Genomic DNA, 133502 nt, shown 5'->3' on the forward strand with positions numbered 1-133502 from the left:
TGTCTGATTTTTGGGACGCAGCGGTCTGACGGGGTCTGTCCTTGACCCTGACTCAGTGCTCAATTCCACAGCAATTTTCATGCAAAAGCCTAAGGAATTTTTAAAATTAATATTTATGCTTTAGTAACCCTAAGAGGAAAACATGGGCATCTGCGAGATGCCATGTAGGTAAACAATAAGTGATTAATTCATTAATTTTGTAATTCATTAACTGATTAATATGCTTAATTAAGCACTTAATTGTGATTAATTAATTAATTTTCCGGCTCACAGGTTTGAGTCAGACTTTGCAGCTTTTTCAGGGAGTGATCAATGTTTATGTCAACAGAGCAAATTTTAGGAAAATGTTTTTCCTCCAGAGGGTTGTGGGGCACTGGAACTGCTCCTCATGGAATGGGCAAAGCCCCAAGGCTGCCAGAGCTCCAGGAACAGTTTGGACAACTCTCTCAGGAAGGATTTTTGGGGGATCCTGTGCAGGGCCAGGGATTGGACTGGATGATCCTTGTGGATCCCTTCCAGCTCAGGATATCTGGGGAGTCTGTGATGATAAATGAAGTTTTGCAGAGGAGAGAACGCGCGGCAGCGCTCACAACCCAGAGGTCAGACATGTCTCAGACCTGTGTGAGGGAGGTTCCATTTTGGAGATGCTCTTCCCATAAACGCTGGAAGAGGAAGCAGGAGCAGCAGGGAGCAGGAAAGACCGGTGGTGCCCCCTGATTTGTGTGCTGGGAGTGAGAGAGAGGAGCTGCAGCTTCTCCCAAGAGCATTCCTGCCTTTCCGAGCAGCCGATCAGCCAGGGCTGATTTCATAGTAATGCTTTTTTGATGAATTGGTGCTTGCGCTGGTTTGAATATTTACTTTCTGGTTTGAATGCTTGGTGTTTTGAATACTTGGTGTTTTGAATACTTGGTGTTTTGAATACCTTCTGCATGACTAATTAATGCCCCGAAATGAATTAAGCTGTGCTGTTAAACCTCACCCTGAGTGTGCAAACTGCCCTTCCTCGACGTTTTTATCTCGGAATTCTCAGGCAGGGGGCATCGCCTGTTATCTGAAAGCCACTTAGCCGAGCTGAGATGTGATGTCACGCTCTGGAAAACACGCGGCGGTTTTCGAGCTCAGCCTGCCGGGACACAGGAGTGACTTCGCTGCGATAAACCTCATTACCGCCCTTAAAACCTGCTAGCAGCAGAGATAGCGAACGGGGCTGGGAGCTGGCAGCTGATGAATGCCCGCGGGCTGGCGGCCGCGCTTTGGCTCGGGTGAAGCTTCGGGGAGCGCCGAGCGGGGATCGGCCGCTGATTCAGCCCAAGGGAGACGCTCCCGGCGGGAGCAGCGAGCCGGAGCTCCCCGACACCCTGGGCAGCAGCACCGCAAAACCGGGAAAAAATTAGGAATAAAGCAATCCCACCGGCTGGAATGTTTGTGCTTCACTCCGGGATGGTGCTCGCTCCCGGCTCGCAGGATTCCTCTCCTTCCCGGCTGCTAACTCCCCGTGCTTTTGAACTCATCCTCGGCTATCCATAGGTGTTTTTCCCTTCCCTCCTGGAGCAAAGCCGAGCAGGATAACCCGCTGCTTGTTTGATCTGTCCACAGCAACCCGGAATAAAATCTCGTTTTTAATGAAGCGCCGAGGAAAGCCGGAGCTCAGCACAATTCCCTGCCCGCCGGAGATCCTAATCTCGCTTTGCCGGCAGAGCGGAGCGGGCACTGCCGCTCCATGAGCCGGCATTCCCGGCAGGGAGGCGAGCCCAGCCTGCTCCCGCATCCCTGCATGCGCCACTCCCGGATCCTGCATCCCTGGATCAAGCACTCCCGGATCCCGCACTCCCGGCTCCAGCATTCCCGGATCCCGCATTCCCAGATATCGCATTCCCGGATCCCGCATTCCCTGCTCCATCATTCCCGGCTCCAGCACTCCCGGATCCCGCATTCCCTGCTCCATCATTCCCTGCTCCATCATTCCCTGCTCCATCATTCCCTTCTCCAGCATTCCCGGCTCCCGGGCTGCCCCGGCCGCCGAGGGAGCGATGGAAAATCCCTGAGCCGGCGCCTGGAAAACCCGTGCGGCAAAGGTACGTCCCTGTCTCTGTTTAACCCCCCAAATCCCTTCTTTCTACCCCCTTTCCCTATTATTTTGTGTCTTGTTGTCCCTATTCTTCTCTCTATTGTTTTCCCTATTGTTTTCTCCATTGTTACAGCGGAAAAAGCGATTATTATTTTTTTTTTTAGCCGGGAAGTCGCTCGGGTTGACACGTGCTTAGCAAAACAAACCCGCGCCTGTGGGGGGTTCCAGGGCAAAATGTCCATTTTGCCTACGCTCAGCCCCGGCTCGGCGACTCCAGCCGGATTTGGGGACCCCTCGCTCCCCTCCAGGAGCAGAGCGGGCTCTCCCCGGGATGAGCCCTGGGATGAACCAGAGGGGTTTTCCAGGAGCCCCCCGTGTTTGGAACCCGCCTTTCCCTTCCAAACACCCCCTTCTCCCCCCAAATTCCCGGTTTTGGGGGGATCACAGCCACAGGAGAGGGTTCTCCGGGTGTTTCTGGCTCCGAGAGGCGCTGGAGGCGCTCCCGGGCTGGTCCTGCCCCACTCCCAGCGGGGCTCTGGGGCTTGGCAGGAGGCTGCCAGTGTGATTATCGCTCTTTTTAATTTTTTTTTTTTTTTTTCTGAGAGCCTCTTTATGGAAATGGGGCTCTTGACAAGTTGTTTTCATAATGAAGGCGAAGGGAATAATTATATTTGTTGGGAGTATAAGAGAGTCACGGTGCTGCTAAAGAGCTTCCTGCTCTTCTTCCCTGTTAATTAAAAATGCTGCTCTCGAAAAAATCATGGAATATTTTGGGTTGGAAGGGATCGTAAAGCTCATCCTATTCCAATCCCTGCCGTGGGCAGGGACGCCTTCCACTGGTTGCTCCAAGCCTCACCCAGCCTAGCTTTGGATTAAATTAAATTAAAAATTAAATGAATTTCATAGATAAATAATGGTGTTTCCAGTTGTAGCCAGTGTATGTGCTCTTTCCTGCTTCAGTGGAGGGAATATTACCAATGTCTCAATAATTATTACATTCTATTCCTAAGCATCACTTGCCAATACAATGAGCTGGATAATTCTTTTCTATATCCACACAATTTCTGCTGTATTTTAGGAATTTTTACTTGGCAATGGACAGGGGCAGGTGTGAAAACCTGCCCAAATTGTGGGAGTCCCTGCAGGAATATCCATCACTTTGGTTGATTTTTCCAGTGTCAGGAGCCCAGGCTGCGGTTCATTTTTTAAAATCACTTCCAGGTTCATTTTCAGGCCACACCAGCTGCTGGGCTGATGGATTGAGAACTTCCAGTGGGCAGAACTGGCACAATAAATGCATTTTCTAGATGAAAAATAATTATTCTGTTGCTTCAGAGAGCTTGTTCAGTGGGAATTGTTGTAAACCACAGAGATCCCAGTAGGAAGTGGGTGGAAATCCTCGGTGTGATTATTAGCACACCTTCAGAACAACCTGTGCTGGATTTTTCCCTGCTTTTATTGCTGTGGAAAAGCCATTTTGCAGCGAGATGGGAGGACCTGGCTGGCTCAGAGCTGGCGCTGGTGGTGTCAGGAGGTCAGGCTGGCTCCAGCCTCGTGGAGTCCCATGGATTTCAGAGCCGTGCATTATTTTCCTGCTGTGGAAACTCAGTGGTGCCCTTCCCTCTGCGACCACTGCTGGAAGCAGCACAGGAAAACACAAATTTTGATATTTTTGCCTGGCTGTGGTCAGTGCTGAGCTTGCAGGGTCCAGCTCTGACAGGGACGAGGGGTGGGGATGAGGTTTCTCCACCAGATCGGCGGCAGAAGGAGCTGAAAACAAATCCTGGGTGAGACAAACGATCCCAAAATGATTTAGCTCATTAGGACTGCTGGGATAAAACGATTCCCAACATCCACTCATTAGTTATGCAAACACCAAGGACGGGGTTTAACCAGGCTTGTCCTTGGGTCTAACCCTGCTGCCTCCCTCCTGCCCCAGGAGGTGCCAGCAGGGAGGGAAGCCAACCCTTCCCATTCCCACTGGATTGATTTTTTTAGGCCAGTGCTGACATAAAAACATCTGAAAGGTCCTCCTGGCCGTGTTACAGTGGGAGGCTTGTTCCCTGTAAATCTAAAACTTTATTTATGCGTCAGCGATCCGCTGGTTCCATTATTGGGCGCTCGCGTGTCTGATCTCCGGGCTGATTTCCTGCCACTCTCTGGTGTAAAAGTAAAGGATACGTTACAACAGAGCTTGGAAACAGAATAAATTATTTGCTTTCAGCTCTGCTCATCCACAGGGCTGGGGTTTTCCGATGGAAACCCAAGTTGCATCCCACGATTTGTCGATCAATCCAGTTTCTCACGAAAAAAGGGGTTCAAGGAGCACAAAAAATAAATGCTGGGCATCCCTCAAGGTGATTTTTAGGAGCTGAGGGCAGGAAGTTCTGACCCCCCTCCTTTTCCTGCCCCGTTTTGCTCCTGGTGTCTGTCAGATTGATGTGATGGGATGGGCAGAGCGAGTCCTTGGGGTCAAGGGATCCAAGGGCCGAGCTGGGCCCTGGAGAGCTCTGGGGAGAGCTGGAAGTGTCTGCTGGAGCTGCTGATGCTCTGGCTCCACAAAACTCACTCAGGGAGACCTATTTAGTGGAAATGAACTCATTTAGCTCGAAAACAAACTGTTATTTCAGCCCTGGGGCGGCTGAGGCGGGCCCTGGGTGAGAGGTGCCGTGTCTGATTGGGATCTGCCTCTGGAAACAGATCCTGGCTCGCTGGGAACACTAAAAGCAGGTGGCAAGGTAGGATTTCTGGTGGCTCTTTGCCACTCTGGAGAGATTTTCACCCCAGACAATCCCTCCTTGTGGTGTAATGGGAGAGCAAGAGCAAAAGCACAAATAAACCCCATGATTATACCACCACTTTTTAAAGATTATTTTGAATTCCATGATTTTTATTTTGGTAGTTTGAATGACAAGACTTGCTGGAAATCCATCTTTTTTTCCTACGAAGTGAATAACTCCTGATTTTTTTTCCCTGTCCTAGACCCGTTTTGCCCCTGGTGATTTTTCTGTGTTTTTTGTGGCGTGTTGTGACCTACTCAGAGAGGAGCAGAGCCCTTATCCCTCCGTGGCCATATGTTCCTACCAATAACCATCATTTTCCATCAGGGCTGCTATTTGGGCTCTTCCCTGTCCACTTTGTTGTCCCTGGTTGAGTTTTTACAAATCTGCTGTGGAGATTTTATGGGCTCCACAGGAGAAATGTGTGTCTGGAGGCAGGACTCCTTCCCCACCAACAATACAGCATTGTTAACCCCATAAAAATCTACTTTGGACATCTGTACACCCAATAAACCCACGGCTCATCCCTCGGCACGTGTTAAAATGGGGGGAAATCCAGTATAAACGGCCGTTTGTTCATTGCCTAGTCGTGCCTACGTGATCCCAGCTCAGCCCCTGCTCCAGAGATCCCCTGTGAATCCACAATATTCCCATTTATGCAGTGCCAGGGCAGGGAGTTAAGAGTGGGGCTCTCTCCCAAGGGATGCTGCAGATGCTCTCAGCAGGAGCTGCGCCTCCTCCCCGCGCTTGGCTTCGCTGCAAAACTCAGCAAACCCTCCAAGTTGGGATGGATTTGGGATGATGACATAAAATATCCCTCCTGCTGCTCCGTCGGTGGGTATTCCTGAGCAAGCTCTTCCAGGGGCTTCCTAATTTTATATAAATTGTTAAATGTTCTATATATAAGTTGCTAATTATTCTATATAATGTGCTAAATATGCTATAGAAATAGCTAAATATTCTGTATAAAATGCTAAATATTCTATATAAAATGCTAACTATTCTATGCAAATTGCTTAGTATTCTATATAAGTTGCTAAATATTCTATATAAACGGCTAAATATGCCATATAAATAGCCAAATACTCTTTATAATTTGCTAAATATTCTGTATAAATTGCTAAATATTCTATATAAGTTGCTAAATATTCTATATAAACGGCTAAATATGCCATATAAATAGCCAAACAAGCAAAACAATCTCTTTATAATTTGCTAAATATTCTGTATAAATTGCTTAATATTCTATATAAGTTGCTAATTATTCTATATAAACGGCTAAATATGCCATATAAATAGCCAAACAATCTTTATAATTTGCTAAATATTCTGTATAAATTGCTTAATATTCTATATAAGTTGCTAATTATTCTATATAAACGGCTAAATATGCCATATAAATAGCCAAATAATCTTTATAATTTGCTAAATATTCTGTATAAATTGCTAAATATTCTATGCAAGTTGCTAGATATTCTATATAAATGGCTAAATATGCCATATAAATAGCCAAATAATCTTTATAATTTGCTAAATATTCTGTATAAATTGCTAAATATTTTATATAAGTTGCTAGATATTCTATATAAATGGCTAAATGTTCTATATAAATTGCTAAATATTTTATATAAATTGCTAAAATATTCTATATAAGTTGCTAAACATGCCATATAAATAGCTAAATACTCTATAGAAATAGCTAAATATTCCATATAAGCTGCTAAATATTCTATATAAACTGCTAAATATTCTATTTAAACTGCTAAGAACTGCTAAATATGATAGGAAAAGATGAGAGGAATTACCTCACTTATAATTAAAATTTTATCATGTTTTCCTTTTATGTCTTTTACTGGTTTAATGCCAATTATTCCTGAATTTTATCAAATTCTGGGTGGTTTTTTTTTTCCTTTTTTTTGCATTCTCTTCCTCTACAAGTGCCTTGAATAGAATAACATAAATTCCTCTCATGGAATTCTGCCTGCAATTATTTCCTATCAGTCAGCCCGGAGCTTTTGTGTGGCTCTGCTTTCATCTCCTGAGCTGCTGTGCAGACAAATTACGGCTCTCAGGCAGGTGCCTGACTCGCTGTGGGATGATCCCTGTGGATACTGCAGGGATTTGGCTGGAAAAATGGAAATATTTCAGCATCAGGCAGGCTGCAGAATTCCTGGGGTTCGTCCCGAGGAGGGAGTTGAGTGCCAAAAGAAAAAAAAATAAAGTATAAAACCAGATGAACAGAGGAAATTACTGGGATTCAGGGTTGGTTTGCAGTGCAGGGAATAAAAGGACTGTGGAAAAGGGGAAGTCGTGGAAGGAGAGTGTTCTCCTGGTGGTTTATATCCAGAAATGCTGAAGGCTGCACACTCCTAGTCTTGCCTAATTTTGAGTTTATTAAATGTGGGTTTTAAATGCCCTGGGGCTATTTTTAAAAGTCCACAAAAAAATCTTTTCTCAGGAAATTTCATGAACTGCAGCTGTTAGTCCTTAGTAATTAATTACTTAATTTACTTACTGATTACATTCTCCTCCGAAATAGTTGGAAATTTTTGACTCAGCCCCTGTTCCCTTCCATTGTCACCATTCCTTGGTCCAGGCAGAGATTCCCAGCTGGAATCACCTCTCAGGGTGAGTCCAGTGTTTGCCAGCTCTGCTTCTGGGCTGCACTCGGGGTGATTTCAGCTCACTGCCCTTCTGTGCCACAAAATTCACACTCCTGCTACGGAAATCAGGGATTTTTTGGGTCTGGCTGGTGGAGGGAAGGGCTTGACAAGCTCATTTTTTGTGATTAATCAGCTGTAGGATGGATTTTTAATGTAAATATTGCGTGTCTGGAGGAGAAGGTGGAGTAATGCCATAAATGCAGGCCACAAAGTCACCTGAAAGTGAGGTTGGTAGGAAGGAGAAGGACAAACAAACCAAAATATTCTCCATTAAACCCCTGGATTTCTCTTTGCAGATTTTAATTTATTTGTTGTTTCACATCAGCAAACACAATTTTTGAATAAACAAAGCAAATTCCGTCAGGTTACTCTTCAGAAGATGTTTTTGAGGAATTGAATAAAACACTTAAAAAAAACCTTGAAGAAACACTTATTAAAATTTATTTATAAAATGAATTCGGGCAGATGTGCTTCGGCAGTGTTCCCAAAGAGCCCTGGTGGGACAGGGAACAATGGCTCTTGTCCCCAGAAGAATGGGAGCCCTTGATGAAATGTCAGCATCTCCAGACCTCGCTCTGTGCATCTGCTGCTCAAGTCATGGGGTCTCGTGGGCTCTCCTGGCCAGGATCCCAAACGGCAGCACTTTAATTCCACAGCCCAAATATTGATTTAATGGGGGCTCGGCACGTGCAGTTTATTTAGAGTTGATTTGCGTGTTTGTAGAAATGAAATTTGTTTGAGTGTCCCCACATAAGACTTGTGGTAAATCTAAATACATTAAATAAAACAGACCATTTTAGCTTTTAGATTTTAAAATTTTTTAATGTATTAGTCTGTTTTTTATAGAAATTTGGCCAATTTTGTTGTGCTATTATCTATATTTAAATATTTAATGGGGTTGAATTTATTTTTGCACGTTTTATTTTCTCTACACCCACCAAGCTCTTTGTTTTTGTGCACGACCAGCCTTTCCCAACCTTCAGTATTTCACCACAGGGAGTTTGTTTTCCTGGGATTCTTGTGCTCCTATAACAAGATTCTAAAGCCAAACCAGTGCAGGGCTGGATTTCATAGAAATCCCGCCTGCTTTTAGGGCTCTCCTTCTTCCCAGACGTACATTTGGGGCTAAACTGCCGGGGAAGCAGATGCCAGTCTGCAGATATTAGGAGTTAAAATCTCTTGAGATGCCTTCATGCTCTTAAGGAGCTTCCAGCCCTCTCCAGGAAGATCCAAGGGGCCGGCGAGGGCGGCGCCGGCGGGAGGAGAGGGTGAGCGCGGGGCTGGGATCCAGCGTTGGGAGCCATCCATAAATACCAAACGTGGACCCTTGGGGTGCCCACTGGGATTTCGTGGAGGTGTTTTCCAAGGAGGTTGTTTGGTGGTTAAGAGTTTTTTGGGGCATCCATGGAGGTAGGGATGAGGGGAGGTTTGTGGGGAGTGAAAATGTTGTGGGTCCGTCGCATCCCAAGGAAAGGTTAAGTGGCCTTGTTGTCCTCATTTTACCTCCTGTCTGCTGGGTGATGAGTGTGTATCCATCCATAGATAAATATACAAAAAAAAAAATGCACCTAAAATATCTATTTTATCCACCTAAAATATCTATTTTATCCACCTAAAACATCTATTTTATTCACCTAAATATCTGTTTTCTATAACTCTATAAAACCTATACACAAATACAGACATCTCCATATTGGTCAGTTGGCCTTCAAGGATGGAGAAGGCCTTAAAGTTGTTTTTCCAGCTGCATTTTAAGGATGGGGAAAAAAAAGTTTCACTGCTATTAAGTTGTTTTCAGCTTGTATCTGCCAAGCCATGCTCTGCTTAAACATTTAATAGGGTACAAAGCATCTTTGGGGCATTTAACAATGTTTTAAAAATTAATATCACCATCTTCTTATTTTTTCCAGATAACTGAGATTTTAAACAGCTTTTACCTTGGGTTTAGATCTAATATTCAAGTGGGAAAAGGGAAAGAGGTGGTTTTTCAGTGGTTTTTAACCTAGAAAGTGTTTTTGTAGAATTGCTTTATGGAGAAAATTTAAATTGAGGCAACCAAGAGTGTTGTTAAATTAATGAATATTTACCTGCTTTGAGTTTTATATCCACTCAAATATTTTATCTGGAAATGACATCTGGTGTTGTTTGGTTTGGTGGTCAGACAAGGCCTTGGCTTTTTGGAACTGGCAAAATAAAAATCTTGAGCATGACCCAGTTTAACAGCAAATTCGCAGCAACATTCCTGGCTCCAAGGACACCACGAGCCCCATGTCTGAGGAAGTTGATTTTTACAACTTTGGGTCTTATCCTGGTTTGCAATTCCATTTTTTTCCATGGTTGGGACACTTAAGAGTTTTCACTCTTCCTTTCTCTGATGGATTTTGGGGTTTTTTTTGGTGTCTAGTGATTGGACAAATCACTAGATTTGAGTGCAGGGTTTCCTTGGCTGAGGTAGCTGGAGGATGTCCCCATCATGGAATGTTCATTGGCTTCCCAATCTTCCCTTCCTTTCCAGCCTGGCCAAATGCCCTGATGCATCCAAGCGAGAAGTTGTGTAACTTGACAAAATCCTCTTTTCCCTAGGGAACCATACTGAAGATGGGATCTGAAGGATGAAAAAGGGGGAAATAAGCAACACCACAGGCTGGATCCAGTTGCTTTTTTCCCTTTCTGCAGTGAAACGGGACTGGGGGAACCATGGGGTGGGATTTGGTGGTGGGATTTGAGGTGGGAACCCCCCCATGGATGGAGCTGGGCCTTGTTTCTCCCCTCACCTTGAAAGTCTGCTGGCAGTAAAACTTTTTAGCACTTCTAATAATTGAAAGGTCCTGATTTCCTCGCTGGAATTAAATGCCTTTTAGTGGATTAGTTTGAATCACATCCACTAAGAGCTTGATCATCTGCCAGCCCCGAGAGTTGGGCCAAAGCTTTGTAAATTAATGAGCTCAAGGTGATTAGGACAGGTTGGGTGCTTTGGACCCTGCACCAAATTGTCCCCGTGCAAGGTGTGGAGCTCTGGGCGTCTGTCACTTCTTTTCCCATTTCCATTTGGGTTCCTTGGCTGGGAGAGGGTTTTGGGAAGGGATTTTTCCTGGCTTGGCTGCCAAAACCATGAAGGGAACCGTGTGATGCCACATGAAAATTATATTGAGGTCCCAAAAGTAGAAGCAACATCATAACCACACTTGTTGCTGGGATAGTTCCAATTCCAGTCTCAATCCAAGGGTATTTATCCTTGTATCCAGGATCAATCCACAGGATGTTTTAAGGGAACATGAAACACCTGAAACCTCTGTGGGAAGGGGATTTTAAGTCTTGTAGCCACATTTTGTGTGAATGGAAAAATGTCTTGGGACAAATATGTTGGTACATCTTTAAAGTGTGGGATTTTCACAGAGTTTTGTGGACAGTGGAGCATCTGCCCCATGGATTCTTGGCTTGGAGTCAAGGAGAGGAACTGAGCTTTTATTACCCAGCAGGGCAAGTTGTGGGGATGGCCTTAGCACACCCTTCACCTGTGATTTCTTTCTAAAAATGCGGTGACTTGCAGTAAAATGTGGCTTTCCTTGGAGCAGCGAAGACTCTGGTGTTTCCTAAACTCTCAGGTGATGGAATCTGAATTCCCACTGGTGTTTGTGGTCCCAAGGACAGTTTGGGAGTGAAGGTCTCATTCCCAAGGCTGATCCCACACCTGCCAGCTGCCTTGCATCCTGCATCTTCAGGAAATGAGAGCGATTCCAAACCACCGAGTTTAGTTTAAACTCAGTTTAGTTTTTAAAGTGTTTTTTGGGTTTTTTGGTTTTTTTTTTGGTTTAAAATTCCTGATAATTGTCTTCATTGATGCCAGTGTTTATCCTCAGTTTTTCTTTCTGATCAGCATCCACAGGGGAGGGCTGGAATTAGAGAATTCTCTCCAATCCAAACCATTCCACAACTCGTATTATCATTTCTTTTCCAAGGAAATTTTTCCTCACAGCCCTTCCCCTGTTTCTCTGAGCATGGTTTGTGCTGTTGGGTATCAGAAGCTTTCTGGAGGGAGGATTATTTTCAAGGTGATCTGTCCTGAAAAGATTCCATGTGCTTCCAGCAGCTGTCAGCAGGATCTGGGAGGGCAGGGCCAGTGCCCTTGGGTCTGTCTGAGCTCTGTTTGTTGGATTTTTCATGTTATTTTGAAGTGTTTTGGGTAAGAATTTAATATCTGCTTGTTCTTTTCAAATCCAAAATTCCTGCAGCTCACCTGGCTGGATCATTCATCACTTCCTGAGTTGGTTTTGGGTCCCTGACGTGTAAAATTGAGCACTGAGATTGCTTAAAGAAAACACCACCATCACCAGGTCTTGGCTGCTGGTGGTGAGAGAGAAATCCCCTGAGCCCAGCCCTTCATGGGTGGAACCTTCTGTGGCAAATCCTGGGGTGAGAATTTGGATTATCCCTCAGGCGAGACCCCACCTGCAGAGCTGCCTCCAGCTCTGGGTCCAACATCAGAAGGTGCTGGAGCAGATCCAGAGGAGGCCGTGGACATGCTCCAAGGCTGGACCCCTTTGCAGCCAGGCTGGGAATGTTCCCCTGGAGAAGGGAAGGATCCAGAGGATCCAGGGCCTGAAGGGCTCCAGGAGAGCTGCAGAGGGACTGGGGACAAGGCATGGAGGGACAGGAGCCAGGGAATGGCTCCCACTGCCAGAGGGCAGGGATGGGTGGGACATTGGGAATTGGGAATTCCTGGCTGGGCTGGGATTCCCAGAGCAGCTGGGGCTGCCCCTGGATCCCTGGCAGTGCCCAAGGTTGGAGCAGCCTGGGATGGTGGAAGGTGTCAAGGTTGGAACTGGATGATCCCCAGGTCCCTTCCCACCCAAACCATCCCACTGTGGCTGGAGGCTGCATCTCCCTCCCCATTCTGTGTGCCCCAGGTGTGGGAAACGAGCAGCTCGTAGGGAATGGCTGGGCTGGGAGCTCCTACCAGAACCTCTCTGTGTCTCTGCCCTGATTTACACACATCCCAAAAGAGCCCACACTGGGTTTCTGCTCTGGAGCTGATGGGGTGATAAGGTGGGAGGTGATGGGGTGATAAGGTGGGAGCTGTGCCTGGAGCTGGACATTGAGGTTCCTGTGAACCCTCAGGGTAGCACTGGAAAAATGCTCTTTTGTTCCCAGTTTTGCACAGGAAGCTCATTTTGGCTTCTTTTAATATCACAGCTCGATCTGGCAGGGAGTCAGAGCTTCAGCTCCATGACCTCATATCTCTGGCACAGAGCGTGGCTTGGAGCTCCACAAAGCAGCCCCTGATAATAAATGAAAAATGTGAAGTATCTGCAAGTCTGTCATAACAGGAGAAGGTTGTGCAGCACATTTTTTTATTTCTCCTCTTCCGCTTCAAGGTGAAAAATGAATTTTTCTGAGCTGTGATCAGGATTCCAGAGGATGAGCAAGACCAGGGGGGGAAGTTCTGGGTTTTGCTCTGTCCCCTCCGTGGCTGTTGGGGCTGAAAATCCACCTGATCTCCCAGAGTGGTGCCTCCACCTCCACATTAATCAGGGAATTGGAGCCATGAGGGCTGAATGAATTGATATTTTCATATTTATTTTCATATTTATGGCTGCCTTCCATAAATTTAGGAAGGGATCTTAAAGCTCACCCCATTCCACCCCCTGCCACAGGCACCTTCCACTATCCCAGGTTGCTGCAAGCCCTGTCCAACCTGGCCCTGGAATTTTACTTTAATTTTATTATTTTCCTTTATTTTTATTATTTTCCTTTTGGTATTTTAAAATTATTCTTTACTGAAAAACTCTAAAGCAAAGACTTAAAACATTGATTATTTCCTATTCTGAGGCAAACAATTTTCATGGCCAGGCTGGGCGAAATTTTAGGATTTAAGGTGTGGAAGAAACAAATTCCCTGTGGAGGGATGAGACTTTTCCTGCTTATCTGTTAATTCTGTTACATAGAGGAGAAGGCCTGGATTATAAAAACAAAACCAAACTGTTCAAACTTCTTTTGTTATTTTTTTATTTTTCAAAACTTATTTCTCTGACATTTTGACCTGGAGCAATGCTTTTCTCAGGTGATTCTGGTAAACAGAGAGCACACACCTGAAGAGAGGTGGGAAATTGTTCCCTAATTAATTCCTGATGCTCCTCCCACTGCTGGGTGACTTTAAAGGAGCTCGGGGAGGTCCTGGTCCCTGGTTTGGTCCTGCTCACCTTGTCCTGCTGTTCTGGAGCCCTTCGGTCCTCTGTCCTCTATAGAAAGGTAACTTTTTAAATCACTTTTTGATTTGTGAAGGGTTTTTATAGAGAAGATGAAGGACCTGGATGACAGAGGAGGAGCTGGGACTGCTCTGCTTGGGCTCCAGTGCTTGGGAGCCCAAATTAATTAATTTAGGAATTGTGGTGCTCAGAGCTGTGGCCTCAGCTATGAGTTGATGTGTAGAGCTGCACTGGGGGTAGGAGGGGCCAGGTTTTTGGGTGGATTCCAAGATTTCTGCAGGATCTGGGTCCTGCTCCCCCTCAGCCTTTGCAGAGGGATGCTCCTCTCCGTGAATCCTCAGGTTTGTGTTTCCTATTTTTTCAGACTTTGCTGCTTTAGTGTGCAGTTCTAAGGTTCACACTCAGTGTTGCTGAGCTCTGTGCACAGAGCAGGGAGACAAAACAATTCCTGCTCCAGCTGGGCACCAAGGACAAATGACCCAAATCTCAGCCCAGGAGCACAAACCCCGTGGGCTGGAGAGAGAAAAACAAGCAGGGTGGGACTGCAGGGGCTAAAGCTGGAATGGGACAATGAAGTGCAAGGTGCAAATGGAGCAGAACTGATCCCAGGGAGAGACCCCGGGAGCGCTCGTGCATTTTGGGGCCATTTTGGTTCATCTTGGGTGCAGCCCTGGCTGGGCTCTGGTGCTGCCCAAGGTGCATCCATGGAGGAGATCCTTGGAATGAATCCCTGCTTTGTTCTGTGACTCTGCCCAGCCTCTGCTCCTGGGCAGCCTGAACAAGGCCTCATCCCTGCTCAGGGCCTCAGTGTCCCTCTGGAGCTGGGATTTGAGGCCAGTGGGATTTCCTGCTGATTTCAAGGAAAACAGAGCACCTGAAGTGTCTACTCCTGAGAATTTCTGCTTTCCACCTGGTTTTGGAGTAACTTATTTTGAAATATATTAGCAAATCTTCCCGACTTCTGCTCCATTTGCATCTTGCAGTTCATTGTCCTGGGCCTGGGCAGCCCAGGCCAGGGCCTCACCACCCTCACAGGGGAGGTTTTTTCCCAATATCCCATCTAATCCTCCTCTCTTGGTTTAAAGGCAAAAGTTGTGGCTGTCCCTGGATCCCTGGCAGTGCCCAAGGCCAGGTTGGACAGGGCTTGGAGCACCCTGGGACAGTGGGAGGTGTCCCTGCCATAGTAGGGCATGGAACAGGCTGAATTTTAAGTCCCTTCCAACCCACACATTCCATGATTCCTTGATTTTATATTATAATATGAATCGTGATATTAAAATATAGGAGAATTATAATAATATGCCATTCGATATAACAATAAATTGTAATATTTTCGTCTCTAATCATTGCAACCAGCTCTGACACACTGGCACTGCCAGCTGCAGGCCTTCATTTCCAACTGTGACCAGAGCTGACCTCACTCCTGAGTTGGCTGGAAGTGCTCCGTGCTCACAGAAAGAAGAAAATTTCTTTTTCTAAATATAATTTTTCCATTATTCGTTTGAGATATTTACGCAATTAGACATCATGGAAGTTAATTAGTGTTTCAGTGCCAAAAACTCTGTCTGCTGGTGAGCCTGGTCATTGTATTAGCAAATAATCTATATTTTTATCTATAATATCCTTGGAAAGGCCATCATTCCCTAAAGGAATCCAGATGGGATTCATTTTTTCCATGAGGCCTCAGTGACATAGAAAAAAATTTAATTAAACTAATGGCACAAAAAATAATTTGGAATTCCTATTATCACACCTGTTTCCGTGTATCCTCTGGACCAGTGGGATTTTTGAATTTCCAGCCCATTTTCTAGTCAGTCTGTTGACTTTAGGGAGCAGATTTTCATCATGCTTTAATCTAGGCTGTTGTAATTTAAGTTTTTTTTTCTTTTCTGTAATGTTGTGGACTGGCCAGGTTGTGCTCTCTGCTCTGTCTTGCACTGGCTGTCCTGATCCAGGGGCAATCCTTTGGTATTCCCAAGATTCCTTCACCCTTCTGGAGGTGGTTTCTCAATGATTAGGCGGCTAAAAAATAAATATAGTCAAATATAATTATGTCAGCATATTGCTTGAGTTGGGAAAAAAAAACGTACAAAGCTTTGGTTCAAATATTTTAAATTTGAATGGGTTTATTTTGTCTTAAATATTCCTTTGTGTTTGTTGTGGTAAAACATGGAAGTGTTGTGGAATGACTTTCTTGGAAGCCTCTTTTCTCTCAAGGAAAAGCAGGAAGAGGTGCCCTCGGAGGGTCATTATTTCCAGTGGTATTTGTTACTGTCAGCATGGAAATAATTGGCAGAAAAGGTCAATTTGTGGGAAATCAGCAGCTGAAAAATCTGAGTATTTTCAACATTTCCCCGGTTAGACACAAATTCCTCCATGAATTTGGGGCAGGATGAGAGCAGAGATCAGATCTGATGGAAACCAGTAAATCACAGGGATGGAACACGTCAGCGGTGACACAGGGAAAGTTGTGGATCGTGGCCTGTGGAATTCCAGGTGATTCATGAGGGAAAATGAAGCCATGCTGAAATCAGGGGGGCGCATTTTGGGAAGCTTTTGTGCTTTTAGCGTGTTCTGGAGGTGAGTGTTTGAGGCAGATGAGTTGGAGCACGATTTTGAGGGATTCTTCATATAAGATAACATCTCTGAGCTGGCAGACTCCTGAATTCCTGGTGATGTTCCAAAAAAACCTTGGGAAAGTGGACTTGGTCATGCCAAGGGGATGAGGCATTCAGATCTAGCACAGGGCAGGGCAGATGAGCAGAGGTTTAAAGCTTAATTAACACCAAGGAAGGGTTTAGTTTTAATTGGTGTGCCACAAAAAGCTTCTGTTTTCCTCATTTGGTTATGGGGTGAGGTGGAAAGAGGTGTGGGGGCCTAAAGGGGCTCCAGGAGAGCTGGAGAGGGACTGGGGACAAGGCATGGAAGGACAGGAGCCAGGGAATGGCTCCCACTGCCAGAGGGCAGGGATGGATGGGACATTGGGAATTCCTGGCTGGGCTGGGATTCCCAGAGCAGCTGGGGCTGCCCCTGGATCCCTGGCAGTGCCCAAGGCCAGGCTGGAGCAGCCTGGGATGGTGGCAGGGAGTGGAATTGATGCCTTTAGAAGGCTGCCCAAGAACAAAGTCACAGAACAAAGCAGGGATTCATTCCAAGGGTCTCCTCCATGGATCCACCTTGGGCAGCACCAGAGCCCAGCCAGGGCTGCACCCAAGATGAACCAAAATGGCCCCAAAATGCACGAGCGCTCCCGGGGTCTCTCCCTGGGATCAGTTCTGCTCCATTTGCACCTTGCACTTCATTGTCCCATTCCAGCTTTAGCCCAGGCAGTCCCACCCTGCTTGTTTTTCTCTCTCCAGCCCACGGGGTTTGTGCTCCTGGGCTGAGATTTGGGTCATTTGTCCTTGGTGCCCAGCTGGAGCAGGAATTGTTTTGTCTCCCTGCTCTGTGCACAGAGCTCAGCATCCCTTAAACATTATCCCTTTTACACTAAAGCAGCACAGAACCTGAAACATAGAATAGCCAAACCTGAGGCATCAGAAAGGGATCACCTTTAAGGTCCTTCCAACCCAAACCAGTCTGGGATTCCATCAAAATTGTTCCAAGCACTCGGGTTTGTCTCCATCCTGAACATCCCATCCCCTTCCCAGCTCAGCTCCTTCTCTCTCTCCCTGCTGATCTCAGGCAGTGTCCAGCCCTTTGTCCTGGCTCCTGGGTGTGTTTATTGACCTTCACTCCCCTGATTTTTATGTTTCTTTTCTTTTTTTATTTTTATATTGCCAATGAGAATGGAAAACCCTGGTTTGGGTACTGGGTGTTGGCCCCATGACCCTCAGGATTTATCTCATGAGCATTCCAGGAAGATCCTCAGTTATTTTCCCACCCCTTTTCTTCTGAGCCCATTTTTAGGAAGCTTTATTCATGCCAGCATTATTTCTGCCACAAAACAGAAATATTCTGCTTTTTGTGAATTAAAATGCTGTTATTTTGGAAAAATTTCCACTATCCAGGCACTGTAGTTTCAGGAAAATTCACTTTTTCTATCCTTGAGCCCTGTTGTTGTTTGCAGTTAACCCTGAATTAAAACAGCAATTAATCCATGAACTCCAGGGATTTTTTTCTGGTGGGTTGAAGCAGCAATTGGATGAAAAAAAAAATAAACAACCCCTAAAACCCCTAAACCCCACCAAAATAACTGAAAAATAACAACAAATTAATCCTTTTGCGACATTGCTTTAAAATTATAAGTTTTATTTTGGGGTGAAATCTATTAGAATGAGAACCTGATTGTCTGCTGGCAGAGCTGTTGAGTAGCTTGGTTTATTTTTTTTATTAAATAAATATTATATATATAATTAAATTATTTATGTATTAAATAAATATTATTAAATTAAATATTATATAAAAATTAAATAAATTAAAAAAATTAATCTATTTACTCTTATTAAAAATAAATTTGTGCCTCAGCTTTCTGACCTGCTGGCAGGCAATGATGGATTACAGGAGTATTTTCCTGTTTAGCTGTGGAACATAAAAGGATTTTTCATTATTATATTGTGATGTGCTCATACTTTTCATTATGTGATAAATACACATTAAAATTGATCGAGAGTGTTTATCTACAAGGGAAATGCAGGGAGGGTAATGAACTTGTGTAAAAATTGAATTAAAAATTAAATATACAAGAAAATGGGTGCTGGGGAGTGAAACGTCTCTGCTTTATTCCTGGAGTTTTCTGCAGTTAATGCACTTTAAAAATAGTTTCCTCCAAACTGAACTTGGAACAGCAAAATTGTTCATTTTAGCATCAGAAAAAATGAATTAAGATTAATTCAGTCATTCAGAGCATTTTGCCCATCTGCACATTGTAATGACATAAATAAAAAGTTGTGACTTTCTGCACAAGGGTAAAGAATTTTCTGTGGGAAGGCACCAGAACTCAGCTTTCCAGGACATTTATGTGATAAAATCCAGGGAGAAATCCAAAATTTCCATCTCGGGAATATCCACTGAGACCCCTCATTGTGGTGTTGGAAGTTTGAAACCATCCTGGGAGCAGTGGCTAAAATGGGGATGGAGTTTTACAGATTCCCATCCTGCTGGGGATGAGTTTTCTCTTAATTAGCCTTTTTTTCATCATCAGCTTGGAAAAATAAAGGAATTAAATGGCTTTTTCTGTGAGGAAAAGTGGCAATTAATTTGTCTTGGAATTCAAATGGAGCAAATGGAATTCAACTGGAAATTCTTATGGAGCAGAGGGTTTGTTTTTGGTTCGGCTGGGTTTTGTTTTTCTGGAAAAACTGATGAAAATCGTCATGAATTAAGGATTTGTTTACTCCATGGATTAACCAGACAGCTGAAAGTACATTAATTAGTCAGTTCTCATTTGGGTTTATTGCATATTATTTAATAATGGGTAGATTTTCTAATTTATACCAAAATAAAGCATACATTAAAACTGGAGTAGGATAACTTTGAGTAAAACTTTTGGAGGAAAATATCTGAAATTTGGTGTCACAGGATAGAAAATACAAAATCAGGTGAATTTTGCTCTTTAAATATAACTAATTATGGCCATTTCTGCCACGAGATTTATGACAAAATCTGTTACAGTCCTTATGGAGCAAAGGGTGGCAGCAGAAATGATAAAACAGAACAAGAAACTCTTATTTTGGATTCACACAAACATGAGCTACTTTATCAAGATAAAAATGAGAATGAGGTACTTATCTAAAGGATCCTTGTAGGAGGCTCGGTTCCTTGGTCATGAGATTTTATGGAGATGTCGGAATTCTACAGCTGGGAATAGCCAAGCCTTTCCCAATTCCCAGTTATTTCCCTGAGGGTTGCTGTGGCATCTTCTCCAGCCTGGTTTGAGATCTTTGGAAATGTGGGAAGCGGAGGTGTTGTCCTCCTAAGTGTCCTCTCCTTTTGTGGCTTCCCTGGGTTTTTGGTGTCTTGTGCCAAAGGGAATTCACGCACGGGTTGGGAAATAAAAAATGGGATGAACTCTGGGTGAACTGCCAGGGGAAGGGAGCCCTTCCATGGCCTTGTGCCTGCGTGTCCAGGGCTGGAAAAATGACACATGGTGTTCGTTAACTGCTCCATGCATATGTTATTTGGGGGAAAAACACGGCATTACAGCGGGAATTGGGAAAACCGTGATTCGTTAATATCACGTAACTGAGGAGAGGCAAGGAATAATAACGGTGCAATCAGTGATGGGTCAAAACACTCCTCAGAGGGGAAAAGGCTGAAATTGTGGCTGTGTTCATAACAATAAAGCCTCATTTGCGTGAGGTGACGTTGGCGGGGCTGAGCCGTGGCGCCGCACAAAGCTCGCTCCGGGCGCGGCGGTGGCTCGGTGCCTAATCTAGCATGGCAAATGTGCGAGGTGATGTCCCAGAGGAACTGTCACAAATCCCGCCGGAGAGGCATCAGGAGAGTGGGGACACAATGGTGCAGATTGATGTCTGGCTTTATTAAAGCACAGTTTGGCGCAGGAGGGACAAACTCCCCCTTTCATGTCCCCGTCAGCCTCTAATCAAAGAGTTTCTTATCAATACTTCTGGCGCAAAGATACTGAATGCAGAATTGCAGGGAAACGGGGCGGGGGGAAAAATATCTTTTGGAGGTGCCCTTTTCCTCAATTAGATCTGGAGATGTCACTAGGCTGGGGTTTAATTTGGCCCGAGCACGCTTGGTTAATTGGGTAGAACTCATTTTTGTAATCAGGAGGGTTTGGAGCTTTGGTGCTCTGCTTTGGCCTCCCCCCAATTATTCCCTGTAACAGTCTCACAGCCAGAGCCAGAATCCTGCCCGTTGGAAAACGATGGGATTGTTTGGAGACCTATTTTCCCCACCATCCCAATGACCCTCCCTTGTCATTTTTTACTACTTGAAGTATTTGTTGCTGTAGCACAAATAAAATGGTCCGGGAGTTTACCCAGGATGACCTTGGGCTCAGGAGCTGTTCCTTTGATCCTTTAAAAATACTGAGGATCCTCCTGCTCCCAAGGTTGTCCCAATTTTCTTGACTTTATAAAAATTTAACCTTAAAATCTCATCCCATTCTGATTAAAACGCTGCAAGCTGAAATATGGACTAGAAAAATGTTTTCTTGATGGGTTTCATGTCTTGGTTGCAGCTTAGGTGATTTTCCAGCTCTTGTCATAAACACAGAATACGTTCTCCTGGTTTTTTTTTTTATTTCCCTTGTGTTTTTTGGCATTTTTTGGTTGCATTTTATTTGCTCACACTGCAATATTCTTTCCCTTTTTCCAATAACTGGGATGCTCTTGCTTGGTTTAAGTAGGAAAGATGGTCCAGGATGATCCCGATTGCTGTTTCCACACAAAGCAAAATTTAATTTTGTGCATAAACTCTGTTCCTTGGGACTTCATTTTGCTTGTCCCTAGGACATCACCACCCTGCCCCCTTCCAGTGCTGTCACCAACCCTGGACCAGCAGCCACAGCCTCCCTGTCCTGAAATTCCTCCCCTGGGTGTTCCCCTTCCTCCTTTTGCCATGAGAGTTTCCCGAGGAGGAGGAGGAAGGCAACGTGTGTTCCACAGAAATCTCATCCCTGCCTTGGGAAGAGGAGCCCTTTCAGCTGCCCCAGTGAACTCAAATATTTTTTTAGGGAATAATTTGGCTGCTCCCCTCCCCTTGGCCACTGGAACTCAGCAACTGGGGGTTTTTGCTTCTTATTAGCAGGAAAACCCCAGGATTTCTGTGCTCACGCATGGTTTCCTTATCCTGTCTGTGTGGAGCCGGGCTGTCTGGGGGCTCTCCATGCACTGAGGTCAGCCCGTGTGCTGAGGGGCTTCCAAAATCCCCAAACTGAGCAAAATCCTGATCTCCCACATCCCCCCAGGCTCTCTGCCCTTTTTGCCTCTCATGCAAAAACCCAGGAATAGGTCCTGAAATGATTTGTTGGATCATCCATGCCCATTTTCCTGCTGATTCAGAGGTGTTCATGGTCGTGGGTTTGAATATTCCATGTAATTTAAAGGAAGGAAAAGTGGTGTCCCTGCACCACACTCATGGAGTAAAATGGGAATGAATTATCTCTGACTTGGAATATTTCACCTGCTCAGCTTGACAATTAATTTGCAGAAATTATATTTTCTTATATCCTGGCATGGCTGAATTTTAAGTTCACCTATTTTCTCTGTCCTTAATGCCAAATATTCAGTGTCTTAGATATTCCAGTAAAATGTATTTATTCCATCCCTCTGTTTTTCTGAAGCCTAACTATCCTGAGGATAAATAGAAGTGACATTTTACCCCAAATCATTAAAAGATGGAAGGATTTAAGAAAAGTTTCCCTGGTGGGACTGGAAATATGAGTGATTCAGGTTGAAAATAGAAGCCAAGCGCTGGCTGTAAAATAACCTTGGAATCGCATCCTGTGAAAGATTAAATTGCATCCGAGGGAAGGGCGGCGTGAGAGGGAACATATTGTCCCCCCCCTTCACTTCCCCAGGTCCAGGGCTTTTAGCTCAATGAACTCCAGGCTTTGTAATTAGCAGCCAAGGCGATTAGATGGGCCACGTTCCTGGGAGTAATTAGTGCACTAATTGTGTTTGATTGTTTAATTACTCTTGCTCGCTGTAATTGAGGAGAGGCAGCGAACCCCTCTGCGAGAGCTCCGAGAGGTTCCTTGGATACGAGAGCTTTACTACATCCCATTTTATGGGGAGGGGGATGCACATTTAACCATTCTTGAGGTGCAACTGCCAAGAAAATCCCCTAAAGGGCACGTGGAAAAAAGCTGGATTTGGAGGCAATTCATAAAAATTCCAGTTTTTTTCATAACCTTTTGACGTGTGTGGTGGGAGCCAAAAGAAATAAATAGAATAGACATGAAAAGGCTGAGCAGGCTAAAGGAGAAGGGGGGAAAAGGCAATTAGAGCTGGAGAAGTTGTGAATAGTCCTTGGGATTGTTGTCTGGGATCCGGCACAGCTGCCAGATGGAAAACATTCCATCTCCATTCCGATTTGTCTTTGGGCAATGATGACACAGGCAGAGAGCTGGGCTTGCATTTGGAAGCTGGAGGGAGATGAAAAATAACCCAAATACTGTAAATTCAGTCATGAAAAGTGCAACCTGTATCTTTGTGTGACCTGGAAGAAAGGCAGGAGGAAAATCTGCAGAGCTATTTGGGAAAGCCACACTGGGGATGTGCATGAGGGAGTTCCTGGAGGGAAGACTCCGACTCCAGGAACAGCTCTTCCAGCCTCATCAGGCTGCTCAGAGTTCCCATGGCTTCGTTTCCCACTGAGGAATAATCACCCTAAGGCAGAGGAAGGATGGCCCAGCAGAACAGAAACAGCCTCGGTGGTTTCTCACAGATGGCACTGCCTGGCCGTGCTGCGATTGCTGCTTTAGGCCTCAGAAAGCCTCCTGCCCACTGACGGGGAACTTTTGCTGGCTTTTGCTGCCTTGTTTCACTCAAGGAAGAGTTGATTTAAGGAGCTCTGAGATGGAGGCCCTTCCAAGGGGAAGGATAAGAGGAAATGTCAGGATGAAGCTAGTGGGGACCTTGTAGGCGCTTGGAGGTGTGGCCCAGACAGCAAGGAGGAGATCGAGGAGGAAAGTTGAGATGAGCTGTCAGCAGAATCATCAGCCTCCTCCTGTGAGGGACAATCATCAGCCTCCCACCAACCAGGCAACTTCCCACTGCCCTGGAAATCCAGGGAGAGCAGGGAAATGCTCCATCTCCCCCTGCAGCAAGGTGGAGGGCCCTGAGCACCACAACCTGTGCCATACTAGCATGAGGAGACCCACAGAAATACCCATGAATCAGGAATTCCTTCCTGCCTGGCTTTGGCTGAGTGTTTGTATGGGAAGATTTGGTGTCTGACCCCCTTTTTTCCCCCCTTTTTTTTCCTTCCTGGAATGGTGTTTTTACTGCAAAGCTGCAGCTGGCCCAGCTCGTGGGTTTGGTCATGGCCAGCCAGCTGAGCCTGAGGAGGACAGAAGGGACAAAGCCATCCTTAAAAATAACTCTCCCCTCCATCAACGCTTCTCCCCTCAATCCAGAGCCCTGATATCCAGCCTCCTCTCCGGGGAGGGTTGGGACCTTCCATTGTCCCCGGCACCGGTGTCAACGAGGCCGAGATGTCCCCTCCCTAATGAGACCTGACAAGTGGGCAACTGGGCTGCTGCTCAGGGCCTCCCATGGCTCATTTGCACCGTGGTGGGGCAAAGGGCAGGCCGGAGCAAGACGGGAATGGGAACTGCAGGAAAGGCATTCTGTGCTGTTCTTGTGAGCCAGCAAAGGCCTCCTGATGATAAGGAAAGCCCCGTATCTCTCCTGAGGAAGACACCAAGGCTGTCACCATGGAGAGGTGATGAAGGAGAGAAAGTTAAAAGAGATGGACTTTAGCTGGCTCACAGAATGACGTGGCTCCTTGGTCACCCACTGAGAACCTTGATTCCATGACTGTTTTTCCTTTGTGTTGATAATTTGTTAATTATTGATGAAAGTTGGAGTTAAGCTGTGATGAGCTCCTCTTTTTGGGATGTGAATCCTCATGTTTTGCTCCTGACAAACTGCTGATATCTTAAAATGAAGAGTGGGGCTTGTGAAACCTTCCTGGTGTTGTTTGGGATAAAAAAAAAAAATAGTCCCAAATTCTGCCTCCAGATCCCACATGGACCCATTTCTTTCATCTTCCACGTGGTTGGGAGAGGTTTGTTTTATTTCCTGTCTGCTTCTAATCAGGATTTCATTCTGCCCTGACTGAGAGGGATTGATGGAGTAAATCCAAAATTCCCTCTTCATAAGGGTAAAGCAACAAAGTTTAAAGCACCGGGCTGTGCGTTATCTTTTTTCCTCATATTTTTTTATGGATTTCACTGTGTTTTAATAAAAAAGCTGTTTGCAGATAACAGCAGGGACAATGACAACCTTTGTGCTGCTGGTCCTGGGTGGATTTCTGCTGTGGGACAAACATTTGGAAGTGACATCCCCAACCCCATCATATCTTTCCTGAAAAAAAAAATCAACAAAAAAAAATATTTATTAGGTAATAACCACCACATATTCAGAGCTGCTTAGGAATTATCTGGGTGTTGCAGATCTTTTGGTTGATCAGGATGGGAAAACTCATCCCAGCTCTGTGTGTTCTGGATGGATTCCAAAGGAAACTGGGCTCAGCAGCCGCATCCTTTCAGGATTTTCCTGTCCCGTTTGATTTTTGAGGTGCTTTCATAATTTTTTAAGGGTTTCTAATAATCTGAGCTGTGTATTTAATGATTTTTTTAGTCTTGTCTGCCCCTGGGTGGCTCCCCACAGCCTGGGGTTGGGATGGTCTCAGGAATGGTACCACAGTGGGTATTGGGCTCTGCTTTAATTAGTTCCCATCAGTCAGGGACTTGGGAAAAATACACTAAATTATTTATTAATGGCATAATAAAGGGAATAAACCCCTTTGGGGCATGGATGAGGAAAATCCGATGGGGACTTTGTTTGCAGCTCTGAGATAGAGGCTTTTCCAAGAGGAAATGCCAAGATAAAATCAGTAGGATCGTGGAGATGGGGCCCAGCCAGTGAGGAGGAGTCAGGAGGAAGGTGGAGATGAGGGACCTGCCAGCTTCCCACTGCACTAGAAATCCAGGGACATCCTTTCTCCACTTTTTCCAGCAACCTAAATGGGCTGTGGGGAACGAGGTTTTAGAAATCAGAACCAACCCACTGACACTGACAGGGAAATCTGGAGAAATTTGGATCCAAAGGAAAACATGTTGCTGTTTTCTCCTGAAAAGCAGCATAGAACCAGATTAACGGGTCATTTTAACTCCATATTTTCCATTCCTTTTAACTCCATATTTTCCATTCCTTTTAACTCCAAATTATCCATTCTTTTTACTCCATATTTTCCATTCCTTTCAGCCATGCCGTATCCTTGTGGATTTAAGTGTTTCACCTGTGAAAAGGCCTCAGATAATTACGATTTTGATGTTTGTTGATGCCAAAATAACCAGAGGAGTGGGAGGCTCTGGGGTTGGGTCGTGGGGGCGAGGTGGTGGCCAGGTCCTTGTGGGTTTTCTCTGCTCATCCCTGCTCTCTGCCAGGAAGGAGGGATTGGCCATGGGAATGGCTGCCCGGGGAGGGGCTGGAGTCACCATCCCTGGAGGTTTGTAAGGACAGCCTGGATGTGGCCCTCACCATTTGGCTTCTGAGAAGGTGGCAGCACCTTCAGGGGGGATTGGAAGTGCCCCAGAAGTGCTGCCAGGAGAGCAATTAACAAATTAGGCCTTGTTTGGTGAGATAAATTAGGACGGAGGCTGCTGTTCAGAGCTGGAGGTGCAGCACAGTGGTTTTGTTCCCTCTGGGGCCGTGAGCCTGCCTGGAACAGGAGCAGCTCTTTGCCTCGGTGGGACAAGGGGGTGTCGGTCACGGGTTGGACTCGGTGATCTCAGAGGTGTTTTCCAGCCTGGATAATTCTGGCATCCTGTGACTCTGCCCAGGTGGGGATTCTCGGCCGCCGCATGAGCAGGTCCTGGCCGGGCCATGGCCTGGCCACCACGGCTGCTCCTGCTCCTGCTCCTGCTGCTGCCCGGCCGAGCTCCGGCCGCGCGGAGCCGCGACTTCACCGCCAAGGACATCGTCTACCTCCACCCCTCCAGTAAGTCACCTCCCCCTGCTGCCCTGAGTCATTGTGAGGGTCCCCAGGGCGAGGTGAGAGATGGGAATTGACTCCCAAGTTCTCAGAAGGCTGATTTATTATTTTATGATGTTATATTATAGTAAAAGAAATGATATGCTAAAACTATACTAAAGGAAGAGAAAGGAGCTGTCAGAAGGTGTCACGGACATATTTTATGAAAAATCCTTTTGCTAGGATCTTTTCTCCTGAGAAGCTGAGAGGCCTCAGAAACTAAATGCAAACAATGATTATCTGCTGCTGTGGAATGCAACAGGTGCATCTGTGATTGGTCTCATGTGGTTGTTTTTAATTCATGGCCAATCACAGCCCAGCTGTCTCAGACTCTCTGGTCAGTCACAAGATTATTATCATTCCTTTCCTTTGCTAGCCTTCTGATGAAATCCTTTCTTCTATTCTTTCAGTATAGTTTTAATATATAATTTTCTTTTAATGTAATATATATCATAAAATAATAAATCAGCCTTCTGAAACATGGAGTCAAGATTCTCATCTCTTCCCTCGGGCTTGCCTGCAAATTCCACATTTGGTGAGCCCCAAGTGAGGAACATTGCCACAAGAAGTCTCGACAAGAATGAGTAATAAAAACTCGTGGCAGACTCAGAGAGTCCAACACAGCTGGCTCTGTGATTGGACATTGAATTAAAACGATTCACATGCTGGGTAAACAATTCTCCAAGTCACATTCCAGAGGAGCAAAACATGGAGAAGCTGAGGCTTCTCATCTTGCCAGGGGAGGAGGTGATGAGGAGAAGGGTGGAGATGTGGCCCTTGGGGCTGTTGAGGTTCAAAGTACTGATAAATGTGACCTGTTCACCATTTGGCCTCTGAGGAGGTGGCATCACTTTGAGGAGGGATTGAAAGTGCCCCAGAAGTGCTGCCAGGAGAGCAATTAAGGAATTAGGCCTCGTTTGGTGAGATAAATTAGGACAGAGGCTGCTGTTCAGAGCTGGAGGTGCAGCACAGTGGTTTTGTTCCCTCTGGGGCCGTGAGCCTGCCTGGAACAGGAGCAGCTCTTTGCCTCAGCGGGACAATTCCCAGAGTGTTTCAATCCACCTGATATTTTGTTATCAGCACTGATAAAGCTGCAGTGCTGCATGTGAGCTCTGATTCCAGGGGAATGAGCTCTCCCAGCTCCCATTAGCTCCCTTTGTAGTCAGCACTGGGCACTTTGGCTGGGTAAACACAGCTGGAACGAGTCCACAGCGACCTAAATGTGCTGCGGGGGTCGGGGTTTTACAAATCAGGGCCAACCCGCTGACACTGACGGGAAAATCTGGAGAAATTCGCATTTAAAGAGAAAAAATATTGCTGTTTTCTCCCAAAAAGCAGCGTAGAACCAGATTAATGGGGTCATTTTAGCTTCATTATCATTCCTATTAATTCCATATTTTCCATTCCTTTCAGCCACGCCGTACTCGTGGATTTAAGTGTTTCTCCCAAAAAGCAGTGTAGAACCAGATTAATGGGGTCATTTTAACTCCATTATCATTCCTTTTAACTGCATTATTATTCCTTTTAACTCCATATTTTCCATTCCTTTCAGCCACGCCGTATCCTCATGGATTTAAGTGTTTCACCTGCGAAAAGGCCTCAGATAATTATGAGTGCAACCGCTGGGCTCCGGATGTTTACTGTCCCCGAGGTAACCAGCGCCATGCCACCCCACCTGTCCCTGCCAGGGAGCCCCATTATTCCCAGAAATGTGGGATTCTGGAGTTCATCCCTTCAGCTTTTCTGTCTCCTTGCAGTGGATGAGGTTGAGGACTTGGAGCTCTTCCCTGTTTTCCTCTGGCTCAGCTGGGGGATTCAATCAGGCTGGGGTTGCTTTCCTCAAATTCCTGAGTGGTGTGGGTGGGAAGGGACCTTAAAGCTCATCCCATTCCATAGGCAAGGACACCTTCCACCATCCCAGGGTGCCTCAAGCATCCAGCCTGGCCTTGGGCACTTCCAAGGCCTTGGACTCTTCCAATCCAGCATTTCCTTCCTATTTCTCCTCCTGGTGGAATCTCAGGGATGCAGGGACAGCCACAACCTCTCTGGGAATTCCATCCCACCCCCTCCTCACCCTCACAGGGAAGGATTTTTAGGGGTTTTATTTCTTTTACTGGTGAATACATGACCAGTTCTGGCTGCGTTCACCTCCCTCCCCTATGGCACAAATCCACATTCAGGGCAGCCACAGCTGGAATTTTGGTATTTTCAGCAGTTTGATCCCATAAATCCCCTTGGAGTCTGAAATTGGGAACAGCTCAGAAAAGCCCTTTAATAAAATACTCAAATATCAGATCTGAGCTGCCCAGATCTCCCCCTCCCTCTGAGACAAAGAAGAGAAGCAAAAACATCACAGAACATTGAGATTATCCACAGCCCCGGTGAATCCCACTTGGTTGGGTTGTTTTGGGATTTTGCCTTTGGAAAATATTTATTTTGGAAGGAGATGACCCCGCTGTGTTTGCAGCCTGGGTCAGGCCCGTTATCAGCCCAGAATTTGCTTCCTTTGAGCTCAAATCAGCAGCAATAAACCCCCCAGGCTGGCTGGCATTCCCAGATCGTCCTTGTTTGGACAGGAGAAAGGGGCAATAGGGAACTGGGCCCATAAATATTCCGTGTTTTTTAGGGACAAGGTACTGTTTCAGCCAGCGCATGATATACAATAAATACATCAAAAATCAGTATTTTTGAAAAAATTCCATTCTTTGATAAAAATCCTGGACTTTTTTTCCTACTTATCCTGCTGGTGGACTCTCAGGGAAAGGGAATTGAGCAGATAAAGATGTTTTCCAGGTTTTTTAGGGACAAGGTACTGCTTCAGCCAGCACATGATCTACAATAAATACAAGAAATCAAAAATTTCTTATTTTTTAAAAAAATCTGTGATTGGATTTTTAAAAAATAAGATTTCCTATTTCTCCTGCTGGAGGACTCTCAGGGAACGAAAATTGGGCACATAAAGATTGTTCCATGGTTTTTAGGGACAAGGTACTGCTTCAGCCAGCACATGATCTACAACAAATACATAAAAAATCAGTATTTTTGAAAAAATTCCCGAATTTGATAAAAATCGAGGACTTCTTTTCTATTTCTCCTGCTGGTGGAATCTCAGAGAAGGGGAATTGGGCAAATAAAGATTGTCCCAGGTTTTTTAGGGACAAGGTACTGCTTCAGCCACCACATGATCTACAATAAATACATCAAAAAATGGTATTTTTTAAAAAGTTCCAGGATTTGATAAAAAGCCAGCATTTCTTTCCTATTTCTCCTGCTGAAGGGCTCTCAGGGAATGGGAATTAGGCAGCTAAAGATTTCTCATTTTTTAGGGACAAGGTACTGCTTCAGCCAGCACACGATCTACAATAATACAGCAAAAATGGTATTTTTGACAAAATTCCCTGATTTGATAAAAATCCAGGACTTTTCTATTTCTCCTGCTGGTGGAATCTCAGAGAAGGGGAATTGGGCAAATAAAGATTGTCCCATGTTTTTTAGGGACAAGGTACTGCTTCAGCCACGGCATGATCTACCATAAATACAAGAAATCAAAAAATTTCTTATTTTTAAAAAAATCCTGTGATTGGATTTTTAAAAACTAAGATTTTAAAAAATAAGATTTCCTGTTTCTCCTGCTGGAGGACTCTCAGGGAAGGGAAATTGGGCACATAAAGATTGTTCCATGGTTTTTAGGGACAAGGTACTGCTTCAGCCAGCACATGATCTACAATACATACAGCAAAAAATGGTATTTTTGAAAAAATCCCGGATTTGATAAAAAGCCAGCATTTCTTTCCTATTTCTCCTGCTGAAGGTCTCTCAGGGAATGGGAATTAGGCAGCTAAAGATTTCTCATTTTTTAGGGACAAGGTACTGCTTCAGCCAGCACATGATCTACAATAAATACATCAAAAAATGATATTTTTTAAAAAGTTCTGGGATTTGATAAAAATCCAGCATTTCTTTCCTATTTCTCCTGCTGAAGGGCTCTCAGGGAACGGGAATTGAGCAGATAAAGATGTTTCTATGTTTTTTAGGGACAAGGTACTGCTTCAGCCAGCACATGATGAGGGCCAGCGGCGAGAGCGTGTCTGTCACCAAGCGCTGCGTGGCCCTGGAGGAGTGTCTGAGCACGGGCTGCACCTACATCAGGCACGAGGAGTACAAGGTGGGGAAAATATTTAAAAATTATATAGTTAGGGGTTGTTGTGTAAATATAGTCTGTGCAGATATAGATAAAAATGAAAAAATATAATTATAATATAATGCAATATAATATATATTATATTTTATATATTATATTTTATATAATATTATATTATATTATATTATAATATATATATTATATTATATAATATAATATATTATATTATATTATATTATATTATATTATATTATATTATATTATATTATATTATATTATATTATATTATATTATATTATATTATGTAGATATTGCATATATTTCTATTATATAACATTCTGTGATATATTTTAATATTCTATGTATATAATATATACACTATCATGTATACTATTATATACAATATAATATATAATATTATCTATTATATATTATATACATACTGTATAATATATATGTACAATATGTATATGATGTATAAATTATATATACATATTGTATATGCAATATATACGGTATACGGTAATATTTTAGATATATATAATATATATTACATATTATATATTACATACTAATATATGGTATATATTTTGTACATTATTATAGATTACATTATATCTAATAGAGACAATATATTACATATAATATAGTAGAAAATATATATAAATATGTATAAATATATATATAAAAATAGGATAAAATATATTACAATATACAGTGTATAAAAATATATAATATATTGAATAATGTTATATAAAATATATAAGATAGAGAAATATATATAACATACAGTAAAAGATAGATAAGATACAATAGATTTGGTATAGTATACAATATATAATGTACACTATATATAATATACAAGCTATTTCATATAAATACAATAATACAATATATAGTTAATATAATATGTAACAATATATAATAATATACAATACATGATATATAGTATATCATGTACATGATACACTATATACAATATATTACTTATGTTTTATATTTATAATAAAAATACATCTTATATGTAAAATGTATTATCTATATGTATATTGAAGTATATATACGCAATATACTATACAATATCTCATATATTTAAAATAAATACTATTAGATGTAATATGTAATATTAAACAATATAGAACTATATATAATAATGCACAATATATAATTTATATGCAATATATACTATATACAGTATGTACAATGTATATATAATGCATAACTTATATGTGTATAGTATATAATAGATTTTGTGCACTATATAATATGTATAATATTTATCCATCATATATTTCACATTTATGATATAAATTATAATTTATGGTGTAATTGGAGTGTGCCAGAAGTCTGGCTGGGTCAGCGGGTAAATTCAGCTGAAATCGAGTTTCACTTGGGAATGGCAAAAAACGGAGGGGGAAAAAAGAAAATTTTAAAAAAAGGGAGAAAAATTGTTCTCCCAACAGATGGATTAAAAAAAAAAGGAGGTGGAAGGAGAGGGGAAAAAAGAGAAAAATCACAGAGAGCTCCTTTGGAAATGTGCCGTTATTTCCCCTTCATTTTCCTCCCTGGAATCCCTCATTCCCTGTCTGTCTGTCTGTCCGCCCCAGGTGTGCACGTCGTGCTGCGAGGGCAGCATCTGTAACCTGCCGCTGCCGCGGAACGCCTCGGACGCCGTGTTCGCCACGCTGGCCCCGCTGAGCGCCGCCGCGCCGCTGGCCCCGCCCGGCCCCGCCGCACCGGCCGCGCTCGGCCTGGCGCTGCTGGCACAGCGCTGGCTCACGGCCGCAGCCGCGGGACAGTGACAGCGACACGCACCGCGACCGCGACAGGGACCGCGAGAGAGATGGGACTGCGACAGAGACCACAACAGGGACCGGGCAGTGACAGAGACACGCACCGCGACCGCGACAGGGACCGCGAGAGAGATGGGACTGCGACAGAGACCACGACAGGGACCGGGCAGTGACAGAGACACGCACCGCGACAGGGACAGGGACCGCGAGAGAGATGGGACTGCGACAGAGACCACAACAGGGACCGGGCAGTGACAGAGACAGCGAGAGCGACAGGGATAGGGATTGCGACAGGGACAGAGACCGGACAGTGACAGCGACAGGGACCGCGACAGCGACAGGGACCGCGAGAGAGATGGAACAGCGACAGAGACCACAACAGGGACTGGGCAGTGACAGAGACAGCGAGAGCGACGGGACAGTGACAGCCACAGGGACCGGGACAGAGACCGCGACAGGGACAGAGACCGCGAGAGAGATGAGACAGGGACAGCGACAGTCACAGAGACCGGACAGGGACAGCGACAGGGACCGGACAGTGACAGAGACAGGGACCGCGACAGCGACAGGAACCGCGACAGGGACCGGGCAGTGACGGGGACAGTGACAGAGACCGCGACAGAGACCGGACAGGGACAGCGAGAGCGACAGGGATAGGGATTGCGACAGGGACAGAGGCCGGGACAAGGACAGAGACCGGACAGGGACAGCGACAGGGACCAGGCAGTGACAGGGACAGCGACAGTGACGGTGATAGGGACAGTAACAACGACAGTGACGATGACGACCACAGTGACAACGACAGTGACAGAGACTGCGACGGGACAGAGACGTACAATGACAACGACTGCGACAGGACGGTGACAACGACAGGACAGGGACGGGACAGTGGTGACAGTGACAGGGATGGTGATAGGGACGGTAACAGTGACAACAACAGGACAGTGATGGTGACAACGACAGTGACAGAGACCGCAACAGGACAGGGACCGTGATAGGGACGGTAACAATGACAACGACAGGACGGTGACGATGACAACCACAGCGACAACGACAGGACAACGACAGGACAGTGATGGTGACAACGACAGTGACAGAGATGGTGGCAGGACGGGGACAGCAACAGGGAAGGTGACAGTGCCAAGGACAGGACAGGGACAGGACGGTGACAAGACAGGGATAGGGGTGGTGACAGGACAGGGACAGGGACAGCGCCACGCTGGCCCAGCTCAGCCAGCCCGGCCTCCTGAACTCCCGCCTGGTTCTGGCTAATGCCGAGTTTGGGACGTCGCTTTGGGAGCGGAATTCCCGCTGCAGGAACTCTGGGGAGGATCCCGGAGCCCCGCGCTGGTCCCGGGCCCATTCTGGAAAAGACCTCTGAGGCTGGAAAAGCCACCAAGCCCAGCCTAACCTGGGTAAAGCCCGGCTTATCTCGGCGAAGAACTGGCGCTGGAAGTGTTCCTATGTCCGTATTCCCCTCGGGAACAGCCCGCTGGCATCCCCAGCTCATTAACCCCGCCGGCTCATTAACACGCGGTAATTAACACAGGATGGGAGTGCAGCGCTCCCACAGCTCCTGCTCCTCTGGGATGGGCAGCGAGGAAGCAAAGGAGGAGATCCTGTCACCCGGGACACGCGGAAAACAGCTGGAATTCCCAAATTCTGCCAGAGAAATCCCTAAAAATCCACATTTCCGGGGGAAAACTACTGGAATTCCCAAATTCAACCAGAGAAATCCCTAAAAATCCTCATTTCCAGCAGGAAACCACTGGAATTTCCAACCCTCACCAAAAAAAAAAAAATCCATAAAAATCTGCATTTCCAGCAGAAAACAGCCAGAATTCCCAAACTCTGCCAGAGAAATCCCTAAAAATCCTCATTTCCAGGAGGAAACTGCTGGAATTCCCAAAGTCCAGCAGAAAAAACCCTAAACAATTCTAATTTCCAGTGGAAAACCACTGGAATTTCCAACCCCCACCAGAGAATTCCATAAAAATCTTCATTTCCAACAGAAAACAGCCAGAATTCCCAAACTCTGCCAGAAAAATCCCTAAAAATCCTCATTTCCAGCAGAAAACCACTGGAATTCCTAAATTCAACCAGAGAAATCCCTAAAAATCCTCATTTCCAGTGGAACACTGCTGGAATTCCCAAATTCCAGCAGAAAAATCCCTAAAAAAATTCCAATTTCCAGTGGAAAACCGCTCTAATTTCCAACCCCCACCAGAGAAATCCCCAAAAAATCCTCATTTTCCCAAACTGCCGAAGAAATCCCTAAAAATCCTCATTTCCAGCAGAAAACCACTGTAATTCCTAAATTCAACCAGAGAAATCCCCCAAAATCTGCATTTTCCAGCAGAAAACAGCTGGAATTCCCAAACTCCAGCAGAAAAATCCCTAAAAAATCCTCATTTCCAGTGGAACACTGCTGGAATTCCCAAATTCCGCCAGAGAAATCCCTAAAAATCCTCATTTCCCGGAGAAAACCACTGGAATTCCACCAGAGAAATCCCTAAAAATCTGCATTTCTGGCAGAAAACTGCGGGAATTCTCAAACTCCAGCAGAGAAATCCCAAAAAAATCCTCATTTCCAGCAGGAAACTGCTGGAATTCAACCGGAGAAATCCCTAAAAATCCTCATTTCTAGCAGGAAATAGCTGGAATTCCATCAGAAAAATCCCTAAAAAATCCTCATTTCCAGCAGGAAATAGCTGGAATTCCACCAGGAAAACCCCCAAAAATTCCTCATTTCCATTCACACCCCTCAGCAGGAGGATGAAGAGCTGCTCCCCTGATTCCTGCTGGTTCAGGGGGAATATTTCCAATATTTTCCCATTTTAGCCCCAAAGCCCAGAATCTGACAGAGAGGAAATTTACCCCAAACATCTCCTGGGATTTTTATTCCATGGGATTTTTATTCCATGGATTCTGGGCTGTTTGGGTGAGCCGTGGTGCTCGTTTTGCTGGGAAATCACGGATGCAATATTTATTTTTGGAGGTCAAGGAGGGTTTGGAAATGCTGGAAAAGATTCCAAAATCCACTGATCTTGCCAGGAAAAAAGTCAGTGAGCCTGTAATATAGAAATGATCAAAATATATATAAATATAAAGATATATATATTTAAAAAATGGTTTACATGATTTTTTAAAAAGAATCAACTTTGTCTTGCAAAGTCAGTAATAAAAGCAGGGTGTCATGGACTTGCTTTAAACTGTTTTTTAATTAATTTTTTTAAAAAAGAATAATCAATTATTCTTTCAGGAGTGAATTTTTCCCTATTCCTGCTCCAAAGTAACTTGAGCTCTATCAAGTTCTGTATTTGTATTTGTATTTTCAAGGCTCAAAATGCTTTTTTGGGGGGGATTATATGGAAATGGAGATTGCTGGAGAGCTCCCCAGCTCCCAGAATCCATGTGGGATATTCTGGAAAATCAGGAATCTGCTCATGGAAGGGGCTCTCCTGCATTTTGTGGCCTTGGGATGAATTTTCCAGGGAGATTTTTTGGGGGTTCAGGAGCAGCCCTTGCTCCCCACTTCATTCCAGGGGATTTCTCCAGGCAAGGAAAAGCTCAGTGTGTTTTACAGGGGATGTTATTTTAAAAAAATTATATTTTAGATATAAATTATAGATATACATCTTTATAAAAATTGACCTTCACCACTGTTTTGAATGATTTTTAATATAAAATCAACATTTTGGTTTTGGTCTCACCCCCAGCCAAACCTGGAATTTTGCTGTCTTTTCACCCGGTTTTAAGAGTTTTATTCTCTTTTTCTATGCAAATTCCACCTGGAGATTCCCCAAAAAATTCCAAGCCTCTGGCATCTCCCTGGATGCTTTAATAAAAGGAAATTCAAGCGTCTGAACCCCCCTGCAGCAGTTTGGGGTTCCTGGGGGGTTCCAAACCCCACCAATGCTGAGCTGCCCCAAATTCATTTCTTAGGGATCTCGCTTTGAAATGTTTAATTGTTTTTAACAGGTGTAAATTCTTGTACATTTGTATAAATAAAAGGGCTCCATTTAAATATTCACTGTGAGGTGTCTGATAAAATTCCAGCCGTGGAATCAGAGGGAACGCCAGGGAAAAAAATAAAACAAAACCCAGGGCAGGATAAATGGGAGAAAATTATGGAAAATATGGAATTTTCCCAGAGCAGAGAGGGAAAACAGAATTCCAGGGATCCCAAAATAAACAGGAATGCCTCAGATTTGTGTCCAGTAGAAAAAAAATTTAAATTTATACCAAATTGTCCAAAGCAGAGAGGAAAAACAGAATCCAGGGATCCCAAAATAAACAGGAATTCCTCAGATTTGTGTCCAGTATAAAACAATTTATACCAAAATTTACCAGTGCCAGTTTATACAATTTAATAAATAATAATTGGTATTTTAATAATAACAATTTATACAATTTATACCTGGAGCTCAAGAGGAGGAAAGCATGGGAATGATTCATTATTTGCAGGGGGAATTGAAATAAAATTCCCTGAACACAGCTCAGTTTTGGGGATTTTTTTTGGCTACTGGGACATAAAGAAAAGGGGACAGGGACCAGTGAGGGGTTGCTGAGGATGGGCTCCATAAATAACAGAATAAAGATAATAACAGGAATTAATAAATAACAGGATGGAGTCAAATCCCTGCATTTCTTGGGTTCCTGCCTGTAAGGATTATTCATGTTTTGTCCGTGCTTTTGTCCCGAAATTCTGAATTTTCCTCTTTCTGTCCCCTCAGTCCCCAATTTCCTTTTCCACACCCATCCCTCACTCCTGCACCCCCTCTCACCTCACCAGGAGTTCTCAATATTCCTGGAATTTTCTGGATTTCTGGATTTCAAACACAGGGAGCAATGATTACCAGGCACAACAAAAGGAGGAAGAAATGGAATTTCTGCAGGTCACCAAAGCAACCCGAAATAACTGCACTGCAGCATTTCATTCTGCTGCAATTAATTCATTCATTTCTTGCTTCAGATGTGTATTTTTATATATTTTAATATCTATATTTATAAAGGGGATTTTTATAAATATGAGATTTATAGAGATAGACTTTTATATATAGATATATATTTTCTATATTTATATGTACATTTATATGGAAAGGATTTTTAATATATGTGAGATTTATAGGTGCCTTTATATAGATATGTATTTTTATTTATTTAGATACTTTTATATATAAATATTTATTTTTATATATTTATATATTTTATATATACAAAGGAGATTTTTTTATAGATGAGACTTATAGAGAGCTATACTTTCATATATATTCTTATATATTTGCATATAAGATATATTAGCTATTTTTTATATTTATTCCCACAAATATTTCCCCTGGTGTTAATTAGCTAAGCAGAGATAATTATCTATGAGTGTAGCACCTCAACCATCAACAATCCTCTTTCCACTGGCTGAAAACTTTTTTGGGATTTGCTAGTTTAACTTCCATTACTATTATTATTATTTACTATTTTTATTATCATTATTACCATTATTATCATTATTTTTATTGTTGTTTATTTTGTGTTCCTAAAGTTTGATTTTGTAGGAGAAAGTTCAGTCTGGCTCTTGTGATGGGAGGAAAACACAACTGGAACAGCTCCAGCTATTTTTTGGGATTAATGAGAAAATTGTAGTTAGGAAAATATCAGGAACTGGAGCTCCCCTCAAACCCTGGCATAAAACATCAATACTCATTAATATGAATATTATGAATATTATTATTCATTAATATGAATATTATGAACATTAATATTCATGAGGTCAAGGCAAAATTCCCAATATTCCAGAGAGATTTCTGCCTCAGGAAAAGCCACTGGAAAATGGCTTTTTTTTGTCCTTTACAGGACAAAACTTAAAGAACCTGAACATCCCAATCTTAACTGGAATTACAGGGAAGCTAGCTGAAAAGATCAAATCTTCAAGATATTTACAATTAATGTGAAGAATTCTACAATTTTTCCAAGAAAATTCCCCCAGGTGTCCAGTGAGAGCCCTCCTGTGTGGATTTTGCAAGAAGACACAACACATTGCAGTTCTCAACTTCTTTAATCCTCTTGAGAAGGAAAAAAAAATCGGAATAAAATCCTTGGAGTAACAGATTTTATGGAGGGCAGAGGTCAGGGATGGGCTCTGGAATCACAGCACAAATTGCAGGGCAAAGGGATCAGCCCTGCCCCAGAATGCAGAGCCAGCACTGCGGGGGAGCAGGAGAATTTGGGAATTGGGAATGGAAACTTTGGGAAGAGTTCCCAGCTCTGTGAGGCAGCCGGGCCGTGGATGTGCAGTGGTGACAGGGACAGAGAGAGGCACTTGGTGCAGGAGCTGCTCCTAAAGCCAGGAAAGCTTTGGTGGGCCTGGCTTAGAGCCTGGGACAGGTCTGGAATCCATGGGGGTGGATAACACTGGGAAAACAGCAAAGGTAAAATCCCTGCATCCTCAGCCACACTGAGCTGGAATAAAGCCTGAAGGATTCCCACTGCAAAATGGCTACAAACTGCCTGGGATAACAGCAAAAGGAAGTCAAAATCCCTGCATCCTCACCCACACTGAGCTGCTCCAAATTCCTGTGGATTAAAGCCAGAAATGGCTCCAAAAGTGCCTGGGATAGCAGCAAAGGTCAAGGTAAAATCCCTGGATCCTCACCCAGACTGAGCTGGAATAAAGCCTGAAGGATTCCCACTGCTCCATAAAAATGGCTCCAAAACCGCCTGGGATAACAGCAAAGAGCAAGTTTAAATCCCTGGATCCTCACCAGACTGAGCTGCTGAACATTGCTGTGGAATAAATCCTGAAGGATTCCCATTGTTCCATGAAAATGGCTCCAAAGCTGTTATCCCAGCATAACATCAAAAGTCAAGGTAAAATCTCTGGATCCTCACCCACACTGAGCTGCTCCAAATTCCTGTGGAACAAAGCCTGCAGGATTCCCATTGTTCCATGAAAATGGCTCCAAAAGTGCCTGGGATAGCAGCAAAGGTCAAGTTAAAATCCCTGGATCCTCACCAGACTGAGCTGGAATAAAGCCTGAAGGATTCCCACTGTTCCATGAAAAATGGCTCCAAAACTCCCTGGGATAGCAGCAAAGGTAAAGTTTAAATCCCTGGATCCTCACCCACACTGAGCTGCTGCACATTCCCATGGAATAAATCCTGCAGGATTACCATTGCTCCATAAAAATGGCCCCAAACTGCCTGGATGAGATCCAAATCTGCTTTATTGCTTCAGCCCCTGAGCCAAACTGCAAGGCACTGGAATTCCAGGTGTTTCAGGAGCCTTGGAATTCCTGCCCTGCTGTTCCCCATTGATCTGAGTGTTTTTGTGAGACCTGAGGAGCCTGGAATCTTCCTGTTGAAACATCTTTTTAATTGCAATAATTGATCCTAATTGCTCTCTGCATTTCCAAATTCCAGAGGCAAGTCTAGATTGCATCCAAGCCCAGGAAAACAATGACGAGATCCAAGCAGCGCCCCATTATCTCTCTTTTTGGTATTTAATGACCTAAGAAAGTTACAAAAGCAACTTTAAATTACATTTAGGTATATAAACTAATTAAATATATTTAGCTAATACTGAGAAAATAAATCCCAAGCACCATGAAGACAAAAAACAATAAGAGATGAGTAATTCCAGGGTAATTAAGGACTTTTTATGGAGACCACTGGAAGTTGACCTCATTCTCATTTTCCAACAGCAAATGAGTGATCAGCCCAGATTTTATTAAGTTCTGAATTCTGGGAGAACAATTTTATGACTAATTCAATTTTTCTTTTGCCAGTTCCTAATTTCAGGAATGGCAGATTTGTTGGGAATTTCAGTGGCATTTTCAGAGCATTCCGAGTACTAAATCGACCAGCGAAGGACAGAATCGTCGAGATAAGAGAACACGGAGGATTTAAAAAGGAAATGATCACCCCTCTGATTCTCAACGCTGTCAATCCACATTCCAAGCCACACGTGGTGAACACACATTCCCAAAAGACTAGAAATAAATACCAGCTACTTTTATTCTCTAAGAACACTTGGAAGTGAGGAAGCCCTGGCGGTACCGAGGGAGAATCACCCGAGAGCTCCGAGCTGGCAGCAGGAGGCTGAGGGAGCTGCAGGGAGGGCTCAGTGGCCACTGAGTTTCCTCATGATGGGGCTGTCGGGCTCAGCGTTGGTGAAGATGCTGCCCACCAGCACGTGGGTGCCCCAGAGGTTGTGCCTGATCACTTTGCAGCAGCCCAGGTCGTCCACGGCAAAGCCCAAGTGCCGGTAGCGCTCGTCCGTCTCCAGCAGGGGGTTGTTGCTGTAAGGCCCGAAAAACTACAGGAAAATAACAATAAATAAAAAGATTTTCCACGTGGATTTCAAGTTCTGATGGATGGTTGAAAGCTAAGCTCGAGTTCGGATGTGTGGAGAAGTTTTAGGTGGAGTTGGAAAGGTTTTTCTTTCAAATCCCAATCCCAGCCTCACCTTTGTGAGGAACTAAGGGCAGAACTCTGCCTGAGACAGCACAAACAGGACAGGCACTAAGGAGAGAAACTTCCCAGGAAAATGCAAAAATGAACAACTTCACTTTGCAATAAGAGCCTAAAGAAAGTTGGTTAGAGGAGCAAAAATGTGATTAAATTGCAAACAGGCATTTAAATTAAACTGGTATTTAAGTATTTAAATTAAACTGGTAATTAGGTTACAAACAGGTATTTAAATTAAAGTGATATTTAAATTAAACTGATATTTAAGTTACAAACAGGTATTTAAATTGATATTTAAGTTGCAGACAGGTATTTAAATGAAACTGATATGTAAATTAAACTGATATTTAAGTTGCAAACAGGTATTTCAATTAAACTGGTATTTAAGTTTTTAAATCAAACTGATATTTAAGTTTTTAAATCAAACTGATATTTAAGTTTTTAATTTTAAACTGGTATTTAAGTTTTAAAATTAAACTGGTATTTACGTTTTTTAATAAGTTTTTAAATTAAACTAGTATTCAAGTTTTTTAATCAAACTGGTATTTAAGTTTTAAAATTAAACTGGTATTTACGTTTTTAATTTTAAACTGGTAGTTAAGTTTTTAAATTAAACTGGTATTCAAGTTTTTTAAATCAAACTGATATTTAAGTTTTAAAATCAAACTGGTATTTAAGTTTTAAAGTTAAACTGGTATTTAAGTTGCACACAGGTATTTCAGTTCTTTAGCTCAGGAGGAAGCTTCTGACTTAAACCCCACTCCTGATCCTGGGCCAGGATGTCACTGCTGGAGTCTGAAGACAAAACCCCACTTCCATCAATCCCTAATTCCTCCAAGGCATGGAATTCTGGGAAGCTTTTCCACCCCTGACCTGCCTGTCCTGCCTTACAAACATGCCCTGTTTGCCCCTGTTGGCACAATAAATCCCTGCTTTTGGGAGTGTTTTTAAATAAAACCCCACTAAGCCGAGCTTTGCCACCATCCCCTTGAACTCTGATACGGTTTTAGCAGAGCTCAGACTAAAACTCATCTCCTGCTGAAAGCTCCCAGTGTTGCACAGGGACAAAAAGTTCATTTTTTGGGGACAAAGGGATCATTAACAGGTGCAAAGAGGTTTTTTAAAGCCTTCACCTGCACAGGTGTCAGGCTTCCCAAGTTACCTGGGCAGGGCAGAAAGTGCCCAAGGGATTTGGGGCATAAAACTTCTCCAGTTCCCTAAAACCCAATTTCATTTCCTGCCAGTGCTGGCCCTGCACTCAGAGCTGACACAGCTGAGCTCATACATCTTCATTTCTTCCAGGAATTAGCCTGAAAAAGTTGGATTTAATTCGAATTTTACTGCAAGAAAGAACTTACTGCCAGTCCTGAGGATGGATCAATGAAATCAGCCCAGTAGCCCTCAGAAGAAATTGCATAGCAGATTTCCTTGGCACCACTGATGAACTGGAAGGAAAAAAACAATGGGAAAAGAAAGGCATCAAATGAGGTTATCACACAAAATGAATTATTTCTAACTTTACTTGTTAGAAATAAAATCATTTATTTACTTACAGTTGTAAAAATTGGATTTTCTCTGCAATTAGTGCCCTAAGAAGCTGAAAGTTCCAAATTTAGAAAAATATGATTTATTCAGCTTCAGTCCCTTACAGGAATTTTACCCTTGACAGCAAATTCTGTATTAGGTCAAAATGAGGGAATTTATCCTTTACAGGAAATTCTGTGTTAGTTCAAAATAAGGGAATTTTACCCTTTAAAGTAAATTCTGTATTAGTTCAAAATAAGGAAAATTTATCTCTTACAATACAAAATTAGGGAATTTTATCCTTGACAGTAAATTCTGTGTTAGTTCAAAATAAAGAAAATTTATCCTTTTCAATAAAAAATGAGGGAATTTTATCCTTTAAAGTAAATTCTGTATTAATTCAAAATAAGGGAATTTTACCCTTTAAGGTAAATTCTGTATCAGTTCAAAATAAGGAAAATTTATCCTTTTCAATACAAAATGAGGGAATTTTACCCTTGACAGGAAATTCTGTATTCGTTTAAAATGAAAGAAATTTACCCTTTACAATAAATTCCGTATTAATTCAAAATAAGGAAAATTTACCCTTATTTTGAATTAATATTAATAAGGGAAATTTACAGTACATCCTGTGTTAGCTGAAAATAAGGAAAATGTATCCTTTACAGCAAATTCTGTATTAGTTCAAAATAAGGAAAATTTATCCTTTTCAGCAAATTCTGTGTTAGTTCAAAATGAGGGATTTTTACCCTTTACAGTAAATTCTGTGTTAGTTCAAAATAAGGAAAATTTCTCCCAGTAAATTCTGTATTTTGAAGTTTGATAGCTCTGATGATTAATTATGTCCAAAATGTAAATTAAATCCCAAACATCACAATTTTAGGCACAACATTTCTGATCCAGGATCTCTCCTGGTCCCTCAGGGTGAGGTTAATGAACACTCAAGCTGGATTAATGCAAATATTTAAATTTGGCTGTATAACCTCATTTTTTAGCCCCTGAAATGAGGATTTTTCAGGTGAATTCTGCAAGCAAACCAACATTTCCCTGTGAATTTGCTGGTTTTAACCTCACACCCCCCCAGTGACTGGATTAGACCTGACAGGGAGGTGCCTGAGGAAGAAAGATGCCAATTAACACATAATTAGACCAGATTAAACCACTAAAGAGCAACAGGGCAGAAATAATTCAAAGAGAAGAACACGCTGAAATGAAGGGAATTTTAATTTCTGTGTCATTTTGGGTTGATTCCTTTTTTTGTGGTTGATGTAGAGAGCCCACAATTGTGTTTTAGGCATCCCCAGATTAATTTCAGGCATAAATATGATTTATTTCCAGATGAAATGCTGGGTTTGGGGATATTTTACAAAGAATAGGTAGAAATGGTCTTTTTTTGGGGTGCTAAGGGCAGTGAACAGCGACACTTTGTGGGGAAATGGTAAAATTGTGGAAAATGGGAAATAAAGGGATTTTCAGAGCCCTCTAGAGGTGAAAGAACAAGACAAAGTTAAGATGAAAAAACAGAACTGAAATCCAAGATTCAAAGAATTAAAACCATTCATTAAATGGGAAAAACCCCAGAGTAATTGGTGATTTTTACATTTTTTTTACATTTTTACATTTTGGAAATGCAGGGTTAAAAGAATTTAAAACATTCATTAAAATGGAAAAAAAAAACCACAGAGAAATGGAGGAATTTTACACTTTTGACCAGTAGAAAGTGCAGTGGAACCTTAATTAAATGAGTTAAACAGTAAATGATAATGAATAATGAAAAATTATAATAGAATTGTATTATAAAAAATATTAAAAATAAAAATGCAATATAGTATATTATTTAATAATGCTATATAATGTAATGTATTATATTCCATTTAATAATGCAATAGATCCATATTATATTAGCTATATATAATACAGATCTATTATATATAGATTCAGCTATTTTATATAGCATATTATATATAGCTAATATAATATAGATCTGTACTATATATCTCTATATATAGAATATAGATCTATATTATATATATCTCTATCTATATATAGAATATGGAACTATATAATATATATAAAATGTGGATCTATATTATATATCACTCTATATAAATATAGAATATGGATCTATATTATATCTCTATATATAAAATATAGATCTTTATTATATATATCTATATACATAGAATCTGGATCTATATTATATATATCTACATATATATAGAATATAGATCGATATATCTCTATATATATAGAATATGAATCTCTATTATATATAAATATAGATCTATATTGTATATATCTCTATATATAAAATATAGATCTATATTATATCTCTCTCGATATATATAGAATATAGATCTATATTATATATCTCTATCTATATATAGAATATGGAACTATAGTATATATAGAATGTGGATCTATATTATATATCTATCTCTATAAATATAGAATAAAGATCTATATTGTATATATCTCTATTTACATACAGAATATGGATCTGTATTATATCTCTATATATATAAAATATAGATCTTTATTATATATATCTATATCTATAGAATCTGGATCTATATTATACATATATATAGAATATAGATCTATGCAATATATATCTATATATATAATATAAATCTCTATTATATATATAGAATATAGATCTATATTACATATATATCTATCTATATTATGTATACAAAATGTGGATTTATATTATATATATCTCTATATAAATATATAGATCTATGTGGTATATATCTCTAGTTATGTATAGAATATGGATCTATATTATATCTATATATGTAAAATATATATATCTTTATTATATATAGATATATATATAATCTCTATATCTATATATTATATATATAGATATAAATATAGATATCTTTATTATATATATCTATATATATAGAATGTGGATCTATATTATATCTCTATAAAGTATAGATCTGTATTTTATATATCAATATACATAGAATATGGATCTATATTATATATATATCTACATATATACAGAATATAGATCTATAGTGTATATATAGAATATTAACCTCTATTATAGATATATAAAATATGGATCTATATTATATATCTCTATACATATATATATAGAATATAGATCTATATTTTATATATAGATGTGTGTGTATATATATATGTGTGTGTGTGTGTGTGTATATGAAATGTAATATAATATAAAAATAAAAAAAAAAAAAGTCAAACGCTAGAAATGCACGAAAGCCTCAGGAACAGGATTTGAATTTGGGTTTGCTTTGGGGATGCACTGACGTTTTCCAGGAGCATCTCCCTCTCCTCCTCCACCTCGTGGCTCCACACGCTCATGTCATGCTGGCTCTTCTGGGTGACAGTGAGCACAGTCAGGCGCTGCGGGTTCACCTCTGGGAACAGCGACTGGAAGTCTGAAAAATGGGGAAAAACCCAACATTTGTCCTGCTCTGCCATGGCAGCCTTCCCTCCCACCCACACCAACACTTCAGGCACATTTCCCTTTTTAAATTCCTTTATTTCATTTCTTTTATTTGAATTTGTTATTTATTATTATAATTAATATATAATAAATATATTTCTATTTAATTTAATATATAAATATTTATATATTAAACACACATATATTTATATTGTTTATATAAATATCTACTTGTTTATATACTAAATTATAACGATGTATATATTAAATTATATATTAAATTATATAAATAATTTATATGAAATTTTACATATAATCTATCTATTAAATTATATAAATAGATTTATATTATAAATTATATTATCTATTTATTTATTTATTTAGATTATTTTTACTTTTTATTTAATTGTTCCCATTTAATCTCCTATGTGGTTATTATTTTTACTTTTTATTTAATTCAATGGTTCCCATTTAATTTTCCATTTGGTTATTATTTTTACTTTTCATCTAATTTAATTGTTCCTATTTAATTTCCTATTTGGTTATTATTTTTACTTTTTATTTAATTCAATGGTTCCCGTTTAACTAAATATTAATTTAGTTTAATAATTAATTAAATTTAATTAAATACACTCGAGCACTTTCAGGTGATTTGCACTGGCGCTTCACACTTTTCATCTTAAATATTGAAATAATAATATTATGAACAATATTGAAAGTTAATAAAAGTTATTTAAAATCTGAAAAGATATTAAAATATATTAAATGGTTCCCATTTAATTTATGTAATTTCCTCCCTGAATAAATGAAAACCACAAATTCAGTGCTGGCACAAATTTCCTGATTCCCATTTATTGTTTTGTTTAGCAATTCTAAAGGATTTGGTAAATGGATTTTGGATAAGGAATTAACTCCAGAATTTCCCAATCAAACAACAACTAAAAATTACATTTAAAATGAAATATTAAATATTGTCAACAGCAAATATTTTAAAAAATTAATTTAAATTTTAAAATATTAAATATTGCCAACAGCACTTGGTTTCCATTCTATCCACAGGGATTTTTGTACTGATTAACTCTGAATTAACCTTTCCCACAGCACATTCTGTGGTAGAGCCCTGATATTCACTGGTTTTATATTTAAAAGTTGAATTTTTTGGCTGGAAATAAAAATGAACCTTTTCTCAGCAGCTCAGGACAGGCTTGCACTGCACATTCCACCTTGGCATTTTCAAAGTAGGTTTCAGCATTATTGATCTGCTGCTTCTGGGGAGCATCAGAACCCTAAAAACCAGAAAAAATTGAATTTTCACAGTTAATATCAAACAGGAATAACTCTGTACATCAAAATAGGGTTTAGTGATCAAATACACTCAAGCAGTTTCAGGTGATTTGCAGTGGCACTTCACACTTTTGATATTAAATATTGAAATAGTATTATTATTAACAATATTGAAAGTTGCTAAAAGTTATTTAAAATCTGAAAAGATATAAAAAGATAGATAATTTTTAGAACTAAACATTGCCTAAACTCTGCAAATACAAAATACTGAAGGAAAATTCAATTTTACAATGATGAATCTTTCATTGTGAGATTGGGGGGATTTCTGGATGAATTCCATTGTTTTAGAACTAAACATTGCCCAGACTTTGCAAATCCAGATCCATGAAATAAAAATACTGAAGGACATTTCAATTTTGAATTCAAATGATGAATTTCAATGATGAATCTCTCATTATGAGCTTGGGGGATTTCTGGATGAATTCCATTGTTTTAGAACTAAACATTGTCCAAACTTTGCAAATCCAGATCCATGAATAAAATACTGAAGGAAATTTCTTTTGTTGAAATGATGATTTTAAACAAATTGATGCAAATCATCCATTCAATAAATACTGAAGGGATCAATTTTGTGTGTGTTTTAGAATTTTAAAACATTCCACTTTGCAAATCCAGATCCATTCAATAAAATACTGAAGGAAATTTCAATTTTGAATTGAAATGATGGATTACAATGATGAATCTCTCATTATGAGCTTGGGGGATTCCTCTGTGAATTTTGTGGTTTTCAGAACAAAACATTGCCCAGACTTTGCAAATCCAGATCCATGAAATAAAATACTGAAGGAAATTTCAATTTTACTGAGTGTATTCATAACGATGAATATGAATCAGGCTGCCAGAATCCTTTCATTGTGAGGTTGGTGGATTCCTGTGTGAATTCCATGTGAATATGGGTTTCAGAACTAAACATTGCCCAAACTTTGCAAATCCAGATCCATGAACTAAAATACTGAAGGAAATTCCAATTTTACTGGGTAAAAGGTGGTGAGACTTGGCCAACAGCAGGTTTGAGGACTGAAATCCTCCCATTAATCACTCCTAAAATGCTGTTTTCAAAACAGCCTGAAATCTTTTTCTCCTAAAAAAAACAACCACCTTGAGGCAGTTTCTGTGACAGAAAATGGTGCAGAAAATCTTTCTTGAGGAAGAAGAGAGTTGTGCTTGTCCCCCATAGATGGGGAGGGGAAGGAGAAGGAAAGGAAGAAGTGGGGGAAGGGAGGAAGGAAGAGGAAAGAAAAAGGAAGGGGAAGGGGAAGGGGAAGGGGAGGGGAAGGGAAGGGGAGGAGAGGAGGAGAGGAGAGGAGAAGGAAAAGGAAAAGGAAAAGGAGAGGAAAAGAGGAGAAAAGGAAAAGGAAAGAGGAGAGGAGAGGAAAAGGAAAAGGAGAAAGGAAAAGGAAGAGGAAAAGGAAAAGGAGAAAGGAGAGGAGAGAAGAGGAAAAGGAAAAGGAAAAGGAAGAGGAAGAGGAAAATGCAAAAGGAAAAGGAAAAGGAATGGAAAGGAAAGGAAAAGGAAAAGATGAATCTGACTCCATGTTCTCAAAGGTTAATTTATTACTTTAAGACGCTGTATTATATTAAAGAACACTAAACTAAACTATACTAAAGAATACAGAAAGGATACAGACAGAAGGCTAAAAAGCTAATAATGAAAACTTGTGACTCTTTCCAGAGCCTCAACACAGCTTGGCACTGATTGGCCAATGAGACAAAACAATTCACAGAAACCAATGCAACAATCACCTGTGGGTAAACAAATCTCCAACCACATTCCAAAGCAGCAAACCACAGGAGAAGCAAATCATTATAACATTGTTTTCCTTTTTCTCTGAGGCTTCTCAGCTCCCCAGGAGAGAATCCTGGGGGAAGAAAACACGAGTGCCACGGGCTGCTCTCACCTGGAACTCGTTGATGTACTGGGCCACGACGAACTCGTGCCTGTCGCTGGCCGAGGGCTCGGCCAGGAGGTCGGGCAGGCTCTGGGCGGGCTGGGCTCTCTGGCTGGCAGTGCCATGCAGGTGGCACCCGAAGCCGATGTTCCCTGGCAGCTGGAAGCGCTGGTCCTGCGGCCCAAAGGGCCCCATCAGCTCGTCCGGCCACACCGTCCTGGGACCTGCACGCGCAGCGAAGCCCGGAGCCGTCAGGGAAACCCAAAAACGGCAGGGAAACCCCAAAAAATGGTCAGGAAACCCCAAAGACAGCAGGGAAATCCCAAAAAATGGTGAGGAAACCCCAAAGACAGCAGGGAAATAAAAAAACGGCAGGGAAACCCAAAGACAGCAGGGAAACCCCAAAGAATGGTCAGAAAACCCCAATGACAGCAGGGAAATCCAAAACGGCAGGGAAACCCAAAAAAGGGAAAGCCCAAAAACGGCCAGAAAATCGCAAAAATGGTCAGGAAATCCCAAAACCACCAGGGAATCTCAAAAACTGCTCAGGGAAACCCAAGAACCGGTCAGGAAAACCCAAGAACTGGTCAGGGAAAGCCCAAAAATGGCCAGGAAATCCCAAAGACAGCAGGGAAACCCAAAGACAGCAGGGAAACCCAAAGACAGCCAAGAAATCACAAAAACGGCCAGGGAAACCCCAAAAACCAGCAGGGAAACCCCAAAACCAGCAGGGAAACCCCAAAACCAGCAGGGAAACCCCAAAAAATGGCCAGGAAAATCCCAAAAATGGCCAGGAAATCCCAAAAAATGGCCAGGAAAATCCCAAAGACAGCAGGGAAACCCAAAAAAGGTCAGGGAAACCCAAAAAATGGCCAGGAAATCCCAAAAACCGGCTGGGAAAATCCCAAAAATGGCCAGAAAAATCCCAAAGACATCAGGGAAACCCAAAAAAAAGGTCAGGGAAACCCAAAAAAGGTCAGGGAAACCCAAAAACCAGCAGGGAAACCCAAGGGGAAATCACAAATCCCAAAACCAGCAGGGAAACCCAAGGGGAAATCAGAAATCCCAAAACCAGCAGGGAAACCCAAGGGGAAATCACAAATCCCAAAACCAGCAGGGAAAGCCAAGGAAAAACCCCTGTGCCAAACAAGGATCTGATCCCAAACATCAGCAGTGCACCAGACAAAAATCCCATTCCAAAACTGGGATTGCAAGGGAATAAATTGGCTTTTTCTTCTTAAATTTGCTTTTTTTTCCTACCAAGTCAAACTGGGATTTCAAGGGAATAAATTTGCTTTTTCTTTTTTTCTAAAAGTGGTTTTTCTTCTTAAATTTGCTTTTCTACCAAGTAAAAAAATCCCATGTCCAAACTGGGATCTCAAGGGAATAAATTGGCTTTTTCTTCTTAAATTTGCTTTTCTTCTCTATCAAGTCAAATTCAGATTTCAAGGGAATAAATTTGCTTTTTCTTTTTTCTAAATGTGCTTTTCCTTCATGAATTTGCTTTTCGACCAAGTCAAAAATCCCACTTCTAAATTGGGATTGCAAGGGGATAAATTTGTTTTTTTTCCAAATGTGCTTTTTCTACTTAAAGTTGCTTTTTCTTAATAAATTTGCTTTTTCTCTTCTACCAAGTCAAAAAATCCCACTTCCAAATTTGGATTTTAAGAGAGTAAATGTGCTTTTTTTTTTGTTAAAGCTGCTTTTACTTTTCTACTGAGTCAAAAATCCCAATTCTAAATTCAGATTTCAAGGGAAAAAATTACTTTTTCTTTTTCCTAAATGTGCTTTTTTTCCTTAAATTTGCTTTTTCTTCACAAATTTGATTTTTTCTCTTCTACCAAGTCAAGAATCCCAGTTCCAAATTGGGATTTTAAGGGAATAAATTTGCTTCTTCTTCTTCTTCAATTTGCTTTTTACTGTTCTACCGAGTCAAAAATCCCAATTCTAAATTCAGATTTCAAGGGAATAAATTTGCTTTTTCTTTTTTCTAAATGTCTTTTTTTCCTAAAGTTGCTTTTTCTTCATAAATTTGATTTTTTCTTTTCTACCAAGTCAAGAATCCCAGTTCCAAGTTGACATTTCAGAGGAATAAAATGTGCTTTTTCTTTTTCCTAAACATGCTTTTTCTTCATAAATTTGCTTTTCTACCAAGTCAAAAATCTCACTTCCAAATTGGGATTTGAAAGGAATAAATGTGCTTTTTTCCTTAAATTTGCTTTTTCTTCATAAATTTGATTTTTTCCCTTCTACCAAGTCAAAGATCCTACTTCCAAATTTGGATTTTAAGGGAATAAATTTGCTTCTTCTTCTTCTTCAATTTGCTTTTTACTTTTCTACCGAGTCAAAAATCCCAGTTCTAAATTCAGATTTCAGGGGAATAAATTTGCTTTTTCTTTTTTCTAAATGTCTTTTTTCCTAAATTTGCTTTTTCTTCATAAATTGTTTTCTTCCCTTCTACCAAGTCAAGAATTCCAGTTCCAAATTGGGATTTCAGGGGAATAAATTTAACTTTTTCTTTTTCCTAAATGTGCTTTTTTTCCTTAAATTTGCTTTTTCTTCATAAATTTGATTTTTCTCCTCTACCAAGTCAAGAATCCCAGTTCCAAATTCAGATTTTAAGGGGGTAGATTTGCTTCTTCTTCTCCAGTTTGCTTTTTCCCTTCTACCGAGTCAAAAATCCCAATTCTAAATTCAGATTTCAGAGGAATAAATTTGCTTTTTCTTTTTTCTAAATGTGCTTTTTTTTCCGAAATTTGCTTTTTCTTCATAAATTTGATTTTTCTCTTCTACCAAGTCAAGAATCCCAGTTCCAAATTGAGATTTCAGAGGAATAAAATTGTTTTTCTTTTTTCTAAACATGCTTTTTCTTCATAAATTTGCTTTTCTACCAAGTCAAAAATCTCACTTCCAAATTGGGATTTGAAAGGAATAAATGTGCTTTTTTCCTTAAACTTCTTTTTCTTCACAAATTTGATTTTTTCCCTTCTACCAAGTCAAAATTCCAGTTCCAAATTGGGATTTCAGGGGAATAAATTTGCTTTTTCTTTTTCCTAAATGTGCTTTTTTTTTCTTAAATTTGCTTTTTCTTCATAAATTTGATTTTTCTCTTCTACCAAGTCAAGAATCCCAGTTCCAAATTGGGATTTCAGAGGGATAAATGTGTTTTTCCTTACATAAATCAGGAGGTGCAGCAGCCACGTGAGGCTCATCTGAGCCAGAGGATCCTGCAGTGGAAAAAGCCTTGGCATTCCCAACTCTTCTGAGCAAGGAATAAAAGCCTGGCAGGTAGGTGACCAATCTTGCTCTGTTACAGAGCACCTGAGGAGAGAAAAAACCAAATTAAAATAAGAATTTAATAATAAAATCCAAGAGTAATTTCATAATAAAAATCCAAAGAATCATTTAAACACAGCTCTGTGAAAAATCCTCGATGATTATATTAAAATTGGAATTATGGCCAGCTGCAACATCAAGTTGTAGAAATGTTTTATTGTTATTTTTGTGTTTTGTTGTTCCAAGCAAAGAAAAAGCCTTAAAGTGGTTTTAGTGTTGATTAAAGGCCTCTCACGTGAGGAAAAAGTCCTGAAAAATTAGAATTTAAATTCAATTATAGACAGGGATTGTCTCCATGGTTATCTCCTGGAAAACACAAATCCCACCTGCCACAGTGTGGGTGTTTTTTTTTGGAAAATTCAACTTTTCAGGTGAGGAATAACAATTCTTTTGAGAAAATCACATAAAAGGGTTTTCCTCAAGTGCTGCAGCTTTGATTGTATAAAAATGTATGCAGTTTTACATCAAAAGAGGCACTTTCAGAAGTCATTTGCTTTTAAAAGAAGAGAATAAGTGGTGCTATTTGAATGTTTAATATAAAAATTGTATTTAAAGCACCAGGACCTGAGGCAGTTCTTCATCCAGCACTTCTGTGTAAATATAAAATAATTTCTAGCAAATTATAAAAACTCAAATGCTTCAAGACACATTGAATTTATGATTTAAATCAATTATTTACAGTTCAAGCCTGGAGCTGTCTCCTTCTAAAGCAGCTTCAGAAGGTTCCTGTAACACAGCAAAAATCTGATCCCGCTCAAATCTTTTTTCTTTATCATGTCAAATCGCTATTAAAATCAATTTCTGCACCATGCTGCTGTTATAAACAGATAGAAACAATTACAGCCAACATGTAATTAGCAGAAAAGAGAAGTTTTCCTTATTTATCAGTTACTTAACACGGAGATGTCACTAATTACAGCTCGCTCATGCAAATATTGACACACCTGGCGTTGCACAAGAGCCACCAGCGAGGGAATAAATGAATTATTCATGTCCTCACGGCGGGAGCGAGAAAAACAATCAATAAAAGGTGTTTTATGCTCCAGCCTCGAATCAGCTGAGTGCTCCAAAACACGGGCCTGAGCCCAGCATGACAGAAAAAAATGGATTTAATCCTTAATTACGCTGTTATTCCTGGGATATTGAAACCGGAGGAAGGCTGGGTTGGGATTTTCGGGAGAAATTTTTCCCTGTGAGTGTGCTGAGGTTCTGTGGCTGCCTCTGAACAAGTGTCCAAGCCTCGGAGCACACTGCAAGTTGTCCCTGCTAACGGCACGGAGTCGGAATTAAAAGATTTTTAAGTTTTTGGTTTGGTTTTTTTTTCCCCACCCAAACCTGTTTGTAATTCCATTTAATCCTCAATTCCGCCGTTCCCGGGATATCCGCAAGGCCGGGCGTCACTCACTCACATTGGCCATGGCAGACGCTGCTCTCCCCCCGCTGACAGGCCCGGACACCCCTGCAAAAGAGAAGGGAAGAGGGCAGAGAACAGAAAGGGAACGAGGAAAAGGAAGGGAAAGGAAAAGGGAAGAGGAAAGGGAAAAGAAGGCGCTGAACTCCTCAGCCCCGGAGCCCCCTCACACCCCGCACGGCCTCCCCGCGTCCCAGCAGCGGCGCTGCCGCGGACAGACAGAAAGAGCTGACGGGAAGCGAGCAGGAAGCGGGAAAACGGGAGAAAGAAACAGGAAAAAAGAGAAGGAAGCGGGAAAAGAGGAAAAGAGGAAAAGAAAAGGAGCCCCCGGCCCCCCTCACCTCTTCCTGCAAAATGGCGGCGCTCACCCGCCCCCGCCGCGCCCTCGCCGCGCGCCGCCAGGCCGAGCCAGCCGATCCGCCGACACCTCGATGGGCTCGGCGCCGCATGGCGCGGAATCCGCCGCTCGGCGTTCTGTTGCTCAGGGCTGCGGGAGGGGCGGTGGAGGCCGTGAGGGGGAGGCGGTGATGGCGGCGGGGCCGGCGGGGCCGGGGAGGCTCCCGTGGGAGCGGCGGGGCCGGGATCGGTGGTGGCGGGGCCGGGATCGGTGGTGGCGGGGCTGGGGTGTCCCCTCGGTGCTCCCAAAGCGGTGTTGCCCCGTATGAGGGGCGCAGAAGGGCGGCCGTGGGTGCTGTTCCTGTGCGGGGCATCAGGGGGCAGTCACGGCTCGTCAGCCGCCCTCATCGCCCTCATCATTGCCGGGGATCCTAAAAGGGGAAAAAGGGGAGGAAAAGTGGAAAATGGGGAGAAAAAAAGGGAGAAAATGGGGAGAAAATGGGGAAAAGGGTTTTGTTGAAGGGAAGTGAAAGGAGGAGGGGTTGTTTCCTCTAAGGAAAAGCGCAAAGCCAGGTGTTCGCTGGGAATGGGGAGCATCAGTGGTGCTTCTGCCACAAAACTGTGACTTGAAGGGCCATACCTCAAATAACTTTACAAAATAATAATAAAAATATTTAAAACCTGCTTCAATGGCTTCCCTCCCTGTTGGTTTTTTAATGGAAGAGCTCTGGGCAGGCTCCCCAGGGAATGGTCACAACCCCAAGGATTAAAGTTTTCTTTCTCATTTTTTGCCATTTCTTCATTTTCTGTTCCAAGCAGCGTTGCTGGTGAAGAAAAAGGAATTTTAATCTCTCCCAAATAAAAGTTTGGGCGTTCCCATCCCTCAGTGACTTTGCACAAGGCCTTGAATTTATTTTCCTTCCAAACCAGGGGTTTCGGGACATTTATTTTGCTTTGTCGCTGGTTTATTAGCAGAAATTTATTAACATAAACCAGTGCCAGAGATTTCCATAGTTCAAAATCAGAGCAGGACATTGGGTTTGTGGCCAGGGTAATAATATTCAGCCTTATGATGTTACTGCATTTAATAAAGTCTTGGCTTTATTTTATCAGGATCAGGAGGAAATTGTGATATCAGTTCCTAAACAATGTGATGTATTAAGTAGCTCTAATGTTGCAATTTTGATTTTTGGACTTATTTTCATGAGCACCTTTGCTCACTATTGGATGCCACTCAGCTCTTTTATTAATTCAATGTTAGCACACTTCATTCTCATTTGCTTTTGAATTAAATATTCATGTGGAATCTCTGAACTTCAGCAAAAAAAAAAAAAAAGAGAGAGATGAGAAATCAGAGAAATTTAACTTTAACTCTTTACAGAATGTAATTTCTGTCCTCTAATAGGAAGCACTGTGGATCAAATCCAGCCTGTATTGACTTGTCCTTAGGCAATCCCAATTTATCTCCTCTCCAGGGCTGCCACTTCCAGATACTCCAATCAATCCTTGAGTTATCAGCCCCTCAAGTTTGTGGCTTGAATTCATAAAGATTCATTTCAATAAAGTTCCTATTCAAAGGAGACAGCGGAATCAAACGATCCAATTACAGATTTATCAAATATTAATAAGGAAAAATCTTCCAGATCTTTTGGATGCCAACATCCTTCTCCCCTGGTGTCAGGAAAGTAATTAGCAGCTGGCTTTGATTAAATTCTTCCCTCGGAGATTGCTGCTCTCAGTTTGAGGGAGAGGAAGAAACGCGCACGACAGGATTTCCTAATTCCTCCTTGGAAAGCCTTTTTGGAAAAATTCCTCATGCCTCCAGTTCAGGGGAACTCCTCGGCGTCCAAAACCTGGAGCTGAAAGCTGAAGTTCATGCCCAGGTCTTGCTGTTTTTTCCTGTTGACATGATTTTTTTATCCTCAGGGATCCCCTTTTTTCTCAGGGATCTCCACCATGGAAAGGACGTGGAGCTCCTGGAGAGTCCATGGAGGTGATCAGAGGGAAAGGCTGGCAGAGCTGGGAATGTTCCCCTGGAGAAGGGAAGGCTCCAGGCAGAGCTCAGAGCCCCTGGCAGGGCCTGAAGGGCTCCAGGAGAGCTGCAGAGGGACTGGGGACAAGGGATGGAGGGACAGGAGCCAGGGAATGGCTCCCAGTGCCAGAGGGCAGGGATGGATGGGACATTGGGAATTGGGAATTCCTGGCTGGGCTGGGATTCCCAGAGCAGCTGGGGCTGCCCTGGATCCCTGGAAGTGCCCAAGGCTGGAGCAGCCTGGGGCAGTGGGAGGTGTCCCTGCTCATGGCAGGTTGGGTGTTTTGGGAGATATTTATATTTACCACTGGTCCTGCTCCAAATTTAAGCTCCTTTCCTACCCAAATCACTCCACGATTCCAGAATTCTCTCTCTCTCTCTTTGGGACAGTGCTTTCCTCTTGGCACCTTGACCAGCACTGGGAAGAGCTGGTCAGAATTTCAGAACTTTCCCAGTCACCAGCACCCCCTGCCTGAAACCTGAACTCCAGATCTCCTCTGGGATTCTCCTTCCATGCCCAGATTCCCTGCTGGATTCCCTGCTCTGGAAGCAGAGGAGCCAGAGCTGCCCCTGAGAAGCTGCTTTGGTGCCCAAGACAAGCAGAAAGTGAATTTTCAGCTGTTTCCTCTCTGCTCTTCCAGGAGCCCAGGGAAGCTGTGCAAACTCCATCCTTGGAGTCTTCAAAACTCTGGGATGAGGTCCTGGAACTGGACTGGGAACCCCAAACCAGGGTTTCATCCTGAGTGTGGCTGTTTGCTGGTTTTATTCCCAGTTCCACCCTGGGAATTGTGGGAAATAGTAAAAGTAAGAAGATTTTCAAGCTGGGAAAGCAGAAACAGAGCAGAAAACTCAGAGCTGGCTGCAGCTGCCAAGTCTGAAAGCAGGAAAAGTTACAATAGTACAGCAAGCAGGGACATGAAACAATACCCTGAGTTTTAGGAATTTTCCCTGGTGGTTTTCCCTTTGGATACAGAAGATGCTGGTGAAGTAGTGCTAAAAAAACCCCAGATATTCTTTATTCCCATTTTCCATTTATCTGTGCAATGACAGATTGTGCTGGTGCTCCCAATTTTCCTAATGGCACCCATTAAACTTCATTAGGACTGTGTTAAACCCGAGTTCAAATCGTTGCCATTGATTTTGCATCTCTAAAAGCTGCTGGAGGTGCACCGGGCACCCCGGCATTCCAGCCACATCCCAAAGGGCAGCAGAGGCATGGGATCCCAGCCTGTGGTCCGGGGGATATTTAGGATCACCCCACAGAGCTGACAGCTCTCAGCCACGCTCTGTCACTGCCCCAGCCAGGGAATTTTTTAGCCTCCACACTCCAGCTCAGCTATTTTGTTTATCCATTCCATTCCCTGTATTTATTTTTCCTCACATTTTTCACTGGGCCTCCCCCCTTCCCCTTGACCTGCTAAACCTGGGGAATGAGGAATGAGGAATCCCTGAGTGCCAGGGGTGGAGGAGAAGGGAGGAAAGGTTTTAACGTGCTCTTTTCCCCAAAATAAACATCCTCTGGCTATAGGAAGAGTAAACTTCCCCTGGAAATGGATGTGTTTATATGAACAATCCCTTTCTTCTGGCATTTCCAGAGATTTGCTGGCTACCACTGGGAAAAGAGGCTTTTAGGGGAGCAGATAAGTCTTTGCACGATTTGTTTTCTTTTTGGCAAGACATTCCCCCCTGGATGGATTGCTGTGAACCTGAAAGGGATTTCCTCCTTTATCTCCTGCGTGTCCCTGCCCTCTGGAATGTCCACCAAAGGGGCAGGGGAGGAAAAGGCCTTTTTCCACAAAGCTGCTTGGCTTTACTGGGGGTTTGCTGGGAATCCTTTACTAGCACACCCTGGATCTGTAATCTCCCAGTTTTTCACCAAAGAGAGAATTTTACCAACATTCCTAAACTGGGATGTCCAGGGACATCCTTCCAACAGTAGCCCTGGTGCAGGGTTATCCAGATGGATCTGAGGTTGAGGCAGACACTAATTCATCTCACTTTGGTTTAAAACAGAGAGATTGGATTTTAAAAGCTTTATAATTTGCTTAAACAGCAATATTTTTGGTATAATTTAATATAATAATTTAATATATAATATATTATGATACAATATAATGTTATTATATAATAATATAATAATATTAATATATTTTAATATAATCTAATATTTTAAAATGTAATTTGCTTAAACAGGAATATTTTAATGTAATTTAATGTAATAATCTAATATATAATCTAATCTAATCTAATCTAATCTAATCTAATATAATAATGTTAATGTATTTTAATATAATCTAATATTTTAAAATGTAATTTGCTTAAACAGGAATATTTTAATGTAATTTAATGTAATAATCTAATATATAATATAATGTAATATAATATAATATAATATAATGTAATAATATAATAATATAATAATATAATATAATGTAATAATATAATAATATAATAATATAATAATGTTAATGTATTTTAATATAATTTAATATTTTAAAATGTAATTTGCTTAAACAGGAATGTTTTAATATAATTTAATGTAATAATCTAATATATAATATAATATAATATAATATAATATAATATAATATAATATAATATAATATAATATAATATAATATAATATAATATAATATAATATAATATAATATAATATAATATAATATAATATAATATAATATAATATAGTATAATATAATATTATTTAATCATATAAAAATTTTAATGTATTCTAATTTAATATTTTAAGATATAATTTGATTAAACAGAAATCTTTTTCCTGGGAAGCATGAGCTGCTCCTTGTTGCTCACGTGGGATGAGTGAGGAGATTCCCAACTCTTTTTTCCTCCCTTCCAGCAGCACCTCAGGATGCTGCTGCATCCAACACAGCCACATCCAACAGGGAATGATTGCAGGTTGGGTGTTTTGGGAGATATTTCTATTTGCCACTCCAAATTGATGGAATTTAAGTGTCTATAATTTAGTGCTGAGGCTGTCAGCAAAACTGGAGGCCAGATGGATTAAGTTTAATGGGACCTGAATTTGGTGGCAAATTGGGAATTGATGGAATTTAGGTGTCAATAATTTAGTGCTGAGGCTGTCACCAAAGCCGGAGGCCAGAAATAATCTGGATTAACTTTAATATGGCCTGAATTTGGTGGCAAATCTGGGAATTGATGGAATTTAGGTGTCAATGATTTAATGCTGAGTCTGTCACCAAAGCTGGAGGCCAGATGGATTCAGTTTAATGGGACCTGAATTTGGTGGCAAATCTGGGAATTGATGGAATTTAGGTGTCAATAATTTAGTGCTGAGGCTGTCACCAAAACTGGAGGTCAGAAATAGTCTGGATTAAGTTTCATGGGACCTGAATTTGGTGGCAAATCTGGGAATTGATGGAATTTAGGTGTCTATAATTTAGTGCTGAGTCTGTCACCAAAGCTGGAAAAATGAAAATCAGAGGGGTTAATGTGTGGGATAAATTCCCAGAAATTTCCAGCCAGGAGGTTTGGTTAAACCCCATAAATTTGGCCAGAAAGGGCCTCCAGCTGTCCTGCCTCACACGTCAGGAGAGCCATTTTATCACAACATCCATCAGGCAGCCCAGCTCCTCCGAGTGGGAAGCTCTCTGTGCTTTCTGCTCTCACATTCTGCCAGATGCTGGGCTCTTTCATTGCCTGCCAGACAGGAACAGCCTCATCACTCACAGGCAGCCCACCGTGCCACCAACCTCTTGGCGAGACACGCTTCCCATCCGTGGGCGTTACAAAACACAAAATACCACCCCATCTATTAAAAAAGAAACACCAACAAATGAGGAATCCGGGGGAATAAGTAGCCCGTTAGGCATGGCACTGGGTTTAAACTGGAATTCTGCCTCCTCAGGTTTTTTAACACTTCCCAGATGGATAAAGATTGACCAGAAATAGAAGCAGCCTATAAAAAGCTGGTTTTGATCCAGTTCTGAGGGGAACCTTTCTCCTCACCTGGCACATTCCAGAGCAGATTCCAGAGGGCTCAGGACCACCAGCACCCGGAGCATTCCAGGCTGCCAAGCCTGGTGTCTGTGCCACCAGCAGATCCCAAGAGAGAGCTCCAGGTCCTCCTGCTCCTCCTGGATCTCTGCATCCAAGAGGTGCGACCTCAGGGAAATGCAGACCTGATACAAACCGGTCCTTTTCCCAGTTCAGCTGCAGTGTGGACCAAATTCAGGTCCCATGAAACCTATTCCAGACCATTTCTGGCCTCCAGCTTTGGTGACACAGTCAGCATTAAATTATTGACACCTAAATTCCATAAATTCCCAGATTTGCCGCCAAATTCAGGTCACATTAAGCTTAATCCAGACTATCTCTGGCCTGCGGCTTTGGTGACAGACTCAGCACTAAATTATTGACACCTAAATTCCATAAATTCCCAGATTTGGAACCAAATTGTGCATCATGCTGCCATGCCATGGATGCTGAAAATCCCTGAATATTCCTCTTTTGCCCCATGTTTTAGGTGCAAATCTCAGCTCTGTGAAAAGGGAGGTCAGAAGCCCCAGAATTTCGGGACACAATCCAGAAAATCTTCTTGCAAAACCTCATCAGGATTTTCCTTACCTACATCCAGAGCTCAATAAAGTTTATGGAACACTTTCCAATGCCTTTAGTGAAAACTGGGATAAAAATTCCCATTGGGAGGTGTTACATATTAGGAATCCCCAGATGTTTCCCCCTCTGGGCCACTGAGGGAGGCAAAATCCAGGTGTGAACTCCCTGTCTGGGCTTTCCAGCATTGATTTGCTACTTGGGGGCAAAATTATTGCTGCAGAGAGGCCTTCGGTGGAGTCATGAGGTAAATATTTATTCCACTTGCTGCATTTTGCTCTGTCAGATATTTAAAATTAAACCTCTTAACTCGAGAGCATTTTTACTGTGGAGAACAAAACCCTTCTGCTGACAAACCTGGTTAGGTGCTGTTACCTAATTCTGTCCCCAAAATCTTGCTCCTAATTTGCTTTTTTTGCTGATTTACCTCGTTCCGTGGCACAACACTTCTTTACCCTTCAGGAAGAGTAAGGAACAGTGGAATTTCCAGAACACGTTCCTGGTGGGTTTAATATTCTCTTTTTTACCAGTTCAAGAATAACAAACAACCTCCTGACTTGTCACTGACAGATTCTTTTTTTTCTGTGCTGGAGTGACTCAAACAAAGGAGTGAAAACTCCATTTTGCATGTGTCAACCTCCTCCTTTCTAAAGGTACCTTAAAATAAAGGCTCTTCGCTTTCTCACATCGACTTCAGAAGGAAACATCAGACATTCCTCTTCAAAAGTTCTGATAGGAACAGATGAGACCTGCGAGATGATCAAAGGGAGAGGGAATTTTGCTGAGATTCCCTGTCTGAGTGATGGAGCCATGAAATGCTCCGGGTTCCCATCCTGCACCTCAGATTTCAGCCTGCAAAGAGCAGCCAAAAGCTTGTTTGGTGCGCCTTGTTTGCATTTTTAGTTGTCAGGGCCTTCCAAACGACTAAATCAGAGGGGTTAATCTGTGGGATAAATCAGCATTTTCCTCTGGGATAAATAAATACTGATCGGGAGAAATGGGATCATTCCTGGTCCATCTTGCTGATTCCCTGCTGAATTTTTTTTTTTTTTTTGTTAATTTTAAATGTCACGTACCTCCCAGACTGATGCACAACTTTGACAGCCCCAGAATTGATTTAATTATAATTATATCAATATTAAATATTGAATTAATATTTCCTTCCAACCTGCAGATGAACCACAAAAACCCAGAGTTGCAGCAATGTGCGCACGATTTTCTTGAATTTTTAGGTTTTTTTTTTTCAACTCCACACAGCAGACCCAACATTTTGTGCTGTCTCCCAAATCTTTAGCTTTGACAGAAGGTACAAATCAGTGTCTGCTGTGTCTAACAAAAGGCAGCATCAACACATCTCTGTGTACTTGAATATTCAAATCCACATCTTTATTCATCTCCCTCCAAAGTCGCTCATCACCAGCTCTGGGGATGAAGAGCTGGGAGCTCAGGAGAGGTTTCTCAGCCCCGAGGTGATGGTGAGAGCATCATTTCAACACCCCAAAACTCAGCATCCCCTGGGAGCAGCCCCAGCTCAGCTGCTCCCAGCCAGGCCTGAACAGAAAGGCAAAAGGATCCTCCAGGCTCTGCCCGTCCTTTCTGCCCCGAATAAAACAACTCTTGGAGTGAATCAGTTTGAGGGAAGAGAGCCTCGGGGCTGAATGTTTAGCTGAGTGAATCAGTTTGGTGCGGAAAAGCAGCAGAAGGGCTGAATCTCTTTTCAAAACTTTTATTTTTCTGTCGTGCTCACTTTTTGCACCAGGGAGAAGCTGCCTTCAGGGGACCCAGTTTGGGCTCTGGCTGCACCAGTGGCTGCAGCCATTTCCCTGTTCCTTTGGGAGCCTTTTGGCAGCGAATGGACTTGTGGAAAAATTGGCATTTCTGGTTAATTTGGGCTCTGGAAACACCAGTGGCTGCAGCCATTTCCCTGTTCCTTTGGCAGTGAATGAACTTGTGGAAAAATTGGCATTTCTGGTTAATTTGGGATCTGGCTACACCAGTGGCTGCAGCTATTTCTCTGTTCCTTTGGGAGTGAATGAACTTGAGGAAAAATTGGCATTTCTGGTTAATTTGGGCTCTGGCTACACCAGTGGCTGCAGCCATTTCCCTTTCTTTTGGGGAGAAGGAAAATTGGCATTTCTGGTTAATTTGGGCTCTGGCAACACCAGTGGCTGCAGCCATTTCCCTGTTCCGTAAAAATTGGCATTTCTCCTTAGTTTGGGCTCAGGCTACACCAGTGGCTGCAGCCATTTCCCTGTTCCTTTGGGGGCCTTTTGGGAGTGAATGAACTTGTGGAAAATTTGACATTTCTGGTTAGTCTGGGCTCTGTAGAGCTGCTGGAGCGAGCGGATTTGGAAAGGTCACCGAGGCAGGGTGGCTGTGGGCTGTGCCTTCTCTTTTGTAGCACATCACTGCCTGCTGTGAGCATTGCTGTCCCTCCAGACCTCCCGAGGATGTTGGGGCAGTGTCCTGGCTCCAGAGCTGTCACCCTGCCAGCGACAGGGCAGAGGAAATGAAGGCACAGCTCCCTGGGGCACCTCCTGAATATTTATGGTGGCAGGGAAGGATTTCATGGAGCCGCTCAGCCTGGGGGGGATCTGGAGCTGATTTTGCTGTTGCTGTTTGATTTGCAAGCTGCCAGGAACCATCCTAAAAGGCAGATGAGACCCCTGGGTGTGCAGCAGTGATGGGGCCTGTGACAGCCACCCCAGCCAAGGCCACGTGTCCCTCGCCAGGCTGTGACAGCTGTAGCTCCTAAGGAGCTCCAGGGCTGGGGACAGCAGGGCAGAGCTGATCATAACTCACTGATCACCCCAGAAACACCCCAGGGGCGAGGAAAAGGGGGAAAGAATCAGTTCAAATCATCCAGGGGCAAGGAAAAGGGGGAAAGAATCAGCTCAGATCATCCAAAGCGCTGCTCAGCCAACCCTGAACTGTGACAGTGTTCACAGGGGTCCCAGGATGAGGGAAGAGACGAGGATCTGACTCCATGTTTCAGCAGGCTGATTGATTATTTTATGATATATATTATATTAAAACTATGCTAAAATAATAGAAGAAAGGATTTCATCAGAAGGCTTGAAAGGAAAGGAATGGAATGATAACAAAAGCTCGTGACTCTCAGAGAGTCCGAGCCAGCTGACTGTGATTGGCCATTAATTAGAAACAACCAACATGGACCAATCAAAGATTCGCCTGTTGCATTCCACAGCAGCAGATAATCATTGTTTTTCTTTTCCTCTGAGGCTTCTCACCTTCTCAGGAGAAAAAATCCTAGCAAAAGGGATTTTTCATAAAACATCATGGCTACGCTGAACTCTTAGGAGGGTGCCCGGGTGGCACAGGGTGCCCAGAGCAGCTGTGGCTGCCCCTGGATCCTTGGAAGTGTCCACAGCCAGGTTGGAGTAGCCTGTGGAAGGTGTCCCTGCCCTTAAATGGACTTTTAAGATCCCAACCAAACCATCGGATGGCTTTGCGCCCCCCCTGCTGCCCGTGCCCCTCTCTGGCCCTTCCAGCCCTTCTCCCTGCCTGTGCTGTGGTTTAAACCCTGGCCTGCATTTAAGCTGAGCCCAGCAGCCCTGAGCAGCAGCAAAAGCCCTGGCTGTGTGTTTGTGCACTGCCTGCTGATTGCCTGGGTCCCAGAAAAGTGGGTTAGACTCAGATTATTGCCTTTGTCCACGTCCCTGACCTTTTGGCCCACATATTGCGCGGCCCGCGGGTGGAGGAAGGAGGATTAAAGGTTAAGAAGCCTCTCTTGAAAGAGTTAGGATGCCTAAATGTTTAAAATGTTTCCTTTGCCCAGTAATTCCAATCTATATTAAAGCTAAAACCCTTCTGAGAGGCAATAAAACAGAGCAGTGGAGGAGATCATTGGGAAGATTAGGAAGAAGAGACTTAAGGGCTTACTCTTGATGCTTCTGGGTTTATACTTTGTTCTTGTTTTACTCTGTCAATCTCTTCTAGCGTTTCTCCCAGTGATTTTATTGTGTTTTTTATGGAGCAGGGATGGTGCTGCAAACTACCAGGGAAAAGCTTGTCGTCGCTGAGGGGAGGGGGAAGAACATTCCTTTGCACATTTTTCGGTGTTCCTGTTATATCTCAAATTTAGAAAGTAACAAGAAGCAGCATCCAGTTTTCATTAATGCTTCAGGGTTTGGTTTTTTTGTTGGTTTTTTTTGGGTTTTTTTTTTTTTTTGGCACATATGTTTTCATTTCCAGGCATCCAAAGGAGAAGATGAAATTCCTCCTTTCCAGCGAGCACTGGAGGACACCAGGACCAGCAGATTCCCTGGATTTTGGTGCCAGGTAGGAGCCTGGTAACCTCCTTTGTCCTAAACCCAGCAGAGTGGGAAGTGCAGTGATGTTTTTTTGGGACAAAGGGTCGTGCTGTGACTGCTTCCCTTATGTGAACATTCCTCTTGACACAGCCTGGCTGGTGGCCCACATTAATTTGGCTCAAAAAAAAAAAAAAAAAGAAAAGAGGGAAAAAATACATGATATTCACGTTCTTGGAGGAGTTGTGTGTTCCATCTGGATACTGCAAACCTGTGAATCCTGTCCAAATAACTCCTGTGTTCTCCTTGCTGGGTTTTTTTTGTGCATCTTGTCGGTTCAATATATCCGAGAGCTCCCAGGCAGGAGCGTGAGGGCGCCTCGTGCCCATCGCAGCCCAGGAATGCCCTTGGGAGCTGCTCCCATGGAGCATTTGCTCCCTGGTGAAATCCCAGCCGTGGAATTCTGTCTGTGATGGTCGGTGGTGGCAGGAATTCCGTGGAATTCCCATGGAATTGTGTTTTGTCCACTGGGGTGTGAGCAGGCCAGGCCTGGGGACACTGGGGGGTGCTGGAAGGAGCCTCTCCCTCTTAATTTTGGTGTTTCTATGGAAACAGCTCCCCAGCAGGAATCCTGCTTCCCTGCTTTGTCTCATCCTTTGCTTTGTCAGTGGGGAAAAGTGAAACTTGGCATGAAAGCCAGGGCAGGCAGCAGTGGGTGCTGCTGTGGGAGCAGGCCCAGGCCCTTGCTGCTCACGCTCCTCTTCCCTTCCAAACCAAACCAAACCACGTGGAAATAGGGACTCCAAAAGCTTCCGTTCTTACCTGGGAGATGATTTCTGAGTTTTATTCCAAAGGTGACTCGTGTGACTTCAGGCAGAGCATTGCCATAGGCTGGAAGGGAAGGAAGCTGCAGGGTTTTCCAGATTTCTCCTAAGCCCCTGGCCTGGAGCACCTCCAGCTTGGGTTTCAGGAATAAAAACCCAAACTTTGAACACTGTGATATTATGAGAATAAAATATTCTTTTTGGGAAAGAGAATTTGGATGAGAAGGGCTTGGGGCCTGGCTTGTGTTTGTCAGGGAGATGAAAACCAGCAGCTTTTTTGCTGTCTGAGGCATTTGGGTCTTGGCTCCATCACCACGAGAAGTGCAGGATAAGGAGGTGCAAGCTGGGGCTGAAAGCTGGGAAGAGAAATCCCTCTACAAGCCATCAGTGAAGCAGCTTCTTGGCAATAAAAACTTCAGGAACTGTTCTCCCTGAACTTGGAAGTCTGGATGTTGAGTGCTTGGCTGGAGAGGGACCTGGACCTCTGGGGGTGGCAGGACCTGGTGCATCCAATGGGTTTGGTGCTTTTGAGGTATTTCTAAAGCTCCTGGTGGCTGTCACTCAGTGTCACAGCAGGCTCACAGGTTCCACTGGACTCCAGGTGTTCCTTGTCCTTGCTCCAGGGTGTCTCCAGCAGCAGATCAGGTTTTGTTTCACACCTGTCTTGGTGAATCCTTCAGGCCCAGCTATCCCAGCACCTGGCAGGAATGAGGAATAAACTCCAATAATTCAGATTTTTCCTGGTCAAACTGGGCTGAACCTCTGGCTGCATCCAGAGGGGACAGAGTGAAAAGGGAAGGAGGATGGTGAGCAGGTTCAATCTCAAACCAAACAGGAGAGTTTCTCACAGGTTGGCTTGGGAATAATTCCATTTTTGGGAGATTATTCCTCTCTGTGGTGTCAGAGCTCAGGAAGATGATCTGTCCTGGTATCTGTGACAGGAGGGAGAGCTGGCCTTGCCCTGCTTGTCACCCTGAGAAGGGAAAGCAGAACTGTCCAAGGATTTCAAAGCTTTTCCCAAATCTCCCCATCCAAAGCCCCTGATGGGATCTAAGCTGGGTGTAACTCTTAAGTTCAGCACCTTGTCATGGTCTTCTTGAGCAGCTAGCTCTGCTCTGTGTCCCTGCTTCCATCCTCTCAGATCTAAGGCAGACTTCACTAGAAAAATCTCTGCTGCTTTATTCACACAGAAAAGAAAGAGTTAATCTTTTTTCCCCTTTTTTTTTAAGGGCCTGCCTTGCTGTAAGTTTTGGTATTTAAAATTAATGAAGAAAATGAGAAAATAATGTGGCTCGGATTACTCCTCCTCAGCTGTTTTGCTTTTTCTGGCAAATTGCTGCTTGTAGACGTCTGGCATTTTATTTCTTTTTGGGATTTTTTTTTTTTTTAAAGCACTGACATCTCTCATCATGCTCTATATAACTCTTTCTTGGGAATTATGTGACGGGTGGATGGCCCCTCATTCCTGGTCCTGCTCCTCAGGGCATCCTTTTGCAAAGCCCTTCTCCCCCTCTTCCTTCCCTCCTCCAACCTGTGGGCGTCTGACTCAGAGAGCTGGAGACTCATTCTGGAGTTTTCACGTGTAACTTCTCATTAATTAACTTCTGACTCAACATGTTCACATTAGTAAAGATGGAATTTGCAGTCTTGCTTTTGCTTTCCCTGTTTTTGATGCCTCATGGATGTGTGGTAGAATTCCTCTGGAGATGGTAACATTTGTGGGACAGATCAAGTTGTGGTTGCCCCATCCCTGGAAATATTCCAGATCAGGTTTGGAGCAACCTGCTCTAGTGGGAGGTGTCCCTGCCCATGGTAGGGGCTGGAGTGGGATGGATTTAAGGTGCCTTTCCACCCAAACCAGTTTGGAATTCTCATTGCAGGGCTAAAGAAGGTTCTGGCACTGGACCCAGGCTTGGAGGGAAAAGTTCTTCTGGAAGTAGCGAAGTTCTTGCATGAGTGCAGCTGCAGTGGTGGGAACCCCTCTGCCCACATTGCCCTGCTCAGCAGGGTTGGCCGTGCCCCCCAAATTCTCCAGGCCAAAATCCTGGTGCTGAGCTGGCTGTACCAGCGTGGTTGGGTTGGGCATCTTCCATCACGTTGGGTTGGGTGTTTTCCATCAGGTTGTGTGTCTTTCATCATGTTGGGTTGGGCATCTTCCATGATGTCGGATTGGGTGTCTTCCATTACATTGAGTATCTTCCATCACATTGGGTCAGGCATCTTCCATCACGCTGTGTGTCTTCCATCACGTTGTGTGTCTTCCATCAGGTTGCGTGTCTTCCATCACGTTGGGTTGGGTGTCTTCCATTGCATTGGGTTGGGCACCTTCCATTGTGTTGTACTGGGCATCTTCCATCACTTTGGGCATCTTCCACCATGTTGGATGGCATGGCTTCCATCATGTTCAGTTGGGCATCTTCCATGATGTTGGATTGGGTGTCTTCCATCACGTTGTGTGTCTTCCACCATGTTGGATTGGGCATCTTCTGTCACATTGGGTTGGGTGTCTCCCATTACATTGGGTGTCTTCCGTCGTGTTGGGTTGTGCATCTTCCATCACATTGTATGTCTTCCATCATGTTGGGTTGGGTGTCCTCCATTGCATTGGGTTGGGCACCTTCCATTGTGTTGTACTGGGTATCTTCCATCACTTTAGGCATCTTCCACCATGTTGGGTTGGGTGTCTTCCATCCTGCTGGCCTGGGTCTTCCATCAGGTTGGGTTGGGGGTCTTCCAGGACATTGAGTTGGGCATCTTCCATCACATTATGTGTCTTCCATCACGTTAGGTTGGGTGTCTTCCATTGCATTGGGTTGGGCACCTTCCATTGTGTTGGATTGGGTATCTTCCATCACTTTTGGGCATCTTCCACTGTGTTGGGTTGGGTGTCTTCCATCCTGCTGATCTGGGTCTTCCATCATGTTGGGTTGGGCATCTTCCATCAGCAACGGGTCCAAATTCCCACATGTCCCACGTGCAGAAGGTCCAGCCCCTCCAGCTGCCAGACTTGCAAATGAGGAGGTGTTAACGAGCATGAGGGCTCCTGGCAGCAGCTCCTCAGTTCTCCTGAGGTTTGGGAATTGCTGGGTGCCCAGACGCCGCCTCCATCGGAGCAGGGCGATGGTGACCATCCCAGGAGACATTTCCAATGGATTTGTCCCATTCCTACAGCCACACTTGAGCTCCTCAGAGAGTACCTCCCTCCTCATGAACTTTAAATGTCCATAAACCCCCCAGGTTTCTCTTTCTTCCCCTTTGCACTTTAGGAACTGTTGGAAAACTGAAGGAAAAATTGTTAAACCGAGGCAATTGAGTTGAGCATCCAACTGCAAGCCCAGGGCCAAACCTCTGACAGGAAAAACAACTCCAAACCCTCCTGCACCCAAATAAGTCCAATAAAAGCTCCAAAGTTAATCTTTAACTTGAGCTCACAGGATTGGGGTCATTAAAGTTATTAAAATCCAGTTGTTGGAGGGCTGGGGGACTCCATAAAGGAATCTGCGGCTCGGGGAGGAATTCTGCCCGGGAGGATTTCCTGGTTAATGCAGCTGTTGACTGGCAAATTGCTTTGCTGGCTGGGCAAGTGCTGGGATGCTTCCATATGGAATTGCTGCTGCTGCTGGAGGTGAAGGCAGAGAGTGGGAAAAACTCCCAATAATTCAACCCCTGTGTGGGATTCAGGCTCCTGGTGCACTGTCCCAGCTATAAATATTAAACCTGGATTTGGGATGGGATTTCAGCGTGGCCTGCTGGCTCCTCTTCCCGATCTCATCCATCTTCAAGCCGGAGGGGTGGGCTGCAGGATGCTGCTCTCCTCTCCTTATCCATTTTTCCTCTCCTTATCCATACTTGCTCTCCTTCCATTAATCACTCTAATGGCAAACTGGGGGAAAAGGAGTTTAAAAATCCCTATTTATCTGTAGGAACATATCAGAACCAGAGCCAGCTCTGCCCCAGAATACCTGGGGGGGTGGAAAATCTCTGGATTTTGGGATCTGGGGGATGAAAGTTCCCCCACCACTCCACGTCTGCAGGGAGGTGACTTTCCAGGGTCACAGAGTGCTGGGTTTATTCCTCCGAGGGCTCTAAACCCTCTTTGCAAGGGGCACGTTTGAGTTACGAGTTGCAGCTCCGCCGAGTCCCCGCGTCTGGGCAGAAATGATCCCCCAGCTCATTGTAAATGCAGGCAGGCCTGCAGTAAATGGGATTCAATTAGCAGGGAAAAGCTCGGAAAACCAGAGCAGTTAGGAAGGCTGGAGGAGGGGGAAGAGGGCAAGCCTGGGGTTGCTGAGCCAGACCTGGTGCCTGATTCGTGCTGCACTGGGGAGTTTGCTCTGGTTTGTATTAAATTTTAGATTATGAAAGGTTGGAACTGAGTCTGACTGATTTAAGTTGTACCAGGCTAAATTTCAAGCTGCAGCTCTGATAACTTTAAACATTTCTTGCCAGGCTGCCAAGCACTCTCCTGTTAGGCAGGAGATATCACCTGGTAATCTTTCCCTTCATGAGAAAATCCATCTATTAAACCAAGGGTTTTCACTATAAAAATCTATTTAATGTTATTTTTTGAGTGGACCACAAGTGTTTTTTTAACCTGCCTACCACTGCTGTGGCTGCCTCATCCCTGGAAGTGTCCAAGGCTGGGTTGTACAGGTCTTAGACAACCTGGGATAGTGGAAGATGCTCCTGCCCATGGCAGGGGTGGAATTGGATGGGCTTTGAGGTTTCTTCCACCCAAAACCATTCCATGATTCTACAATTTGGAGTTTTCACTGAAAACACAAACCCTCCCAGCCAACCATTTTTATAAACCCCAAAGTCACTTCATTTCTTGGAAGGCCTTTTCAGAGAGGGGGAAAAAAAAACATTGGAAGAGCTTTGCTGGCTAAACCTGAGAAAAAGTGCGTGTTACTTAATTCCCTTGCAGAAATGTGTTTAGTTCCACAAATGCAAATGTGCCGGGCGCTGCAGGTGTGTGAGGGGGTGATAAGTGCTGTTCACACACTTAGTGAAGCAACGTGGAAATAAATGACCACATTCCCGATTATTTGAATCTCCTGACGGATTCCTTATGGAGTGGAAACAGCCAGTCCAAACAGACTCAGCCCTGAACTCGTGTTTAATGGATGGAACTCTGTGAGGCGCTCGGAAAACGCAAAATCCCACGCGCTTGGACGGAAAAGTCGCAACTTTGCAGCCAGGAATTCTAACAATTATTGCACAGGGCTGCGCTCCTTCCTTTTCCCATCCTGTCCAGGCTGCTGTGATGGATGCACCTCACTCCCAGGTGGAGAGCATCTCCAGCAGGAATGAGATCCCCCCAGCTTGGGCAGAGCGCAATCATTAGGCTGATTTTGCTCCATAATGAGGTGTTGTGGAGTAGAGCTCCATTGAAAAGCCTTTAAATAATGTTAGCATTGAATATAATAACCTTCCAGGGAAATCAAATCCCTCGCCGCCTCTGGTTCTGCCTCTGAAAGGGAATCAATTTTCTTTGCCTGATAGCTTTCCCCAGCACTTAACACGCATGGGGGAAGGCACTCATTGTGAGGGTTGCCCAGGAATTGCCTTCTGAAGGTCAAATCTTGGGGGAGAAAAAAATGAAGGAGAAGAAAAGAAAACAAGGTTTGGTGACCCCTATCCTGATGGGAAGGACCTGCTGCAGCTGCTGGGGTGGGGAGAGGGGCTGGAATGCTCATGGTGGGGTTTGTTTGTGGGTTTTAATTGTAGATACAATGAGTCTGTGTGTGTGTCTTCCTTAAAATTCCAATCAGGAAGGCAATCCCAGCCTGGGTTTGGGCTCGGTGGCTGTTTGGGTGTCCCTGGTTTAGCTGCTGCCTCCTTGGCTTGCACAGTCCGAGCCAGCTGGAGCATCCAACACGTCGCTTCCCTGGCTTTGGAGACAAAGCAAGGCAAGGAATAAATCCAGAAATCCCACATTCCTGGCTGGCTGCTCCGTGGCTTTGCAGGGAAATTCCCAGCGAAGTGCAAAATCAGGGAGCCCTTTAATAATTACACGCTGAATTCCCCTCCTTGTGGAGCATCCATGTTTCCCTGGGTTTGCTCCTCTCTGCAGCTGTGAAAACCAGGAATGAACATTTTGGGGTGAAACCAGGAGTGTTCAGGCCACTCTCAATTCCTGTAGCACAACCCCCAGGAGGTCAGGATGGATGTGCTTCCAAGGATGACAGGAGGCAGGATTTGGCCCAGGATGGATCCTCTGCAAAGTGCAATTCCCAGGGATTGAACGGGACAGGGAATGGAATGGCAGAGTGGGGGTTTGGAACACTGTCCAGGAAAATCCCAAGGGATTGAGCAGGACAGGGAATGGAATGGCAGAGTGGGGGTTCAGAACATTGCCCAGGAAAATCCCAGGAATTGTGCAGCACAGGGAATGAAATGTCCAAGTGGGGGTTCAGGTACTGAGGGGGGACATTGCCCAGGAAAATCCCAGGGATTGTGCAGGACAGGGAATGGAATGGAATGGAATGGAATGGAATGGAATGGAATGAAATGGAATGGAACGGAATGGAATGGCAGAGTGGGGGTTCGTAACACTGCCCAGGAAAATCCCAGGGATTGAGCAGGACAGGGAATGAAATGGCAGAGGGCAGGCTCAGGCACTGAGGGGGAACATTGCCCAGGAAAATCCCACTTGGAAATCGTTTCCCCCATAAAATCCCAACTGCAGAGTGTCACCGTAATGCGCCCTAATGACAGGGAGGAGGGGGGGAAGTTTTAGAAAGTGGTTTTAAAAAAGCCCTGGAATCCATCTGGATTCTCTTAGGAACAAGGAAAACCTCATCAGGGACCACTTCAAAGCCCATTTCCTCCTGCTTAAATTATCTCGTGTGCGCCTGCTGCTGCATGGACATTGCTCCATTAGGGATGATTTTTGACTCTGCCTAATCTGAACAAACTGCACAATATTCCAGGAGTGATTTCCAATTTGTTGGGAGCCCTGATTCCTGCAGACAGCCTGGCTTGGCTTTGGGGTGGATATAGGGGGGAATTCACAGCCATCCTGCTTGTTGTCCTGCCCAAAGGCTTTGGAAAATGGAATTAGTTGGGGGTTTCTAGGAAGTATGGCACTGTTATATTTATAATAGAGTGAGTTGTTTTAATGGTGTTGAGTTTTCAATTATATTTATATGTATATTTATATCTATACTATATCTATTCTATATCTATATCTATATCTATATCTATATCTATATCTATATCTATATCTATATCTATATCTATATCTATATCTATATCATCGATATCATCTATATCTATATCGATATCTATCTATCTTTATATATCTAAATCTATATTATATCTATATTTATATATCTATCTATAGATGTATATCTATATCTATGTATCTATATTTCTAGAAATAGTGTATATGTATGTATTTTATCTATAGGCCATAAAAATTTTTAAGGAGGGATTTATGGCCCCCGAAACTTTGCTAGGCCAGAAAAAAAATCATAACTGGGGGAGTTTATATCTCCAAAACTTTGCTAGGCCATTGAAATTCATGTTGTGTGGATATTTAAAGAAATTAAGTTATCAGGGAGCTGAAGTTTGCTCCTACTGGAAGTCAAGTAAAGCTGTGTGGATAATGTATTTTTAAAGCAATTAATGGGCCAAACAGATTTTTTTTTTCTTTAGTGTCAACCTAAATAATTTCTTTATATCCTAGAAGAGCTCTGGAGGGGAATTTTGGGCTTGGTTAATCCTATTGATGTTCAATATCTTTTTTTTTTTCAAGTGGATCAATTTTGCCATCTTGGAACGAGGCATCAGGAGGAAACATACTGATTCTGCTAAATTCAGAATTCACACCTCATCCCTCCCAAAACACTGCTCTGCTAATTTTAAATTAATCCCTAAATTTATGCTCCACAGAAGGGAAACAAGTGGTAGGAACAGGCTTGAATTTTTGGCTGAGAATTTGGAGATGCAGCCCTGGGGAGGAGCTGGAAGATGCTGATGGATCCTGGGGAAGCACCAGAGGTGACACCTGGGACACCTTGGAGAGGTTTTGCACATTCCCTGCCCCTTTCCCACACAGATTCAACCTCTCTCCTTGTCCAAACCCCATTTGGGAAAACAAAGAAAATAAAAACACAGCAGAGCAAAGCCTGTCCTGAAATCTGCACGGTGCTGAGTCCGTCCCTTGAAATAATCTGAAATAATCCACTGAAAAATTCCTGTATTTTCAATAAGGTGTTTCAGATGCTGTTTCAGACCTGGATATTTGCTAATTCTGTGCAGAGAGAAAAAAAAAAAAAAACCAAAGCAGGGATGAGATTTTCCACAGCTCTTTTTGCTCAGTGAAGGGAATCGAAGATGAAGCATTCGCGATGTGCCACAAATCAATACCAGCCTGGCAAGGCTTTGACACGTTTGTACCTTTTATGAAGGAGTAAAGAGGATGGAAAATACGTGGAAAAACAATATTCCAGAGCACAGGCACCTCTGTGTGTGATCTGATGGGCAGTGAGGGATGAGCCCCAGCTGGGAACACGCCGAACACGACCTGAAAACAAAGAATTCTGTGCTCAGATGAACCAACTCCCTGTGGGCTCCCTTCCATTAAAACAAATGATATTCGTGTTTTATGAAGTTCATTTAATCTACAGCTGAGGAGTGAGGTGGTTTTTATTCTCTGGCTTGAGAATACAGTTTTATTTAAGCGTCTGAATAGCCAAACCATGGTGAGGGCACGTAGCAAAGCCTCCCATATCCAGGTTTTTCCATGGGCACAGCTGGGTGCAGAGTGTGATGCCAGGAAAAGGCCAAGGGACCATGGCAATAAATAAAATGTGGGGGTTTTTAGAACATGTCACTTAAAACATAACTCTTGCTCCGCTGGCTTGCTGTAAAAAATGTGGTTTTCCACAGTTTGAAATCAGACAGGGTTTTGATAAGGGTTGGGAGGATTTTTGGCAAATTGTTGGTGAGGTTTAGCAAGGCTTTGACAAAGAACCAAGGAAAAAGCCTGGATGTGGCACTGGGTGCAAGGGTTTATGTGAGGTGTTGGGGCTGGGTTGGACTCAATGATCTTGAAGGTCTCTTCCAACTTGGTCATTCAGTGAATTCTGTGAAAATCAGTGGGTTTGGCTCAGATCTGGGTTTGCACAGAGAACAAGGACACACGAAGACAAAGACACTTTGGCAAGAGCCAAATCCCTGCTCTTTTGGCCCCCTGCAAACCCCAGATGGGAGCTGCTGACCACGAAGCACCTTTTGGGAACGATGGAGAGGAGGGAGCAGATCTTGCTGTGCACGATGGAGGAAGGCAGGGAAGAAGAGCTGTGGACAGGGTCTCAAATGCTCCTCAGTGTCCCACAAACTCTGTTAATAGTGTAATTAATCCAGAAAGGATAATGATTTAATTAATTTAGGAAGGATTTCTTCCCTGGGAAGATGGGGAAACCCTGGCACAGGTGCCCCAAGAAACTGTGGCTGCTCCTGGATCTCCAAGGCCGAGCTGGAATAACCTGGGATAGTGGAAGCTGTCCCTGTCATGGCAGGGGTGGATTGGGATGGGCTTTAAGGTCCTTCCCAACCCAAACCATCTGGGATTCTGTGATCCTATAATATAATGGAAAAGGCTGGAAACCATTGCCAAGTTCGATGGAGCTGCCCCGTGCCTGCTCTTCTCTTGGGATTTTAATTCAGGGGATTCTGGGTCTTACAGAGCTGGTTTGGTGTTTTAAAGGACAGAGAATTCAGGTGGCTGTGGTGTGTGCTGGGAATTTCCAGCATCCCTCGCATCCCTGTGACATGAGTGATGCTCTCATTTAAATAAAACCACGATGGAAAACGTGATTCTTAGGGAAAGCGGGATCTGTGTGGACGGCATTAAGCCCCTCTGATTTACCCACATTACTTACAGAAAAACGGAGTCTGAAGAGCCCAGGAGAAAATGAAGGTGTGATTTCCTCAGCTGCCACTCCTGGGCTCGTCCTCTATAATTTCAAAAGGCACAAAACCACTTCAGATTCTGCCACAATCGCCCGTCTTTGTCTGCTGTCGGAGCCGCCTGCGGCTCGTCACGCTCCATCCTCCTGCCTTCCCTGCAATCTTTGGGCTGTTTAGCCCTGGAATAATGTAATCCAATTTTCTTTGTTGCCATAAAGACCTTAATTACAGCTTCACAGGATATTGTAATCAGAACACATCAGGTTTTCTCATGTGTCAAAGCTCCAGATCCATCAGTGTCCTTGTGCTGTCAGAAGCGCTCGGAAAGGCTGGAGGTCGTGAGTTGTTGGAACCCTGGATGCAGGGAATTTCAGATTTTCTGTGCTGGGAATTTCAGCCTTTCTGTGCTGGGAATTTCAGACTTTCTGTGCTGCCAGGCTCTGACTCCCAGGAGAACACTGCATTGACCTGAGGCCATGGAGAAGCTTCCAAAATGGAATGGTGGAACTGGGATTGTGGGTGTGGAGTTTGGATAGAAGTGTGTGACATCGCAGGGTGGGAAACTCAGAGTTTAAGGGTTTAGAATAGAGTAATGTATCTAGAGCAAGGTGGAGGGTTTAGGGTGGGGGCTGCTCCTTCTTTCTTTCCTTCTCCTTCTCCTTCTCCTTCTCCTTCTCCTTCTCCTTCTCCTTCTCCTTCTCCTTCTCCTTCTCCTTCTCCTTCTCCTTCTCCTTCTCCTCCATGGGTTTGGGGGTTTTGTGTAATTGGATTAAAAAGCCCCATTGCAGGACATGAGATTGGTTATTGGGTTAAATTGAAAATAATTCAGTTGTCATTTATTAATTGGACAGTTTATCCTTAGAAGGCCTTGTAGAGGGAGAGATGGGGCTCCATTTTTAGTTTGTCAGGGTGAAGTGCTGCAGAGCTCACACTCTGTGAGACTGTGACAGAGATAAGAACTGATAAACACCTGAGACCCAACAAGAAATCCCATCTCACACATTTAATCCTGACCCTGGCAGAAAAAAAGAAGCAAAGAATCCACAATGCGTGGGGTGAATTTATCCAGCACCAGTTTCTCTCCAGCAACACAAACTATCAGCTGGCTTGGAATTTCTGCCTTTCTCTCCAGGTGATTGCTGCAGGAATGGGATGATCTCTTGTTTGTGCCAGCATTGATAACGTCTCCCACGTGAATTTTTCCCATTTGCATTTGCAGGAAATTTTTATTTTGCCCAACCCTGTGTAATCGGTGACCTTAAAGTGAGCAGGGGCCAGCTGGGGTGTGGCAAAAGTCACCTTGGTCACTCACAGCTTTGCCTAATTAACACTGGGCCTGTGTCTGAAGAAAAAAAAATTTGGATGTTATCCAGGGAAATTTGGATTTTCCAGGGAAATTTTTTTCAGAAATACATTTTTATTGCAAAGCTGCTGTTTGCTGGTGCCCTTGTGTGATTTCAAGGTGTCCTTGTCTGATTCACCTCCCCAGGAGCAGAGGGGATGGGAAGGAGCCAGGATTTGGAGGCACCTGCAGCCTCTGGCATTTTTGGGATCAGGAGGATTTCTGGCCCTAGTGAATCATGGAATGGTTTGGGTTGGAAGGACCTTAAAGCCCATCCCATTCCACCCCTTTCCATGGGTGGGGAACCTTCCACCATCCCAGGTTGTTCCAGTCTGGCCTGGAGATGGATCCAGTGCCGAAAGTTTTCCTTGTGGCTGTGGATTTGTGTGAATTCCCAGCATTTTGTGTCCAGGCTGGCTGAGGCCAGGAAGCAGGAATGTGCAGGGAATGCTGTCCTGGGATGTCCTCCTGCTCCACCTGAGCATTGCCAAGCTCTGCTGGGTTGGGCTGGGAGCTCTGGGCTGGTTTCTCTGCTGGAAAAGCAAATTAAATCACTTCTGTTATTGGATCATTCCTGAAGTTTCTTTCCAATGTGGCTTCCACAGACAAAGAACCTGAGCTTATTCCACCCATCCGACCTCCAGTTTGCTCAGGCTGGCTGAAGGTGGGATTTATCCTCCTGTGAAATGTTCCTGTGGGATTTTCCAAAAGGGTTTCCAATGCTGCCCTTTTAAAATAAAAGCTGAGCATAGATTATAGCTCTTTCCCAGGTCTATTCCCTAAATATATTGGGAATTATTTTATTTTCCCAGAAATACCATTCGCCTGGTGCGTAGATGACCCCGGGGAGCCCTTTTAGGAGTGTCCTTCACAAAGGGAATCCAGCTGGGTGTGAAATGAGCCCTTTGTCCGTCAGAAATGCGGGATGGGGGTCGGATCGATACATCCCTGCCTCTGGAACAGCCCGGCCTCGGACCTGGCAACAATGGGAAAAGAGGTTCAAAAGATTCCTGCTGGATGCAGCCAGTGGCAAACAATAATCACCATTTTAGCAGGAGATTAAATTGCTCCTGTTTTAGTGCTTCAGCTGCAGCCCTGAGCCGGGAATGGGGCCCTTGGATATCGTTCCTCTTATCCTAAAACCTCACAATAAAACCCCAGCTCCATGCAAATTCCAAACCTTTGGAATCTCTGTGAGCAAGGCTCTTCCATGGCTCCAAGTGGTGTTATCCATCCTGGGAATAACCTGGGCAAAGCAGCCCCTCGTGGCTGGGGGCTGCTCACTGCCCTCAGATCTTTTTGTCATTCCAAATTAATTAATCCCCGTTTCTCCAACTCCTAATTCCTCGTTCTGGAACTGTTGTTCATTTTCCTGCAGTTTCTGCTGTTTGCCAGCATTTATGGCCCAATGCAGGAAAGGCAAAGCTCTGTCTCCAGCAGGGAAAACACCTAGCCTTATTTGCATATATGCAAATAGAGTGACTTTGCAGAAATTTCGGGAATGGGAACGGCTTGTGGGGCTGGAAAACTCAGTGTCAGTGGTGGAAAAACAGGCTGGAATCTCCTTTGCTCCACATCTCCTCTGCATTTGGAAGCCAATCCATATAAAAGCTGCCATAACTGTTTCCTCTGCAAAAAAAAAAGAAAAAGAGGTTGAATTGTGGTGTTTGTGCTGTTTGTTTTTCCCTGAACGTGGCATTTATTTTCCCATTTTATTGCCTTGCAGATGGAGAAAGTCTCTTTGCACAGAGCGTTCACTCGGTTTCCAACCACAGTCTTTGTGCCTTCCCAAGCGGAACTGCATGAAATTCCTTCATCAAATATTCCCAGAAAATGGAAAACCTGCTCCATCACTGTTATTTCTCTACTTGCACAAGTGTTTTATGGAGGCTGAAAAGCAACCTGGAAAGTTCACTGCAGCATTACCAAATTCCATGATTGTGATATTTGGGTTGGACCCTGAAATGCCATCGAGGAGTCGTGCTGGAGCTGCTTCATTTTCTCAGGGAAAAAAAATTCATTTAACAGTGAAAATGGATGAATTTGAAAGCATTTTTCCCCTCCTGTTTTTTCAGACTGACAGGAAGATGAGAGCCCAGCCCTTCCCAGAGCTCCATCCCAGCAGTGTCAGGGAACATAAATCCCACTCACAGCCTCGTATGGATGTTGCCCCCTCCCTGCTTTATGGTGGATGTAATTTAAACCTTCCCAGGCTGAATATTCCCAGTTAATTCTCACTCCTGCCTTTCTCTCTCATTCCTACTTGTTGGAAATGCATCCCTGCTCCTGGCAGCTGTGCCACCCCTGTACCTCAGGGTATCTTCATGAAGGATTTTCCAATTGAATTTTGATTTGGAAGCTGCCAGCTGAGAGCTTTGCATTGAAGAACTCAGCTTTTGGTAAAAATTCCCATCAAAGCACCCCGAATTTCCTTGGCTTTGTTTCTCCCACAGGCTCCCAGGGTTGTTTACTGGGATCCTTTTTGCTTTGGTGTCCCGACCCTGCCCTTTCCTTCCTCCTTCCGCGCGCTCTGCTCGTCGTTAAATCTCCAGAATTATGACACAAAGTCATTTCTGCTCCGTGCCTCGTTCCCTCTGCTCCTCTCCTCAGGGATAAGGGATCTATCCAAGGACTGCACGTCTCTTAAATAACACTTAGGGTAATACTTAAAGGGAGCCATAAATGGAAGTGCAGCCGTCAGCTCCGGAATGTGCCTCGAGTTCCTGCTCTGATGGGGTGCTCGCAGCCACAGCTTCCCAATATTCCTATCTTGATTAGTTTTCACGTTTATTTCATGGAATTCTGTGGTTTGAGGGGTGTTCCCACCCTGATGGGGTGCTCACAGCCACAGCTTCCCAATATTCCTTTCCTGGGTTGGTTTGTACATTTATTTCATAGAATTTCAGGATTGGAATGGGTGTTCCCACCCAGGGAGCTCCCCTGTATTCAAACAGGGTTGGAAAATGTTACACTTCCAAAGGGTGCTCACAGCCACAGCTTCCCAATATTCATGATTCAGGGTTGGAGGGATGCAATGGGGTGCACACAGCCACAGCTTCCCAATATTCCACTCCTGGGTGGGTTTTTGTATTTATTTCTTGGGATTCCAGGGTTTAAAGAGGTGTTCCCACCCTGATGAGGTGCTCACAGCCACAGCTTCCCAATATTCCACTGCTGGGTGGGTTTTTGTATTTATTTCACAGAATTCCAGGGTTAGAATGGATGTTCTCACTCCAATGTGGTGCTCACAGCCACAGCTTCCCAATATTCCACTCCTGGATTGGTTTTATGTTTATTTCATGGAATTCCAGGTTTTTAATGGCTGTTCCCACTCTGATGGGGTTCTCACAGCCAATATTCCCAATATTCCACTCCTGATTGGTTTTACACTTATTTCATGGAATTCCATGAAATTTTGAAATATTGGAAAGGTTGGAAGGGACCTTTAGCTGATCTAATACCAAGGGATTCCTTGGCAGGGACACCTTCCACAATCCCTGGCCTTGGACGATTCCAGGGATGCAGATGGGATGTGCAAGGTGGATTTTTTCCCCTTTAAATGGTGGATTGGGCATGGAAGGAGGCAGCCTCTGAAAGATTAACGGAGTTCTTGATCCCAGCAGTGCTGTAACAACTCAGCATTGCTCAGACATCTGAGGGCTGCCAGCATTCCCAGAGATAAAAGCTGGAGCAGGAATGTTCATCTGTCTCCGTGACATCGTTCCTTGTGTTTTTTTTTTTTTTAATCCCTTTTTATTTTCCCTCCTCTTCTGCCTATGCAAAATGAAGGAAGAGGAGAATAATGAGGGTCAGGTGGCAGGGTTGTTATTTAGGCTGAACCCCCTTGTAGGCTTCCAAATAATTTCCAGAGTTATTGGGTAATCAAAGGCAGGAATAAAAATGGGAAGATCAAATAAATAACGTGGAGCTAATGAAGCTCCATCCACGTGCCAGCAAATGTCAGGGAAAAAAAAGGGTCGGACATGCAAATTCCTCTTCATCCTGCTCCCCAGGGAAAAGTTCAGACAGACTGAAGGTCATCTTAGACATTGTGATGTAGGCATAAAGCGGTGCCGGAAGAAAGAATCCCAATGGGAATCTTTCCCTTGTTTGCAGGATTTGTTCCCCAAGGGCGCCTCAAGTCTGAAATGGGCCAGGACAGAAATGGGGCAGAAATTCCCAGTTCTGAGCTGGAAGCTGGAGGGTGCCCACATCTACTGGGGGTGAACTGGTGGGACTGGCAACACCCCAAATATGCAAATAAAAATGACATTGTATCAATAAAAATGACATTATAACAATAAATATGACCTTATATCAATAAATATGATATCAGATCAATAAATGTGAGGGAAGGGAGAAATCCTCCTTTTTTTCTGGCTATCCCAAACCAGGATCTGTGATATCCTCACACACGGCCCAAACTAATTGTATTATTTAATGGGGCACTCTCAAAAATACAAGGAGCAATTCAGGCCTGACAGAAGGATGAATTAGATGACTTAATTCCCCAAAATATGAGGGTTTGGAATCCTGAATCGTCTCCATGTCCTAAGGCAGGATTTTCCTACCTCACCCTATCATACTCTGAGTTTTTCTTAGGCTCCCTGTGTAGTTTGGTGTCCAACAGGAACATTTTCCTGTCCAGTTTCCACCTGGAACTCTGGAAATACACCTGCATTCTTCTATTTTCTACTACTACTATTATTATTATTATTATTATTATTATTTTATTATTATTATTATTATTATTATTATTATTATTATTTTACTACATCAAAACATCTTCGATGAGCACCTTGAGTAGCAAACGTATAAAACTTTTAATTCTCTTCTTTATACTCAGAGAAACATCGATGGAAAATGTGTAAGATGAGGCTGAAACAAATGAATATCACATTTAACAAAGTGTCTGCACAAATAATCATAAACTTCTTGTTGGAAACATGTGAAGTTCTATGTATGAGAGGGAAATATGGATTGCAGAGGCATCAAAGTCTATTGAAAAAAAATGTTGGTGACCATTATTTAAGTCTGAGGGATCTGATGAGATTTGTGAGGATCAGTTCTCCTCCCTCTAACTCATGCAAGATAATTGGAAGGACTGGAAGGAATTCCTTCAGCTGGAGCTGGGAGATGGGGGAAGCTCTTTTCTGCTTGTTCTATTTAAAAACCACATTTTCCCTTCCTGAAGCAGCTCCAGTCTCTTCCTTATGGGAGAATCATCAAATCACGGAATCATCAAGGCTGGAAAAGCCCTCCAAGGTTGAGTCCAACAATTCCCCAGCACTGCTGTGGCCACCGAGTGCCACCTCCACATTTTAAATTGGCTTTTCAATCCTTCCAGGGATGGGATTCCACCCTGGGCCAGGGCTGGGCCGCCCTTTCCATGAAGGAATTTTCCTGATATCCAGCCTGAGCCTCCCCTGGCACAGCCTGAGACCATTTCCTCCCATCCTGTCCCTGTTCCCTGGGATCAGAGCCTAGTCCCCACCCTTGTTTTCCTGACCTGAAGGACTCTGTTCATGCTGGTACTCAGTGATTTGAGGATTTTAGGCCTTTTCCAGCCTCGATGATTCCATGATCCCTGTGCTTGGTCGCTTCCCTGTGCTTCCCATCCTTCCACACCATTCCTGCTGCCCAGGGACGGCTCTCCATGGGTTTAGCTCCACTGAATGAACAACTGGCCAGGTCTGGGGGTTGGAAAAGCCAAACCCATCCCCTTAGCTCATGGAGAAGGGCTGGAGCCCCAGGGATTTCCCAGGAAGGAATTGTGTCCCCTTTAGCTCATGGAGAAGGGCTGGAGCCCCAGGGATATCCCAGGAAGGAATCGTGTCCCCCTTAGCTCATAGAGCCCCAGGGATTTTCTGGGAAGGGTTCATATCCCCTTTAGCCCATGGAGAAAGGCTGGAGCTCCATGGATTCCCCAGGAAGAACTCATGTCCCCTTTAGCTCAGACAGAAAGGATGGAGCCCTAGGGATACCCCAGGAAGGAATTGTGTCCCCTTTAGCTCATGGAGCCCCAGGGATACCCCAGGAAGGAATCGTGTCCCCTTTAGCTCATGGAGCCGGGCTGGAGCTCCCTGAATTTCCCAGGAAGGAATTGTGTCCCCATTAGCTCATGGAGACTCAGGGATTTCCTGGGAAGGAATCGTGTCCTCTTTGGCTCATGGAGAAGGACTGGAGCTCCAGGGATATCCCAGGAAGGAATCATATCCCCTTTGGCTCATGGAGAAAGCCTGGAGCTCCATGAATTTCCCAGGAAGGAATCATATCCCCTTTAGCCCATGGAGAAAGCCTGGAGCTCCATGGATTTCCCAGGAAGAATTCATGTCCCCTTTAGCTCATGGAGAAAGGCTGGAGCCCCAGGGATTTCCCAGGAAGGAATTGTGTCCCCTTTAGCTCATGGAGCCCCAGGGATACCCCAGGAAGGAATTGTGTCCCCTTTAGCCCATGGAGCAGGGCTGCAGCTCCAGGGATTTCCTGGGAAGGAATTGTGTCTCCCTTAGCCCATGGAGCCCCAGGGATACCCCAGGAAGAAATCCTGTTTCAACACGGATTCCTTACCCACTTAAGCCACCTCTTGGCTGCTCTCCAAAACACAAACAGACTTCAGGGCTGGGACCTGGGGAGCCATTTCAGATGTGTTAGCTCGGATGTTGGGAACTTGGGACTCCTGGAGGCCCGAGCCTAAAAGGAACATTGTTTTCCCTCTCATTAGTCCTTTTGCTGAACTCCAGCCACAGCCTCCCTGGATTTTCCCACCAGTATCCCTTTATCTGATGGGGCTGAGAAGGAAAACCTGTTGCAAGCATTAAATATTTTCTGATGGCTCATCTGCTTAATTGTGGCTCTGTAGGATCAGATTTCTGGGATCCAGAGCAATTCCAAGTGTTTCTCATATTACAGCTCGGGCTCTGAGGATGCTGCCAGCTGTGGAGGTGACTGCCTAGGGACACACCAGGGGAGTTTTCCAGGGAAAACCTTTCCTTCCCGTGCCGCCAGAAAGTGATTTCTCCTGGTGCAGGAATATTTATGGAACAGGGATTGTGAGCTGAACTTTGGGGGAAAAGCAGCACTGGGGTCTCTGCAGGAGGGGCTGAGGAGGAGTTTGGTGTCCCTGCCTTGATGGCCACGTGCTTTTCCTGCCAAAATTCAGATTTTAACATCGATATTTGTAAGGCTGAGTGCTCAGGGTGGGATCCCTCTGGGATCTTTGGCCATTCCCACTGAGCTTGGAGCAAGGACCATGCTGGCCATGAGGAGTTCTGGGCCTTGGGGAAACCCTTCAAGCATGGTTGGGAGCAGGTAAAACCTCCTCCAGCATGGAGCCAAATTCCCATTTTGGATCTTTTGGAAGAATCTGCCTCCAGCAGTGGAATTCCAGGTGGAAATCCCATGGCAATCCAGGAAACCCCATGGCAGGATCTGCAGCAGGGATGTGCAGCACCACAGGTGTGAAGGAAATGTTCTCCAGGTGTGGATTGTCCTCCTGCTCTGTGTTGTGGGAATTCTGTGAGGATAGAGGGTGAAAGATGGAGGATGAAGTGGCGAGGATGGAGAATGGGAGGTGGAGGATGAAGAGTGAAGGGTGGAGGATGAAAGGTGAAGAGTGGAGGATGGAGATGGAAGATGAGGATGGAGGATGAAGGGTGGAAGACGAAGGATGGAGGGTGGAGAATGGAGGATTGAGGGCAAAGGGTGGAGAGTGGAGGATGGAGGATGGAGATTGGGAGATGGATGGTGGAGGATGGGAGATGGAAGATGAAGGATTGAGGATGGGGAGTGGAGGATGGAGACTGAACAATGGACGGTGAAAGATAAAGGATTGGAGGGTGGAGAAGGCAGGATTGAGGACAAAGGGTGGAGAGTGGAAGGTGGAAAATGGGGGATGAAGGATGGGAAATGGAGGGTGGAAAATGGGGGATTGAGGATGTAGGGTGAAGGATAGAGGATGGCAAACAAAGGATCGGGGTTGGAGACTGGAGGGTGGAAGACGAAGGGGGAAGAGGGGAGGATGGAGGATGGAGATTGGGAGACTGGGAGATGGAAGATGAAGGATCGAGAATGGAGAGTGTGGAGATGGAGGTTGAATGATGGATGGTGGAAGATAAAGGATTGGAGGGTGGAGAAGGCAGGATTGAGGACAAAGGGTGGCGAGTGGAATGTGGAAAATGGAGGATGGAAAGTGGAAGGTGGAAAATGGAGGGTGGAGGATGAAAGATGGGAAGTAGAGGGTGGAAAATGCAGGATTGAGGATGTAGGGTGAAGGATGGAGGATGGAAAACAAAGGGTCAGGGTTGGAGACAGGGGGGTTGAGGATGAAGGGTGGAGAGGGGAGGATGGAGGGAGGAGGATGGAGATGGGGGGATGGAGGATGGGAGGATGGGAAGATGAAGGATCGAAGATGAAGAGTGGAAGGATGGAGGTTGAACAATGCACAGGATTGGAGGGTGGAGAAGGCAGGATTGAGGGTGAAGGATGGAAAGTGGAAGGTGGAAAATGGGGGATTGAGGATGTAGGGTGAAAGATGGAGGATGGCAAACAAAGGGTCGGGGTTGGAGACCGGAGGGTTGAAGAAAGGTGGAGAGGGGAGGATGGAGGTTGAACAGTGGACAGTGGAAGATAAAGGATTGGAGGGTGGAGAAGGCAGGATTGAGGACAAAGGGTGGAGAGTGGAAGGTGAAGGATGCAGGATGGGAAGTGGAAGGTGGAAAATGGAGGGTGGAAAATGAAGGATGGAGGATAGGAAGTGGAGGGTGGAAAATGGAGGATGCAGGATGGAAAGTGTAAGGTGGAAAATGAAGGATGTAGGATGGGAAGTGGGAGGTGGAAAATGGGAGATTCAGGATGTCGGGTGAAGGATGGAGGATGGCAAACAAAAGGTCGGGGTTGGAGACTGGAGGGTGGAAGACGAAGGGGGAAGAGGGGAGGATGGAGGGAGGAGGATGGCAGGTGGAGAAGTGCCCGCAGGATTTCGGGCTGGATTTTCCCTGCAGTTTTCCAGAGCCATCCTAAGGTGGCAGAGTTGCCGTCTGCGCGGGGCTGCCTTGCGATCCAAGGGGAGGAAAGGTGTTCCAGGGAAGCGATCATTTGTCTTGCAAAGCAGCCTGAGCTGTACAGGAGAGAGAAAGATCTGAGAGCAAATTAGCGAGTACTAATTACCAATGTGCCAGCGCTGGAATATTCAGGTCATTACAAATTTGTGCCTCGCTTTGAATCGCTCTGCGGCAGCGGATGAGCAGATGGCGAGGGATCCTGGCAGCCGGTGTCCCACCCTGCCGGGGAAAACGGGGCTGGAATTGTGCCCTGCCCGGGCCAGGTGCCACCCCAGGGCATTCCCAGCTCCTGTGGGACATGGATGTGCCACCTCCTCCCTGGCCCCAGCAATCCCGGCTGCAAAATCCGTGGCATTAAAGGCTGGAGGGAAGGATGTGATTCCCCACCGCATCCCTGTGGTCCGGGGGGTGGAATTGGAGTCAGAAGGGATGGAAATGGCAGCTGAGCTGAGTGGGGGTCACCGGTACCTGCCAGGGCACTTCCAATCCCTTCCCAACCTTCCTGGTGTTGCCAGAGCATGAGGCATGCCAGAATCCGGGAACATTTTGTGTCCTCGAGGGAAAAACGAGGTGGAATCGCTTGAGTTGTGCTGTTGTTATCACCGGAATTTTAATTTCAAATAATTGCAAATTCTACCCAACATAGCTGGAGACATTTCCATTAATTTTCTGCATTTCTGTGCTTGTAACATTTAGGATAAAAATGAATCCAGTGGGAGAGTATCCTTGGCACTTCCGTGGAGCTTTTGATGGATGGACATGGGAGGTGACCTGGTTTTGGAGGAGGGCAGAGTCACACCAGGACATGGAGATCTTCAGCTGCTCCTCCTGGTTTATGCAGCCCATGGAAGGGAACATTGCCTGGACATGCCTGGCTCACCCTTTGGAGTGGGAAGTTAGGCAGGACCAAAGCTGCTCCTAAAGGAAAATTTTACTCCATAAAGAGCAAAAATGAGGAATAACTCTGTTTGAGTAATGATTCCTCCTCTCCACTCTCTGGGAAGCAACACAGATGCATCCATTGCTGCTGCAGCAACTCAAGTTTGCCCTTCTGGAAAACTTGGTCCTAATCCTTGAATCCCACCTGGAGAAACCCCACGGAGACAGGCACAGATCTCCAAATGAAACACAAAGTGGGAAATCCCTCTGGAAGCTGTGCTCCTTGGAAGATGCTCCTGGGGCTGTGGGAATGCTGCCAGGACAAACACTCCCTGGATTTTAGGAAGTGGGGAGAGCTCCAGGAGAGCTCCAGGAGGCAGAGGCCTGACTCACCCTTTGGAGTGGGAAGTTAGGCAGGACCAAATCTGCTCCTAAGGAAAATTTTACTCCATAAGCAGCACAAATGAGGAATAACTCTGAGTAATGATTCCTCCTCTCCACTCACTAGAAAGCAACACAGATGCATCCATTGCTGCTGCAGCAACCCCAATTTCCCCCTCTGGAAAACTTGGTCCTAATCCTTGAATCCCACCTGGAGAAATCCCATGGAGACAGGCACAGATCTCCAAATGAAACACAAAGTGGGAAATCCCTCTGGAAGCTGTGCTCCTTGGAAGTGTTCCTGGGCCTGTGGGAATGCTGCCAGGACAAACACTCCCTGGATTTTAGGAAGAGGGAGAGCTCCAGGAGAGCTCCAGGAGAGCTCCAGGAGGCAGAGGGCAGGGATTCCATCCTCTCCATGGGTGTATCCCACCCAGCTCCCAGCACTGGGAGGAGGAAAGCCAGCCTGGCTTTGCAGGCTGCGGCACTACGGGGAATTTTCTCAACGTGTAACAACTGCAAAACGAAATGAATTAAATAATTTGGGGCCGTGTCTTATCTGCTGTGACGATTTGCTGTGCTCAATAAGCCGTGAAATTCCTCATTTCTCAGCAGGGATGCAGTGGCTGCCTGGAAAACACCCATGGCTCCTGCTCTGAGCAGGGAGAAACCAGGGAGAGACGAGCCTGGATTCACAGGATGGAGAGGAAAACGTGGATCTGGTCCTCAGGGGGTTCTTGGCTGCTCCAGGGCCTTCCTGCGTCACAAATATCTGATCCCATGTGCAGGAAAGAAGGTTGGGCAGTGATCCCTGCCCTGCTCCCACTGAGGGTACAAATTCCCTAAAAAAAGGGCACTGGAGAATTGTATATGGATTTAGGACAATTGTTTATGGATTTAGCTGTGGTTACTTTGCTGTGGTGGGTGCTGCTGCAGCAGCAGTGGGAGCACAGGTTAATCTGTGGGATACCCACATCTCCAGGGTGTTTAGGTCCAGCTCTGCTCATGCAGAGAGCCAGAACCACGCAAATATCCTAAATTCCAGCTTTGTGCTGTGCCTGATCTTCCCTGCCCAGGGATAACCTCTCCTACTCCTCATTTCATTAGCGGTGCCCTCTGGAGAACGCATCCAAATCCTTCGCGTGGAGGCAGCTGAGGTGCAAACAGCCAAAAAACCTGGAGCAGGAGGGATGGAGCATCCCGGCCCTGATCTCTCCTCAAAACCTTGAGCAGGAGGGATGGAGCATCCCATTCCTGCTCCTTCCTCAAAACCTGGAGCAGCAGGGATGGAGCATCCCGGCTCTGATCTCTCCCCAAAACCTGGAGCAGAAGGGATGGAGCATCTCGGCCCTGATCCTTCCTCATTATGCATTTCCAGTGGCTTTGGAGCAATCAGCCGTCCCATTCTCAAGGACATTGACGGATTAGCCTCATCAGTCCCCTGCTGTGGCCGCCACCTTTGCCCATATTAATCAGAAAAACCAGCTCCCTGATTGCCATTTAAATCGCACAAAGGATATATTTGTCTTGGGGAGGTCGGTGACATTTCAGCGTGCCTTGAAGGAGCTTTGCAGCGGCGCTTCCCCGAGGGGTTGGAAAAGCAGGAATGAAATGTTTTGCTCCGTCCCGATGGTCTCCTGCCGGAGTTTGAAAATGCAGCAGCTCCTTGAGGCTGTCCTGGGGAGATTTTGCTGGGTGATAGCAAACATAAACACTCCTGGCTGTGATTTGGGCCTGGTTCAGGCTCTCCACGGCCTCCTGCTTCAGCTGAGGGTGCTGTGCCTCATTTTCCCCTCTGAGGAGGCAGGGAAAGTCTCGGGTTTCTGTGGTTGAAATGACCCCCGAGGTATTAGAAAGTCTTTTTCTCCCAGCCCCACCACCAAGAGGTCGAGATTCGTCTGTTCTGCTTTTCAAGGTTGTTTATTTCTCTTATCTGTTACATTCTCTCTCTGACCTGCTGAGATCTGTCCAGCAGGTCGGGTTGTAGCACAGTCCCTGCCCTTGGGGTGGTGTTGGCTTTTTATAGTAAGAACTACGTGTACTTTATTTACAATAATTTTCCAATCCCTATCGCCTATGTCAGACAGTCTGTCTCTACTCTAAACCAATCCAGAAGTGTCACCATCACAGCAGAAGATGGAAGGACAAGAAGAAGGACAGGACACACCCAGATCCCTCCATCTTTCCTCTTGAACCCCCATTCTAACTCCCCAAAATTCTACAATTTTACCCTGTGACAAATTAACTATCCTTCTATTCAAACCCTTGTGGCTTGTAACTCCTCACACAAAGTTGGGAATTGTTTCCATGGGCTAAAATCCGAGGCACAGGTGTCTGTGACTCCGTACCAAGGTCTCTGAGCCCCTGCCAGGGTCTCAAATCACCCAGGGCAGCCAGAGGAATGTCCTGGGTCCCGAAGGGAAAGCAGCTTTGCCCTGTCCCTGACTAGGGTGAGAGGTTTGGGGTGAGAGGTTTGGGGTGAGAGGTTTGGGGTGAGAGGTTTGGGTTTCTCCCCTCAGGGTCCCACAGTGGTCACAGAATATTCACCTCTTGGCGAGTCCATGGTGCCTCCTGCTGCTGTTGGACATCAGAGAGTGACAACGAGACCCTGACCCAAATCCAGGGGTGACCTGTGGCTCTTGTGGGTCACGTGCCAGGAATTTGGGTGTTTTGAGCCACCATAACAAGAATGACTCAAAGGTGAGGCAGCAAATGTGGAATTAAATGTGGAGAATGGGATCATGGGATGGTTTGGGTTGGAAATGACCTTAAAGCTCATCCATCCCACGCCTACCATGCCCAGGGACACCTCCCACTGTCCCAGGCTGCTCCAGCCTGGCCTTGGGCACTGCCAGGGATCCAGGGGCAGCCACAGCTGCTCTGGGAATCCCAGCCCAGCCAGGAATTCCCAATTCCCAGTGTCCCATCCATGCCTGCCCTCTGGCAGTGGGAGCCATTCCCTGGCTCCTGTCCCTCCATGCCTTGTCCCCAGTCCCTCTGCAGCTCTCCTGGAGCCCTTCAGGCCCTGCCAGGGGCTCTGAGCCCGATGTGAGAGCTCCAGGATTATTCCTGGAGCATCCCTTGAGGAAAGGCTGCACAGAGGAAGAGGAGACTTCCACAGAGTCCCAGGGTGAACCCATCCCAAAACACCTGCGAGGTTTTACAAACCCCAAACATCTCCCGGCAAGATTCTTGTTTCCCTGCTCACCCTGAGGATGCCAGGCAGGGGGATTTTGCTTTTCCAGGGTGTTTTCACAGCCTTTGAGCTTATTTAAAGCCTGCAAAGCTAAAAAAAGCCCTGCTACTCTCCAGCACATGGTGTGTGTGTATCACCTCCTGCCAAGCAGGGCCTGTGCTCCCCTTAGGCGAGGCTGGGAGAGGAATTCCAGCCCAGATCCAGGGATGTGTCCTTAGAAAGGATTCCTTTAGGGAAGTCATGCTTTGTTCAGGCTACCCTGGAGCAGAGGCTGGACAGAGTCACAGAACAAAGCAGGGATTTATTCCAAGGATCTCCTCCATGGATGCACCTTGGGCAGCACCAGAGCCCAGCCAGGGCTGCACCCAAGATGAACCAAAATGGCCCCAAAATGCACGAGCTCCGGGGTCTCTCCCTGGGATCAGTTCTGCTCCATTTGCACCTTGCACTTCATTGTCCCATTCCAGCTTTAGCCCAGGCAGTCCCACCCTGCTTGTTTTTCTCTCTCCAGCCCACGGGGTTTGTTGTAGTTGAGACAGAGACAGTACAAAGCAACGCACTCCATTTTCAGAAGGCTTCAAACTGTTTTTATTATATATATTTTATTGTTTGTATTTTATAATATATATTTTATGCATGCTTTTTATACATTCTTACAAAGCTCCTAAGTTTACTCACTGGTCATGAGAAACAAACAATACATTTATTGGAATAGGCAGCTGCAGGTTTCTCTTATTTATCCTTCTTCCTTTCTTGGTTTCTATGTCAAAGACCTTGGTAGAAAATTCTTTCAGGGCTAAAAATGGATCATCTTGTCAAACTTCTCTGTGGCTCACTGGAATTTCTGTAAAGCCTCTTCCACAGCTGTTTGTGCTCTTGGGAGCACAAACCTGAGATTTGGGTCATTTGTCCTTGGTGCCCAGCTGGAGCAGGAATTGTTTTGTCTCCCTGCTCTGTGCACAGAGCTCAGCAACACTGAATGTGAAGCTCAGAGCTGCACACTAAAGCAGCACAGAGCCTGAAACGTAGAAAAGCCAAACCTGAGGCATCAGAATGCACCTCCAGGAGCACAGCGTTAATTACTGCACTAGGTAACGAGCTGCTCGCCGCTAATGGCTCTGGCAGCTCAGCCTTTCCCAGCTCTTTTCCCTGATATTTATTCCAGCTGTTTGTCCTGCCCCGGAGCTGATTTGCACCAGCCAAGGAGCTGCCCCGTGCCAATTTCCTCGTGTGCAATTGGGATAATTTTGGAGGTGTCTATAAGAGGCTGATGGGGTTTTCCAAGCTCCTGTGATCCCCCTCATTCCCATTTCTCTCCCCGCTTCTCCCACGAGGCTGGGAATCCTGGTTTCAGCCCTTCAGGAATTTATTTTCCCTCCTTTCTCACTGATATTTGCTTTCTTTATTAGGTGATGATCTGCTCTCATCTTGTTCAGGCGCTGACCTTGCAGCCTCCCATCCTTTTCAGGAGATTACAACCTGATTTCTTTCAAAGATCTCCCTCAGAATGTTCAAATTATGCATTAGACCCAGATAGAACACAAGAACATTTATTTTCAGAGAGAAAATAAAGCCTTCAGCAGACCGTGGAGTGATGTGAGAGGAGAGGAAAGATCTGTTTCCATGGAATTTTCTTTCTTTTGCATAAAATTTGACAGGAAGCTGCAATTGATTTTCATTTTCTTGGACAAATAATCATAAATCATAAAATGGTTTGGGTTGAAAGAGACTTTTAAATGCCATCTAATTCCAATCCCTGCACGGGCAGGGACACCTGCCACCACCCCAGGTTGCTCCAAATTCTGTCCTTGGGCACTTCCAGGGATGGGACAGCCACAGTTTCCCCGGGAATTCCATTCCAGGGCCTCCCCACCCTCACTGCAAAATCTCCTTCCTTAAATCCAACCCAAATCCAGCAAAATCCTTCCTTTTACAACCATTCCCCTTTGTCCTGTCACAGCAGCCCTGCACAAAGTCTGTCCCCATTTTTCTCATCCCTCTTCTTCCAGGATTGTCTCCTTTTTCCTCTGGGAATTTTTTCAGTGGTGATTTAGGGAATTTTGTGATGATTTATGGGATTTTCCATCTTTTTTGTAGAAAGATGTAAAGCTACATCAAGGATTGGGATGCCCACCTTCCCCAGTGTGGGATTTCTGCACGTTTGACTCTGGCCAAGAATTCCCAGCCTCGGATTCCATCCTCTTTATCCCAAATTTCCCCTGCTGGACACAACCAGCCCTTGGCAACCCCTCTGCTTTCCCCAGAAATTCTGTTTAAAACTCCTCTGCAGGCCCTGCTTGCTTTAGGAAATTCTCCCCCCGTGGCTGCCAGACAAAAATCAGAGATAGGAAATGGATTGAGCCCAGCAGAAAGTGCAGAAAGTTAAAATTAGTTCAAATTTTAGCGCAGAAAGTTAAAATTAGTTAAAATTTTAGTGCAGAAAGTTAAAAGTAGTTCAAGTTTTAGTGCAGAAAGTTAAAATATGATGGATTTCCTCCATTTTCTGGGGGAGAGCCAGGGATGCAAGGCCTGCAGCGTTGCCTGGAGCCCCCAGGGTGATGGATGTGCTGGAGCAGGGGATGGTGGGCTCCCAGGGCAGCTGGAATTGCCGAGGGATGCAGAGGGAGCCCCGGGAATGCGTGAAGCTATGTTAACCGGGGAGGCTGCAGTCCCAGCACGCTGGGAATTCCTGGAGCTGCAGATCCCACAGCAGCCAAAGCCCACCGTGGGCAAGGGAAAGGAGCCACAGAGAATCCAGTGAAAAGTGGGATCCCAAAAGACCGAGGGGCTCAAGATGAAAATTCCTGGCGAAATTTCCCCAGGAGTGACCTCCAGTGTGGATTTAGAATTGTGGAATATTTTGGGTTGGAAGGGACCATAAAAAGTCTCCTCATCCCCCCCTACCTGGGGGACACCTCCCCCCAATCCCAATTTTAAAAATCATTTTATATTTGCTGCAGATGATTCCAAGGACACGAAATAAATGGGGCTGTTTGCTTTTTTTTAAATTTTTTTTTATTAAATATTCCCCAGCACCCAAACCTTTTAATAACCTGACTGAAATGAAAACAGGGATTCTAAAAAATGTTGGAATTGAGTGCTTAATGGCTTTGTGTGAACACAGTTATTATTGTCCTTGGAAAATAACACTGAGGATGTGAAAAGCTTGGGATCATCACAGAGCATCACCCTGCCCACGCATCTTCAAACCTGATTTTGTTTTACCAGGAAAATGTTCTGCCTTCTATGGAATGGATTTTTCCCAAGCTGGAGAATTGACCACTGGATTTTTAAAGCAGAAAATGGGCTGGAAAATACTGTCAGGGCTGTTGGGGGCTGTGTGTGCATCCTGAGAGGAATCCAGGATTTCAGCTTTGTGGGAAGTTATTTCGGTCCACACTCTGTTATATTTATATTTATATTTATATTTATTATATTTATATTTATATTTATATTTATATTTATATTTATATTTATATTTATATTTATATTTATATTTATATTTATATAGAAATTTTATTTTTACATTTCTGCCCAGAAAAGCTGTGGCTGCTCCATCCCTGGAAGTATCCAAGGCCAGGCTGGATGGGGTTTGGAGCGACCTGGGATAGTGGAAATTGCCCCATAGCAGGGATTGGAATTAAATGGGCTTTAAGATCCTTTCCAACCCAAACCATTCCATGATTCTGTGACTCCACGACTATTCCATTGAGGCACATTGGAATTAGCCACAAACACAGCTCCAAAACAATTAAATCCAAAGTCAAGACTACTTTGGAAGACACCAGAAAGGCAAGGGAATGTTTTAAGGAGCTATAATAAAATTAAATCTGATTAAAATCCCTTGCTGTTGATCTCTGCTCCATTTGTTCCTGAGCCACTCCTCTAATTTAATTAGGACCTTTAACAACAACACAAAACTAAGGATGATTTTCCAAGAGCTATTTTGGTTTGCCGGGCACCATTTCCAGCTGTTTATTTTTCACTGGAGAGTCTCTGAAGAGGAATTCACGTCTCTGGATAAAGGAGGGAAGAACCAGGTCTCCATCAGCAATGCCATGCTGGAAGGTCATTCCCATTCCTCACCTGGAATTTGGGGTTTTTTTTGGACACGCAACCCTGCAGGATCCCCTGTGATGCTCCTGGTGCTGTCGGGACTTGGATAAAACAATTTTTCCAGCAGCAGCTCCTCATTAGGAACCTGAGCAGCTCCAGCATCTCCCCTGCCCTTGCAAACTGTTATGCAAATAACTCTTGCTGACAGCACAAACACATTCATTTGGGTGTCGCGCTAATTGATTTTCGCTCATTAGGAGTGCTTTCGCCCTAATTTGATAAGGAAGTGTGAAACTCTTTCTCCCGGCAGCAGGTTTGGTATTTGTGGAGGTATTAAGGAGGTGTTAATTAGCCCCGGCTCTCCTGTCACGTTGATGGTTTGGGGAGCAGTCCCGGCGCCTGTTGCTCGTCGGGCTCTGGCTAATTAAGTTAATTACGTGGCATGTGGCACGTATGGATGTGTGGGACAGGCAGCGGCGTGGCTGCTGTCCCTGTTTGAGGTGGATTTGGGCAGTTCGAAGCACAAAATTTGGTGGGATCCATCCCTGAGCGCCCGTGGAGTGAGATCTCCTTCGATTGTCCCACTGGAATCTCCCTTCCCCAAAACTCATCCAACATCTGATTCCTCAGGTTAAGGAGAAACTTTCCTCTGTATTCATCTCCTGAATCAGAAGCAGCAGGGTGGCTTCTGTCCCTGTTTTAGGTGGGTTTGGGAATCTGGAAGTTCTTGGGATCCATCCCATGGAGCGAGGTCTCCTTCCTTCAATCCTCCCACTGGAATCTCCCTTCCCCAAAACTCATCCAACATCTGATTCCCCAAGTGAAGGAGACACTTTCCTCTATATTTATTTCCCCTGTATTTATCTCCTGAATCAGAAGCAGCAGGATGGCTTCTGTCCCTGTTTTAGGTGGATTTGGGAAGCAGGAAATTGGTGGGATCCATCCCTGAGCACCCTTGGAGTGAGGTCTCCTTCCTTCAGTTGTCCCACTGGAATCTCCTTTCCCCAAAACTCATCCAACATCTGATTCCTCAGGTTAAGGAGAAACTTTCCTCTGTATTCATCTCCTGAATGAGAAGCAGCAGGATGGCTTCTGTCCCTATTTTAGGTGGATTTAGGAAGCTAGAAGTTGTTGGGATCCATCCCTGAGCACCCTTGGAGTGAGATTCTCCTTCCTTCAATCCTCCCACTGGAATCTCCCTTCCCTGAAACTCATCCAACATTCCATTCCTCAGGTTAAGGACTTTCCTCTCTATTTATTTCCCATTATTTTCGTGCTGAGAGTCCAAAATCCTGGGAAAAACAGGATTGGAATTGATGGATCCATTGTCTGCACACACAGAACAACCCCCGTGCTTTGGGAAACCAAGAGATGTCCCAAAATTCCTCCTTTTTTTTGCCGCTGGAATGGCGAAACAGCTGCTCGGTGTCTCCAGGGTGGGTTGTCCCAAGTGTTCCTAAGGATTTTCTGGATCCAGAGCTGTGTGGAGGCTGGAATGTCTGTTTTACTGTAAATCTGGACGTTTCAAAAGCTGTTTTTATTGCACTTGAACTCGAGCCAAATATTTTCAGCCTGACATGAGCAACGACACTCTTTAAAACAAGAGTTTCAAAAGCATTGTTTTCCTTCCAAAAGACAGAGCTTCCCCCAAAAAATTATTTATTTTATTTTATTTTTTAGCCTTAGCAAATGTCATGGACACGCTTTTTTTTTAATGGAAAAACTATTACCATATGTGAGGGAAAAAATGGAAGAATTCAAAATTTGGCATCATTTGGGCATTTGTGGCAGAGTTTTTTTCAATATAAACCATGGAAAAAAGCCATGGATGTGGTTTGGTGGCACTTGGATGGTGCAGGAAGACACACAGGGACATCTTGGCCTCTTATGAATCCAAATGAATTCCAATTTTCAAGGAATGCCCTAAAAAAATTTCCTGCTGTGGCTGAGAACAAAGATTGCTCCCAGATGGAGACAGGAGCAGCGGTGGGACATGGACTAATCAAGGGAAAATAATGGGAAAAAATGCAAAATCTCCATGAAGCTGGAGAAAAGCTGATTGAGCTTTTGGCCAGACATCAGGCTGGGGACAAAACACGAATTTTTTTTTGCCATGTCCTTTTAAAACCTTAAATTTCTCCTCTAGATGTTCCTTTTGGTCCTTTGTCAGCTGGTTTGTTTTTTTTTTTTTTTTTTTTTTAATTCTGCTGAATTTTATATTTAGGTACAAAAAAACCCAAAAACGGAGGGCTCCATCCTTCCTGTCAAAATTCCTCATCCCAGCCTCTGGAGCGATCCATGCTGGGCCATAAATCCACGTTGCAGGCTCATGTTGGAGCTAACCAGGCGTGACAGCTCCTGCAGCTCAGGCTTCTCTCTGAAATCGGGTTATTTATTTATTATTATTATTTATTTGGGATTTTTTGCTCCACACAGTTTTTGTTCCGGGCTGTTTGAAGGGTCTGGAGGCGCAGATGGGCTGAGGTTCTGATCTCAGGAGGGTCTGGAATGAGTTTTTCCTTCTGATCACTCGCAGGTGAGGGCTCTGACTCATGAAAAACCCAAATTTCATTGATTGCGTGCCAGGAGGCTGAGTCAGGTGTGGGTCATGGCCTTGCATGGCGTGAGGGGATGGAACTGTCATGGAATTGTCATGGAACTGTCATGGAATCGTCATGGAATGGCCGTGGAATGGTTGTGGAATGTTCGTGGAACCATCATGGAGTCATCATGGAATCGTCACAGAGGCCTAATGGAATTTTCATGGAGTCATCTTGAAATCATGATAGAATTGTCATGGGGTCGTCATGGAATCATCATGGAGTCATCATGGAGTTGTCATGGAATTGTCATGGAATTGTCATGGAGTCATCGTGGAATTGTCATGGAATCATCATGGAGTCGTCATGGAATCATCGTAGAATCATCATGGAGTCATCATGGAATTTTCATGGAATCGTCATGGAATCCTTATGGAGCTGTTATGGAATCATGGAATCATCATGGAATTGTCATGGAATCATCATGGAGGTGTCATGAAATCGTCATGGAGCTGTCATGGAATCATCATGGAATCATCATGGAGTCATCATGGAATTTTCATGGAGTCATCATAGAATCATCATGGAATTGTCATGGAGCCATCATGGAATTGTCATGGAAATCTTCATGGAGCTGTCATGGAATCATCATGGAGTCATCATGGAGTCATCATGGAATTCACATGGAATTGTCATGGAATCCTTAAGGAGCTGTTATGGAATTGTCATGGAATCATCATGGAGCCATCATGGAATCATCATGGGATTTTCATGGAGTCGGCATGAAATTGTAATGGAATTGTCACGGAATTGTCATGGAGTCATCATGGAATTGTCATCATGGAGTCATAATGGAATCATCATGGAATTCTCATGGAATCATCATGGAATCCTCATGGAATCGTTGTGGAATTTTCATGGAGTCATCATGGAATCATCGTGGGATCAGGGAATGGTTTGGGTGGAAGGCACATGAACGATCTCTCAGCTCACGGGCAGGGACACCTTCCACCACCCCAGGGTGCCCCAAGGATCCCAGGCTGCTCCAAGCCCCATCCAGCCTTGGACACTTCCAGGGATCCAGCAGCAGCCTCAGCCTCTCTGGAAAAGCTGAGCTTTGCTTTGTCTGGGGCTCAGCCTCCATTTTCCAGCTTAAAAATCTGTTTTCCATGACCCAGCAATGATGATAAATATTTAACACCAGCAGCAGCTTCTTCACTCCTGTTTTTTACCAGACTCCCAAAACCAGGAGGTTTTTAATCCATTTTCCTGTAAATTACCTCATTTTATCCGAAATTACTTGAATGAATCATGGATCTGTTTGGGTTTGAAGAGATATTTAAAGGTCTGAAATGTTTAAATTCACCCCTGCCATGGTGGGAACACCTTCCCCTCTCCCAGGTTTCTCCAAGCCCCATCCAACCTGACCATGAATATTTGCACATCCAGGGATCCAAATCCATTTTACAAACTTCATTTTCAGCCCAGATTTAGTAAAATCTCCATCTTCAGCAGGAGGAGCCTGCCCAGAACGCAGCCCTGCAGCCTGAGCTTGGGCTCTCAAACTCTGACTCATCCCTGCTGCAAAACAGCCACAAAGTTTAAATAAATTCAGGGATTTTAGTGTTGTAAAGCGCTGGAATGTTTGAAATCTTTGTCAGTCAATATTTTGGGAAGTCTTTTCCAAGAGTGTGCGCAGAACACAGGACATGGCTCAGAACCCAAGTGTTGCTTTCAGGGTTGGATTCTTCTTCCAGTTGCTGTGGCTGTGACAGGAGAGTTTGGCGCTGGAAACTCCAGCACGTTTTTGGGTAAAATCCACACTTTTTGGTGTTTAACCTCCCCAGTCATGGCAGGGATGATCCAAGCCAAAGGTGCCTGATCTGAGCTCACCACAAAAATGAGAATAATCCCTTAACAAGAGCAAAGCCTTCACTAGAGAGAATTGTAAATGTATCATCCCTCCGTGGAGTGAAATTCCTGAATGCATTGGGGTTTTCTCTAACTGAGAGCTTCACTCCTCTCTTTTTTCCAGACTGGATATTCCTCCTGTTTCTGCAGTGCTGTTCCAAAGGCTTGGAAAGCCCCCAGCCATCCTTGCCCCACTTTCCCCTCAGAATATTTATTAGTTCCAGACAACATTCCATCAACATACTGATCTTAAATCTTATTATGAGGTGCAGCAGGTCCAGCCACGTTTCCGAAATTAATTTTCACCTTCCCCTTGCTTGATTTTTTTTTTAATTCCTTTTTCTGCATCAGATTAAATCTAAAAATAAACGCTGTGTAAATACCTCTCTGTATCCACATATGTTTTTCTGTGTTTGAACTGAAACAAAGAGTTCAATGTGGTTCCCAAGATAATTCCATCTGCGACAAGAGGCTGCTGGTGCCTTTCCCCCTGGAGGTGGATTCAGCTGCTGTGAGGGTGAAATCCTCTTTTCTGCACAGCCTGAGGAGAGGTTGCACTGGTGGAGTTTGGAGCACAGAGCTCTGCTCCAGGGAGGAGATGCCCTAAATCCCAGAGAATTCAGTCCTGTGACATAAATACACCCCGGTGCATCGTTGTCCCAAAAAAACCTCCTGGCCCTGCTCGAGAAATTCATTTAATCTCAACTTTTCAGGGTGTGAGCACGGAGCAGATGGAACAGATTTGCCCTGGTTTTGTGGCTGATGCCAAAAAGGTGATAAAAATTCACTCTGTGCTCTGCCATCAGTGAGCCCTGACCCAGGGCAAGAGGCTCCGGGGTCCTCATCATTCCAGGGACAGGCTGGAATGGGAATGATCCTGGGAATTAGGGATGTGCCAGGGGGAAATTCGGCTCCTTTCCCTTTGGGATGCAGATGGGAAGAGCCAAGGCTGAGCCTCCCATTGCCTGAATTTTCTGCAGACATCAACACCTCTTAAAAAACTCAAGGGGTGGGATCCTTTCCTCTCCAGGCCTGGGATACTCCCTCTTTTTCTTATTGGCTGTCTTAAAATTTTTTTTCTTCGTGTTTTTAACAACTTCTTTCATCAGAACTCAGGCATCTGTTTAGTCCCATCCTAAGCACTTTACTCCAGTGGCTTTTCCAGCTAAAAATCCCACTGACCTGAGTTTGATGGCATTAAATTGGGACAGGATGATCCCCTGGATCCAATCTCTTCCTGCTGCACCCCTGAATCCTCCCAGTCAGGAAGAACAACCCTCATGCACAGCCACAGTCACCAACCCATCAAATGATCCCCATGGAGTAGAGAAGCCCTTTTTAGGTCTTGTTTCATCTGAGATGTCACTTCCTAAAGATTGGATATTAAGAAAAAAAATTATTAATGGAAAGGGTTGTCCAGTGGAGGAGTACCCATTCCTGGAGGAATTTAAAATCCGTGTGGATGTGGCACTTGGGGACATGGTTGGACTAAATTATTTGGAGGTTTTTTCCCAACTTTATTGGTTCTATAATTCCATTATTCTATTCCTGTATCAAAAGCAGGCTGAGACCACAATTATCCCTTCCAGACAGCACAATCAGGGATAAAAAGGATATAAATAACTGGATAACATCCTTTCCTTTCCTTTCCTTTCCTTTCCTTTCCTTTCCTTTCCTTTCCTTTCCTTTCCTTTCCTTTCCTTTCCTTTCCTTTCCTTTCCTTTCCTTTCCTTTCCTTTCCTTTCCTTTCCTTTCCTTTCCTTTCCTTTCCTTTCCTTTCCTTTCCTTTCCTTTCCTTTTCCTTGTAATTTCCTTTCCTTGAAATTTCCTTGAAATTTCCTTTCCCTTTCCCTTTCCCTTTCCCTTTCCCTTTCCCTTTCCCTTTCCCTTTCCCTTTCCCTTTCCCCAAATCCACCATGGAGATGGAAAGAAGGACGGATTTTCCTGGATTGTTGGGAAATGTGGTGTTTGGTGCTTTAGAAAGATTCATCCTTTTGGGTGGAAGAGCCCTAAAAACTTCCTGCCTGTGGGGTGTTCCCTTACACCTGCTGTGCCCTCAAGGACATCGGGAATTCACGTCCATCAGGAGTTGTACATCACTAATTTGGTGACATAAATCTTGGGAAATGGGCATCTCATTCCACAGCCAAAAAAGAGAAAACAAAAAGGACTCAGGAGAGGCAAGCATTAAAAAAATTATCATCAAACCCCCTGAACGCTGCCCCTGTCCGTCCCCATCTCCGTGTTTCCCTTCAGAAGGGGCTGGGCATGATAAAAACATGATAAAAACCATGGATTAAAACGTGATAAAATCTCCGTGTGACCTATTCCAAATGACAAGGTTAATGCTCTCCCTATCCATCACCATCCATCCCCCAGCTGCAGGAGGGATTTGTGCATCCATCACCAGGGAGGCAAAGGCTGCTCCCCCACCTCGGCTGGGCCATCTGGGTCTCATCCCGAGCTCACTCCTGCCCCCCATCCCTGCATCCTTCCCCTAAATGATGCATCTCTGGGGATTTTAAAGCACTGGGAATTCTGGATTTTCCCTCTGGAGCCGGGTGTGGGCTGTTCCTTTGGCAAGCTGTGCTTGGACAGGGCTGGGACAGTACTGGGCTGGGGGTAAATATGAAATGTGGAGCCCAGCGGGGCAGGAATTTAAGGATATAATCCCACATGGCTAAAAAACCTTGGGCATTAGCCACGAAACTTCCTCATCACTGGAGAGAAGAATTTGGGTCTCAGCTCTGTTTCCTCCATGCCAGACTTGAGGAAATGGCCTCAAGTTGCACCAGGAGAGGTTTAGGCTGGATCTGAGGGAAAATTTCTTCCCTAAAAAGTGCTCAAGCCTTGGAACAAATCGCCCAGGGCAGGGGTGGAGTCCCCATGCCAGGAGGGATTTAAAGCCCTGTGGATGTGGAATTGGAGACACAGGGCAGTGCTGGCCTTGGCAGTGCTGGGAACGGTTGGACTCGATAAACTTCAAGGATTTGCATCCTAAATTTCTCTATGACTGTCACAGACATATTTTATGAAAAATCCTTTCCTTAGGATTTTTCCTCCTGAAAGCTGAGAGGCCTCAGGAACAAAATGTAAACAATGGTTATCTGCTGCTGTGGGATGCAACAGGTGCATCTGTGATTGGTCTCATGTGGATGTTTCTAATTAATGGCCAATCACAGCCCAGCTGTCTAGACTGTCTGGTCAATCACAAGATTTTATTATCATTCCATTCTTTTCTATTCTTAGCCAGCCTTCTGATGAAATCCTTCCTTCTGTTCTTTTAGTATAGTTTTAATAGATCATTTTCTTTTAATATAATATATATCAGAAAATAATAAACCAGCCTTCTGAAACATGGAGTCAAGATTCCCGTCTCTTCCCTTGTCCTGGGACCCCTGGGAGTTTGCTGTCCCCTGGATTGTGCACGAATCCACGGAATTTTCATGGATGAAAACGCCCAAATGGGGTGAGGATCTGTGGCAGGGGGGACATGGAGACAACAGCTTCCCTGCCGAGGTGCCCAGAAATGTCCCAGGGGCCACCTCAGCAGTGAATTATCCTGTGTTTATCCCACAGCAGAATGCCTCAGCCAGCAGCAGTTGTTCATTGTTGTTTATTCTCTTTTCAACCCTTATTGTGGATTTGGGCCCAAAGTGGTGCTGGAGGCTGGGGTGTGCCCAAAGCTGATGGAATCATTTCTATATAAAACCAAAATATTGTTTTGTGGCAGAGATTTCTGCCTTTATGGGCGTGCAGGGTGCCACAGAAACCCCAAAACCAGGGAGCTGCCAGAAGATGGGATGCGAGGTTCGGGGGGATGCACCCGAGGTCAGCTCAATGAAACCAAAACCAAAACCTGAAATTTTTATTGCAAGCAGAAGCAGAATTTCAATCATTATCTGCTTCAAATGAAAATAGAGAGTGCTTTAAATGAAAATAGAGAGTGACTGCTTGCCGGGGACTCCGTGCCCCAGCCTTGATCCTCCTCTAATTAAGGTGATGTGTGCACAGTTAAACACACACACCTCGAGCCAGATGTTCCGGCACAAATTTAGGCCGGGACTAAAAGCCATTATGCTGATTTTTGTGAGGCGATGCCCTTTAATAATCTGCTTGTCTGTGCAGGAGCACCCGCCGCTGATAAAGGCTTGATTGCCCGAGGAAATTCCCGGTAATTACTGAGGAATCAAACAGGGGCGGGATCCAGATGGGTGCAAAGGCGGCGTTTCCCTGCAATTCAGTGGTGAAGCAGAACTGAAATGAGAATTGTCGTGGATTTTTACACGGATAACGGGGGGGTTCTGCGGCTCCACCATCCCTGGAAGCATCCGAGGGAAGGTTGGAGTTTGCATCCCTCGCTTCCGCCCAGAAAACCGGGGAAAAATCCGTAATATTTGAACTTTCTGCGCTAAAAATGCTCTGCTGGGCTCAACCAAGAGCCCCTAAGACAGGAAAGGGAATTGGAGGAGGTGCAGAGCTCCAGGAGGATGCAGGGAATGCAGGAATGTGGGCTGTGTGCATGTGACAAAGAGGTTGCAGTATTCTTTAATTCTAAATAACATCATCAAGTTATTATGACATCAGCCACGTCCCCTGGCTGGCACAACCCTGCTGGGAATGTGAAAACATCCCTGATTTCCTCCCCCTGAAAAAGAGGGAAAAAAGGCAAAAGCTGGGAAACAAACCCAAATAGGCACACAGACCATTTGCCTCCTTAAACTTAAATTCAAGGAACTTAAATGCACGGAATTAAGCTTGGAAAAGACCTTTAACATCATCAAGCCCAAAGCTCTGATGTTGATAAACCTTTGTGGGTTGGGATGGGCTGAAATTATAAAAGATAACTACTATAAAAGACAAATCTAAACTTGCTCCAACTAATATCAGTAAAGCTACAATGGGGTGACACAAAGTATTAAAAATCCCAGTTGCAGTTGGTGATTATCTAAAGATTACATCCCACCACTGATTGTCTAATTCTTGTTTTATTCTTTGCAGAACTCTGTTTATCTCTTTTGCACCATGGTGCACAGTAATTAGAGTTTTCTCTCCATTTTTCTGGATTTCCTTCAAAATTTCAGTTAGGTCTTGGTGTTTCATTAATTGTCTTGCTAATGTTAGGTCCATTCTAATAGGAGTAGGTGATAATTTTCCCTAATTTGATAAGTTTCCTGAGAAAGGCTGCTTTAGTTTGATGCACTTCCATGATTTTGGTGATGCCAAATAAGGCTCAATTCCCTTTTCCTCACCACAAAATCTGGGAATAATTTGGCAGGGTGGAATGGCTTCATATGCAAGACTTTGAATTTCCCCTGAAACTTAATTTTTTAAAAAATTTAATCCTGGAAACCTTCCTTTCTGGCTGTGCTGAATCTGTGGATTGTTTTGATTCTGGTCCTATGAGGACTCGCTGATGTCAGGATCAAAGTGAAATTGGGGTGCTTTGTGTGGGTTTAACTTCCCTTTTCCTTTTATCTCCCCTCAGAAGGAAATGAAAGATGAGGCCCCGGTGTTATTCCCAAGGGAAAGCGTTCAGGGAAGCAAGAGGCAGAGAAATAAAAACCCCACCCCTTTGGGACTTTTGAAATGGCAGTGAAAAAAGAGGGAGCCAAGCCTGGGGAGATGTGAGGAGCCAGGGAGGGACAACAGAGGAGGCATGAAAGGGAAACGGAGAGCTGGGAACGGGAATGAGGCAATTAAAGGCAGGTTGGGTCAGGCAGGACCCTCTCCTTCATCCCTGCCTATGGAAAACTGGCCTTGGAAGGGATCCCTGTTCCCCTCTGCCAGCAGCATTCCCAGCTCCTATCAGGATTTTCCATCAGCACCATTCCCAGCTCCTGTAGGGATTTTGCCCTCAGCAGCACTCCCATCTCCTGTCAGGATTTTCCCCTCAGCAGCATTCCCAGTTTGATGCTGCAATTTTGCCCTCAGCAGCATTCCCAGTTCCCTGTCAGGATTTTCCCCTCAGCAACATTCCCAACTCCCTGTAGGAATTTTCCCTCAGCACCATTCCCAGCTCCTGTTGGGATTTTCCCCTCAGCAGAAATCTCAGCTCCTGATGGGATTTTTCCATCAGCAGCATTCCCAGTTTGAGTTGGGATTTTTCCATCAGCAGAATTCCCAGCTCCCTTTCAGGATTTTGCCCTCAGCACCATTCCCCGCTTCATTGGGATTTTGCCTTTAGCAGTATTCCCAACTCCCTGTCAGGATTTTCCCCTCAGCAGCATTCCCAACTCCCTGTAGGAATTTTCCATCAGCACCATTCCCAGCTCCTGTCAGGATTTTCCCCTCAGCACCATTCCCAGTTTGATGCTGGGATTTTGCCCTCAGCAGCTCCTGTCAGGAATTTTCCATTAGCAGCACTCACAGCTCGATGTTGGGATTTTGCCCTCAGCACCATTCCCAGCTCCATTGGGATTTCCCATCAGCAGCATTCCCATCTCCTGTCAGGATTTTCCCCTCAGCAGCATTCCCAGCTTGATGTTGGGATTTTGCCCTCAACAGCATTCCCAGCTCCTGTTGGGATTTTCAGCAGCATTCCCATCTCCTTGTCAGGATTTTCCATGTCCCCAAAGGGTGAGGATCAAGGTCCTGCTCAGCTCCAGAGTCCCCTGATCCCTGTGGGATTCCAGTGTCTGTCTGAGCCTGGCCCCTGCTCCCCTACAAAACACAGGATTTGGCTTTCCCTGTGCCAGCCTTCCCTTTCCCACCAGCAGTTTCCCAGTGACTCCACCAAAATCCACCAGCAGCACTGGTGGGGCAGCACACAGGGGGCCAGCAGCTCCCCAGTGCCGAAATTTGGGAATATTTTGGCCCCAGAGTGGTGACTTCACACCTCTTGCTCCCTTCCCCTTGGGCATGGAGAGGAGAATTCTGCCCCAGCAGCACTCCTGAGCCCTGGAGCTCTTAGGGAGGCTGACAATAAACTCTGGAATTGGGTCCTGGCTGGGATATTTGCAGCCTGGCTGGTGGGAGAAGGGGAGGAAAGGGATGGCAGGGAGGGGAGATCCATGAGGAAAATACCAACAACAATAATAACAAAAGTATTGGCACATTTGGAATCCAGCATCTCCTGACTGAGCATTCCCAAGCTCTTCCAAAAAATTCATTCCACCCCACACAGGTCCCTCGAGGGGAATATTTCCATGCCAGAACTATGGATACTTAGGGAGGCTGACAATAAACTCTGGAATTGGGTCCTGGCGGGGATATTTGGAGCCTGGCTGGTGGGAGAAGGGGAGGAAAGGGATGGCAGGGAGGGGAGATCCATGAGGAAAATGCAACTGCTGCTGTGCTTTTCCAAGGGAAATGCATTTCCCCATTTGGTTTTGCTTTCCTTCCTGCCAAGAAGTTCAGCAAAACCACATTTCCTTGCTCCCAGCTTTGGATCGCAGATGTTTCTGAGCTAAACTGGTGGGAATTGCATTAAATTAGGGGTGAGGTCTGTAACAGCTTCCCAGCAGGAATTTTCCCTGTCCCAGGAGGAATTCCGAGCTGTGTCCCAGGAGCTCATCTCTGCAGGGTGAGGCTGCTCAGGGAGGGATCTGTGTCCCCTGGCTGGCAAATCCTGCTGGGAATGTGAAAACATCCCCGATTTCCTCCCCCTGAAAAAGAGGGAAAAGAGGCAAAAGCTGGGAAATAAACCCAAACCGACACACAGACCATTTGCCTCCTTAAATTTAAATTAAAGGAACTTAAATTCATGGAATTAAGGTTGGAAAAGACCTTTAACATCATCAAGCCCAAAGCTCTGATGTTGATAAACCTTTGTGGGTTGGGATGGACTGAAATTATCTGGGGTAAGACAAAGCAGGAATTTCCTTCCCCCGAGGAAGGATGGTGAAAGTTAAATATTTCCTGCATTTCCCAGTCCTGCCAGGAATGTCATTCCCCCCACGACCAGGCTGTTTGTGGGATTTTCTGCTCAGGGGGCAGAGCTGACAGACAAAACATGGAAAACGAAGCGGTTCAGGGGAACTTCTGGAAGATATTTCTGAGCTTTCTCACCGAACGTGGCGATGTTTTAATCCCTTGCTTAATGTTTACACAGTTTTATCTCCATTTTCCACTCTTCAGCAGCTCCTGCTGCGTGGGGCTGGTTGTTATTAGAGCACATCCCAGGGCCTGAGGCACTTCTTTATCCACAGAAAATAGGAAAAATCACCTTTCTTTGCCACCAAGGGGAGAGGAGGTGCTGCACACAGCGGGTTTGATAAAGCAGAGGTTGTAGAAGCATCTCCTGGCTGGCTGGAGCTGCTTTTGGGGTCCTCGTGAGAGGGGGGAAAAGTGCTGTTGAGCATTAAAAATCCTGCTGGAAAGCCCATCTCGTTTTCACCCCTCCTTGGAAGGGCTCAGTCACTAAAAATAGTTTGTCTTGTTTAAGGAATGGCGTGCAAAAAGCCCTGAAATTCCCTGGCCGTTTGAAAACGCGGAGATAAAGCCCTGGGAATTATGAGCAGACAATATGAATGGTCTGGTGGAGCAATCCATCAGCCCCTTTTGCCCAGCTATTCCCAGTGTGAGCTCGCATTTCCATCAGGGGTGACAGCAGAGCGGGAGAGGAGGGACGCACACAAATCTCCCTGCTCCCCTGCCCTTCCCTGCGCTGACAGATCCACCGCCCGGGATGAGCGATCCCCACATCCCCTTGATTTATGCCCCAGCTGGAAAAATGAAAATAGGGCTCCTAGGAGTTCCTCCTGATAAATCCCAGCCTTATCACCCCGGCCCCAGCGAGGTCATTCCTTTTTTTTCCGGAGATTGGCAAGGGCCAAGGAGATACTCAGTGGGCCAGGATATTTATGGGAATAAATGGCAGCGTCTTGATGAGGATTAAAGGGGAAAAACTTCGGGAATGATAAAAAAAGGCAACCTTTGGGATGTTTTCAGTAAGAAACTAATGGTGATAAAGTCAGCCTGATGCAGGGAGGGAGGGGAGGGGAGGGAAGGGGCGAAATGCTCCGACGTTTCCCTTGGCAAAGCAACGGCGCTGGAATACCGAGGGCAACGTTTGGGGACAACAGGAGTCAGCCAACACACAATGCTCTGGTTTCCAGGGAAACCCAACCTTGGCCTTTGGTCCCATCTTTCAGCGGGTTTCATTATCCTCCCTGGGTTTAGGATAATGAATTGGCTGCTGATGGATGCTGCTGCCTCGGAGCCACCCTCCCTCGCCCAGGTTTCCGCTCTTTCCCGGCCCAGGAGGGATTTTGGGATCGCTGGAGGACGACTGGGAGCACCAAAGGCAGGGGTGTCCCTTTGGAGGGGTTTCCTCTCCATCCAAATTGTGGAATTTTTGGGGGGTCTGCAAGGATCAGTTGAGTTTTTCATTTTGTTCTCTGCATAAATAAGACAGGTTGGGAGAGCTGGGAATGTGCCCCTGGAGAAGGGAAGGATCCAGGGAGAGCTCAGAGCCCCTGGCAGGGCCTGAAGGGCTCCAGGAGAGCTGGAGAGGGATTTGGGACAAGGGCTGGAATGAGAGAACAAGGGATGGAGTGAGAGAACAAGAGATGGAGGGAGAGAACAAGAGATGGAGGGAGAGAACAAGAGATGGAGGGAGAGAACAAGGCGGAATGGCTTCACCTGGTTTAGATGGGATATTGGGAAGGAATTCCTGTTTGTGGGTGGACAAAGGACCCCAGGAGAGGATGGAAACACACTCCCCTCCCCAAAATCCCTGTCTGCTCCTCCGTGGCCTCAAAAAGGCCGCTCATCCTTTAAACCTTGGCCACCTCCTCTGCTCTTTTCCTTGCCTTCTTTCCAAACAGCCTCAGGCGGTTTTTTCCCTGAGTCACTTGGCAGCGTGGGCCAAGCTTTGACAAGTGACTCATCACTCGGAGTGCTGAGGCCACGAGATGTTATTTTAGAAATTAAACACCCGACACGTTCGGAAAACAAATCCCTTTAAGGTGTCTCCCAGAGTGGCTCCTAAAAGGAAAATGTTTGCAATTAAGTCACTTCCCAAAAATGTCGCCTTCTGTGCTGAGTGGCTGAACTGCTTTCATCTTCCCTTTGTAAATATTGGTGGTGGGTTTGGGAAACTGGAGAAAAATTCAGTGTTTCACCTCATAAATGAGGTGACAATGGAACAATTTGCTGGAAATTTGGTTCTCTTTTCCCTGTTAATTACGTGGCTTGTGATGATTGGAATAATCCATAAAATCCCAAAGAATCCCGGATCAAATCCAGGCTGGGCTTGGATGGGGATGACTGGGGTCTGTGCAATTATGGGAATCCTTGAGCCCACAATTTACTTTTCAGACTGGTTCTTTTATGCTTCCCACATGTGTTTAATTTGGTGAGCCACACATCCCCGTTTTCCCTGATTTTTGTATCCTTTTCCTCTAAACCCAGCAAGATAACGTCATTATTAAAGGGATTCTCATGCGGTGCCTCCATTCTGAAACAAACCCAGGGGGACAAAGTTCAGAGCAACCCAGAACTGCGCTTGATTTACTGCAAATATGATTAAAATTTTATCTGAGGGCTTTTCTTCTCCATGTTTCTTTTTTCTTCCCTCTGTACTTTGCTGCTCCGTGTTTTCATCCCGCACATAAAAGAGGCTTTTTGGGGTTTGTTGTTTTTTCCTTTTTTTCCAGCAGTTTAGCAGTGCAAAGGTGCTCGTGGAGGATTTAAATTCTCTGCGAGCTTCCCCTCAGTTAATCACGATTTTTATCATCTTAAAAGCAAAGCAGAGAGGGGCTGGGTAATAAAGGGCAAGAAATGCAAAGTGCAGCACGTTTTGAGGGTCACCCTGTGGAATTGGGATAAATTACAGCCAATTCCTCCCCGCTGGGTTTTCCAATGTGAAGGTGCCAAGTTTATTTGGATTTGTAGCCACTCCAGGTTCCAGGATAAAGCCCTTTTCCCTCACATTTTCATTCCCTGACTCCTTTCCTTGAGCACCACTGCAGTCTCTGGGAAAGGGAGGGTTTATAAGCGCATGGAGGGAGCTGTTGTTTCATCTAAACCCCGCTGTAAATGTCATGTAAACAGAGGTAAAATAACAAACAGCCCTGGAAATCACTTAACGAGGTTTCTGCAGCTCGTGGCTGCTCTTCCTGGGAATTTCAAGTTCCTTTAAATGAAACTTAACAGCAAGAAGCCTTTTATTTTCCTAATGCTTCCAACAGCTCTGGGTGTGGATTCATCCTTCATTGAGGGCTTTTACATCCCTGGCATGATGATCCCCTGGCTTTTATGGGCAATTCCAGCTGACTGAATCCTGGTTTTTAATCATTCTTCTCTCATGGAGAAGGAAATTGGTCAGAACCAAACTTGGGCAATCCTGACGATGTTCAGTTTTGGGACAGCTGTTTGTAAGACATGGAATTTCAACCCAGAGCTGTGTTTTCCACCCTGGGAAAGTGCAGTGGTGCTTACACTGGATCAGGTATTTATTATTATTACTATTATTATTATTATTAACAATAACAACAACAATAACAACAACAATAGCAACAACAATAGTAACGAAAGTATTGGCACATTTGGAATCCAGTATCTCCTAACTGAGCATTCCTAAGCTCTCCCAAAAAATTCATTCCATCCCACACAGGTCCCTCGAGGGGAATATTTCCATGCCAGAACTATGGACACTTAGGGAGGCTGACAATAAACTCTGGAATTGGGTCCTGGCGGGGATATTTGGAGCCTGGCTGGTGGGAGAAGGGGAGGAAAGGGATGGCAGGGAGGGGAGATCCATGAGGAAAATGCAACTGCTGCTGTGCTTTTCCAAGGGAAATGCATTTCCCCATTTGGTTTTGCTTTCCTTCCTGCCAAGAAGTTCAGCAAAACCACATTTCCTTGCTCCCAGCTTTGGATCGCAGATGTTTCTGAGCTAAACTGGTGGGAATTGCATTAAATCAGGGGTGAGGTCTGTAACAGCTTTTGCATCCCAGTACTTCTGCAGGGAAGCTCATTTTGCCTTGGAAATGCTTGTAATCCTTGGAAATGCTCATTTTCCCTTGGAAATGCTCATATTCCCTGGGATAAGTGATCCAGGCAGGGAAGAGTTGCTGGTCCTCCAGCTGCATCTGGCAGCCCTCGGGAGAGCCACAAATCCGTGGGGTTTCCCACAGCCAGAGGAAAGTTTGGATCACAAACCCAAGGAAGACTGGGACAGTCCCAAGCTCAGCATTCCAGAGCAGATCCCAGCACGGGAAGCTGGGATAAAACAGGAAGCCACTCAGACTCCAATAAACTCATTATTGTTTTTGGGGAAGGGGAGTAATTAACTACCTATGGGATAAACTGGATAAATCAAGCGTGTACGAGCAGCTTCCACAAGGAATGGTGATCCCAAGGCTGTTTCCAGCAGGGCAGGGCTGTAACCTGGGGTTCCATGGAGCAATCCAGGCTGTCACATCCAGGAATTTGGATTTCAGGGCTCAGGAATAATTCCTGCCTTGCTGGAGCAATGGGCTGGCCGGCCATGGATGATCCAGTGGGATTGGTGATGCTCAGGGCTGAGAATTGGCTGTGGTGCCCCATTCCCGTGTCCATGCCCTGCTAGAGGATCCTAATGATTATTCATTAATTATTAAGTGCTGTCCATGCATTTCCCAGTCCCTGGGGAGCTGGAAATTGTGCTGCCAGCAAAACTCCTTCCTTTCCCAAATGTGGAGAGGAGATCTTGGAAGAAGCACCGTGGGAGGCTGCTCCGGGGGTGGATTCCTGAGCGAAGCACTTCCATGCTAAATAAAAAACTGGGAAGAAGCATCTCCTCTCCAGGAGATCCAGGGAATGGGCTGTGACTCAGGAGTCCTGAATGGAAAACTGGGGCCATCTGGCTCCATCTCAGCACCCTGCCTGAGCCAGTCCAGCCGTGCAGGGTCAGCCTGACAGGGATGCAGCGGTGCCAAGGGAAGGGTGGCATCACCTGGCTCGCTCCTAACAGGACACCCCACCTGCCATTCCCGCTTGGATGTGGAATGCAGAGGGCTCGGGAGGTCTGGAAAAGCCCTGGGAAGCTCAGGAAGGTGGCACTGCCCCTGGAAGTCCCTGGCATGTGGGGCAGGATCCGTGTCCTCTTTTGTCGCCCCTCCTTTTCCCGTGGAGCCGACAGGCTGAGGTGGATTTTGCTCCCAGTTAGCCACGGAAATAAACTGGGAAAATGCACAGTGGATGTGCAGAAATGTCAGGGTTAATGAAACTGAATTCCAGGCTTCCAGACTAATCCAACATTTGCATTTTTCTAACTTTAGTAATTTCCCAGACTTTGGATCTGGCTTCAATGAACACATAATTCCTTGTTTTCCTGACGAGAAGGGTGGATTTCAAAAAGCTCCCTCCATGCAGTGAATTCAAGGGGAAATGCTTTTTCTTCATATCAATCAAGCTCTTTTAAACAACTCAAGTTCATTTCACGCTCTTCTCCTTGATTTCTGTACCTCGTGATCAGCAGCAAAAGCAAAGCTCAGAAATAATACCGAGCTTGTTTGGCGAAAAAATAGAATTTGCCGAAGCAAAATGGAATTTTAAAGCTGGTACCTCCTTTTGTCCTGTTTTTTGGGCAGGAATAGGCAGGAGAGGGATGAAAAGGCAAGGATTTTATCCTGCTAATCCAGGTGCCCACCTGAAATGCCAATTCCAGGTGTCCTGGGTGCTCTTTTCACCTACAGAAGGCAAAGCCCATCCAATGTTTTGGCCAGCAGCAGGAAATGCTGGATTCCCTGGGGAGTTTGGGGTGTCTGGCCCCAAACCTTTGGCATCTCCAGGAACTGGTTAAAGCTGATTGGATTTCTCATGGAGAGGTTGAGGTGAACCTGGGGGTGGATTCTAGGAGAGCGTGGAATTACAGATCCATTGAGATTGGGAAAACCTCCAAGCATCTTCCATCCCATATATTTGCTGAAGGTGAGGATCAAGGGACAACATTCCTTTAGTCATCCCACAATTCACTGCCAGCCGTGAATTATGGAATATTCCCTGCATCCACTGACACTGAGGGTGCTGGGAGCTGCTTTCCAACATAAAAATCTTTGATTCCACTGGATCCTGCTGTTGGGAAGGCAGATTTGGGCTAGGAAGAAGGGTCAAAAGACAGAAAAATATAGGGAGGAAAGTACACATAGGAATAGCCTATGGAATGGTGCAAAGGGGCTGAGCATCCATGGTCATCCCAAAAATCTCTACTCTGATATTGTTGCATTTTGGAGAAGTAAGGAAAGCATCTCAGACCTTTGGATAAAAAGGTTCTGCTGTCTCCTCTTCACAAATTAAAGTCTGTTTGTTTGGTTTTTTTCCTGGGAAAAGCTCACTTTGCACACTGGAAAATAGGATGCATTTCCTGTCTTTATTTATCTCGGCACAATTCTAATTGTTCCCATAAACCCCAATTCCCGGAGGGCACTGAAACCAAAGGGACTCTTTCCAACTCCAAACCAACGCTCCATTGTGCCCTTAAATCTCTTTCTTAGCCACTGTTTCAGAAACCTGCCATCCTTTTCTTTGATATTCCCGCTTATTTCTCATGAAAGCAGGAAGAAGAGGCTGCTCCTCTCCCTTTTTCCCTTCTCCAAGACGCAAAATGAGCATCCTCCTTCCCGGCTTTTGTCGATGATCACCGGCTGCCATCTCCTATCAAAGCCCTTCCAGGAGTGACAGAGCGGAAAAAATAGGAAAGGACCAGGAGAGGAGCATCCCATTCAGCACGGAGCACTCAGCACCCACGCCTGGCTGCCTCAGAGGCAGCTCTGCTCCCGGGAAAAGCCGCCAAAAACAAAGGGAAGCGGCAGGAGCTCCGCGCGGCCCGTCCGCTGCTCATTTCAGCAGCGCCGGGATAATCGTTGTGCTCATCCCAAATGGACCACGTTTGGTGGTTGGGATGCACACGGGCCAGGGAGCACCGGGGCAGGGCAATTTCCCTCCTTCCTTAATGGATTTGTGTTTTTCCTTGTGGGCAGCAAAGTGTCCTGATGTTTTCCTGGCGGGATCCGTCTCGCCGTGGGGTCACGGTCGGGGACCCTCCCAGCGCTGAAGAGCAAATTCTTCACGGGCCAGATGCTGCCACCTCTATCCTCTCTAAGTGGTGCCTCTCCCAGCCCCATCCAAGGGGAATGGGCACGGCAGGGATGCGGGAGCCCGCGGGGGCCGCTCGGAGCCGTGGCCTCTCGGTTGCTCATTTTAATGGGGATTTATTTGGAGCAAACCGAGGAATTGCTCCTCTTCCCTTAAGTGAAGAGGAAAAAACCAGTGACCCAATAACAGCAGCTTCCTCCTAAACTCATGGATATCTGTATGCAGGATTTTTGGGCAATTACGGCATGAAAGAGCAGCTAAAAGTCCCTTTCCAAAGTATTTCTGCATCCTTCCCTAAATTCATTAACTCCCTTTATCTCAACTCCAGGGCCACATTTAGGCAGAACTCCTTTTATTTGCCATTTTAATTTTTTTTTTAGCGAAATATTTGGCAGCACTTAAAATGCTCACCTCGAAATGTGTCCCTACTTCTCCTTGCCCTTTTCCAAAGTCTTCCCACAGCCTTTCCCAAAGAAGTTCCTAAAAAAATTAAATCAGTGGGTTTTTAACCCTGTGCTTGGAATAAATTCCAGCAAAAAATGTAAAGCAGCAGGAGAGCCTCACTTTTTCAGTGCTGCTGTGGAATATTACCAAAAAGTTGAGTGGAAAATCATCAGATTTCCATTTATTTCCTCATCTGCCAGGAATCAGGGGGATCATTCTCATTTCAGGTACAATATGGATGTAAATGTTGGAGGAATTCAAGGGATTTCAGGAAATCTTGAAAATCTACCTTATTAGGTGAATTGAGTGATTACAGTTTCTGCAAACTGGGAAGGAAAGATGGAAAAATCATGGAAAACCCATGGAATGGCTGCCTTTTCTCTGTGTTATTTACATGACTTCGGGGATTGATAAGGAAATCAAGGAAAGAGGGGAAAATGGGAAAAAACCAGCCAAGGGAAAAGCCAAGGGCTTGGTCGAGGACCCATCCTTTACTTTTGCCATACAAGGAGTTATTAAATACCTTTATCTCAGGTTGGAGGCAACATTTAGGGAAAAATCCTTTTATTCTGCCATTTTCTTCCCCTTTTTAGTAAATATTTGGCAGAATTTTGGATACTCACCTTGCAATTGTGCTGCACTCCAATTTTCTGCTCCCCTTGTACTCATAAGAGACTTGAAATCAGGGTTGGGTAGAGTTTGCAAAGTTATGAAAAGATTTTGGGCGATTTTTTGCTTTAAAATGGACACTGTTAAAGTTATCCCAATCCAAGGGGAAAGAAAGGACATTTTGGGAAGCAGGACATTGGGTGGCTTCGTATTTGCCACAGCAGATGTTTAGAGTCCTGATATATTTAATAATACAGTAATCACAGAGTATTCCAAGTTGGAAGGGGCCCACAAAGGTCATCAAATGCAACTCTGGGATGGGGATGGATCCCACAACTTTGGCCATTCTATCTCCAACCATCTGAGCTCATAGGCGATGATGGCCAAAAAAAGAGGGAAAATGGAGCTGACTGCCCTTTCCAAGCCATTTTTCATGTCCCCAGATATTTTTGTTGCCTGTCCCGTGTTCCCACTCCCGCGTTGCCTTCGGATCCTCCCCTCAACGGGAACGTTTTCCATGTCTGTCACGGGCCTGCTCTCCCAGAGATTGCCTGGAGGCTGAACTTTTGTGTAATAGATTTTGACACCCCAGATGGCCCTCGCGGCTCTCCGCGGCACGAGCCGAAATCCCGCTCGTGTCGTTGGCAACCCGGAATATCTGGGAGCAGCCTGGCTTTTCCCCTTCCACGGCGAAATCCGCGTTTGGGGAGATTAATGTGCTGATCAGGCACTGGCAGGGAGCTGCAGTAAATGACCTAATAGGTCTTTCTGTGCCTAATTCCCGTGTTTTATTGAGAGGGACTCTTTGTCGCTGCGGCGCTGATTTGTCGGAGCTGTCACCGCCGAGGGGAGGCGGGAGAGGTGGCACTAACGGTGTCATCTAAATCCATCTTTTTTTTGGCACCTCTGCCCCTGTGAATCACGAGGACCATCTGGAGAGCGGGCACGCTGCCACGCCGGCAGATGGGCAGGGGTGTATCGAGCTACGGGCCCGCGGATGATTATCAAATGTGCTGTTGGGCGAGCTTTTCCAGCAGGAATATCCAACTGACTTCCTGGAATGAGCCCCTGGATCTGTAGGTAGAAATGAGGCATTTAGCTCCCAAAAAATCCCATCCAAAACTCCATGCCTGGGCTGAGAGGTGACAGGCAGGGTTGAGGAGGAAAAGCAGGGATTCTTCCTGGCTGTTCCAGCGGGTGCCGGTGGTTTGGCACCACCACGGGATCCTCCTGCAGCCACAACCCACATCCCAAGGCCTTAATGACCAACAATTTCAACACACAACTGGGGAAAAGGCTCATAATTCTATATAATTGTATTTACATAAAAATATAGAATATATCTAATTATAATTCCTAATTATCATCGCTTCGCTCCATCCCAACGGGAGCATTTGCCTCCAGGCCTCGTTCCTGCAGCTGGGACACAAACACAGACAAGGCACAATTTGCTGCCACGGAGTGTTTTTGGCAGGTCATCCATTACTCCAGAATTTCTCCTTTCCCACGAGGGGTGAAAAGCTGTTTTTCCCCTCACATCCAATTTATTTCTTTGGAATTCAGACCAAGCCAAGCGCTCTCCAGCTGGGGACAGCGTGAGTGTCACTGGAGGTGGGTGGGAACACTGGGGGTCATTTTTTCCTTCTCCTCACACCCAGCCCCTTTTGTTCAACCAAATTTTGTGGATTTAGCTCCAAGGCACAGGTGCAGGAAATCCTCACTGCCCATCCAATTTGGAATTGTGGCTCCTCGGTGGAGCGGGGAAAGCAGTGAGGATTCTGCGGGTGCTGCACTCATCCAAGGGGGTTTATTAGCATGGGCTCCCTGCCATCCCAAAGAGCCTGGATTTATCCTGGATCCAAGCTGGAGATGAGCTGGCTCAGCTCTGCCCATGCCATGCTGGGCCTGGCCTAACGAGCTTGGCCTAACAAGCTTGGCCTAACAAGCCCGGGCAGCTCTCGCTCCACACGGAGCCAGTCCCGATCTGTAAGGCAGGATGCAATTCCCAGGAATCTCATCCCAGTGGAAATTCACTGGAATGGCGTTTTTAATGTGCAACCAAAGTGCTCAGAGTTTAGATACTGATTAAATAAGAGGTGCAGCAGGAAAATCGAATCCTGGGATATGGATCTGGGCCTGTGGGGAGGAGCAGCATCTCCAGCAGAGCTCTGATCCTTGGAAAATGGGAAAAAGTCTTGCAACAGTGCTTTCTTTTCTTCTGGAATACCTGAGCAGAGCTGGATTGATGAGGGAATGGCAGTTCTCACTTCAGGGCAGTAGCCAGAGGGATGGATCCATGTGGAGTGGACAGGATCCTGTGTGTGATGGGAAGTTCTTAATGAATTCCTGATTGGCTTTCCCAACTAAATCTCCTCCATCCTGTTTGATTTTAATTCCAGATCTCAATTACAGCTCAGTCCAAGGTAATTGGAAAAAAAAGCTGGGATGTGGAATTAAATGGGAGCTGCCCACACATCTCCAGACTTCAGTGGAGCCCCTCAGTGTGGAGAAGGTTTTTCATCACAAGCTGGGCAGATTTGCTCCTGTTTTTATCAGGACTAATTCTCCCAGAGCCCTTGGCCACAAGCAGAGAGTTGAATTATAATAAATGCCCCCTGGAACATCCCTACTCCGAGGGCATTTGGAATTAGGGAAGCCAGGGAAGCGGCTGCTCGTAAATCAGAGGGAGAAGCTGCTGGGACCCCCCCTCATTTTCCCAGTCCAAGCATTGACCTGTGGGATTTGGCACTTTTGGGAAGTGGGATAGAATATCCTGATTCCATGATTCCTAAATCCATGCTTTTAGACATAACAGCAACCAGCCTGGAGTGAAAGAGATGGATAACCCCATGTGAAGTAATTTATTAACAGAAGTCCTTCCTCTGGAATTTCTTTAAACTCTGCGTGGCTTTTTCTGCTGCCAAATTCACTTTGTGCTGTTGAAAATTAATTTTAATTTTTTTTCCCCCTTATCAAGATTGTTATTTTCCACTTGGCAAGCCCTGAGGTTTATCCATTATTCCTAATGGAGCCTGAAATTATTATGGGGTTGTTTATTCATCTCGGATGTTCATCATGATTAAAAAATCAGCTCATTCCTTGGATCAGGATGATTTTGGGGAACATTAACATGGAGCTGATGGGCTGGTTGAGGTGCCCAAGTGCCAGAGCTCTTCTCTGCTGTCACCTTCCCTCTCCATGGAAAAGAAATCATGGGATGGTTTGGGCTGGACCTTAGGGATCACCCAGCAGGCAGATGTTGGATTAAGTTGGACCAAAGGGTTCCTGGGCGTCCTTCAGACCTTGGAATGATGCTGATGGAGGTCCCACCAGTGCACAAAGGATAATTTGTCCCTGGGATTTGGGAAAATACTCCTCCTGCTCTCCTAAAGCTCCAGCTCCATCCGTTATCCCTACAAAACCTGGAGCTGGGATTTTTGGGCGTTTCACTGCTCCAAGCCCTGGCTCCAGCTCTTGGACCAGCCACATTCCTGGAGCGTTTCCATGGATAAACAGCCAACTTTCAGCACCTCTCTGTAATTTTTATAAGGACTGATTCAAAAACCTAGGGATAAACCCCAGCATTCCAGGTGGGACAGATCATCCCTGCCTCCAGCCCCGTGCCCTGGGCAGGATCCACTGCAGACACATCCTGTGACAATGGATTTTCTGGGAGCAGGATCTGGCCTTTAAACCACTTCCCTCCACCCATAAATGATCCCAGTCCTTTTATCCATGTTATCCCTCATGGAGGGCTTCGCTCTTGCCACCCCCTCCATAAGGATTTCCCTCCCAAGCAACCTTGAAGAAATGGATAAAGCCCTAAAACCATGTCCCTGCTCCAATTTCCCTGGAAAACTTTTGGGAGGCCTACGGAAGGCCGTGCCCAGAGCCACCCGTGGTGTCCAGGACAGTTGGTGTTGGCTGCTTCCCATGCCAAGGAATCTCTGGAAAGGAGGGCAGAGCCTGGAGCACCCAAAGGAAACCTCGGCAGCTGAACTGAACTGACTTCCATTAGCAGCAGCCCATGGAATTCATCCAGGAATCACCAAGTCATCCTTGCAGGGTGATTTGCAAGCCCAGGATGATCCACGGGAAGTGAAATTCCCAGGATTTCTCTGTAGCAATGCTGGGATTCACCCTGCACCTCTGCAAGGCAAGCATTTACCAGATGTATAAATGTGATTTGTTTGAGGGATTCTCCCCACGTCCCTTGATCCACCTGGATCATTTCCCCCATTCCATCAGCACCCACATCTGAGGAAATCTCAATTTTCTGGAAGCTCCAACAACTCCTTCATTCCAAGAACCCCGGGAGAAGCACAAAGCCAAGGGCTGGGGTGGACTGGGGGCACAGGGAGGGGCTTTCCCTGCTGGGAGCTACATCCCAGGGATTGTGAGGGATCCTGGGGTCCCATCCATGGGGCAGCTCTGGATTTTCCTGGATCCCTGCGATGCTCCCGGGTCACTCTGGACAGAGCAAGGGATGCTCTGACCCTCTCTGCAGGGATTTCCTGGCACAAGGCTCATTTCCCTGGGTGGAAAAAGAGTAATTTGGAGAGCACACAAATCCATTTATTCCTTTAAGGGATGAGTCATGGAGCAGGAATTGCTCTGTATCCCATGCACAGCCCTTTCCTGCCTCATCCCCACCATCCCACGGCCATCCAGGGCCCTGGTCCTTAATCAAAGACCCCAAAAAGCTGGAGTCATGTCTCATGAATTCCCTTTGATCCTCAAAAAAATGGATTCACGCTCTTTCAGCCTAAGTTTGGTGGATTTTTATTCTTCTTTCTCCTCAGAAAATCCCTTTTAGCCGAAATTTTTCCCTGCTTGTAAAGTGTCCCATTATAACGCCCCAGGCAGGAGGAGATTAATGTCAGCTCCCATTTATGCATCCCTATGGATCAGAAGAGCCCTTTGTAATTCCCTGTTCTTTTGGGGGGAGTGGGATTAAAAAATTCCAAAAAAATCCCCCACTGTCGCTTCCCAGGTTATGGCTTTTAGGGAAATTCCCTTTGCCATAAAAAGTGATTTATTTTCCTTGGCCTGCTGTGAGGCAGCTGAAGTGGGTGAGCCCTGCCAGACTCCTGAAACGATTCCCAATGTTGATGGAGGACTTCATAGTGTGGTTATAAAAGCAGGAGTTTTGGGATGTGCTGGAAAAGCCTCGTTCCCCAGGCTGGGAGGAAGCTCCAGCAGGAGCCATGTGCAAGCAATAAGGAGAGCAATGCTCTTGGAAAAGGCAGCTTGGAGGATTTTGGCATCCTTTGGGTGGCCTGGGAAGGGTGGGAAGCTCTCAGGGAGTGCCAGGTGCGGGGCTCGGGCTCTGGGAAAGGGAATTTTTGTGGTTGGTACCAGGACACTCCGGCTCCTTCCCACCCCTCTGGATGCTGCTGGAGGAAAACATCCAGCTCCTCATTCCCTCTGGAATAGGAATGAGCAGTGGGACGGCTCTGTGCAAACCTTCCTCTTGGGAAACCCTGCTGGCTCCCCATTCCCACTCCAGCTCTGCCTCGGGGCCAATCCTTGGGATCATCCCAGCTGGAAAATTGCTGCCAGCATCTCCTGTTTTCCCACCCCTCTGGATGCTGCTGGAGGAGAACATCCCCCATTTCCTCCCAGACAATATTCCATGGACTGGGAATGTGCAGTGGGATGTCTCTCCTGGAAATCCTTCACCCTGCTGGCTCCCCACTCCCACTCCAGCTCTGCCTCAGGACCAATCCTTGGGATCATCCCAGCCGGAAAATTGCTGCCAGACCCTTCTGTTTTCCCACCAGACCCGTTCAGTTTTGCTTCCTGCATCCAGCATTGATTTCTGTGGGAATTCAGGAATTCAGGTGTCGCTCCCTTTGCTGCATGGATGGTCCCAGATACCCCCAACAACAACAGGCTCCAAGAAATCCCAGCAGGACAGAGGGGCCCAAATCCAAGGAATGCTCTGAAAATGTGGATGTTGGTCTGACCAAGCCCAGCCAGATGAATTCCTGTCTCCTCACCTCTCTCAGGATCCTGTGCAGAGCTGGGAGCAGGCCGGAGATGCCTGGAGCAGGGCAGTGTGGAACCAGGACAATCCCATGATCCTGGAATTTTGGGATCTGTGGGAGCCACAGCAACGAAGAGACCTCAGGAAGGAAACCTAGCTTGGATAAAGCCTTGATTGAAATAACAAGGAGGGAACTGTGCTGGTGATGTCCTGAATGCTTTTTCCTCTCCCTGGATCCTGATTTCCACCTCTCAGAGGTTAATGCCATTCTTTGGTTCGTTTTTTTTTTCTCTTTACAGAGGGTCCTTTCTTCCCTGTGTTTTTTGGCTGGTAACTGGAGGATCAGGGCCGCAAAATCTCATGGATTGGCAGGCTTGGAAAGGATGATCCAGAGGGAAGGGAAAAAGAAGGAAGAAGAGGAAGAAGAGGAGGAGGAGAAGGAGGAGGAGGAGGAGAAGGAGAAGGAGAAGGAGAAGGAGAAGGAGGAGGAGGAGGAGGAGGAGGAGGAGGAGGAGGAGGAGGAGGAGGAGGAGGAAGGAGGAAGGAGGAGGAGAAAGGAACTCCCAGAGATGTCTGGGCAGTGAGTTCTCTCCTTCCTCCTCCCCCATCACAATTCCCAGATCTCTCCCCAGCCCCTGGAGGGGCTGAATTCCCCCTCTGGTTGCATCCACCTGGGAATTGGCGCCATAGGGCATGAAGGAGATTCAGGGACTGCCACCATCCCAGTCCTTGCTGGGGACCTGCCCTGGATTTCCTCCTCCAGGGATTTTGTGTCCCCACATGGAAGGGAAGTGGGGTTGTTATTCTGGGAAGAGGGACTTGGGAACAAAGCTTGGACTCATCCCTGCATAGGGAACACTCCATTAAAGAGCAGAGATCAGAAAAATCAGCCCCAGCCTGGTCATGGAATGGCTCTGGTTGCTTTTCCTCTCTTTTGGTCCTTTTTTAAATTGCAAATCTCTCCAGTCCTGAACCTTCAAACAATTCCACGTTGGGGGAGGAGAAGGAGACCCCTCCCTGCACAGACATATCTGGGAGTTCCCTTCTCCTTTTTCTCCTTTTTCTCCTTTTTCTCCTTTTTCTCCTTTTTCTCCTTTTTCTCCTTCTTCTCCTTTTTCTCCTTCTTCTCCTTTCCCTCCTTTTACCTTTTTCCCCTTCTCTTCTTCCTTCTCCCTTTTCTCATTCTCAACTTCCTCCTTCTCCTCCTCCTCTTCCTCCTTCTCCTCTTCCTCCTTCTCCTCCTCCTCCTTCCCTTTCTCCTTCCCCTCTGGAGCATCCTTTCCAAACCCACCTCTAGCTCCCTGTGTAGGGAACCTCTCCATAATGAGCAGAGATCAGAAAAATCAGCGCCAGCCTGGTCATGGAATGGCTCTGGTTGTTTTTCCTCTCTCTTTTTTTGGTCCTTTTAAAATTGCAAATCTTTCCAGTCCTGAACCTTCAAACAATTCCATCTCTCCTTCCATCTTTTTACGTATTTCAATGGAGTAATTTGTATATTTGGAGGTGGGAGCTGGGAATTCAGCAGGGGACAATTGGGACATGCAGCAAGGTGGGAGAGCTGGCACCCCCTTATCACCCAGCCATCAATACCTCTGCAAATATCAAATAAAAGCCAGGAAAAAAAATAAATATTCTAACTCCAAAATACAGCAAATTCCTTGATTGCAGCCTCCCTACAATTCCTCTGGGGTGAATTCCTTGTGGTGTTTGAATTTCATGTAATAACATTGTGGAAAAGGCTCCGATTGAAAAATTGGGAGGGGAAAAAAAAAAGGAAAAACGGCAAGAAATCATCGACACAAATTGTTCTCCCGAGCTATTTTCCAAATGCTGCTCAGGATGTGATTTCCTTGGCTGACATTAGGAACACTCACTGCTCACTTGAAAGCCAGGAGAAGAATTGCAGTTGTTAACAGCCATCTCCAAAAAAGATATTTCAAATTATCCCAAATTACTCGGCTGACAGAGAAACCCGAGGATATTTCCTTTACTATCAGAGCTGCGGGAGGAGCCCATTCCCAGTTCCTACCCCCCACTGGAAAGATGAGGAAAATACAAATTGAGCCCATATTTATTGAAGCCACTTCCCCCCGCCTCTCCCTTGGTTCCTTGGATCCCTTTTCCTGCTCACCAGAGGGGCTGGAAGGGCTCAGCCTGGAGAAAAGGAGGATCAGGAGGATCTTATGCCTTTTTCCAAGCAGACTGATGCCCAAAAACCCGAGGAGAACATGAATGAAACTCAGCATTAATGCCCATCATGCCGTGAATCCATGGAAAATTCATCCCTCATCTCCTTAACCCACTGGAAAAAAAAATGTCAGAGGGGTTTGGGACAAAAGGATATGAAGGAATGGGATGTTTTCACGTGGAAAGGGAAGAATCCCAAGGCCAGATCCCAAGGATCTGAAGGAATGGAATGTTTTCATGTGAAAAGGGAAGAATTCCCAGGCCAGATCCCAAGGATCTGAAGGAATGGAATGTTTTCATGTGAAAAGGGAAGAATTCCCAGGCCAGATCCCAAGGATCTGAAGGAATGGAATGGTTTCATGTGAAAAAGGAAGAATCCCAAGGCCAGGGGAAAAAAGGAAAAGTCGTGAGTTTCCCCAGAACTCTCCAGCTGAGCCTGGAGAAAAGGAGGATCAGGGGGATATTTCCTGGTCTTTCCAAGCAAACTGCTCCCCAAAAACCCGAGGAGAACATGAATGAAACTCAACGTTAATGTCCATCATGCCACAAATCCATGGAAAATTCACCCCTCATCTCCTTAACCCACTGGAAAAAACCTCACAGGGGTTTGGGACAGAAGAGAAGAGTGTTAGTGAAAACTCCAAGCTGAAGGAATGGGATATTTTTATGTGAAAAGAAGAATCCCAAGCCAGAAAAAAAAGAGTTAGTCAGAGAAAGAGGGGGGGACCTCTTTCTGTTTCAAGCAAACTGCTCCCCAAAATCCCAAGGAGAACATGAATGAAACTCAATATTAATGCCCATCATGCCACAAATCCATGGAAAATTCACTGGAAAAGACTGTCACAGGGGTTTGGGACAGAAGGATCTGAAGGAATGGGATGTTTTCATGTGGAAAGGGAAGAATCCCAAGGCCAGGGAAAAAAGGAAAAGTCGGGGGGATGACACAGGGAACAGCTCATTATGGAAGCTTTGCAGAGTCATTATTTTAAATAAGTGCATCTCATTCCAGAGGCTGGGATGGATTCTGGATTTGCATTATTATTTATTCATGACTTTTAAAAGGATCATTATTTCTGACGGACAGCTGCTGTCAAAAGATTTCTGGAGGGGAGCTCGTGTTTCCCCATAGTAATTGTTAATCAATAAACACCGGGAAGGGCACTGGGAATTCCGTGTTCCAGGGTACATGGATACCTCTAATTAGGAATTTCCATTTGGGAAAGCATTTTCCCATTCCTTCCAATTGCACACAAGATGAAGGGCAGGTGAGCACCCACTGTGGCTTTATCCCAAAAAAAGGAGATCCTTGGAAGTGTCCAAGGCCAGGTTTGGAGCAAGCTGGGATAGTGTCCCATGGAGGTGATTTCTTTTCCCAATAATTCATTTTGTAATTCCCCAATTTCAGGCTTGCAAGGCCCCAGGTGGAATTGGCCACAGGGATTTGGAGCCCACCCTTTCTCTCCTATCCCAAATTCCTTCTCCTTGCCCAGGGCTGGCCAGGGATTCCCAGGATGCCCTGTTTTCCTTGGGCATCCAGGAATTGTTCCACAGCTCCTGATTTTCCTGCTCCCCTCAGCACATCCCTGCCTCCATCCCTCCTCCCCACTTCCTGAGGGATTTCCCAGGTGGAGACTTCCCTCAAAACCTCATTTTTCAACCATGAATAAGCCCTAAATTATAAATTTAATTTGATTTTTTAGTACCAGATGGATTTGGGATACTCTTTGTCTGTGCAATCCGGCTTTGGAGCTAAGAGGAAAGAGCAGGGAATCTGAGTTAGGCAGGCAGTGCATCCCAAACCCCATGGTGGGGAGAAAATCCTCAAAACCATTCCCAAACACGCTGCAGAAAAATTCCCTCCAAAAACCCCCAGCATTTCCCAAGGTCACTCTTCCCTGGCTGCCTTATCCAGGAGGGAGATGTGGCAGGGAAGGGAATTTCACGGAGCTTTTGCAATGGGTTTGGAACTGGAATGTTAAACACTCCAGGACAATTTCATTTTTAATAAATTTACACCCTGAATTGCTGCCTTCTCTAATAATAAATTGCATTTTCTGTGGTGCTATGAGCGTTTTTGATGTTCCAGCCTAAAATCCGGAGGAATTGTGCCGGCAGGAAGAGCAGCCAGGAGTCACCAAAGCCCCAGCTCTTTGAGAGGGATGCTAAACTCTGATCATGAAAGTCTCCTTTGGAAAAATATGTAAAAGAATCTCGAAATTCCCCTCAAATGAGCTGCCTGGAATATTTGATGCCCTGACAACTGCACGGCCTCAAAGGCAGGCAGAGAATGGGCCTGAAATGCTCATTAAAATCCCAATAAAGCCAGGCTTTAGGAAAAGAGGTCCTTTTCTCCCCAGCACCATGGGAGAGAGTGGAAATTCCCATTTTTTCCCATCCTCCCCTCGCTCCGCTTCCAATCCCTTTCCCAGGTTGGGTTAACCGACTAAAAATGCAGAATTTTTCCCAGCATTTTTTAAGCTCGGGCACAAACCCTGGGAAGGTGGGGATGTGCTGCCTCCATCCCTGATTTTGGGGCTTGCAGAGGCCACGGAGGGATCGGGATTTTGGTGTTATCCTGCTTTTCTCCAGGAGCCTCCAGAGGCTCATCCCTGTGCGCACGTGGAGCCACCTGAGCATCCTCAGGTGCGGCGGGAGCGATCCTCCGGTGTCATCCCAGGCTGCTGCCATTAAAGCCTGGCTCAGAGCCCCAGATTTAATCCTGGGATTAAAGGCAGCACGCGTCGCTCCTGCTGGGAACATCCGCATTTTCTGAATGAGCGCGTCCCTGCTCTCGGCTAATTAGGAGCAGGTTGATTGCAGCATCTGTCACCTGGAGCTCGGCGATTTATCCCGGGGGCTCCCGCCGGGGAGGGAGCTGTCAGGAGCTGGGGAAGGGGCAGGATGCTGGGAAACGGCTGGGAAATCCCCTCTGGAAAAGTGGCGAGAGCGAGCTGGAAAAAATCCGGGCAATTAGAGGTATTGTGGTGGCCTAATTGCCTTGTTTGGCCACGGGTTTGGGGAGATATCCATGGAAACGGAGGGATGGCTCAGTGGTGGGCTGGGGCTGGAGACGCTGGGCTGCCTTTTCCCCTTGGATGCAGCAGTTCCTGGCTTTTCCCATCCTTTTCCATCCTTTTTCCTGCAGGAATATCCTGGTTTCGAGCACTGTCACCTCCAGCAGGGCTGCATCCACTGATGGCCTGGGAAGGACTGGGATTGCTCTTGCACAAGCTTTGAATTCCTCACCAGGAGCTTCCAGAAGATAAAAATCCATACAGGGTGTTATTTGCAATATTTTATATATATATAGAGAGAGAGAGAGATAGAGAGAGATATAGATATATAGATAGAGATATAGATATATATTATATATATAGATAGATAGATATAGATATATCTATATATAAAATATAAATATATTTATATATTTTAGTATATATTATATATATACATATATATATGTATATATATGTATATATATGTATATATAATATATAAATATATTAAAATATATTCTATACACTATATATATTTTATATTAAATATCTATTATATATCTATATATAATATATATATATCTATATATAATATATATATATCTATATATAATAGATATATTTATTATATATAATATATACTAAAATATATAAACATATTTATATTTTATATATAGATATATCTATATTATATATAGATATCTATTATATATAATAGATATATAATATAAAATATATAGTGTATATAATATGTATTTTTATATATTTATGTAATATCTTTATATATTTATTGTGTATTTCTATTTTTAGATTTATATTCTTATACCATTTATATTATTTATTCAAATAACCCACCTACAACCAAATAAAAACCAAAACCTCCCACTTTATTTCAAAGCAAATTTAAATATTTTTCATAGTTACATTTTTCATAGTTATAGTCACATTTACAATTTATATTGATGCATTAAATTTATATTATATATTAAATGATAAATATATTATGCCATAATATGATATTTATAATAAAAATATAATACATAATTTATTGGGAGAGCTTGAAATAATCACGGGACAGAATTACAGCAGCTTTTTTCTCCCAACACTGAGGTTTCCAGGCAGATGAGGTGGGAAAACCTGGGATTTAAGAGGGTGCTAGCCTATGGGGTTTGTTGGGAGTCCCTAAAGCTGCTCCAGGTCCTGCTTTGGGGTGCTCCTGCCCCATTCCTTGCCTCCCCCTCCTCCTCTGCCTGCTGTTCCTGACTCTCCCAGGCAGATAAATATTCTCATATTTTTATGTTGTTCCCTGCCAGGTTTTATGTTCCCACGTCCAATTCCTGGTGCAGGACTGGGATTTGGGATCCAGGCCTGGTGCAGGGTGGATTTTCCTGCCCCATGAATTCCTGGGGGTTTTCTCCTCGTCCCACACTTCCACAGGGTGTTAAATCTGAGGAATTATCTCCATGTGCATGCAGCATCATTATCCTGCCACTTGGCTATCCCCAGGAGATGCAAGGAGCACTTGTAGGCATCTCATTAAAATAAATCAGCTTCAAATGGCACCACAAATGTTTCCATCTTTTATCCAGCCCGGAATCTTTCAAATTAAGCCAGGTTTAAAATGCCAATATTGATTTTGGTGCTGGCTGATGGAAGGGCCTGGGTGAAATTTGGGAAACAGGACGTGCTTTTAATTTCATTTAATTTCATTTTATTTCATTTCCTCTGGGCTAGGAGAGCACCTTGCCATCAGCATTTCTTTTATTTGCACATCTGGAAGCAGGCAGGGAGCACAGCTGGGAGGAGCTGCTGGCCATTCATTCCCAATGCTCTGCTTGCCTCTGGAGAGCTGGGGAAAACCACCCTCGCCGAGGAGTAATTAAGCAGGAGAGTTAATAAATCCACGCCGGAGATGAAATGAGAATCGTGATACCAACAGCCCTGAGCATATGGGAAAGATTTGGGAATTTATTGGGTTTTCAACAGCTGAGCCATTTGTGGGAAGGTGTTTTTAGGGAAAAAGCTGCGGCAGGTACAGGTGGGAGCAGAGATTCCCTGGAGCAGAGGAACATTCCCGTGCCGGATTTCCAGGGCTCGGCATCATCCCATTAAATTCAGACAAGTGCACTAATAATTCAGTTTTAAAAAACCCAACATGTGGGTAGAAAACGCAGGATTTCAGCCACCTGTGGAGATTTCTCCAGGTGCTGAGGGAGGCAGGAGGAGCTGGGCAGCACTCTCAGTTTTAATTTGGATTTGTGGTTCTGGGATAGGGACACAAGGAGCTCGTGGAGATGGTTTTAGCCATAAATAAAAGTGGAATGGCTGCATTTTGAGTGAGGCTTTACCCACCCCAGAGGGCTGAGGCTTGGCTTCCAACTATGCAAATATTGGATAAAAAATGGGGAAAATCTCATTCCATCCCCCTTAGCCTCAGTTTAGGGCCGGAGACTCGGTGACATCACTGATGCACTGCACGTGTTGGGCTTTCATGCCTGGTTTAGCCAAGTCAGGGTTTAAGCAGGGCTCAGTAAGGACAGAGCTCAGTAAAACACGGCTGGGAGATGCTGAGCAGCTCTCCAGGAGTTCTTGGAATAAGGATATGGCTTCTGTGAGAATTAAGTTCCAATCCCATCCATGGGACACCTTCTCCATCCCAGGCTGCTCCAGCCTGGCCTTGGGCACTGCCAGGGATCCAGGGGCAGCCCCAGCTGCTCTGGGAATCCCAGCCCAGCCAGGAATTCCTTCTCAACATCCCATCCATCCCTGCCCTCTGGAGTCTTCTCATATTTTCCCCTTGTCCTATTCAAGCATCCCACTCCCATCAGGTCCTGGTTCGCCTCACCTAGGAATGCTGTGCAGAAATTCCAGGATTTCTCCTCACCAGGAGCATTGGGCAGCTCCAGGATCTTTAAACCCCACGTTTGCAGTGCAGCAAACCTGGTAAATATTGTCAAATAAATCAATCCTTGTTTGTGCAGGGAGTTTTCCCTCAGGGCAGAGCCACAGAAATACCTGGACGAGGAAAAGCCTCCGGGCAGAATTGAATTCGCATGGAAAATAATCCCACAATAAACCAGCACAATAGCTGGGCAAATAAAAGGGGAGGAAAAGTGGAGTTAAAATACAGCTCTATAAACCAGGAGCTGCAAAACAGAAATCCCAGGAAAATGAGCTTTTCCATGTATTTTTTCTGCTTTATGGAGTCAGAGGTCACCTTAAATAAAATGACCGTGCTGGTGGAGGAGCAGAATCCTCATCATTCTGCCTTCCTAGGATCAGCCAAAACCTTGGGAAAACCCAGCCAGGTGGGCTCTGAAGGCTGGCACGGGGATTCAGAACCTGTTTTATGGGAATTTGGGAAGCAGAGACCCAAATTTCATAGGAAGGAGCTGCTCCTTCACCCATCCCTCCCCAGATTTCACCTGTGCTGCAGCCGGGCTTGAGCAGCCAGAGGGAGATTCCTGGAATTCCAAAGGAGCCAGGCGGGCGCTGAAGGCTGGCACAGGGATTCAGAACCTGTTTTATGGGAATTTGGGAAGCAGACACCCTACAGGATCTGCTCCTTCATCCATCACTCCCCAGATTTCACCTGTGCTGCAGCCAGAGGCACATCCCTGGAATTCCAACGGAGCACAGGGATTCAAGCAGGATTAAGGAACTCAGCTAATTAATTTGAAGACTGCTTTAGATTAATTCCCCCCAGCACATGGACATGGAAGGATGGGAAAGGCCCTCTCCAGGTGGGAATAAATCCCAAGGAAGGGAGGGAAAGCAGCAGGGAATGCCTGGAAGCATCTCTGGGGCTGCCATCACTTTTCCATGGGCAAATCTCCAGGTCTCCCCTGAATTCCTGGCTGGATGCAAAGCCCCAGGATTGCTGGAAGTGTTTGCATCCACATTCCTCAACAGCTCCTCACCACTGATAACCCATTCCCTAATTAATGCCCTAATTAACCTCTGCCCTCTGCTTTTCCAGGTGTAAACTGGTGGAAGGTGAATAGGAATAGGAATAGGAATAGGAATAGGAATAGGAATAGGAATAGGAATAGGAATAGGAATAGGAATAGGAATAGGAATAGGAATAGGAATAGCTGTGAGGCAATCAGATCCCTCCAGGACCAGGATTTGTGTGCCAGTAATAAAAACACCAATAAATAAATAAACTAAGTCAATAAATATTCCCCCCCAGCCTGCACTCAGGGAAAATAAACAACAATTCCTGCCAGCTGGGAGGGCTCATAATTCACCTCCAGCTCTTGCCAATCCCTCAGGGATTTCCTGCTCCCTGAGCCAGGTGATCCCATTCCAGGCACCAGCTCCATTCATCTAACGTGGGAATTCCCCTAAGGACAAAGTTCTTGCAGGTGGGAACAATTCCCCCTAAGGAGAATGTTCTTCCTGGTGGGAATAATCCCCCCCTAAGGACAAAGTGTTTCCAGGTGGGAATAATTCCCCTAAGGAAAAAGTCCTTGCAGGTGGGAACAATCCCCCCTGAGGACAATGCTCTTCCCTGTGCAGCCACTCCAGGATGTTTGCTGCCAGGAGTTATTTTAGCCCTCCATGGTGGGAATGCTGTCATTTCCTTTCCTGTGAGGTTTTCCAGCTTTTTGGGCCGCGCTCTATTGTTTGCCAGAGCCACCCAGGTGTGCAGAGACCCCCAAACCCACACTGGGATCATGGAATACTTGGAGTTGGAAGGGATCCACAAGGATCATCCAGTCCCACTCGTGGGACTGCACAAGACATCCCAAAAATCAATCTCTGTTCCCAAGAGTGTTGTGGGGCAGCTGCCAGGGCTGGGACTCCAAAGCCACGCCTGGCCTGGCAGTGGGACCTCCAATTTCTCATTCCTGGGAGAAAAAGGAGAACATTCCCAGTTTGCCAAGCGCATCCACTGTCCCCGAGCACAATCCCATCCTCCTGCCCACCTGGATGTGCTGGTTGCACCAGGATTGAGGTCACTGGGGAAATCTCACAGAGTTCCAGAATCCCAAATGGTTTGGCTTGGGAAGGACATTAAGGATTATCCTGTTCCACCTTTCACTGTCCCAGGGTGCTCCAAACCCCATCCAACCCGGCCTTGGGCACTTCCAGGGATGGGACAGCCATGGTTTCTCTGGGAATTCCATTCCAACTCCTCCCCACCTTCCCAGGGAAGGATTTTCCCCTAAAATCTCCTCCTGAATCACAGCAGGTTGGGGACTCCCCCACTTGTATCCCTGGAAGGGGCTCCCACCCTGCCTTCCCCATCCAGATCCAGCCCTGTGACATTTTTTCCCCTCACAAAAAAAGAGAGGGAAGATCCCAGATCAAAAACCCAAATGTTTTTCTTCCTGCAGCTCCCAGCAAAGAGCTGCTTTATAAATCATCCCAGATAAACAACACAGACAATCCAATCTTTGCTTGCAGATCCTGTGCAGGCTCTGATATCCCAGAATTTCTCCACCCCAAGCCAATAAATCCTGCCTGGTGCAATCCAGAGCCTGCCAAGAAAATCCCTTCAGGCCCGGGCTGCTTTCAGCAGAGGAGATGGGAACAAGGCTGCACAAATATTCCACTTTTTGGCCACTTTTCCTGCTCTTTCACAAAGCCAAGCAAGTTTCCTCTTGGAGATGGGAGCGGCAGATCCCAGGCCTGGATGGGTTTTGGTGTGATGGGATCCCAGAGCCCCATCCCACTGCTGGGTTTGTTGTTTTTCATGGGAACAAACACCGAGCTCGAGGGAAATGAGCCGTTCTTGTGGCTGCCACCTGGGAAAAGCAGCGCCTGCCCTGGGAAATGTCCCACAGCAGCTGAGCTGGGGCTTTCCAGGGCTTTCTGCCTTCCATGGGGCCCTGATTTTGTGGGAAATTTGGGCTGTGAAGCAGAAACTTGGCTGAGGATTCCCAAAGGGGTGTAAATCCTGGTGGATCATGGAGGAGGAGAAGGTGGATGATGAAGGAGGCCCAAGTGAGCCTAAAGGATTTTCCTGATGTCCCAAACCCCATCACAGCCCAAGTTTGGAGGCAGAATTTGTGGCATGAAGTGCAATAAATCCCATATTCCTCACGGCTCCTCTGCCATCCCACCTTCCCAGAATCCCAGAATGGTTTGAGGTGGAAGAGACCCTAAATTCATCCCATTCCATGGGCAGGACACATTCCATAATCCCAGGGTGCCCCAAACCCGATCCTTTTGTGCTGTGGGGTGAATGAGAGTGAAGGATGCCTTAAAAATTAAGGAAAAAAAAAGCTAAATTCCCAATTTCTGGTTTTTATTAGGGATGCCTCATCTGAAAATAAAAGCAAACAATGTTGGAAAGGGCAGCTATTCCTGCTGGAATGCTGAAAGGAGCAGGGCAGGGCTGCAGCCCCAGGAACAGGCATTAATAGGGTCCCTTACCCCAGGATGGGAGCAACAAAACCCAGGTTTATAAACCAGGAGCATCCCAACCTGCAGCTCCTTGGAAAAACAGGGATTAAAATCAGTGGACTCCAAAAATTCCCAAAATACATAAGAAAGGAGGGTAGGTTCCTCTTGTCTTGCAGTTCCATTTTCACTGTGTTTTGACATCTTTCTCTTTGTTGGTTGTCTTGGGCTGGCAAAATCTTCGGGGATTGAGAGGCAATCCATGAATTTATCTTTAATTAGAGGCCTCAGGTTCAGGTGTCCCTTTGGACAACTCCAAATCCAGGGAATGCAGAGAGCTGGGGGTGCTCTGCTCTTACAAAATTGAGGCAAAAAAGTGCTCAAACCCAAATTCCTAATTTTTCTTGGGAATGAAAATAAAAAAAAAACAATGTTGGAAAATGCTGCTGTGCCCAGTGAAGCTGGAAAAGCTCCGAGGTGCCAAGGAAATTGTGTCCTGCTAGAGAAAAGTGGGATTAGGGAAATTAAGTGCAATTTCCTTTTCTCAAGTTTCGTTCCTTAATGACTATTTTAGTAAAGGTTTATTATATTTGGTAAATATATTACTCAATTATTAAATATATCGAATCATTAAATATAATTTTATATATATAAACTTATGTTTAATAAATCTATATATTATTTATATATTTTATATAAATATATATTCTTATATAGTAATATATATGTTATATAAATATAGAAAATATATATTTATAGCTATTTATATATAAATATATATTTTTAGATTTTTATATATGTATCTATTTAAATATGTTTACATTTATATAAAAATATAATA

The 133502-nt window shown here is 44.8% G+C and overlaps 2 protein-coding genes across 2 annotated transcripts; one reads left to right on the plus strand and one right to left on the minus strand.

The window, feature by feature from the left end:
- The first annotated feature begins 1071 nt into the window (after positions 1-1071).
- LYPD6 (LY6/PLAUR domain containing 6) lies at positions 1072-32332 on the plus strand. The gene is made up of 5 exons (XM_030952544.1): positions 1072-2075; positions 26199-26356; positions 27942-28040; positions 30424-30554; positions 32138-32332. The coding sequence occupies exons 2-5, from the start codon at positions 26242-26244 to the stop codon at positions 32330-32332; spliced, it is 540 nt and encodes a 179-aa protein (XP_030808404.1). The 5' UTR covers positions 1072-2075; positions 26199-26241.
- A 7483-nt stretch (positions 32333-39815) lies between these two features.
- Positions 39816-54086, minus strand: MMADHC (metabolism of cobalamin associated D). Its single transcript, XM_030952651.1, has 8 exons — positions 54062-54086; positions 53719-53768; positions 52150-52294; positions 48983-49197; positions 46921-47026; positions 45602-45732; positions 42145-42231; positions 39816-40634 (listed from the first exon to the last, which is right to left on the minus strand). Exons 2-8 carry the CDS (start codon positions 53725-53727, stop codon positions 40440-40442), a joined length of 888 nt encoding a protein of 295 aa, XP_030808511.1. The 5' UTR covers positions 53728-53768; positions 54062-54086; the 3' UTR covers positions 39816-40439.
- Between the last annotated feature and the right edge of the window lie 79416 nt (positions 54087-133502).

This window comes from Camarhynchus parvulus, chromosome 7 (genome assembly GCF_901933205.1).
Source record: "Camarhynchus parvulus chromosome 7, STF_HiC, whole genome shotgun sequence".
In the NCBI taxonomy this organism is placed as follows: domain Eukaryota; kingdom Metazoa; phylum Chordata; class Aves; order Passeriformes; family Thraupidae; genus Camarhynchus; species Camarhynchus parvulus.

Coding starts and splice junctions, on each gene's coding strand:
- LYPD6 (XM_030952544.1), top strand. CDS start 26,242: ATGGCCTGGCCACCACGGCTGCTCCTGCTCCTGCTCCTGCTGCTGCCC. Junction 28,041..30,423: donor GGATGTTTACTGTCCCCGAG/GTAACCAGCGCC, acceptor TATGTTTTTTAG/GGACAAGGTACTGCTTCAGC. Junction 30,555..32,137: donor TCAGGCACGAGGAGTACAAG/GTGGGGAAAATA, acceptor TGTCCGCCCCAG/GTGTGCACGTCGTGCTGCGA.
- MMADHC (XM_030952651.1), bottom strand. Junction 47,027..48,982: donor AGTACATCAACGAGTTCCAG/GTGAGAGCAGCC, acceptor TCTGGTTTTTAG/GGTTCTGATGCTCCCCAGAA. Junction 42,232..45,601: donor GGGAGATGCTCCTGGAAAAC/GTCAGTGCATCC, acceptor TTTTCCTTCCAG/TTCATCAGTGGTGCCAAGGA.